A 122,618-nucleotide genomic window follows, 5' to 3' on the forward strand; every position below is an offset into this window, starting at 1 on the left:
GTGGTAGAATTAGGAATAATAGATAAGCAAGTGAGGCTGGATGCGCGCTATAAAATATAGTGATTGTGATATTGCAGTATTAACATATACTATCGTTGACAGGCCTAATGGTGTATTCGAGGCGATGGTAAATAAATAACATTATTGTTGTAGAGGAAGTACTGTATTGTAAAACATACATTTATAGCCTACAATGTACATTCTCTGTGATTAAGCCCTTCTGGCGTCCCTCTATAACAGAGGTCGTGAGTTCGAAGCTCACCCCAGGCTAGTTGTTTTTCTGGCTTTGCCTGCACTACGATCTTGACCAGGCTGTCTGATTTTGGTAAGCCTCTTCGAAGGCATTCTAATTGTGTGTTGTAGGAAGTATATCGCGAATATTCTTCGTTTTTCTTACGGTGCTGCAAACCCAAAAAATTATAATCCACTGACCTAAAGTACAATTTAATTAAATCATATTTTTTAACGTCAAATGATGTACTGATTTGTTATTTCGATTTTTAGCCATAAAAGTTCAGACATACAAACCTGACAGTAAAAGTTTTTATTATAAAACCTAGGAATTTTGATTAATTTTAGTAGGCCTGCACAAAAATCAAAATTAATATTGTGCTGCCAAACATATTGAAGGCCAGTTTTTTGATATTTGGGTTTAAAAGGCCAATCTAGCAAGCCTTAGCACATCCCTTATAGAAACGGTTAACCATGTTTTCAGATTTTTTTTTCAGAGAATGTTTTTACAAAAAAAAGGACAAAACAGAATCAGTGACAAACAGTTCAAATAATAACATATAGTTTAATCTGTCACTTTTTAACAGATTGTTAGCCTAAGAGTAGGGTAATCATAACATTTGTTCCCAAGCCATTCAAAAAGTAATACTGCTAAATAAACGTTTTTTAACGAATCATACTAAAAAAGTCCCAGGTCTTCGAAAAGTAAGCTTCCCTAGGCTACTTACATATAACACACCACAAAAGTTGCAACTTGGTCATCAAAGGAAAAGCAGCGCAGAAAAAGTACAGTTTTGTGAAAAACAAACACACCAACTGGATTAAATTGCTTTGCGAGCCTTATTTTGCCCGGATCTGTTTGACGGCATGCACACTACACAGGGCGGAAAGGTTTGCATAAGCGGGTTAAAACAAAACTGGTATGTCAAGTAAAAATAACGAGCAAATTATAATTTGTTTTAATTCCATTAACCCGCCCGTGTGTTTGTCATTATCTTAAAAACGCTAGCCTAATTTTAAAGACACAACCAACCATTAAGCTACTGCATTTTTGAACGTGCGGTTATTACAACTTCTGCAAAGCAACAACATAAATCAGTAATTCCTAATATGTGTAAAACATTTAACTAAACTGATACATCCACAGGGGCTTCAAAGTTCAGGTTTACAATGCCACGAGTTTGTCTTTCCATTCCAGAGTTGCAGCACATGAATTGGTTACAATCGTTTGAAACGCAAGGAAGTAGACAACTTTGTTGTGTTTTGTCGGTATCCGATACGCCGCTGAAATAACGTGACGTATTGGTTAAAGGGTAAAAGTCACAGTTTTCTTCCAAGAAAATTATTTTCTTTAAAAAATTAGTTGTGTTTACAAAGCAGACGATTAAATCCAACTTTTTTTGCAAAAATGTTTACTGTTTTAAAGCCAATGTTTGTTAAACAAGTAATGTGAAAACGTACTAGATCCAAGTCAAGTCAGTTGGGTAATAACTTAGATCGAAGCAAAAATTTAGTTGAACAAACACCAAGTCGTATACAGGTTAAGGCATTGCATCAATATTAAACTTCCAACTGACTGAACTGATTACATTACGCAAATTCGAGTAAACAAATTCAAGTAAACACCAAAAACGAAACATAAAGCAGGAATGCGTTTTACGTATTATAGCTTGCGAAACCTTGTCAAACTATTGACAATTTAAAAAAAAGTATTTTACCCGCAAGTCCTATAGTTAAATGTCATTTAAAAAACAACTCAAGTGTATTTGAGGCTTATAAGTCATTGCAACACTGCTTCATGCACTACCGGTATATAAATGTTGACAACATTTTTTTTAGTTAACTGATTTTAAATAAAATCAGACTTTACCCAAAAATATGACCAAGTATATTTCGAACAATTATATTAGCCCTAACTGTTTTAACAAAAAACATTTCGTAAAAATACTGAGTAAAGCGCAACGCTTTTATCGCAATCTTAACTATTTTTAACAACCCTCACCAAAGCAATTCAGGGGAAAGAATCACATTCTGGATTACTGTTCCCTCGTCTGCAGCCTCAAGGTAGTTCTGTGTTGGGGAGTTATAGACCTGTGTTTTAGGAATGATTTCGCTTGCGTTCGGACCAGAACAACACAGCTCTGGTTGCAAGGTCACAGAGTGTATTCCGATTTCGTGAAACAGCTGACCGAGTAGTTTCGCTACAGTCATGAAATCGTGATGCCCGTGCATCACGATGTGCGCTGACGCGACGGTTTTGCCGGCCGATAGTTGCCAAATGTGGAGGTCGTGTATAGACCTCACTCCGTCAACCTTGAAAAACCGACAGGTATTTAAATTATAAACCGAGGAATTGCTGTATCACTCACTAAATTTACCGATCATATACATCCCCGAAATTTTATTATGGCCCACGACGTACTTTACTGCATGGGCAATTATGTTACAACAGGGGCCGTGGACCCTTGTTTGCACAATGTACTAACAATTTGGTTTTGAATTGCGAGCACATTGTTTCGCAGATGTGGACATTCAAAAACGTACACGTCAAAATGTTCTCACATTTTTTTTTCTGGTGTGCCCATGCCAGAATTTGCACATTTTGTCAGATGTGGAATATGAGCATTTTGAAATAAAATATTAAGTGTTTGTAAGCATAGGTTTTGTTTGGAGTTCAGTCGAGTCCCGAGTCCTATCGTGTGCTTGCGCACAGCAAGTTTGGAGTCGGGGCCACACACTTTAAAATTATAAAGGTGGAATAAAATATAATAATAGCTACAGTCATGAAATGTGCGCCGACGTTACGGTTTAGCCTGCCGATAGTTCCCAATTGTGGACGTCGTAAATAGACCTCATTCCGTCAAGTTAAAAAACCTGACAAGTATTTAAATTGACATAAAGTCCAAAGTCAAGTCCTTTGTCCAATCGACTCAAGTGAAAAGTCATTTAAAAACTGTGACTTAAGTGCACTTTTTTACGTCAAATCATTCTGCAGTATCCTCCCATAGTTTGCAACCTTAGCCAAATAAAAATGTGATTCAAAAAGCACGCTGTTTCCAATTAAAGCCCCACCTCCAAAACAGTGACATAAAAAACTCATTAGCCTATATAATTAAACTTAATCTGAACTAAAGGGCTTAGTTCGTTTAATGGCAAATAAAACGTAATTATGCACAGTTTTAAGTACCTGCTTGTAAATGGGCTTTGGAAAAGAAATATGCAAATGACTATTGCGGTATTGAAGTACACTTTTCCAGCTTTGACATGTATATTGGTGAACAAGATGTCAACCAAAAAGTAGAGTTATTTAGACCAGAGGTCACCAACCGACCCGAGCTAGATACAGCCCGCCGATTTAATTCTTTCGCTCCGCGGCATATTTCCAAATTATTCTAAAACACGAGTTTTGATACTTTTTAATCACAATGTTCGCCTAATACAAAACGAAGCTAATTCTTGATGATAAAGCCCAGGATAAATTTAGATAAACGTTACTTTCCTTCGTTTTATAACAAACACGCTAAGGCGAAAAGAAAGTTTTAGCCCCGCGATCCCCAATCACACCCAGCCCGCGACCGCCAGTCATTGGAGTTATTCGGCCCTTTATAAACAAAATTGGGATTCCCAGAGTTTCAGATTAAAAAAAAAAACAGTTTATTGACAGGTAACCCACTTTTTCTATCTTTTTAATTACATCACCAGGCTTGATGCTGTCTGGAGGATTTTGCAGCAAAATTTTTGATGATTGTTTCAAAAGCGGCAATGTAGTGCTGATTATGATGATCGCGATTACAATGCTCATTACTGGGTCACAGTAATATCTCCAATCATCCTGCAAAGATTTGTAGTAGTTTTTATCACAATAATATTATCAGGTATATTGTTGCTGTCAGGCAATTTATCAAATATAAAATTGCTCATCCGACAAATATTTGTGTTATATGTGCAACGTTCATAGGCGTATCCAGGGAGGGGCCTAAGGGGCTATGGCTCCCAAAAAAATATATAAATATATTTTTGTTATTACGTTTGCTATACATTAATGTAGTTTTATTACTTTAAGACAGTTTTTGCTCTTTGGATGATTTTTAAGTGTTGCGTTAACTCTCAGCCAGTTGCTGCTCGAAACGGTTTGCTAACATTGTTATTTGTGTTCGTTACGGCAGTTAATACAATGACAAAAGATAAACAAAAAAGTTCAAACTTTTTGCCCCCCCCCCCAAACTTTTCGGCTGGCTACGCCACTGCCAACGTTCCGTTGACCAATTTGGGTAATCTTTTTCAGTGTAATTTGTCCTTGTATTTTCCTTGTATCCAACCGAATCAAACATCACATAAAATTTAAATCGACCATCTATGTTTTGCCAACAGTCAATTAAACTTTAGCTCAAAACAAACCTTTACAAAGTAAACGATAAGAGCACTTGCAATGACAACCACGGAGCCCAGAGCGTCGCCGAGAACATGTAAAAATACGCCTCGCATGTTCATCTGCGAACCGGAGGTACCTTGGAGCTTTACTGTTTCGGTTTCTGTGTAATACATGTTTTAAAATTTTAGCTACGTATTAAAAATCTCACAGTTCTATTTTTAAAAGAACCATATTTTAGCAAAACAATTGTTATTTTCTTTAAGGATAAAAATTTAAAACAAGCGAAAAACTCTTTCTTTAAAATGCTTAAATTCCTACCCTAAAACATCCTAAATATGCACACATATATTTCATCGCAACTTTCGTTTAGTGCACAATAACGAAATAGATATAGCGCAGTAGCCAGTAATCCCAGGGTAATGTAAAGTAAAGTTGCGTTCAGTGGAGAAGGGGGGTGCGAGCATTTTTGCCCACTATGCGCACAATTTGATTTAACTCTACATCCCTAACTTTTCTCCAATAACTCTACCTTCCTAACTTTTCTTTTCCAAATCTTCTCCTAATATTCCACTCTACCTCTTCTCCTTTAACTCTTGTCCGCTAACTATTCAACTTTTTGTCCCTGACTCTTCTTCGCTAACTCTTCCCACAACTCTGTTTCCGACTTTTTTTCTCGGACACTTCGTCTTACTTCTTCCCCTAATGTTCTTCCAACTCTTCTTGAAACTATTCCTTAAATTTTTCCATCAACTCTTTATCCAACTCTTCCTCCAACTCTGACTCAGACTCCAATTCTTTCTTTGACTCCTTCAATTTTAACTCTTTCACCAACTCTTCCTCCAGCTCTTCCAACAACTATTCGTTTAACTCTTCGTCCAACTCTGACTCAGACTTCTTCTCCAAACTCCAACTGTAACACTAACTAGTAATACGCGAACATTTTTAAAAGCAGTTAAAAATGTGCGCACATTTAAAAAAAAAGTTCGCGCCTTTTTTGCACATTTTGGTGTGCATATTTTTGCGCACATTTTGCAAAACAACGCCACGTCCCCTGTTGGTCCAGTGGAAGCCCAAGCGGAGCGATAGTGTTTAACATGGCGATGGTTTGTCATACCCAATACTTTTAGGTTTGTAAAAACGACAAGCGGGATATTTAAAGGTTCTGTAGCTACTACTCAAACGTTGCTTACCCTAAAAAAATAAAGCATACTTTTTACGTCCATAAGAATGACAGGAATCGAAAGCTATTTAAAAGAGCCTATGGTAAACAAGTTCTTTTGCCGTTCTTGTATTGTTTACCACACATTAGTTCAAAGCAATTTTTACCTTTTGATAAAGAGGAACATTCCGCCGTCCTGTACGTATCATTAGAAAATTTACGTTCATTGTCTTGTTCGTGATGACCTGGCCCATGACTGTGATCATGTCCGTGAGCGTGTTGGTGAAAGATAAACAGTCCGATAACATTTATTACGAGACCCGCGCTACCGACACCAAGAACCAGTAAAGGTTGACTGATTTCCTCGATGTCGACCAACCTGGTAAAAAAGTAACAAGCAACGTGACGCCGTACATTCATTTTCAATTATACAAAATACAATTGTCCTATTTTTTAGAATCATTAGCCTGGCAGGGTTCGCTAAACCTTTTGGGCCGCGCCGCCCTTGACACGAATTCATCGAAACTTGCACCCCGTCTTGAACTAATATGTTTCGTAGCCACGAAACTTAAGTGCTTTCACCACTACTTTATAATTATAAAAAAATAACATTGTTTAAAATATGTTCTGCGGTTTTCTTTTATCTAAGTTTTCGTAGCAATGAAATTATGTAAACCGTCATTTATATCACATTAAAGATGTTTATTATGTCATAATTACGTGTTGTATTAAAATGAGTCCCAAGTTGTTCGCATAATAATATCCATTGCCATTCAAAAATATATAATTTCACACATCGCACCATCTACCATATTGTACATCGCTTCTTTTGACAGCATATATTTTCTTTTTTCAAACGTGCTAAAACGTGAATATTTTTGCGTTTTTAGTGAAGTTGACAAAAAAACATAGTTTAAGCCTTGGGATTGACCTGATTTTTGCGTTATTAGTTATCGCAGTTAAAACATGCAAATAATTGTTCTGCAATTCCGTATAAAAACTTACAATGAAAAAAAATTGGAATCATTAGCCTACAATTAAAACAAGTAATAATTGCTAATATAAGGTGTAATTAAACCGTAATGTTAGCCAATTTGTATCTGCCTATATGATTTTACCTTTGTATCGCTTCGATTAAAATGTTAAGGCAAAGGGCAAGTAGAAAAATAGCATTCGCTAAAGCACCCAAGACTTCGGCCCGCACCCAGCCGTAAGTGTTGAACTCGCTGGTTTTAGTGGAATAGATTACGGCCACCAGGGCCACCACTAGACTGATTGCATCGGATAACATGTGAAAGCTATCAGCTACCAGGGCGACCGAATTCGTAACGTACCTAAAATATGAAAGGAAACAAAGTTAAAAACGTTTCGTACGAAACTATGGAAATTTGATAATAACGATGAAGATATAATAAGTTTAACAGATTATATTATGATATAAAACCATTTCACAAATGAATGATTTAATTATGATTGTTAGTCAGCAAAAAAAATGTATATATTATCTTACATTAACATGATTCAAGTTATATTGAGCAATAGTAATATATTGTTGGGCCTACATCGCGGGAGAGCTTTTATACCCTGATCTTGGTTTCCCTAAATATTTTAATCTTTATATACTCTGTAGCATACATTTTGAGAAAATAAAGGCTGTCTTGTTTGTAAGAAGTAATTGCCACAGCCCGGGACATATCACTTTCTTAATGTTTATAATTATGAATTATACCATACTAAATACCATACCAGGCGTTGCCGAGGTTAACCAGTTTCAATACCGGTACTATATACAAGAGTTATACTATACCTCATAAACTTGGTTTAAAAATGCAACTGGACCTACTGACGCTTTATGTTAAATAACTACCTGTGAAATAAACGAAATATGATGATTCAATCAGCTGCAAGGAGTAATATTCAAAGTGAAAGTTAAGCGTACATTTTAAAGAGAAAGTCTAGTTTAAAATAATTACAATTTTTATATTTTCTCACCGCGTGGCTTCACGTTTGGTAAATAGAAATTTTATATAATGAGATTTGTTTGCAGTGCGTTTCGCAGTGATCGGAAAACTTGTCGGCTAACCTACACGAAGTCGCTTCTAGTCATTATATGCTAGTGGTCGTTGCGCCAGCAATAAAATTGGCTTTCGCTGTGCAAATCCTTGTTTACCAAGGCTTGCATTTACTTATGTTTAACATACTGATTGATCTTGGTTAAACATTTAGGCAGTGTAGTGTTGTAATACAGAAATTTTTAGCAGTTTGAATTCCATTGGTTTTTTAAACTAGTGGTTCGCAATCTTTGTTGGCTTGTGGCACCCTACATAAGTGATAAATAGTTCGCGGCACCCATGCTCGTATTTTTGCTTAGTGGTTAACTGTAACATTTAGAATAAACGAGATTAAAACAGCCCATTAACTGTGCAACAAGGATTAAGAAAATTTTTAATTTTTGGCAATTTTTTTGAATAAACGAGATTAAAACAGCACATTAACTGTGCAACAAGGATTAAAAATTTTTTTAATTTTTGGCAATTTTATCTTACATAAAAAATTGTATCACGAAGCCTATCAATAGAGCAAAATTTAAATATTTTTTTTTCGTTAAAAATTGCACCCTAGGGCCTAGAGTGCTGCGGCACCCCGGTTGAGAACTACTGGTTTAGACTTTTAAGCAGGGGTTCTTAACCTTCTTTCCCTTATTACCCATTTCTGTCCAGATCAAAGTTTTATTATCCCAAATCTAATTTTATTTATTTTGCTATTTCGCCACCAGGTTGGAAAGTTTGGCCTGCGCGGGGGATTTATCCCCGCGCAGTAGCACTTTCAGCCGCGGTCACAACCGCGAATTTTATAGAAAATGTGTTCAGCCGCGCAAATCTGACTCGAGCAAACGCGCAAAACTTCAGCCGCGCCAACTTCTGTATGAAACTTAACAAGCACAAAAAAGATTGGCGGGCCGCATACTGAAGTTGCATAACATTTTTTAACGCTAGTTTATAAGACGTATATAATATAATGCATCATATAGAATCACTTGCGAAACGCTAAAAACGCACAGTTCGGCGATTTGGTCACGCATCAGTGGACAACGGTCACGTGTTTAGTGACGTCAAATTAGGCAATTTCGAGTAATATTGCATATTAAATGCTATACTATCCAACTTTTTAAATATTTACCTGCGCACTGCGCCCGCACACCAACCAAAAATTGCGCAGTGATTCAAGTATTCTATGAACGCTGTAAGTTTAATATAAATTCGCAATTTACAACTTTCGGTAGCCTGATGGTTTAGTTTCAGCCGCGCAAGTTCAAGTCGAAATTTTATTTTCAGCCGCGCATTTTTTCAGCTGCAAAAAATCTCCCCCGCGCAATATCCAAAGTTTCCAATCTGGTAATTCGCCATACTAAAAATATAAAAAAAACAGCGTTATTTATCGAAATATAGCTCGCTCGTCGCAACAGTAACTCTAAATGTACACTTAGAAACTTCGCTAAGAATACCTTCAAAAATATACGCTAACAACAACGCAGCTCACAAGCTTTGTTATAAAACAGCTGTAACTAAACTGATTATGAAAAAATAGTTAGGCTAGCGGGTACAAGAAAAATCTTACTATTCTGTCACAAACAAATAAAATACGTAAAACCAGCGACAAAAATGATCACTATGACGAAACAATTCTAAAGAGGATAAAATATCACTGTGCTTGTGAAGTAATAAAGCAAATTTAACCCTTACAGGTGTGACATTGTTTGTTACATCTACAATTCTAAATATTCTGGTTCAGCTTATTACCCACCTGCTGTCATGAAATTACCCACATGTGGGTAATTACCCACAGGTTAAGAACCACAGTTTTAGAGGGAGCCTTGTAAACGTAGCAAAAAATAATAATATTGCTCCTTTGTTGTTGCTGGATTCAATGATGACAATAATCAGAATTCTATATCCCAGTGGCTTGTATGGCTTACGCCTTTTACGGCACCTCTCAAAAATATTAAATAGATTTACAGCACCCCGACTGGAATTTTTGTTGAGCATTTTACTTGAATGTCACTATAAATGGAACTCGAACAACACAATCAACTTAAAACATGTGAAAATGGCATTTGATATAATGGTCTCTAACCGTGACACAAATACTTTTATCAAGAAGCTTACCAATTAAGCAAAAATCGGATTCTTGAAAATTCTCAAATACCTATCGGCACCCTTGAGCATTAGAAATGGCACACCAGGGCGCCGCGGCACCCCGGTTGAGAACCACTGGTCTAACCTAACAAACAAAACAAATATTAAAAGTTACCTTACTCTAAGAGAGCGTTTGGCACTGTATTCGCCAAAAAACTAATACACCTTTAAATTTAGATTTTCAGAAAAATTATATACAGTCGCTTATTAGTCGAAAGCAAGACACCTTTAACTAGTACAGGGTTTCTTAAAGTGAGGGGCACTAAGGAGTCACCGAGAAAAAAAACTTTCCTAATATAGATTAGTATTAGGTTTTGAAAACACGAATATAGCCTACTTTTAAAAAAATACATTTTACTGTGACCGACATATATTATTTTATTCCAATCATTTAATCCTCAGTGATAAAAAAAACTTTAACCCAGTATTTTATATTCAGTTACAGACTACAGTGTCCCGAATGTGAAACAACACTTACTATAGGCTACCGGTGCATATGCTGAACCAGGGGTAAGGGGCGTTAGTTCATATCTCCCAAACTATGTTTTTGCCACATTTTACCATATAAACGTAATTCATTTGAGCCAGAACGGACCGTGTACGTTATGTGTATATGTTGTGTCGTATAAACTGATATCCTAAGAATCGCCATTTTGTTGCACATTAGAACACTGGTTCGCCCGAGAACTGCAGTTTTAAAAAAAGGGGTTGCTTTATGACTTCACGTTTCTTTAAACGCCCAGGAATACTAAAACAGGATTTATCGTAGTCAATGCTCGGGACCCGGGGTACTAAGGCGGAGATAAAGATAACATAAAAAAGTAAATTTCATTACAAGTGAACTTAAATTTGTCGTGCTATGTTGCTCGTGGGACTAAAAATATTAAAGACGAACTCCCCATATTGGACGTTTTTTTACCTAAATATATCACCTAATGATTTATGTAATTTGTACAAATTATTTCGTCTGCAACTTTTCTAAAACAGTTCATAATTGTGACATAACAAACAACTTAATGTGTTATAGATGCTGATTTACATGATTACATTGCCAAACCAATGTTTGGCTAAAGAAAGCCACAGATAACAAACATATTTTGCATAATTTTACAGTTCAATATTCAAGCGCCATATTTCAGTAAGCGATGTTTTATTGATATTAACACAACGCACGTATACTCGTATAGTGCATATTCTAGGCTACAATAAAAGTAGCGGTGTAAGAACTAGGGCTTTGTGGCTCCGAAACATAACATTCGAAAAAGCGGGCAAGAGTTAAATTGAGTCAAGAGGGACACGGCCTTAAACGTTTAAGAACCCCTAAACTAGTTGCAAGTGAAATACCGTACTTCCATTTTAATAGTTCGTTCCATATCAGTTGATAGTCCCGACATTTTTATTCGTTATTATTAAAGCCGCTAAAAATATTATTTGCATTTTGCTGACACATTGGTAATATCAGAAACATTATTTTATGAGGTGAAAAAAGTAATTTAATTGAAAAATATGGGGGCCCCATAGTAGAACTTGCATCAGGACCCTAAGTTACGAACCTACTATTGCCTCTAGCCCCAAACAAGGGCAAACCTCCCAGCATGGTAAAACAGCCGCGGCCAAACATCAATACCGACACGGCCGATGCCAGACAGCCGGCGCCTAATCTGGCAAAACTATTTCTTCGGTTTTCGGTGTATTTAGAATTTAGATCAACTAGGTCTTATTATGAAGATTTAGGATTTATTCCATCGTAGACATTAATATACGCATTTGGCTTTATTAAGTTTGTCTTAAACTGTAGAATAATTTGGCAATTTAGCTTTACATATTGTTGCTTTGTTGCAGGGGCTGATCTGAGCTGTAGCGTTGGGGGCCTTGGCTGTTTTTCGACTCGCTCCACTTCTAAGCCTGGGTAGCTCATTTGGTAGAGCGACGATCCCGGTATGGCCGGATTCGGTTAGTCTGCGATGCCCCCCGGTATACTACTGATACGTAAGCCATAATCGTTGGTCAAAAAGCAGCTTCAGACGGGCTAGATCTCTTGGTAAACATTTATGTGTTTATCAGACATTTATCGGGTATAAGACTAACTAGTCCAAGTATTATGTTTAAATCTGTGGGGGAAATTTAGCGACAACTATCTGTGATCGGCCGCTTTGTTGTCGACTTTTTGGCGTCTTAATTTGCCGTAGGGGAGCCGCTGTTTTGGCACCGGATTTGTTTGCCCCTGTTAGGCCTTAGGGGTGAGATACAAAATTAGGTTAGGGTTGAAGTTATTAGGGGAGTTAGTGATAAGGGGGTGAACCCTATTCTGGCGCCACTTCCGTAATTTGCAGCATTGTGGTGTAGCCCAGGGGTCGGCAACCTTTGGTATACAGTGTGAAGGTTTATGAATAATTTTAAAATATCCACAACTCGCGTGCCGAACATTTTTCTGTTTGTAAATAATAAAACTCAAAGTTTAAAAACCAGAGTAAAACAGGATCAGACAGTTTTTTAAAAAGGAATATATATTGCGCCTATACTGGCATCGTCAGTTCCTATAAGTAAAGTAAAAGTTTTACTTGTTTTACTAAAAGTTTTACTAGTTTTGCTTTACTTATAGGAACTGACGATGCCAGTATAGGCGCAATATATATTCCTTTTTAAAAAAATGTCTGATTCTGTTTTACTCTGGTTTTTAAACTTCGAGTTTTATTATTTATATACGCGTCAGCGGAACAGTGATCGACAAGCAGAAACCTGCTGCCAATGGTTTTGGATTCCATAAAGATACGCCCTTCTATATATATTTTTCTGTTTGGTTTTGCACTGGCAACCACGGCTACGGAGTCGGTTAGAAACAACGCGAGTCCGACTCCGGCCAAATGTGCGATTTCATCGAGTCCCGAGTCCGGCTCAGACTCTACAGCCAATATTTCACCCTTTTACGTAACTAAAATAAGACGGGTATTCACCAATCCACTCATGGGGGTCATGAAAAATATGCCACCATATGCTATTCCACCCTAACCATTTACAGTTTGGTATTTTACACTAAATCCATAAGTTTAATTCTGTAAAGATACTATAGAAACGAACTGTCACGAACACAATACTGTGCCCGCTATTTTGCCGACCCCTAAGTGTTAACTATCAGTTTCGCTTTTAGCTTGGTTTCGCAGTCGCACAAAAACACACGTGCTTACTTTTAATGTAGATTGACCTGCTTTAACGCAGTAAACATCCCGCTAATTTTAGGGCATTGTGACATAATACGAACGATTAGTCGTAAACGCCAAGTTTAAGGCCCACAAAAAATAATGTTAAATACAACAGTTAAGACGCCAATTTGTGATACGAACACTGCCGAATCATTTGGCGTGCCCTGAAAAATCATCTCGCGTGCCACTTTTTGGACTTTATAGTACGTCACAATGATGCAAGTGTTGTGCCCATAACTGTTTAAATACATAGGCTACAACCAAGTCTCAAACTTAAAGACCAGTTGTACGTGAAAAACTTCAATAGAACCACGTATAGCAAATATGATATCAATAAGACAGCAGCAAATTGCTCATTAAATTGAAGTTTACATTCTTTGCTTTTAAGCTGCATACTTTTGTCGTAATTATATTTTGGGTTAGTTTTGATTTTTGAAGGTCCACTGGTCCGCAAAACTTGTTTTCAAATTTTACCAATCCGTAAACTAAAAAGGTTGCGAACCACTGTTCTAGTTTAAATGGTGATTCGCACAAGTATTTAGTTGGTTAAGCAGTTTTAGGAATAACCTTGATCTATTTATGCTAATTTGGGCTTTTCTAGTCGCTGTTATGTGCGCTGCTTTATCATTATATAGGATTTTTTACTAGTATTTTTATCTTGACATTTTTGCAAGCGTAAAATTCTTATTTTTTTAATATATCAAGATTAGGCCTATACCTCATTATATTCCGGAGCAAATAAACCCTTTCCTGATTTTCAAGCCGCCAAAATAATCACTTAGGTGAATTATCCAACACTACGTTAAGATATCTTACATATCAAGAACGTTTCGTTAAAATTATAAATAGTCTTAATATATTTAACCACAAGTATATACTGTATTGGCTTACCCAACAACAATTTCGGCAATAAAGAATCCCGTTGTTAAAAATAACATACAAATTAAACGAGGCTCATTTCCAAATTTACTTCCAAAGGCACAACAAGAACAGCATGCCATTGCCATGGTTATACGACTATGCCTTGTGCTCTAAACAAAGTAGAAATTTTCTTTTAAACCAGCCAGAAATTTTCATTCTTATCAATCCTTAACAAGAGAGTACGGATTGAAGTGTAAAAGAATGTTTGGTTAAGCACGTGTGCAAATTGAAGGGCCGTGTGCAAGCTTTAGTGAAAAATTGAGATAGTTGTGCACCAGTGCATGCTCATGCACGTTCAACAAACGGACTCGCCTGGCTGTGTGTGCCGTTTATGTTCCTGGCGCAAACACTGTGGGCACACATATGGGTGTTCATAAAACTTTCTTTGTGTTTAGTCAATTATTAATTGCTATCAGCGGTTTCACACACATCGTTAAATATTCAATGGACAATGAATCCAGGGTAGTTAAAAACGATAAATGGCTTCCATGACCAATAATGGAATTTGCTTTTTCTAGTCCCTGACCTCTTCAGACAAGGTTACCCTATGGTCTTCGCATTTTTTTTTTAAATATCGAAAATCAAAATTAAAACTGTTCATTCATGGTGTTATCACGTAACACTTAGTCATGCTCTGTGCTTAACAAAGTCTTACATTCGTCATCTTATATCTCATAATAAAAATTAGGAAAAAAAAGTAATCCAGATAAACTGAATTACCTATATTATATTGTTGGCTTCGTTTAAAAATAAGTTTAAAGGATAATTTATATTTCTACGCCATATAAGGACGCAACCATGTGTGAATTATATTTATACACTTTTTTTAAAATAACAAAAAGCCTAGACCTCGAAAAAGGATTACAGTAAATTTATGTTACCTTACGCGGCCCAACACTGAAAACACTTACCAATCCTTTATCTTTACCAACAACCGACTCCCACCCATAGCATGTGGTGTGACTGTGATATATTTCAATTATCAGTATCTGGGCTATTACGAATGTAATTTCCTTTGCTGGCTGCTGTCCCCGCTGTTCATGTTTTTGTAGTAGGCTTAAATATTAAGGGCTTTAAAAGCCGTTACGTACGGTAGCCGTTTAATAAAAGTTGCCTTTGCGGCATTAAGTTATGAACGTTTAAACAAGAATGTTTTTAAGATTAAATATAGTGTTTGTTTCTCAGAAATCGGCAAACTATTAAAAAATATGATTTGCGTGTGCACAAAAAATGGACCGTGTGCATAATTTTTTTAAAAAGCAAATGGATGTGCATCAGAGCATGTTCTGTGCGATTTTTCTAATTTAGAGATCACCAAACTTTTTTATAGACGGCCGGATAACTGTAAACCTGACGATCGCGGGCTCGATTTGGTGTTAAAAAAATGTTATTGAACCTTTTAAATGAATTACATTACAAAATTACATTACATAAAAAAGTCAGCGTTATGATATATACTCCGCGGTCCAACAAACATCTTCCACAAATTATACGGATATTAGCTTCTTATTGTAACTAGTCTGTTTTTCCACCCGATCCGTTAGAAATCAGTGCATTTCTAAGCAAAAAGGTCTACGACAATCAGGGCATCCAATGGCAGAAAAGTCTAGACTTTTAGACCTTGAGGTCCTGGCAATGCACTGATTTGGACCTTTAGGTAAACTCCCGGCGAAGATAAATTAAAAATATTCATTAAAAGTTCAGAAAAGATAACAAAAAATGTGAGATAGGATTAATAACACTTGACCCACCTAAACCCTAACGCTAACCCGAATCCTAACCCAAATAACAAGTAAAACTCATAGTTAAAAACATGAGTAAAAACAGGATCAGACGTTTTGTTTAAAGGAAAATATATTTCGCCAAAGTGGCATCATCAGTTCCTGTAAGAGTACAAATAAATAAAATCAGAGCGCAGCCATCAACAAACCAATAAAAGTAAACAATAAAATATTAAAACATTATAATAGACTAAAAACGCAATGAAAAGCACTACAGCCTCGCAGGCAACACGACTGGGATAAATGAGTAGGCGACTATTTTTTTCCCCTTCCTCCACTTATTGGCGTCGCCTACTCATTTATCCCAGTCGTGTTGCCTGCGAGGCTGTAGTGCTTTTCATTGCGTTTTTAGTCTATTATAATGTTTTAATATTTTATTGTTTACTTTTATTGGTTTGTTGATGGCTGCGCTCTGATTTTATTTATTTGTACTCTTACAGGAACTGATGATGCCACTTTGGCGAAATATATTTTCCTTTAAACAAAACGTCTGATCCTGTTTTTACTCATGTTTTTAACTATGAGTTTTACTTGTTAATATACGCGTCAGCGGAGCAGTGATCGACTGGCTAAAACCTGCCGCCGATGGTTTTCGATTCTATAAAGATACACCCTATTATACTAACCCAAATAATGTGCGTTATTTTAATAATTCTTTAAATGCTGGGGAAAAAAGCCCAAACTCGGATGGTTTCTCGTCCATTGTATTTAAGATTATTACGTCACAAATTGAGGTATTGGGGCCTGAAGCGTTATAATTATTAAATTATCGCACATTATTTGGGTTAGGGCACTGGTTAGCGTTTGGGTTTGATTGGGTCAAGTATTGTTAAACTTAATCTTCTTATGCACATTTGTTAATGCAAATTAGTGCATTGTCCAAGACCTCAAAGTCTAAAAGTCGGACTTTTTGATCCTTTGAATGCACTGATTGTCGTAGACCTTTTTGCTTAGAACTGCACTGATTTCTGACGGATCGGGTGGTTTTTCAAATGTGATGAAGAGTCGTACCTGATGTACATTTTTATGTCCTTGCGGTAAATGTGAATGTATTTGTTACGTCACTATAGCGCAGAGTTGATCTAGTGAAGGGTTGGTTGCTTGCGTATTAATTGTTACTTAACACGTCTCAATGTATGTTCCCAGGATAATGGCTAATAAAAGGAGGTATTCTTTTCTGCAGTGTAAATTTAGTCAAGATAACCTAGATAAATACATTTTTTGGTAGTTTGCGAACCGTTGTCCTATCAACATTGTGTCAAAAAATTAAACTTATTAAAGTCATTTTTTGCGAGAATTATTTGACTTCTTACTTCGTCGTAAACAGTCAGGTTACATTTACAGTAGTTCTATGTTGAATTCTCGCGACAATTCGACTGGCAACTGAGGCCTATTTAAGTTACATGTTTTAATGTTACGCTTTTTTGCTAGGTCATAAGGAAATGATACGGAATTTTCTGTCACGCCCCCATTTTGTAAATGTTTTGGGTCTCGCGCCCTTCTACCCCTCCCATATTTTATAACTATAATACAAAAAGCAACGTTTTTGTGTCGTTTGATTGAATACACTTTAATAAGATACTTCAAACTGCTTTCTAGCAACTAATTTTTTAATGCGTGGTTTAAACCAGGGAGTCGAACCGGTACCGAAACGGAACTTGATGAACCGGTTTTGTGTCAATTTTTTTCCGAATCGTAACCGAACCTGAACCGTTTTTTTGTAACACTTTAACGAACCGAACCGGAACTGAAGCGCATATTTTGAAAGAACCTGAACCATAACCGAACCCGAACCTGTCATAAAAGCGGTTTACTCCAGCATAGCATCACGACTTGTATTTCACAGTCCAGTTATGCCATGTTCGAAATTTTATAAAAAAAATATTAGTATTGATTAAATAAAACGTTGATTTTTTATTTTTCCGATATTTCAATAATGAGTTGCTGTTTTTTTAATACGTCACATAATAGATAATATGACTTACAACTCAAAGATTATTCTCTACATTATTTGACCCACATTTTTTGATTTAACGGAACTCATATTGTATCCGAACAGTAACGCTATGAACCGGTTTTGATATAAAGATGGTCGAACCGGAGCTGAAACGAAAAAGTCAAACGGTTCGACACCCTGGTTTAAACTTAAAGAGCGCACAACTTAAGTCTCCTTCGCTCTTATAGTGTGTTCCTATACTTGGTCTTAGTGGCAACGAGAGCAGAAAATGCAGCTCCAAAAAGATACGTTGATCCAAATATGGTTAAAATTCTAAGAGCCCGAGTTGAGATTAAAGGGTAAACAGGTTGGTAATTGTCCCAGAACGTCTCCAGTTCTTGTTCTATGAAGTATTTTCTGGCTGTAGAGTTAAACTTCAACTAAAGAAACTCCTCTTGTCCTTCTTCGAAAATTTCTACTACTTCGCATTGCAATGGGTTCACGATAAACTTCCAGGTCTCTCGCTTTTCGTCTATATTGATAAATTCTGCTTTCAAGACATGGAGGTGATTTGTTTTTATTTCTTCAACTCATAGTTAATGCTGCCATCTGTGATAGTAAAATCCAGGTTAGGCCTACTGAAACTTGCTAGATTTTCTTGTTGAATTGACTTTTTCGAAGGTCAAACTTTTCTATAAAAACTCGAATGCGGTCATGATGCTTAATAATGTTGATGTTTTTTTTCCTTAAAGCGAGGATGAGCGTATTCGCTGCTTCGAATATGTCCACAAGGTAAGCATCTAAGCAAGGGCTACTTGGAAATCTTTTGCAATAAACTTGGCCAAATTTTTTGGCCTTCTTTCGTGATGTTGTAATTCAATTATTTTTAGCATTTTAACTTTAGATAACCAACGAACTATGGAAAACAGGGCTTCATTATCAGATTGCATGTCCTTACACAAAAGCCTAGAAAGACGGTTGTTAAGAGCTAGACCTACTGCTTTTATAAAATTGACTAGCTCGATAGCTAAGTCGAGGACATCTTTCATTGTAGGTGGCAGAGTTCTGGATGCTTAGGCTTCACGATGAATTATACAATGAATACGGACAATAAATGTTTTTTTCTTTTGCCCGTTTAACGAAGCCAGATTGCAAACCAAGCATTGCAGGGGCTCCATCTGTAGGCTACATACCCCTACTATGGATTTCCACGAAATATTGTTTTCTTCAAAGAACTTTGACACTACAATTGCTTGAAAAACCCTCTTGCAACTTTACAATCTCCACCTTGTTGAGAACCTCTGCTTTAATAGTTTAGCACCTTTTAACGGTAATGGGTCAATTACATTAAGAGTGTTGGAATCACTGATTTGGACGACAGAAAGCGTCCCACAAACAAGACCTCTGATGTAATCGGAGGAGATTAAGCGTAGGCCTACATATTTACGTAAACTACGAAGGTATCGTTAATCTGTTAATGTTTTGGTAAGCTTGGTCATCACTATTATACTAACAGTTGTCATGGAATCTGGGCATTTTTTCCACAATCCTCTCTTTGAGAAGCAGATTCTTGGTGGCGCTCAAGAGTTACTTCAAAATGAAAAAAATAAAAAAATGCATATTTACTAAACGGCAGCTGCTCTAGTGTGAAACGGCAGGTGCTTTAATTCCAGACAGGGCATTTAGGACCAAAGCCTAAAAACGTTTATTACACACAAGAAATATTTGTTCTATGGTCAAACGTTATGTCAAATGCGAACAGATTAAGTGATAGGCAAAGTTGCCTAAGTCAAGCAATAGACGGTAAATCACCAGACGGTAAGTAAAAATATGTAGACTATACAATAAACAATTTGTGTGTTGCTTTTATTTCGTTGAAAATTATTTTGTTTCGTAGGATTTAGTTTTTTAGACGCCGTACATTTTATCGTTAAATTTTGAGGAGAAAACTATTATCATATTGGACTAAACTAGACGTATTCTAGACGTTCAATCGTTCATTGGTGATAAACTAAAATAACCAATTTCTATTTGAATAATTTTTAGCGTTGCCAGACACATCAAAGGAAGCTGTTTCCGTAGACATAAAGCAAGAGCCCAAAGACGACACTGAGATGAAGGTTATTGTTCAAGCTAAATGGTTATTGTTTATGTGAAATGCTTATCCGTGTGTTTAGCATAATCGTAATATGCAACTTGAAACGAAAACGCGCAATTGGGAAACTGGCTTGTTGAATTTTGATATCCTGAATAAACGATTCATGCAACGTCAAAATGCTTCGGCAACGTGTTTGAACTACAAGATCATAACGACCTACTAATCTAAACAAAATTTGGCAAGTTCAGTCCGATATCAAAAATGGTTCCTACTAGGCTTAATAGCTATTCACATTTGTTTATTTTACTCTTATAAATATGGTAAATTTAAACGAAAATATTCCTGAAACTTAATTATTTGACGTTATATAAAAAAATAAGTTCATTTTAGTGCATTTTTGATGTGTGACACATTGTAAAAGCAAAGTTTCCAAAACAATATTAAAAAATAACTTATGGATTTCAAAAATAAATATGTTATTTTAATACGTGATGATAAAAAATGGCAAAAATTGGTTAATCTCAATCAGTTTTGGAGTAGGTTTTCCAAAATGGGGTTTGCTACCAGTTAACAGGGGGTCGCGGCTATATGTCTTAATCAATTCTATACGGGTTTTACTTCTATATAAATTGCACTTTTTTGATATGTAAATTTAAATATTAATAAAACACAATCCCAACTGAGTTGTACATTAGTTCAACAAATGCGCCTAAAAATACATTAGCTTATTTTTGTTATTGAAATTGTTTCAGTAAAAAATTCGATCCTTGGTGATTTGGTTCGCTAGAGAGGAAAGTATTACCGTTTTTCAATAAAATTAGTCTCATGGTCGCTAAGTAAATTTTTATGGAAATTAACTTGAAATATTTTTAACGTTCCTGTCTTGTTCAAACGTTTTGCTTTTTGCTGATACAGTTCGCGTAACTTCGTAATTCGAATGCTTTATTCACGTCAACCAAGTGGTTAGTCACTTTTTGTTGGTACTTTAGCTACTGTTTCGCATTTGTGGCGGTGAATAAACAGTGTTATTTTATTACCAGAGTTTTGCGCAAAATACGATGAATGAGTTGCTTGGCTTGTACGGTTATGAAAGAGTAGCTGAGAGCGAGTTATCTAAATACGAGACTTCGAACGTAACCCAAAGATGTCGATCGCCCAACTGTGAATCGGACGGATCCATTACACCGAGGGAAAACCTTCCTGGTACGATATATCGTTTCGCATTTCAATATAGACCTATGTGTGTATAAATTAGTATTTTAATTGTACCATAGATGTAAAAACATACATTTTAATCAAAAACAGTGTAGGTGACTAGCGTTTTGCAAAATAGCACTTAATTTACATATTACTTTTTGTTTAGACGAAACAAAACGTTCAATGTCGGTCCGAAAGAGCTTAAAGTTGAGAAAAACATCCGCCACAAAATCTGGCTTAGATTTTTTATCGCGGGAAGTTTGTCAAAGTGAGGCGACAAGCAGCATTATTCCACCACAGACATCGTTGAGTGACATCATAAGACGACCCGCATTTATGTCGTCTTCTAACGAAGGTAAGTGCTTTGCAAGAATTGTTTATCTATCGCAACAAAAATTAATTAGTACATCTTATTAGGTTGCTGCTTGTCATCAAATTTATCAATAATTTTAGGAGGAGTCAGCTTGCGTGTTCATCATACTTAAAAACGTGTCATCCTAACCTCATTGCTCACACTATACGCATGATCTTACCAAAAGACATGCTAAGGCAGTTAAAAAAAACTGGTGTTTGTGCTTCAATGGTTCACACGTGAAAAACAGTTTAGGGTTAAGATCAGTTGCATTTAAACAGTGCGCTGCACAGACGCCTTGCGTTACTTCTAGAAGAGGGATATCGAGTGTCAGCATGGGAGACGAGGTGTCGCATTACAACCGGCAGCTTGTCACGCCAGCACCGTGTTGAATAAGTCAAGCTGCATTGCAGCTACATGAAAACCAACGAAAAACGCGAGAAATATGTTATATTATTATTCCAAATGCCCATTTCCGTCTTACGCAGGTTTCGACGAAGATATTTTGTGCGCATGGTGCCGAAAACCAGGTCGATCAGCCCTTACTCTCCAGGAAAACGACACTGTGAAAGCGTTTTGCAGCGAAAAATGCTTTGCCTCTTGTCGCAGAGCAAATTTCAAGCGCACTCGTGTAAGTCCTGCGATACAAAAATCATGGAAATCAAAAAAAATAATAATTAACTTGACTTTTTCAAACTTTATTAACTTTGCTTTGTAGGTGTGTGATTGGTGCAAGCAAGTGCGACAGGTACGTGAGTATTTGGACAACTCGCAGAGCGACGGTCGCCTACAATTTTGTTCCACTGAGTGCTTGGACAACTACAAGATGGCGGTATTTTGTTCCGAGATTCACGGATCAAGTGTAAGTGTAAGTTATGATGTTAAAACCTAGGTCACAGTACAATTGCTAAATGCTTACGTTTGTTTCTAGTCCAACGCAGACAAATCGCCCAAAACAGGCAGCGGAGCAGAAAGTCCCTGTCTTTCCAAGTCAGTGCAAACAGGTTTGATCGATGTAAGGGCCCGCAGCAGTTCTCCCACAAAACCATCAACACCTGAAACAAGGGCCGTTGTTGATCCACCGAAAATTACAAAACGAAAGCATCCTGCTGAACACGAAGAGATTCACTTGAATTCCAGCACGATAAAACACACGCTTTCAAAGTACCACAGCAGCCCAAAGACTCGGGAACGAAGTTGTTCAAATACAGATCAAAAAAATACCCAAAAGAAGAAAGACAGGGATGTGTTATCTCTCCGCGGCGACAAAGTCATAGATTTTCATCCCAATAAAAACGAACTAGGCTCCAGGAAAGTTCCAGGTACAACGTGGTTAAAAAGAAATACAGAAACTGACCAGAGGCAATCTGAAATTAATCGCGGTAATTTGAATACCGCAAAAGGTTACCATGATTTTTCACTCCCTGCATTAGGAAGGAATTTAATGAACCCTGCTTTTCTTCAAAACAATTATTCCCAATCCAATTTGTCCAACTTAAATCTAATACAACGATTACTTCACAGCAGCCTCCTTTCAAATAACAATGCGAACATGTTTCCAGGCATCGCTCCTTTACCGTTTCACGGGAATATTCCAAACCTTCCCAGCCTAGAAGTACCGCCTCTTGGCTCTGATAACATTGACCGTAACAGTTTTATCCTCGGGATGCTGATGGCTGAATCGAAGAAAGTACCCAATAACTCAATACAGGTACCAAACGATGCATCAAAATTGCATGAAAGTAAAAATAGTTTCAAGTCGCCCCGAAAAGAAAGTACAGTTAACTGCCAGCCACAAAGTGACGATTCGGTTTTAAATTATGATAACAACCCAAAATTACCAAAAGTTTCTTGCAACACAGATACGGCAAATATTGACAGCCAGCCCACTAATGGAAAACCGTTTCTCCCCTTTCCGATGATTGTGATTCCGCTACCTATTCCTGTTCCCATCCCTATTCCAATTTACTCCGGGAATTTGAACAATAATAATGACAACAAACACGAACGTCAAGTTAAATTAAGCGATAAATCTGCTCCTAATGTTTCTAAAGTTTGTCCCGTAGATATAAACGAAAACCATAATCATAAAGAAGAATCATATGACATCAACAACGTTCTTGGAATCCCAACTTCCTCATCAAGCGCCGCAATTGATTTGTCATTAAAAAATACAAAAAGTCCAAACGGCAATTTGGTGGAATGTACTGAAACAATGCTAGCTAAAAAAAGAAAAAGTCATGCTGATGAGAAACCGACACCTCACATTTGCAAAAAATCCAAAATATTGGTGTAAACTGAATTAAAATTATATTGTTGTGAGATTTCTTTCTTTTCTTTATCATATTTGCCGTTCTGCCAAACGCCTTATGTATCATTGCTTTACAGCTGCTTTTTAAATTGTTATTAACTTATTCATTACATTTTGCTGTGTTTTTTTATTTCACTAACCCGCAGTTGGCGGAAAAGTCAATAGTAACTCAAAATAAAATGGACACGCCTTGACGTTTATGGCCTGTTCATGATGACGTATTTTCGAGTTGGATCCCAACACCGGTGTGGGGTTGCAGTGCATGAATAAGGATTTGCCGAAGCGAAAAGAGGCAAAATATTTACGCTGTCTTTGTTCCAAGTGACGTCACGCGTAGTCGAAAATCTCCCGCATTGGATTACCTTGCGTAACCAGGCCCCGCTCTGTGCGATCTCATTAAGATCGGAGGCTTGCAGGCACTCGGCAAGGCAGAGCACGAGTGGAAGGTTTCAGCTCCAGTAAGTGGATGCGCGTAAACTGATAGCCTCTGCTCGCATCCCCGTGTCCGATACACTTCTCAGTTTACAAATGATCTCAGCGCTTCCGTGCGGCCCCGCTACCTAAGCCCCAGCAAAACATTTATGAAAAAGTTCGACAAGGCTCTCACGTTTTGCTATGAGAAAATCTATCGCGGTTTAAGTTAACTGTCTGATAACTTACGTCATTTAAAGTGACCATTCATCGTATTTATGTGTAGAACACACAGGTCTCGCCGTCAAGAATATTATATTCAGTTTATATTCTACATAACGACATAAGGGAAACCATTTTTTCCACCATTGTTTCCGCTAGCTATATGTGAGTGTGTTCGCAGGTATCGCATTTCAACACGGCTGGGTTTACTGGCACTAGCAGCAACTTGAAATTCAACACCGCACGCTGTCAGCAATCGTCGATGCAGGCAAATATTGCAAGCCAAACGAATCCTTTGTCAACCAAAAGACGGTATTGCCAGCTAATATAACCGTTTTGTTTTTTAATCAGGGGATAAAATGTACTTGTGTTTATTTCAGCCGTTATAGGTCTATATTAGTAAAATGTTTTGTGACTGACAGGTGTAATATTTATTTCATAATGAATGGGAAAGATAGTCACCGCTTGATACTATATTTATATACATAAAAATTAAATACAGAGAGTTTCGGTGCTAAAACGTAAACAATTTTGTTTCACTTAAGACAAGTTGCCATTAACTACCATCCGTATTTTTTTCAGTGAACTCATTTCTTAACAAAATGCAATCCACGCACTTGTTGGCTTACCAAACCCGATATTACAAACACGAGATTGTTTTTTTTTAAGATTTCTATGTGATTGGTGTACACCTTTTAGGATGAAAGAGTTTTAACAGAAAGTTGGCTGTAAGTTTTATGAACTACATATTTTTCGCTTTTTCCATTGTATAGGCTACGCAGTTAAAAAGTATTTCAGAACAAAATGTAGGAGAAGGCGGGGCAAAATGGACCCATTAGGCTTAAGGGATAAATGCTATTTTCCGAGTTTTACAAAGTCTTTTTTGATCAGTAGGCGAGCAACCGAAAGGGCTTACTGAAAGTTGCTGCTATGCTAAACAAATGAAAGGAGCTTAACTTTTGAATAAGTTAACGTTTTTGTGTCGATTTCTGCATGGGGCAAAACGTACCCTGGCGGGGTAAAACAGACCCCACTAATAAAAGATAATTTAAATGCCTTGTTGTGGGAAAATGGCGGATTAAGGATTTTTGTTTAAGAAGCGCATAAAAAATTTCAGAGATATTTTCAAAAGTGATGTTTTAATTCACATGACGCCTTATAAGTTAAAAAATCTATTTTAAAGTAGGACAAAACATACAAGAAAACCTAAATAGGACTACGTGTAAGTAGCATTGCATCCTTGTGTGGGTCCGTGTTGCCCCGTTCTGGGGTCCGTTTTGCCCCAAAACTATATGTATTGCATGAAACCCTAATTTATTTAATGTCTAAACTTAAAAAGTTCAACTGTCTAAGATTATTACATAGACCCTTATATACAAATTATTTAGCAAAAAAGTAAATTCACCTTTACTTGAACTTTAGTAGCAAACAAATATTATTACTGTACTATTCTTATATCAACATCTCCCAAACACATTTTCCTTCCCTGGTTTGTTCAAAATCGAATCAACCTGATTTTTGTTTAACGAGAAAAGTGAGGGGTCTGTTTTACCCCGAGGATCCATTTCTCCCCGCCTTCCCTATATTTCACGCATTACAACAAAATTACAAATCCCTGTTAGTAAAGTAATCACTATTTCTGTTAGATGTAACCAAATGTGTGAACTATTACATAGATAGATTTGTAATTTGTTTGTATTCTTCAAAGGTAAAATACATGTATTAAATTGAAGCCAGGTTTTGTCTGCCAATTACACAAAGTTACAGTATTGCGATTAGCAGCACCACCTAGCGGCCACTCAGTTTAAAATCATGATTGTGTTTGTAATAACATTTTGACAAACCAATATAATACCTTTTTAACCGGAAACAAGTTTTAGTTATCATAAGATGATAAATCTACAAATAAAGACTAATTTTTTGGAAAGGGTATACTCCACAGTAAACGTTTTGGTGTAAGCCGATATAACAATGTTGTGTCTGATCCGAAGCCATTTTGTAGTAGTCATGTTGGTTTGTAACGACACAAGGGGTTAAATTTTCTCACTAGTAAAGAAGTTTAATTGAGAAAAAGTAAAAAGCCAAACCTAACCGTTGACGTAAGAAGATGTTCAATCGGGACACCAGTGCATCACATAACGTCCTAGGTCTGGTATAGGCCTACTGTACATTATTTTTTATATTTAAATTTGTTTTTACAAACCAATTGTTGGTACAATCCTTTTACTATTTATTTTAGTCAAGACAGTTACAATTTAAGTCCAAGTCCTTGTATAAATATTCTTTGGCATTTTGTTTGGTTATCGAAGTCGGTCATCTAATAAGATATAAAGATATATGTATATATTTTGCCAAAAAGGTGCTGAGTCTCTAGAAGAAACGTTTTTCAAACATTCAGTTTGCCATTGAGTCTAAATTCGTTATTTAGAATTTAGATGACTGAAGTTAGGGCAACTAATTTTGCCGGTAATAGCCTATACATATAAGGCAAGTCAATATACTTAAAAATAGTACGGTAGTTAATGTGCAATTAAGTGAAGTATTGTTAATTTAGTCATCGCAACACAAAACAAAGCGTCTATATTTGCATAGTATTACACTTTGGTCATATTTTTACCAATAATAAGGTCTTACCCTTCTGGTTTCTCGGCAGTTTAATACACACTTTATTCGGCTGTAAATTAAAAAAAAACGATCTCCTGCAAACATTTGCACATTAAACTTTAAAATTTAGTGTTACAGAATTTTAGCGATTGCGTAAAAAGTCTATACACGGTTCAAAACGAATTATAACGCGTTGGGCGTTATTTACTAGTTAAAATCCCATTTGTTTTATATAAACATAGGGCTTTGCCACGCCTAGAAATTAGGTACCGGTAGTCACCGAGCGTATCACTATAGGGTAGGGCGTTTAAATCTTCTATGTCATGTGTGTACCCTGAAATTGATTCCACAAATGGAAGAGTTGGCGTGCTTGTTGGTGTACTGCGTTTGTGAATTCGATACATTGAGACGATAACAACAAAAGTGGCGTTGTGCTAACGCCGTGTGGCGTTCTAAGCGCCCGTCTACTGTTACGATGTCAGTTTCAGGTTGTAGAGTTTCCTACACTTAACATACGTTTTATTAGAAATCCAAACGCAATTACCGTCTCGGATGACTTATTTAATCGCACATAAACGCCAAGAAATGACACCAGAGCTAAGGTATTGATTGTCGCGGCGGTAGATCATCGGTGTATTGTTCGACATGTCGCCCATATGCCCTTTCCTATGTTCTGTTTTGTGCTTTGCAAATCAGATTCATCGTCAGCTTATAACCGCTATAGTCGGTTGATCTAATCTCCAATATGTTGTTTCCTTTTATGTGTTCTGGTGACATTTTGCTGGTAGGCATCCTTAAACTTACACCAAATTTAGTTGGGTAAAAATTGAACACAGTTGGCTTTATATTGGGGGCGTGGGTTGGCAAACAAGATAAGACAATCTAAAAATATTTGAACAAAATCAAAATGTAATAAATGCCATCATATTTTTCATTTATCATTCGAACAACCGAAATGGAAGGTATCCTTTCACAAATTGGGGATATTAATAAGTCATTTAGCAACAGGACAATTTGCAACACGCATGAAGCGTCAGTAATACAATCTAAACTGATTATCATTTCGTTTACCTACAATGAAAGCAATTTTAACAAACTCAATAATTGGTTGTTGGGACAAGAACAGGTTGATGTCCCAGATTACATTTTATTTATTGCATTCCACGCACATTTCGTTTAATCCATATCGTTTTCGTGGGAAGTAAATAATTAATAAAGAAAAACACAAGTTGTGTGGCTGGGACTCCTCCTGTTACGAGCCGCGGCGACAGCTTGTAGTTTGGGCCTCTTCTCAATATCAAATATCAACTCCAGATGATGCAATATCATAATTATATTTATTGACTTTTCACGATACAAAGAAAACGTCATGGCATAAACGCACGTAAGTAAAACAATACTTCTAAATAAAACTTACAAAAGTATAAGGGCAAGTAAAATGTCATGATGGCTTTCAAAAATGGCAAGGTTTCTATTAATCTCAATGATAGCAATTAAATAAATCATACGCAGAAACAACTTACAAATAAGTGGCACTTTAAATTTAAACTAATGGCAATATACTAAGAAATGGTTCGGAATTTTCAAAGGTTTGAGTAGTAAACACAAAGACACATAGTAAAGCTAAAATACTGTAACCAGAAATCAAGGTTCAAGACAGGTTGTACGAGAGCTCGAAACTAGGACGGAGGAAAGAAAAGGCCAAATGATACGTACATCGGCGGACGAACGTCGTCAACACGAAGGATCTATTATAACAAAAGAATTCAATTATAAACCTTTCACGAGTCAAAGCTTTGCATATTACATATGGCTAACTAATGAAAAATCAAATACAAGCTAACACTGCTAAAGAGCATTAAAGCTTGATTATTTGAGCCTACTAGATCTTCCCATAATTATTTTTTAGATTTGGCATGTTTGATTTGTAAGAGACTTAGCGGAACGAATGAAAGGGCGACATGCGAACGGTCTGGTTTACTCCAAATAGTTTAAAGTGAATAATTTATTGAAGACAAATAGAATAAAGGCGATGTCTGGAGCGCTACAATGAGAATCTCCCTTGGTAGTGTTATTTTTCTAGTCATGCCAAGTGAAAGGCGATATAGTATGTCACGCAATAAGCCACTACTTATGTTGGGCGCGCTGAAACTATTTCATTGCAAGTATCATCTTGAGTCATCGTTTCCGTAGTACGATTATTGTGAGCGAAACTTAATGGCTTTTTACATTTGAATTATAAACGGAAAATTGTGGTCCGCTATCGCAACCGTATCTACATTACATCACCGGGGCAACGCCAGTAGGGCAAGTTGCATTTTTATTCATGCGGCCAGTCTCAAAACTGACGAATACCCCGTTAAAATTGTGAAGTTGTATTTTTATTCAGGCGGCCAGTACCAAAACGGGCAAATACCCTGTTAAAATTGTGAAGTTGTATTTTTATTCAGGCGGCCTGTATCAAAACTGGCAAATACCCTGTTAAAATTGTGAAGTTGCATTTTTATTCAGACGGCCAGTATCAAAACGGGCAAATACCCTGTTATAATTGTGAAGTTGTATTTTTATTCAGGCGGCCAGCTCCGGAGCCATCAAACACACACCCAATGACTCCGGCTCCAGCTCCGGTGCCACCAGTCACTTATTCAATGGCAAGTTTTAAAAATTGCTTTTGGCAAACTAACGTTGGAGATGGAACAAAATATAATTTCTTAGCTTTAGCACCACAAATTGAAAAATGGCTCCAGCTCCACAAGAATAATAAAAAGGGCTCCGGCTCCGGCTCCAGCTCCACAAAAATAATATAAATGGCTCCGGCTCCAGCTCCACAAAAATAATAAAAATGGCTCCGGCTCCGGCTCCGGCTCCGGCTCCAGCTCCACAAAAATAATAACAATGGCTCCGGCTCCGGCTCTGGCTTCAGAGAAAATGCTTAGCTCTGGGCTCCAGCTCCGGCTCCCCAGCCCTGATCAAAACTGGCAAATACCCGGTTAAAATTGTGAAGTTGCATTTTTATTCAGGCGGCCAGTATCAAAACTGGCAAATACCCTGTTAAAATTGTGAAGTTGTATTTTTATTCAGGCGGCCAGTATCAAAACTGGCAAATACCCTGTTAAAATTGTGAAGTTGCATTTTTATTCAGGCGGCCAGTATCAAAACTGGCAAATACCCTGTTAAAATTGTGAAGTTGCATTTTTATTCAGGCGGCCTGTATCAAAACTGGCAAATACCCTGTTAAAATTGTGAAGTTGCATTTTTATTCAGGCGGCCTGTATCAAAACTGGCAAATACCCTGTTAAAATTGTGAAGTTGCATTTTTATTCAGGCGGCCAGTATCAAAACTGGCAAATACCCTGTTAAAATTGTGAAGTTGCATTTTTATTCAGGCGGCCTGTATCAAAACTGGCAAATACCCTGTTAAAATTGTGAAGTTGCATTTTTATTCAGGCGGCCAGTATCAAAACTGGCAAATACCCTGTTAAAATTGTGAAGTTGCATTTTTATTCAGGCGGCCAGTATCAAAACTGGCAAATACCCTGTTAAAATTGTGAAGTTGCATTTTTATTCAGGCGGCCAGTATCAAAACTGGCAAATACCCTGTTAAAATTGTGAAGTTGCATTTTTATTCAGGCGGCCTGTATCAAAACTGGCAAATACCCTGTTAAAATTGTGAAGTTGCATTTTTATTCAGGCGGCCAGTATCAAAACTGGCAAATACCCTGTTAAAATTGTGAAGTTGCATTTTTATTCAGGCGGCCAGTATCAAAACTGGCAAATACCCTGTTAAAATTGTGAAGTTGCATTTTTATTCAGGCGGCCAGTATCAAAACTGGCAAATAACCTGTTAAAATTGTGCGACGCCGGCTGTTTCATCTAGTGATTTATAGAAATTAGGCGAGCGCCCAAACCTGGCTTCTGGCTGCTTTCAGATCCAGAGAGAAGCGTTGCTCCAGCACGCCGCTCGTTTCGATTCTCCACAGAGAGTCAGCGGCCAGGGATGGATGCTGCACGCTCAGCTGGTAGCGCACAAGTCGATCGCGTCTCATTGAGAAGGTGGCTCTTTCACATGCACGGAACGACAGGGCGGGATCGCTTGGCCGCAAACGCTAAAAATTAATATTTTGCCAAATGTGCTGTAATTGTAAATTTAAACCAAAGTATATACATTTGGAAAAAAGTATCTCCAAAACGACCTAAACAAACTATAGACGGAATAATATCTTTGAAACATCGTAATTGGATTAACTAATTTATTACAGGTATCTAATTTGAATATATGTTGGGTCGATGGTTATTCGCATCCTTTTTTAAGTGTGAGAATCAATGACGCAATGAAACGATTTGCAGCAATCTCTTTGAATGTATTTAAACATGTTTAATATGCTTCTCCTTTAAACATAATCCTGGTTCTCCCTTAATTGCCCACATTACCATTTAAAAATTATTGTAAAATAACCATTTAATTGCAAAGAGCTGATTTTTTCTAAATCAGTGATTGTCAACTTTTATTTAGGAAACGTCGACGTTTTTCGATGTTTTTTATTGATTCGCGAACTCGCGAAGCCCAACAATCAAATTAAGTCAAAAAGGTCAAAACGAGCCTTTTCTGTACTTAAAAAAAAGGTTATTCTATAGGGCAGGGGTCGGTAACCTAAGGCCCGCTGGCCGGATGTCGCCCGATTTTACAAACTGGACACGAGGCAAGTTCACATATTCATTTTGATGATTTTAAATAAACGTAAATGCTTTTTTCGTGATTAGCGCGAATCTATAGTTGGCTTTAAAATTTATTTGCGTTTTGATTGGATCTTCTCAGCCCAAAGATACCACGAAACTCTCTAAAATGAGACTTAATCTATATAATTTTTGTATGTATATTTTTCCATGTGTACAATGCGGTAGGTCTTCTTCAAAATTAATGTTTTGCCATTTTAGAGCAAACAAACGCGATTTCATTCGAGATTTGCGCGTTTCTACCTACTGGATTGTAATTAGGCGTATTGTATATCAATTGCATGAAAATACGCCAATAATTAAAAGACATTATGTAATAAAATGCTTAAAAGGCATCCGCTTTAACATCAAAATAACTCGTGCAAGTTTTTATGGCCCTTGGAGATCATTCAGTGTTTGGCTTTGACTCTCGACTTGAAAAAGGATGCCAACCCCTGCATAAGCTTTTTTAAGACAAACCTGGAAGTAAATCAAGTAACTGTTTGCCCTTCCTTGGCGTTGAGCTTTTGCCTCAAAGTGGAAGCCATGGAGGCAAATGATCTCGGAATGATAACCAGGTTCTTGCTCAAGAATAAACCCGAACCTTTGAGTAACAGATTTAAAACGACAATGTAAAAATCACAATTTAATTTAGGTTTTCACACCCGATACAGACAATGCTTTTTTATAAAATAATTAATCTATTCGGTTTTGGATATTTACTTACGTCAAGAGTTGAAACATAATAACATGTTGATTTTATCTACCAGGCAAATGCGGCCATCGGAATACTTAGTGTAACATTGCCTTACCGACAGGCGCCTAGTGAGAAGTTGAGTAGAAATGACATATCGCCTCCTCCCTGCAATGCGTTGTAGTGGTGACTGAACACTCGCATCAGCCATGACTGTGGAATTATGTTCATGTACATCAAGTCTTGAAGTTGCTTCGCTAAAAGAATTTCGCAAATTGATTTCGAGACGAATCTTTTTTTCTAAATTAAGAGCAATACACATCCACTATTATTTCAAGCCAGGGTTTTTTTTCTGATTAATTTGGGATGGATATGTGGTAAGATCGGGACCTCTTCCTATTTAAAAGAACATATTTCAAGTCACGGCCCTCTTTTTAACTAAATGGTTTATAGACAAGACAATTTGTGGATAAAGAAAAACAGTTCCGAAAAAGGATTAGCGACGGCTTACCAATTGTCGCACCTAAGGTAGGTTAAGTACTCACTGTCTGTGATCCCGTGTAACCGAAGACAACCAAAAGCGGCGCTGAAAGGAATTCCTTCTTCGCGTTCCAGAAATGAACAGGTCCGCGTCATGCTGTAACCACAAAACAATAGCATTGTCGATATTCAAACCATTAAACATTACTTGACAAAGCTTTAAGAAAAGGCAATAGCGCGATTTTGTGAACCGGTAACAATATGTTTGTCACTTGAGATGAAATTATTTCAATTAAGAATGTATCGATACCTTTAATCGGTTTGATATGTTTCTGTTTAAAATTAAAAAAAAAAAATATCCTGCCTGGATTTGTTTTCAAATAACTCTTGATATTACAGTAAGTAATTTTAAAAGATTGTATTTTTGGTGATTGAAATTAGTTCACAAGCGAGCGGTGGCCACAAATTGACCTGCTGAAGTATGTCATGACGGTAGTTTGCGAGGGCATGAACTGGAGACCCGGATGAAGCTGCATAAACAACCAGTAGCACAAGGTCTTATACATCGCGTACTCGTTGAACGTAAAGAGTCGTGAAGATTTCATAATCTGGAAAATTCGTTTAGTAGAAATTTTCCTATTTTAATTAACAAAATTGTTAAAAAATTCTTAACGTGGTATTCCTCTGAATGTACAATAAGAATAATCCCTAGTTCAAACCAATAATCATGGTCATATTAGGGGTTATCTCTATACTTTATTTCACTAACAAAAATGTACATCTAGAAAAGCTAAACCTTGTCAAGAGTTTCAGCGGGAACGTCTCCAAGATAAATCGTGCAGGATAACTGGGACACGAGATTCAACTCAAGCCAGCGCTCACAGGCTGATATCACGTTGAACTGGTCGTACTGAAAATATCAAATTGGTTTATATAAAGACACAAACATCAAGCGCAGGCTTTAACAACTAACAATAACTATTTGTTAAAAGATAACTTTGGCAAGACATTCATTTATGTCTTTATCTTATTTAAGCATCCTTATTTTATTAGCGACAAGATATTCCCATTCATGGCAACCAGAGGCGCGGCAGAAAATTTTCCAGGGGGGAGGGAATATTAATATTTTGACTCAATTTAACTCTAGTACCTATGGTATTAATATGTACATACGATTTTATATTAGTAAAAATTTATATACAAATCAATATTATTCCACAACCTTCATAATTAATACGTATTACTCTTATGAAAAAAAAAAAACTCATTTTAAAATTCCAGAGGGGGTAAGTGCCTCCCTTGCTCGCCTGTGGGGGCGTCCATGATGGCAACTACATGAAATCTGGTACAAATGTATAAGAATTTCTATTCACCCTTGTAGCGGCTTGAAGATAAACACAGACGGTGTCGGAAGACAGGCTGGTCATCATGACTTGACAGCAGGATTTGACGAGAGTAAGGAAGTTTAAGTTAAAAGCTGTCGCCAGCACTTCCACGGCATCTCCAGTTGCGACTACACACTCGCCCAAGTACAAGTGGCCAAGACAAATTGCCAAAGCTTCAACAATATGGAAAACAAGTTTGAATACCACAAAACTTTACTCCACTTTATCTCACCAAAAGTATACAGACGAGTATTTTGCGCCTTCTCAATGTGAAAATTTATGACATGACAACTCTTAAACACTAGTAGATATTAAAGTCAAACATTTAAGGTACTTGCACCCCGTTAGTATGTATTGTGATAAACACGATATATATTTTTGCATTTGCGCAAAAGTTTTACTTGGCACAGTATAGTTTTCCCTTAAAATTATGTTTCCCTCTCACATTTTCTTGACTTGAGTTACTGACAGATATGAATGACAATCTATATCAGTTTGTTTAAATAATTTGTTCAGTATGGTCTTTACCAATTTGTTTGCCGATAGGGGAGTTTTAACAATAAAAAATATATAATTTAAAGAATTTGTAAATAGTGGAGAATATATTAAATATTTTTACTTACAATGTCTTGTGATCCAGTTGTCTTCAATAGGCAGAACAATATCCACAACCTGACTTGTCACAGTCCCTTTTGACTTGGTCTTTATTCTTATGTCCTCCACATCTTTCGAAGTCAATCTGTAAAAAAGTACCATTTAATTTTCTTAAACAGTGCTACCTAAACTTTTTAGAAACACTTCTTTAAAGTATTTATATTTATTCTTTAACTGACAATATAACAGTTAACTCATCAATTTGGTCATAACTCCATGTCCATGGGCCTAGTTGTATATATATAGCTTTTGCTGCATATACAATCGCAACATGTGTTGATGTTGCATAACTGTACCAAAACATTACTTTATTTTGGCCTTTTATAATTAGATTTAATGACAAAGAAGCAAACTTTTGGTTAGAATTATAGCATCTTTTGGAAATGTTTGTAGCTATGGAGTTTTTAAATGGTCACCTCACAGGTAATGCACAAATGCATAATATGGGTCTTAAGGCAAAACAGAGGACAATCTAAAAAATTGCCACTCCTAAAATATCCTGTATTAACATAACGAAATGGCAGAGCAGAACCTCACTTCGTTAGACTGTACCTAGACTTCAAAAACACTGTTACTTAGAAGTGAACTTTTTTCTGGTTCATAAATTTTCGTCTTACAGTAGTTTCTTTTTGCAAATGTAGCTATGTTTAAGTCATGGTTATTCAGTCTACATAACTATTTTTTGTGTTGTCAGCAAACTTATGTGTCAGCTATTTTGGTTACCTGTTGAAAATATAACAATTTATATTGGGTTACTTTTATATTAGATTTTTTTTAGTTTCGGAGAGAAGACAGAAGTTTAGTTAAACAGAGCAACTAACGCCCCAACTTATGTTAATCGAAACATATATTTAAATACATGTACATAAATAAAGGTATATAAACAAAAAAAGTATAGCTTGTAATAGACTCAGGAATAGATTTGAAAATTAGGGCTACACATTCTGGTTGTAATGGTGCAATTAGGCTGTATTAAACCCAACCTTCATTTACGTACCTTAAATTTTACACTTTTTGAGGATTTATAAATTATAAATGTAGCTTTAATTTGTTAAATGCACCAAATACCAGTTTAAAGTAATCTGGTAATCCTAATGTAAATTTAAATAAATAAGATATATAATCTTCAGTAGAAAGAGAGTGGCCCAAATAAATGATAAAAGATTCATTCTTTTATTTGCATACGTTTCGACAAGTGCTTGTGCCATCTTCAGTGCGGTATGAATCTTAAATCATTTATTTGGGGCACTCTCTTTCTACTGAAGATTATGAACAGATCCGTGTTTATTGTTCCTAAGATATATAATAACTTGAAATTTCCTAATAAAAAGTAGCGTTTTTAAGCTGGGGTCAATTGCCCTCTTCCCTCCTGGTCACAAGTCATAAAAGGTTCAATACCACTGGTAAGAGTCTGTGGTATTACTAGCAGTGTTGTAAGTCATTTAAAAAGATTCCTAGTCAAGTCATTTGTAAAATAACTGGTCCAAGTAAAGTATTTTTTAATAAATAACAAGTTAAGGCAAGGCCGAGTTATCAGTTTAAGTCAAGTTATAATTGGAGCAAGTCAACTTCAAGTCATGTCCTTGTCATAAAAATAAAACGTTAAAATATTGGAAATTTAATGCCAATTACCTGCGAGATATTTCTTTGTATTGTGTAGAGTATATGTCATTCTGTGAAATAAAGGAATCAACTTTTTGGGCTACTTCGTCATTGTATACTCGATCTTTGTTTTCTGACAAAGCGTGCTTCAGAAGTTTTTTTAGGACTCCTGATTTAATCATATATGCCTGGTGCAGTTGCCACACTTGACCAAGACAATGCAGTCGAACATCTAGTACACAGTTATTGTCAGAATTAGTAATACTGTTGGCATAAATAATAAATGTTCAATCTTATAGATCAGCGTGGCCCAACTATTTTGTTGCAGGTCATCAGAAGCAATTTGTTTCATATGGCAGACCGATATTGCAGGGGCGACTGCACGATTTTATTTATCGATTTTATGATATTTCTTTGATGGTGAAGGGAGGGTAGAACTGGTGTGCTTTTATGGAACTGAACCTAAGTTAAATCTCAAATAAAATTGCGTCTTTGGTTACAGTCGGAAAAACAGTTACTCTAGGAAGAAATTTTGAAAAAGTATTAGCACAATACTACCTATACACCTGGCTGCACAGAAAAGCTTTATAAAAAATTGAATTGTTAAAATATTTTTGCGCAGAGAGTTTGTATCCATAATATTGCAGACCAATAAAAAGGATCCACCAGCAACATTTGACCTAAGGGCCTATAGTTGGACCACACTGTTATATATCAAAAGGTAAAATATACAGTAAAATTACTAAATTTTCAACTGTTGAAATTAATGTACAAACTGTTTAGTAATGCTAAACCAAGTTTATGTCAAAATTTTAGTTATACTTCATTGATGAGTAATGGATACAAAATCTTATTTATTGAGTAAAAAAAGCAGGTGTTTGTACAATATTATACAAATAACATTGCGAATAACATTCCTCATGGATTAATGCAAGATTCTCAAGCTCTGAAAATTACGGTTACCATTTCAATTAATTGCGCAGCCCACTATAGTAGTTTATTAGACACATTTGAATTGATTAGACACCTTAAAATTGGTTCTAAGCAAGATTTTTCAAAACTTGAAAGAATTGTGGAAGCAAATTAAATTTGGACTAATTAATGTTATTGTCTTTTATGTTCACTTACAAAAAGTTTAGTGAAGAGAATAGGATCGCTAAGGGTTTTGCTGTTATAGTTCGCTTAGAAATTTAGCAACCACAAAAAAGGTAAGAAACACTGGTTTAACATATTCACATTAATTTTATTAAACTGTGAAAGGAATAAATACATACCAGGTTCTTGATCTTGATTAGCTAGTCGGGCAAACATTTCCAGAACTTTAGCTGGTTCCTTAAACCTAGTTCGTGATGTTCTGGCTGACGACGCATATGGGGTCCTGTTTGGATGAAATTGCATTTTAGATGTGTTTACAGCTTATAACAGTTGACTTTTTAGTTGTGCACAAAATACACAAAAAACACATTTTGAAATACTTATCTACTGTACCTAGTCTGCAATGACATTGCAGTTTGAGGAGGAGAGTATTCTTGTGGAAGAGCTATAGATGGAAACCTTCTGGTACCAGATTCTCCTTCCTTTGGTGGGGACGTGAATGCCCTGGAAACTATGGGTGATCGGCCCCAGGCACTTCCAAGAAAGTCGCTATCTCTTGAGATTGAAATGGCTGCACTTTCAGCTGAGATGGCAAAAAAGCATTGGTAATGGTACAACAACAAACTACTAGACCACTTTTAACTTTAGTTAGTTGGCCATAACTTAATGTAGTATATGATCTATGCCGAATTGTAAGCCAACAACTCGGTATATAGTAGACTATACAGTAGACACATACCAAGCAGGATAGTATACATTTAGAAACAAGAATCTAATGGTTTTTTTTACAATAGCATTTTGACAGATCAAAATTAAATACCATCACCAAACAACTTAAACAAAAAACATAAATGTTGTAACATTGGTGTACAACTACAAACCTTACATTTTGTGTACTCATACACTTTTAAATAATTGATTAAAAAATCAATATTTTGTTTTATATTCCATAATAGAAATCATATGTTAATACAAAATGCTTCAAACCTGTCTTTGCTCTGGTGATGGTTTCATTCTTGGTTGCTGTAATTGCTCTTACAGCTTGTGAACTACCCAACAAATCTCCCCCAAGGGAATGTGGTGATCTCCACCTTGAAATTAAAAACTATTTTAGGAAATTTCATTTGGCAATACATTAAATATAGATTGAAGAGATTATTTTTATCTGATTAGTATGGTCATAGCAGCACAACAAGCTTATTTTGCTTAATGTGAATTTCTTAACATTTAAAATTTGGTCACAGCCATTACTTTCATTGTTTGCCCACTACAAATTTTTTCACTATTTCAATCAGCAAATTGTTTAGTATTTATTTGCATGTTCCATTCTTCTGTGTAACCCAATGAAGGGGACATTGGCAGGACCAACCGTTCAGCCATTCATACCAATACACCGTTACCAAAACAATTATCCGGATTACTAAATTGTTTTAAACCATAGGGTATTGGCTTCTCAGGTTTAAATGTTTAAAGTGATTGTTCAGGCAATATTTCTGAAGCATGTTTTATTATGCCATGGTTGATCATTAAAAACCTAAACTGTGTGAGGAAAATGTTAAATTAAATATGTTTAGACGTGAGCTGACCCAACCGATATTTATTTCTTTATATTTTATCAGTAGGGCGATTATTTTTTGACTTGTTCAAAAAAGTAAAAATTTTGTCAAAATTTACACATAAGGTCAAAATTTGTTAAAATATTTTTTTAGTCAGAATACAATAAAAATGCACATAAATCATTTACAATGCTAAAAAAAATATATAGACAGCTTTTTTAAATTGTCGTTCATTGTTTTTTTACATTTGTTGTTCAATTTTAGTAAAAAAATTTAGTTTTGATTTATATATAATAATATTTTAACTGTATTATATCTTCATTAGGGCAATATACGGTATACAGGATTAACCACCATAGCCTCTTCGATGTTGATAAATGTATTGAAAAGTGTTTGCTGTATTTTTTCGCTTGTAATTTGCAATTTTCACACTTCCTATACCAATAACTTGTTTTTGTTAATTTTCTGCAAATATTTTTACGTTGATTTTCAAACGTTTACACCACATTTTTCTAGTTTGGCATTTTTATAGTTGTTTGTTGTTTTAAAAAAACAAAAATATCAACTAAGTATTTTCATGATATTTGCATTACCCAAAAAAAACTGATAATTGTGTTCGCCTTGTAGTCAGTAATACAAAAATGTGCGGTTGACGACACCAAGACACTAATTCAGTACTTCAAACAACAGTGTGTAGTTTAAAACAATGTATTTATAACAGGTCAAAATTTTGTAAAAATAAATTATTTTAGGTCAAAATTGCAATTTTTTAGGGCAAAATTTCTTATTTTTAGATCAAAAAATAATCGCCCTAGTTATCAGCATTGCACTATTTTATACTCATGAAAAACCTATTAGTTGATCCAACAGAGTACATTCTTATTTTCGTTCTGGACACTGGTTCTTTTGGTTCTTTTGCATCCACAACTACGCCACGTAATGCACTAAATGCTGCTCTTTGGGTCTTCCTACATAATAAACGAAATTAATAAACAGTTGTTCATATGCGAATGAAATAAAAAATAATTATAGTTACACTTACATATTAAATATTTATCAGATATTAGATATATTTTGTTTCAGTTAATAATATTTTCAATAAAGTGATAAACAAAATATAAAAATATCTTACACAGTATACTCAGATATGCGCTTGGGTGGCTTAGGTAAGCATGATGGCATATAATTTTTTGTACTTGGAAATGAAGATAGGGTTGCACTTGCAACTGCCATTGCTGATAAATAAATAAAAAGTATAAAGATTTTTAACAAGATACATGCACTCAACAATTTGCAGATCTTTAATTTATTTTGTTTTCATGCAACTAATTGTATTTGATATAATAACTGAAGGTAGTTAAATAGGATACAAAAGTATAATGGGTAACAATAATTCACATACCTCTCTTTATCAAACAAACTGTATTTATAAAATGATATTAGTTGAAAAACAGGGTTATTTTAGTATTATTACAATGAAGACAAGGTGAACAACATAATTAATTCATTAAAAAATCACTCTTTAAGTCGTTAAATTAATTTTATAAACACAGAACAAAAAAATCTTTCTGACCGAACCTAAAATAACACCGACATTGGCATAAAACATACTACGGCATAAATTCAAAAAGTATTAATTACCTAATTGGAATAATGGTATAAACTGAGGCCAGTTACTTTTGCACTGTGTAACATTATTGTTATTGAAGTAACACAGCTTTTTGCTAATGTTGTATCATTGGTGAATTAGGAGGATTAATCAAGGATAAGTGAATAACCAACAGAAAATATTTTTAACTTAATGGGTTACAGTTTAAAAATGTTGGAAGAGTTTATTTACCCGTACCACAAAATAGTTCAAATAGACATATAATCACTAACGTGTGCAAGCGTAAAAGAGCGGTCTGGTCAAGTAGCCCATAGACACCATTTGAGGCTATTTAGCTAACAAATCAATTTAAATCGTTCTCAGAAAAAATCATTAAAATTACCGGTAAATCTAATACTACCACCACTCAAACCCAGACCCAAATCAATAAATAATCACGTATTGCTGCAAGCGTAAAGGAGTGATTCGGTCAAATAGCCACTCCCAAAAATGTTACTGTGTGTCGCCCGCAAACAAAACGAAAGTTCATCTGTTCATGCGGCCCAATTTGCACCAATTGTGTTAATCAGAATGTTGTTAGTCGCTATTTTTTTTTTACTCACATTTACACACAATTTTATATTAACATTCATTGTATACAATAAAGCAAAATACCTCTATAGTTTTTGCACAGCAACGAAAATTCTTGTCTTGCCAACTAGTTGAGCTTGCTCAGTTAAAATCTGTAGCACATGGATTTGGCGTCGTACATTTCCATGGAAATATAAGTATATGTTTGTGGTCATTCAGCCGTGGTGTTTTTGCTTTAGCTGTACCGCCATTTAAACAAAATATAAGTACTGATTTACAACTATAATGCATGCCAACTTTGTAACACAATCAATACATATTTAGAAATACTATTTTTCAGGCATTTAAATCTCCTGCTCGGTTGTTTAAGTACAGGATTCCATATCTTTCTTATAAAGATTGAAATGCCCCACAAATCATTAGTGGGAAAAGTATCTATTGCATTAAAATTTATACATTTCACCAAAACAAAACTTACCATGTCTTAATATATATGAAAATATTGTTTGGAACGAAAAATTGTATTTTCTACATTATCAAAGATTTTTTTTAATTAAAGCTCTCTGACATTGTGCCAGAAAATAAAAATTAAAAAGCTAAGGTACGTAATTATCCAACCATGAAAAAGTAAAGCTAAAATATTTTGCGCTGCGATTTTTGTTCTATCAGCTGTTTTGGGTAATACTAATTTACGGAATGATGAATGGTCGGAATGGTCGGAACGCTCACATATTTAAGTGTTTAACCCCGTTAAAACAATTATTAAACCAACGCACAATATTTGGGTTAGGGTGGGGTTAGCGTTTGGGTGAAGGTGGGTCAAGTGTTATTATATTTAATAATAATACTGTAAGCGTTCCGACCATTCCGACCATTCATCATTCCGTAAATTAGTGTTACCCGCTGTTTTCGTGTTTTTTCATCTAATTGCATGTAGCTAATTTCGTTAGGTAAACACACATTCACATCCCGCGGCGCTGGTCTAGAATCCTACCACAGTTCAAAAATCAACGCACAAAATTTGAGTTAGGGTGCGGGTTAGCGTTCGGGTGTGGGTGGGTCAAGTATTATTATATTCTTTGTTTAATAATAATACTTGACCCACCTTAACCCAAACGCTAACCCGCACCCTAACCCAAATGGTGTTTCGTTGTGGTAGGATTCTAGACCAGCGCCCATCCCGCTCCTAAAATACTAGTTCGGATAATGATGGAGAATAAAAAGCATCGATATCGGACTCCAAGTAAGGCACCAACAGCGGTGCCCTTTGAAGTTGAGAAACCAATGAGTTCACAAATTATCAAGAACGCAAAAGAATGGGCTCAACTTACGGTAATAATTATTCTATAAATTGCATTTTTTGAAGAATTTTACAATAGGTTGCCCTAGCGGCGCATGTCTAGATCTAGAATCCTACCACTTTTTTACAGTAATGAAACAAGTTGTCAAATAATATTGCAAAGAAGATAAAAATATGGAAGAATAAATATAATGATAATACCCAAACGCTATCTCGTACCCTAACCCAATTAATGTTTGCAATATAAACCCCGAAAAGGGTGGTAGGATTCTATTATTATATATAACCTAGGTTTACATTTATTGTAAGGGCGGTACTAGATTAGGGTTCCTTTCCGGGAATGTTTCGACGGGAAATTCCCGGGATTTCCCGCGAATTAACAATCCCGAATTCCCGGGAAATTTTTGCAACCTAGAAAAACTTAAAAAATATTGCCGTTTTTGACTAATATAAAGCAAAAGTTAGTACCAACCATGTTAACGTCGTTGCCTGGTTGTTTTATTTGCGCTAACCAGCGAAAAAACGTATTAGAGAAGGTCTGGAGCTCCTTCAGTTATGAACGTATAAATTAATAAAATGAAACGGTCTTTAAAAGCCGCTTACCACAACGCAAATTATTTGGGTTAGAATGCGGGTTAGCGTTTGGGTGAGGGTTGGTCAAGCGGTATTATTAATAATAAACATAATAATACTTGACCCACCCTCACCCAAACGCTAACCCGCACCTTAATCCAAACAATATGCATTGTGGTATGCAGTATTTCTTTCTTTTGTTTTTTTGCATAACTTTCTACGTACATAAGTGAAAGAACGCTCATAAATGAGCTTAATTAAATGTTTGAAGCTAAAATAATAAAAAAATACCAACCTCAAAATGACGTGATTTTATGTATAATTTTTTCGTCGGGATCCCGGGATTCCCGGGAAGTTTCATTTTTCAATCCCGTTTCCCGGGAGTGAAATAATCCGGGAAAAAGAGGAACCCTATACTAGATGCCAACTAAAAAGCTAATTTTACACTTAAACAAGTTGCCTAAATTAAACACATGTTGTGTATGCTGCATGTGAGCTTGCGGGTGCACAGGCAAATTTTTTTTTTAAACGAAAATCGGGGTGCATATTTGATTTTTGGGGTGCAGGTTACGTCTGTTAAAAAAATATTGGGTGAACTTGCAATACTTTTAACAGTGGGTTATTTGTGCCAAGATTTGAAAATTTAACATTAAATAACACCTAAAATGACTATTTATATATACCATTAACAGCACACTTTTTGCATTGATGTTTTAAATATGTTGTCCCTAAACTGTGCATTTATAATTTACTGTTTTAAGGGTATTAAAACCTTTTCCTGCATCTTGATAAGTTAAGCGCCGCTTTAACTTATTTAATTATGACTGTGGTATACAGAAAACTGTCACTTTGGTGTTTGTAATTAGATTTAATATTTTCCAACAGAAATAACACTAATATTTCTATTTTTATACTTTGTTTAGCCAATTAACACAAAAAGACCTGCAACTCCACGAGATATTAGTCGAACTTTGTTTGGACCTGATCGGAGAAAACCTGGTTCTCGTCCACCATCAGCTGTCAAAGTTGATTTCCAGAATTTTGATTCCAGTGATCCGTCATCTCGTCCATCGTCTGGTGCTAAGCTGCCACCCCTTAACCATGTAAGCATATTTCCAAAAAATATTTATTTTTTCCAAAAAAAATATTTTTTTTTATTTTCCAAAAAATATAAATATTTTCAAGTTTTTCAACTTTAACTCACATTACAACAGTGTTAAATGATACTATTTGTACAATATATGAGTAACAAAATTATTAGGTAATTTTCCATCCTGTGTAACAACTTGGATTAGAATTATTTTATCATTTACAAGATAATTGGTATGTCTAGAAGCCTGTGATTCCATCAAACCTTGAACCAACCTTGAACAAAGCAGCTACATCATCAACATCGAAATCAAACTACAATGAATCTGCTGAAAATTTTATAATAAGAAGACATTCAAGATCTAATATGCCTCGATCTCCTGTACGAGCCATTCATCCCGGTAAAAATAAAATTAAAATCCACTATATATGTTTATTAATTCTCTTTATAAATTAATCATTTTTTAATTTCTAACTATTTGTTTATCTATTTTCCCTCTGTTTTACAAAAATATATTTGTTTGTGCTGATTAATTTATTTCAAAATAACAATTATTTTTTTGTGTAGTGTCATTAATGCTAGTTTCAATTTCTGCTTTTCAAATTGTGTGTTTTGTAGATCAAAGTTCAGCCATAGTTGGTGGAGGTAATGTGGCTGGCTGTTATCACCCTACTCCTCCCCCAGTTCGACCAAGCAAAAAGGTATCCACCTGAAAAGTTGTAGTCGAAAGAATTGTTCGTTAAAACAATTTTGTGAAGTTGAGCAATACTATAATATTTTTCTGATTTTTAACTCCTAATTTGACTGTAAAAACTATGCTTGGTTTTAAATCAAACTGTTTTATGTAATGTAAATCTCTACTCTGAACAACACAATTTATTTATCCCATTTTAATAGTCAAGTTTAGTGGTTGGGAATAATGATGAAGATGTCAAATCTGGTCGCAACCAAAGTGGTAGCAGCATGTCTTCATCATCTTCCTCTAGTTGCTCATCTGGTGTACCAATCAACTCTGGAGGAGGTTATTTAATTTTTTTTAAATCTTCAGTTCCATTTGCAAATAAGCAGTTAAATATTTCCTTGAATATAAATTCTTAAGAATACTGTCCTTTTCACTTAATGGTGGTCAGTAGTATGGTTTTATAAAGCAATTGTCATTAATGTCCTTACAGGTATTGGATCTGGCGAGAGAAGTCGACATGAAGAATCGGCTGAAGAGGCATTCTACTGGAACCAAACAATACTGCCCTCTATTGAAAAGCTGGAGGATAATCAACAAAGTAATATCTGTAGTTTTTACTAGGCAGTTTATGCTTATTGTGAACTATAATATCTGTTTAAGTTATTTTTGGTATGTCCAAATTATTTACTGTTTTATATACTGTATATGTCCATGTTAAAAAACACTGGTTTGTAATCGTGTAAGAAATATTGAATTCTTGAACCTGTTTGCCATTGTATTAGTACAATTTCAATATATTATATAAGTTTTTAGTTTTTAAGATAAAAATAAAACCACTGTTTTATTGTTAATACTTTAAATATGAGCAGTATACATTAATATAAATGTGAAACAGTGAGTCTTTAAAACCTATAATATTTGCTAGGAAGAAGATTTTAATCACAAGGACATTTTATCCATAGTTTGGAGTCACTAATTTATCTCAACTGGATTCATAAATCCTAAATCAAAATTTTTAAAGATATGCATGTTTTGCCTATTCTACTTCTAGATGTTGCTGAGCTCTGTGAGTTGTGTTCTCAGCTACATGATGACCTCGCCAATGGATCATGCTTTTACAGAATGTCCTCTCGACGAAGAATGTCCCTGCTTTCTATTCTGTTTAGATTACTTAAAGTGGAGTCACCAGATGTTGTGCTTTGTTGTGCAAGAATAATATTAAAGGTAACTGTTTTACTGCTGTTGAACCTTTTTTATAAAAAAAGCAACATTTAAAGAGCTGTGCTTTGATCTAATTACTGTTTTGGCAATGAAACAGCTGAAAGTACACAACAAGAATTTTAGCAGCATTTGCAAGTTGATCTTCCGTATCTGCCGCGAACAGCAACATGATGACTTGTTTAGGAAGAATGACGTTTTAGGTAACAGTGCAATTATTTTAATAAAATTAGTTTTTGAAATATAGCTTAATTTGTTTTCATTGAAATAACATAGAGATAAAGATATGTTTTATATAATAACATCTGTTGATGAGTAATTGTAAAGTTTTATATAACTCATCAACAAAAATCACTCTGTCTGTTGTAATTCTTAAAATTAGTCTCTCGACTTAAAAACATTCAAGTTTCAGCATGCAATTAATGCTTCAATTTCAAAGTTAGATATCAGTTACTTTGTTTTTAGATTCTATGTTGGCTGTAATGCGCACTGTTGAGGATCCCTGCTCAAAATATGAAAACTATGAAGCCTATTTATATCTATCTGGTTCTGTAAAATTTCTTTCAGATAACAAGGTGATGTAGTTATGAGCTTAAATACTATGACATCCACGATAAAAAACACTCCTCAATAATGTTTTGTGATGAATATTATTTTTAACTTGTCAAAAAAAGTAAAAAATTGGCAAAATTTCAATTTTTTATGTCAAGATTTGTTATCTTTTGGTCAACATTTCTTATTTTTTGGTAAAAAATAATAGCCCTAGTGATGAATAAATTTAAGAATATTCGTTTATAGACTCAGGAAGTTAATGGTAAATTAAACAATCATTTTTTGGATATTTTAAATTTTTAAATAATTTATTGTGACTTTCAAACGTGAATTTTTGCAGCATTTTGTAAAATTGTTGAGTAACTTTATAATACAGTTATTCGAGGGTTTAAATTACTGGATTACTATCAGTTTTTGAGTTCTAGTTTACATAGTGCCTGATAAAGCTGATCACGATATTCAAAGATGCAGCACAAAACCTATCAAACCAACTATTTAATAAATTGAAATCAACACAATGTAAAAAACGCTTTTTCAGAGCCTTTCCAGCAAACTGTATGACAGTAATAGCATATCGGCCCTTCTTAAATTTATGGATGCTTGCAACAATGTATCAAAGCAACGAAGAAAATTGGAGGAAAACAAAAAAATTCAAAAGTTTGCTTGCGATCTGCTGGTCCAGGTAAAATCCTTTTACTTTTTCTTGTACATTCAAATCTGAATTTATGATTACCTGAAAACGTACCAGTGGTATTACGATCTCAGAAGGTGATACGGGTGTTACAATTGAACGCAATCGTGCCTATACACGTTAGATGTGCCTAAATAACAATCCTCGTACAGCTTTAAATAGCCATTGTTATAGTACTGGCTTGCCCTCAGACCAGCTTATTTGTTTTAGACAATTAAAAGTCACAGAGTAAACCTAATGTAATATGTATAAAGTAAATTGCTTTCCAAGCCTAGTTCAAATAAATTGCCATAGTTCGGCAAATATGATATAGGGTTTTATTTTCTGTTTTGTGGTTATTTGCTACTTAAGCGACTTTATTTTATACAACACGGATACGCAGCATTGTCGGTATATGGATTTTTTACTTGGTGGCAATATCCGGCGTTGCTTGGGCTAAGTAGAACATTTATCAGTTCTTAAATAAAAATGCATGGGAAAACTTTGCAACGAAGGCTAACCTTTTGCCTTGTTTCATTTTTTTTACTTTTTTCGTTTGTTGTTTCTGGAAATCGCTTAATCAAAAAGTTGTTCTGGAGTAGCCTGAACGTAATGCTACTATACATCTTCGGTAAACTTATAATAAATCTGGTCAACTGCCACGGTGCAAAATATTATAACTCGTCAAGCTGTACTTGTATCCTGCTAAACAAAAACCTCGCGCGTTAGCTATACGGGTAACAGTTTAAGAGTTGGAATTGGAACCACAAATTCATATTCAGGTTAAGCCTGGTAATATAATTTTACTTAACAGTATACCAAGGTAATACCGGCCTTACCCGTTGCGTAAACCAAACATCCCTTTTCAAGCGGGTTAGCCCTTTTTTAAGGCTTTGTTCCGGCGTGCCAGTCAATAAACCAAACCAAAATTTCCCGGTTTGGCATTTTAGCCAGTCAATTTATTCCACTATTTCTACCTTGTAAGAAATGTGTAACATTTTTTCGTTTTAATTATTTACCCTATACAGAGGTCCTCTAGTTTCTGCTGCCGAAACATCGTTACCAAATTATTCAATTTTTTAAACTATTTTAAGTTACATGTTTGATTTTTGTGACGTCGAAATATCTACCCAAAATCTTCCGGATCCATTAACCGCTGAGAAAAGTCCCGTTTTAAAGCTAACTAACTTCCAACGTTACCCGGCTCAAAACTTTCCTATCATGTAAACACATTTTGATTCTGTATGGCAAAACCAGGCTGGCACGGACCTAAACTGTAGCAATGTGGAATATAAGCAAAGTAGCACGTTAGTTTTGGGAATTATAAAGCACACTCTTGAGTGGCCGAAAAAGTTTAAAATGCCGAAAAAGTAACTCGTTTTAACGACAGAAAATATGTCCTGTGATAAATGGTTAAAGCTTTTTAAAAATTCGGCATACACGAGAAGGCAAATTATTAGGACCAGGTGCGGATCTAGGATTTAAGAAATGGTGTCACAAACTACCGTCATAATGTGGCATCATAAAACAAGAAACCTACTGTTGTTTGTTGAACCAGTGCAAAATACATTCACAAGATGGCGACAAAGCGATCGAAAAACTTGGGTAAAATTTTCAAAAGTTTAAATTTAGAAGTAGACGAGATGAATTGTACCCACAAAAAGATGAGCATATTGCTCGATGTGTTAGTGTTAATTATAATTATGTTGTCAAACAATTTGTGAGCACCATTTACTCCGCAGCTGTATGGCCGTACAGAAACCACAAAAATTGCAGTAATCATGTTAAACTTTCACTAAAGCGATGTTGATTAGATGTTACTTACCAAACTAAAAATAGCATTAAATAAATTAATATGCTAGAAATCGCTAGTCCATGATGCGCTGGCTTAAGGCCAGATATAAATCGTGTAATAAAAATTATTTCTAAAATCTTGATAACTAATAAGTTATGTAGTTTTAAAAAAAAAACAGCCAAGAAAGTAAAAACAAAATTAGTTAGGTAGTTTAACAGTGCAAATTTTTTTTCATTCATGGTAAGTATGCATTCATGACATCGTGCAAACTTTTGCTTGACATCCAAATGATTGCAGTCAAATGCATACGTACTATTATTTTTTGTAACATATATGCCATCGTATGTGCTGAAATGCAAACAAGTTTATATGGCAACAAACTAACATTATTACACAAAATGTTTTAATTCATATAGGCCTTATTTTACTTTTTTGCTAATTCAAAAAGCCGAATGGCCCCTTGTCCTATTTGTAAAGAGGTCGTTTTGCGCATATAGAGCAAATTGTAATGAGTTGTTTATGCAGGTGACAACTGCGCTGCGAAATATCATGGACGCCGACAAGAAGGTTCAGCAGACCTTGACGGGGTTTTCTATCTTGCTTACGTCACTGCAATTGTTTGGTTCTGACGAAAAAATCGCCTGGGTACTCTCTCGAATCTTCAGGTTGGTTCTTAATTTTTTTTCGGCTGGGAAATACCTATAGCTTATTTTACTCGCGCTAAAATCCTTTACCCGCCTTTTACTCGCGCTTTTGCTTTTACGTGCTTTTTAATTGTCTTCATTTATACTTTGAACTGATGAAGCACAGTTGTGCGAAAGCTTGTCGATAACCCAATACAATTTGTCTTTATACAGTGCCACCTGATTTCTCTAGCTTATTTTACTGTTTGTCAATGTCGTCCATTTTCTTTCTCAAGTTTTCACTCATTCAATGCGCCCGTTGCTAAGCTTTGGTTTAAAGCCACGATTTCTTTTGTTTTTAGTAAGCTGACAATGTACACGAGCTGCATCGGCCACTTGAACAAAAGTCCCCAGTGGCCAAACGCCTTCCTCTCCTGTCTCCACACGCATCGATGTAACCCGGACATCGTTGTGAGGATTTCCTTCGCGCTCGGAAATATAATCGCTCGTAACGACCAGCTAAGGGAACTACTTTTCTTCTACGGTGCTCAGACCGAGCATGGACAAGGTAAGAGTTCGATTGTTGTGTTGTTAAATTCCGTCCAATGTAATAGGTTTCTATAAAAAATATGAGATTTGTGGATTTTCCGAGCAGGCAATCAACATATAAATGTGGCTATCTTACATAAAAGTTTTGCCACAAAATTACAGTGTTAACACCAAACAAAGCTATTAGGATAACGGCGCTTTTATGTACTTAATTTGTAACTATATAAGTTAGGTAGCCCGAATAGTTATTGATTAATCGTAAATAAAAAAACAATTGTTGTGTTTTACCCGCAAGGTGACAGCAATGAGTAAACGAAATGATTACTTTAACTGTTAATGTGAGAAGCCCTTTGAATTTTCAGGCTATTTACCTCTGTAGATTTTTGACGATTTAACGAAACACAATATCGCTTCTACTGTGAGGTATATCATATTTGGTGTGATATGCAATAAAAAACAGTCAGTTTTCAAAATAATTACTGAACAATAGTTTCGGTAAACCAAAAAATATTTATTTCTAACTTGACACTTGCTTTTCATTGGTTTAATCGAAAAGCGGCAAATTTATGTCCTGCGTGGTTGTTGAATAAAAAAAGGCTTTATGATATATGTTAAGTAGAAGGGTTTTAAACATTTGACACGCGCTGTTTGGGTCGCCATATCACCACAACGTCGACCTCGTACGTCGTTAAGAAATTCCCGGTTATCATTACGACTAATACGTAACAAGTTATACGATATAAATATACAAAACGGCATAGGTCGGTGTTGTGCCTCTGGAGCAGCGGTTCTCTAACTTTTCTAAAACATTTGCCTGGTGGACCCTTTGCAACTATTTTGATATTTCGCGGCCCTATAAAAATGCAAGGGTCAGTTGACCCATGTTTCTTGTAGTACACTAGTACAGTCACGATTCTTTCTAATGTAACAACTTTCTAACTAATGCACAGGATTCGCTGATAGCAGGTAATACAGCATAATAGATGCTTTATGATGTCACATGAGATATCATAAAACACGGTATATTATCGAATAATAAAGCATAACTAAAATCTAATAATGTTTAAAACATAGTCTAATGCAGTGGTTCTTAACCTTTTTTGAGCCGCGCCCCCCTTTGGTAATTTTCCTATACCTCACGCGCCCCTACGAAAAGTAGTTCGACATTTTCAATGAAATATCACTGAGCAAACTTGAAAACAGTGAAGTTAGCTGTCAGTCGCGCGAAGCGCGAAAAAAATTGGGTTTAATTGGTTGAATTGGCGCTAAACTGTTCATTCAGAAGGCTTTTCACATTGGGCACACAACAAATTGCTCGTGCTCGACACATTGATTTTTATCGAGCTGATATTGACAAACGTATTGTGAGGGTATTTACTGGACCACAGTTGTAGGGCGGTGATGTCGAGAATTAAAATGATGTCAAGAATTAAAATGTCCCCCTGTTGCTAGCCTCTTACCCTATATAAAATATTTATAAAAAATAGTTCGAATAGGGGATGACTTCTAACGTTTTATCAATAAGTTTAAAAAAATTAAATATTGGCTTAGAGTTCGCGCCCCCCTAGAAATTCCTTGGCCCCACTAGGGGGGCGCGCCCCCCCCGGTTAATAACCGCTGGTCCAATGATTAAAACGATTTGCTGAAGCCTATAGTGTTAAAAAACTTAAAGATTAATACTCCTTGCGGAGTCGGACCCTACGAAACTGCTGTACCGACCCCAGTTGGTAGCTGCGTTGACTTATAAAAAACAAACTCACGAAAACATGTGTTAAAAATTAAAAAAAAAACAATAACTGGGTGAAATTAATGATTAATGTACACTGCTACAGTGCAAGTATGTTTATAACAGACAATGAACCGATGAGCCTTGCATTGCGCTCACTAGTTACCAGTTGACGGCTGTTAAAATGGAAAATCATTTTTGTGTGACTGTCATAGTTTAAATTATATATGAAGCATGAGGTTTTTGTTTCAAGTAACCTTTTTAGGTGCTTTGAGTAGGTTTAGTTTAATGAAAAGGCTAGCTAAGGTTGCCAACGCATATAACACCACAAAAATCGATCAATATCCATTTGTCCCACGTAAAAAAACAACTTAAACAAATAGAACGTTCTACATTTGTGTGCCGACTGTTAAGTGTATTCCGATCCACGCAGCTCTAAGGTATAATCCGATTATTCCTCTTACTCATTCGCCGATTGGCGGATTGTGACGCAATAGAGCATTAAATACCATTCTTTCGTTACGGTTTGTCGCTAATTAATTGCGTCCTCCGAAAATGTATTTAATTGTGATGAATTTCGTGGCTTAATTTAGTAGACAAAGTGGCAAATTAAATTAAAATCCATCTAAAACTTGCAGCAGCCTTTTTTATCTGTGAAAACCGTGTTTGGCCAAAAATGGATCTCTCTTCAATAGCACAATTCACTTGTTTTTCAGCAGCCGCTAATTTATTTCATACGCTACTAAGATAATAACTTAAATTTCTAAGTGCAAACTGCTGTTCCGACAGTCCGAATGTTCTTGACTGTTACGTTTTTGCCAACACGGTACTATTGTCGATAGAAGCCTTAAAATATAAGACGCCTCCCTGGGAATATGTTATGTCGAGCATATGGCGCTATTGCATTCAGGCCTCAACTGTTGTGACATTCTCAACGACCTCGTGGAGCTGTACAACGGCCCAAGCGAACACCAGATGAACGTTAAGTCGGCCAATGACGCAGTCGCACAGAAGGTGGAAAAGTCCAGCGACGTCTTGGTGAAGGTGGTACGAGTTATCGCGAACGTGTCGATCGGCGAGAGGGTTGGACCTCACGTCGCCTGCAACACCCATTGTGTGGAATGCCTGCTTAACATTCTCGGTACGTTACTGCTACTTTTGCAGCTTATTTTTAACGATGTTGCTAATAATTTTACAAAAATGTGATCTTAAGAAAAACACTAAGCGTTGTAAGTAAACACTTGTACGGATTACCACTTGAGGGAACTTATACTATTGTGTTTGCAGATTGCTTTACAAAACCTATTAAAACCGGATACTAAATGAAAAGCGCTTTATACCAAGGGGTTTCACCCGACCTTTTCTTGCCGTTTGTTAGAAAGTCAACAATTCGTGTGCGCTGGTTGTCAATTGTTATAATTATGCGGTATTATTAACGAAGGTATTTTCTCCAACTTTGCAGAAACACGAGACGTTGCAGATTGCGAAGAGTTAATCGTAAATGTTCTCACAACTCTTAACAACCTCTCCTACTACGATGCTTTGATAGAAGAAAAATACCCGCACATGGACAACGCAGTGACAGCCAATCGACTTCGGCTGGTTAACCGTAAGCAGCTTAATTCGCAATTGTTAGGTGCTATTTTTTTTCGAGTACACGAACTAACATTTATGCATTGTTCAGAAGCATCGGGTTTAATGAGTAGGCTGGAATATATAAACTTTAAAACAGGTTAGCTAAGAGCATGTTAAGGCTTACACTGTAGTGGTAACGTTTATTGCTGATCAAGTCTAATTTAATTTTGCCAATACCGGGAAAACAAAACATGCTATGCTTTAAAAAAAACAAATTAAAAAGTTGCCAACCAAAGCAATATTCAATATTGCTTTTCCCGTTTCTTTGAAGCCATATAGTTGCATAAGTCGCATTTCTCTCTTTTGCTACGCTTGTCGTCGCTCTAGACTAGGAGAAAGGCAATTAAATTGCTGGTTCGGTGCAGTTCCGACCTGGTACCACTTCAAGGCCGTTTAAGAGTCTGCCAAACCACAACTACGTCAAATGCCAAGATCGGGTTAAGTCTTCCAGATCAACTGTCCCGAAATTCGAAGATCTTTTTTTTAATACGAAGCTTACAAGATGAGCGAACTTCACGATTTCCAGTAAAACTATCCATATTCACTTTGTTTTTTTTTTTTGCAGTTTTGTCCCAGCTTCTGATGGCAGACAAAATGACATATATTGCCGAACTAGCTCAGGTGTTTGGCAACCTTACACGCCATTCGGACGTCCGTGAAACAGTTCACCAACATAAAGGTTAGGCACTTGGCATTTAACTGCTATTTATTGATTGAAAACAAGGCTTGTTTAACCCCAAACACAAATCTGTGTGATTTATTAACTCGTGTCGTCAAGTCTTATCATATGACACTATGTGACATTAAATCCAAATGTGCGCATGTTGTGTATCTTTCCTAATTGATGCAAACCTTTCGAAATCTACGAAAAATTGTTTTGCTATGTAAAACTAGAAAAAACGCAGTTTTGGCCAGTTTTTACTTGCATTGGACCAAATGAAATAACGATGCCTAATACAACTCATACTAGTTATTGTACAAGCTATTATTTGGGTTACAGTCTATAAACCTTTATTTCTAGTGGACCTGATGATGGTTGCCCTTCTTGATTCCTCTCACCAGCAGGTTGTGTACAACGCGTGTGGCGTTCTCGTTAACGTTAGCGCCGACCCAGATAAGCGGGCCGCGCTGTTAACAGAGCGAATCATTTCCAAGTGAGTTTGACCTAAATATTTGCTGTTTTGTCTTGACCCGTCTCATCGCAAAATGTTTTTGTGTGTTGCTCCCCTCGATGGGCAAATGATTTCACCGCATGACGACAGAACAAAGAGGTGTTAAAATTCATGCTCATAAACCAGGGGTTCTTAACCTTTTTTGTTTGTTTTATCCTTTTAACAGAGATGAATATAAGATTTACCCCCAATATATAAAATGGTGCTCATTTGTTAAAAAACGAAAGTACCAATTTACATCAGTTATATTAAATGCGACGACTGCCCTCGCTTTTTGGCAACGACAAATGAAGCAACTAAGAGATATAGATGTTGCCAATAAACTTAAAAACTCAAATTTAGCGAAGCATCACGTTATCAACACTAAACTATAAAGAATCAATAGGCTACTATAGGCTAGCTTCGAATTAGCAGTTGAACTGAACTAGGAAATTAGGCTAAAAATATCCTACAGTTGGCACAATAGTTTGATTGATAGCTTATTTTCCCCCTGGGGTAAATTTACCCCAAGTTAAGGAAGGCTGTCATAAGCCCAACAAAAATGCACGACCTAGATGAAATTGAATTTACCAGAATCATTTTGAGAAAAATGGTCGGTATGCCGAACAACAACGTAGAAATGTGTAACAATAAAGCGCAGTGAGTGCATCGGTATATATAAATCCCACAACGACGAAACGGCTATTTGTTATATCGTTTTTTTAAATACCCGAAAATTCATATATATATATAACATATATGTTGTTGGAAAAATCACATCTTATTTAAAATTTTCAAAGACCTAAATTAAATAAATAGAAATGTATTTTAATAAGAAGTTTTCTCCCGTTTGAATGGAAGCGTTTTGCTTAATCAATTAGCAACCTCCACCAACCCGATTGTGGAAATTTCATAGCTCTCAGTTTCCTGTTATATTTTCTTAGTACCTAAACTAAAGTCGCTAAACTTGTAAAACCGTACTAATTTGTTTTAATCTGAATGTTGTTCAATACATTTCAGACAGTTCAGCGAAAAATTTAGACATTTTAATGTAAACTAATTCAGCTGTGTTAAATCCTTAATTGCTTAACTGTCACATTGTGTACTACCAAAAATGAGTAAACCCGGTATTAATTGCATTTGCCAAAGCTGCATTTTTACTGCTTTGGTTGCCCATTACAATTAATACATTTTCAAGCGAGTCAAGTTTCGGTCCATGGCATGTCATTTTACATGCCACTCCAGTAGGAGCGTGATCGTAAAAGTTTTACAGCGATTGATGGTTGCAGACTCGCCGACGTGCTGCGCGACCTAGCTCCCACCCACTGGCGTTTAGGGGGCGTGGCCTGCCAGCTCCTCTGGAACCTCTGCTCTACCTCACAAGTTGTTGAACAATACGAGGACGAGCTACTCCCAGTCATTAAAGTTTTACAGGAGCTTCTAGGTGAGAACTCTGCTTTTGGCAGCGCGATTGTGGCCAATGTAGGTTAACGTGGCTTGCTTTGGTAAAAGTGCATGACGTTTTGTTGTGGCTTTTACATCACACTGGTGTTAAATCTGCTAGAAGACTCAAAATATCGGATTCAATGTAATATTTCAGAAAATTTAACACGCAAGGAAATAAGGCAATAATACTACGTTAAAGGCGCAGCAATTAAAACAACGTACATGTGTTTTGTAACAGACCAGAGTGCGATTGAGGAAATCACCAGTGCCAACACTAAGGACGCGAAAGCGCGCGAGTTGCTTCTCTCTTCGTGGTTCGAGGAGTTCCGTCCGTTCGCCCGTCCTCTGCTGACCACCCTGCTCGACAAATCGGCCATCTTAGTTCCGCTGGATGAATCGACATACGACAGCCGGCAATCTGAGTCGGACGATACGTGATGATTACAGGGACCGGAATAGATTGCCGCGTTCAACATTCCCAGTGACTTTAGCGTATTGAAGTTCCTTTTATTGTACGGTATGTGTATTAACGTTGATCTAGGTTGATCGCTTTGATGGTTGGCTAAGCGGGTATAGGCCTACTAATTTTGGTAATATTTTGGACGCGAAAATGCCGTAGTAAGATTTACCTTGGATTAGAACTTGTACCATTGTCTCCGTCACTATAATTGCAATGTCATGTTTTCTAGAAGTAAATCCGAAAGTTATTTTTCCCAGGCAAAATTTTTGAGACCGTATTCCCGAAATACACTTTGATTTGGTTGCTATAGCTTTGGGACTAAACTAAAACGGCGAAAGCTAATTGTCGGGCGTGTTGTTCTGTGTCACCCGTACCCCTTACAATTTCGCTACCAGTATTTTTGTTCACTGTGAATGTTTAAAATCTTCAAAGATGTTTTTATTTTTTTGAACTGTGTACTATGGTTTAATACTTTTGGGCACCACTGTTTTTGTATTACTACCAGTGTGATTCTTTTGTGTACTTTTTAAAGATCTTCCATTATTTTTATAAGCTTTGTAAGTATGCATTGTGACATAAAATATCTTTTGTTACTACAAAGACGCTAGTTCCACGATACAGTCGATACAATGTTAAACGATGTTGCTAAAGATTCGCTTATAAGGTTGAAAGGTAGTGCTTCTAATCTAAACGTTTATAACTTTGTCGCCTCCTTTTTGCAACCTTTATTCGGTTATTTTATGATCCACAAAAAGTTGTGGCTGCAAAAAATGCCAATTTAACACTCAACGCTCCTGTAATTTATAATTGAAAAAGTGCACGGCTTCGCTATAAGATTTCAGCGGACAACCAGTAGGCCGCTGAGAATCGCTGATGGTCAACGGTGCATTTACTTTTTGGACGTTTAATACGTAAAAAAATAAAAGCATTCCCAACACGAATGTAAAAAAGGAGGAGTGTCCTTATTAGTGTTTTTAATATATAACTAAAGTATTTAAACTAAACAGGCTTTAAACAGTAGCTAAGTGATCAGTTAAACTTTAAAATTTCCAAACTACGTTGTTTTGGTCGCAATCACAGTGAAAAATCCTACCAATTAATGAGAATCATTAAATTAAACAATATTTCGCGGACAACAGGTAATTAATATTGACCGGCAGGCATGGGTTTGGATAACCCTAAACGAGCAGTAAACCCGTTTATATGCACCTTTCGCGGGCAGATTAGATTAAGGTTCAATCCGGATTGAAAAGTAATCCGTTCCAGCGTCGTAATTACATGGCGCGAAATTCAAGCCAGCTTGAGTGTACAAACTGCACTGATATGCATTATTACGTAATATTCCAGTAAACCTCTGACGCACAACCGATTTTGCGGCTTGGCTACTCCTTGCGGTAGCAATCTATTGCTGCTTGTTCGTTTTTTTAAACCTAAAATTGAAAAAAAAACAAGAATTACTTCAGTTTACCTGGCACACATAATATAAGTGCAGGAAACTTGAGCTTATGTGTGCTGGTCAACGCTATATACAAGGCAGAGTGGACAAAAGAAGGTGATGAGATGTACCAAACATGACTAATGAAAACTGTATTTGGCGCTGGCCCAAAATCCTACCACAGCGTTGTGATAATTAATAAAGCAATGTACAATATTTGGGTAAGGGTGGATAAGTATTATTATTTAAACCTACTCAAACCCGCATCCTAACCCAAATAATGTTCGACTTTGTGGATTCTAGACCAGCCCCTCTGTCACAAATTAGTATCTAACGAGTGTATGTAATATTCTTTCCTTATGCGCGAAACTTGTTGTTTTGTTTACGACTAGCCGCTCGTGTTACTTTATAATGCCCCAAAAGTGGCGTGACATTAAACGATTTCGTCCGTCCGCGAAACGAACAGATTAAGCGGCGAACGGATTGAAAACCACTCCTTTTTAACCGATTAAGAAACGAGAGAACTTAATTCATTCCAGCACCAAAACGAGAGAGAATGAATTAACGAAACAGATTCGAATCCGGCTTAAACGTGCATATAAACGGGCTTAATGTTGTTAGGCAAAAACAGGTTTCAAAAAACACATTATATGACGTCCCTGAGACGTTATGAAGCATGTTAGCTTATGAAACCTACTATTACGTTGGGAGTTGTGCGCAAACATGCAACTGAAGTCAAATTTCCAAAAGTGACAAGGCGCCGCGAAAAAATATTGAGCACAGATAAAATATATGCGTATTGCTAGGTATATTGGCATTCATCAAATTGTCGGTTAGCTAAGACCTAACAGCTGAAAAGCTGCACAGAAAACACGTAAAAAGTTATTTAAAGCAAAATATATCTTATTGAGGTTTTCAGTTGCAGATGTGTTACTTATATGATACAACGGCCAGATTGCCAAGACTGTTTAAATCGGGCGAAATGCGATGGCTTTACCTAAATTAGAATGCACAAAAAATGTTAATCAGGATGTTAAAAAATATTGGAAGACAACCGTTATACTAATGTTTTATTCATATTTGAATATATCTGTAAAGATGCCTTACAATCTGTGTAAAACATACCAAAAAGACAGGCGAGATTCGCGCGTAGGGTTTTAAGATTTTAAAACAGGCAAAAATTAAGTTTGGACGGCTTTTTGGGATTCGCCCCTTGTTAGAGTAGGTTATTTGCTAACATATCATATATAAAAAATATGAAAGTCGCGCTTGTTTGTTTGTTAAGTATCTTACTAACGTTAACATTGCTTTAAAAACAGGCTAGGATGGAGTTGCAGATGTGTTTCAAATTAGCACAGAAAACACCAAGACAAAATGTTTTGAGGAAATTAAGCAGCGGGCCGTATTTGCCCAGTTGACTAAAATGGCATGACTTTTTCGGATAGTATTATAGTCCATTCAAACGAGATAAATTACCTGAATTTGATAAAGCAAAATTTTAGCTGTTTGTTGGTTAACTTGCACGGAGCTATTACCTCGTGCAAAATAGTCCCTGTCAATTTGCTAAAAGAAAAAATAAAAATTTGCTAAAGAAAAATGTGCCTTTATAGTAATTCGAACAAAAATTGTTGCCATTTCATAGAAAAGTTGTCAAACTTTTAGTTGAAGGTAACCAGTTAACCTTTTTAAAACAATGAATAAAAAGTGGGGCATCGGCTTTATGTGTACGAGAATCTTTTGTTGCAACAACATTTCTTGTATTGTAGTAGCGTTAATCGCAAAAAGACGCAAGCTACTTGCGCCAAGTTTAGAATAAAAAATATTTAAAAAATACTCTTTTTAAGCAAAGCATTGTTCGTCGTGTGTAAGAGTTAACTGTTAAATGATTTCAATTAAAAAAAAGCTGTGCATCAAAAACAGAAAATTTACTTTTATTAATTCGCTTTTGATAAGCGCACAGGCAATAGATATAGGCTACTATATAAGTATTTTTTGTGGGGGGGAAACAGATCTTTATAAGACTAATTATTTTATAACGTAAATTAACGTCATTTTAGACAAATGTAGGCTATGACCACAGTTTAGGGGTGTACAACCTGCGACCGTTCATAACAACTTGTAGGGCCGTGCTTGTGCAAAGTTATCGCCATTGTACCGCAAGTAACATCTAAACTGTTAAAACAGTATAAAGGCACAATATAATATTTTGCACTTCATGCAAACTTGATTTCGGTGCAGCCATTGAGTTGTGGTTTACATAGAGCTGACTGTTTAAATGACCCAACGCAAGTATTCCCTTAAGAAACGTTTATCCATCTTTAAACCAATTAAATGCATTTTTTCGCGCTTTGCGAGATTAGATTGTCTTGTAGTTAATTCTAATGACACGCTTGTACGTGTGTCTCTTCTAAGATTAGATAAAGAAGACCTCACAAATCGGTATCAGATGGACAACGATGTCACCTTAGTATCAGACCAGTAGCCTACCTATATAATATTTAAAACATAAAGACCCTACCCTAGCTACATAAACATCCTGGATTCGCCCTTGGTATCGATACTACCTTTTGGTATAACGTATCGACTCCGATCCGAAATTGTCGAAAATCCCTATCCAGCGTATTTTGCCGGCTACGTGGCCACAACTGTGTTGCTTGTATTGCACTCTTGCCATTCGCTAACGAGTTAGGTCCTGCCTTGGCATGCCCGTCCAATTGCTGAATTACAGAACATGCAAAGGCTGCGGAACTAATTTTTTGATTGACAGCAAATCGGGCATAGTCTGTAATTATATTCGAAAGAAACAGACGCATTTTTTTTGGGGGGGGAGAAGGTTGTTACGAGTGTAGAAAACGGAATAACGGAAATTTCCACGAGTATTGCGCCACACCATCGCTGTGTCGCAACACTCACGAAAAGAGCGCGCATGGGAGCAACGAACGTGTTTCTTTATTTCCTTCGATCAGCTGTGACCGGCGAACGAAAGCGATTGGCTCTGCTTGAACACCACCAGTCGAATGGTCGAGTGTACTCAGTGTCACGCCGGGTAGGAAAAGTACAGAATATGTTTCTTTTTTTCTCTTCCGCATGGCGATATTCTTTGTTGTTCGGCATGTAGTTCGCAACTTATTTTGCAAATCGAATGATTTTATGTAGTATCAATTGCCAAAAGCAAGGAAATGTTTACTTGTACAGCCGTTGTTAGAAAAAATAACGTGCAAGAATTTCAGATTGTCTGTGACGCACAAGAAAACAGTGGTAGCATGTTTTGCGTCGTTTCTGATAGTCGCAAAAAATTCCAACAAGTTATAAAATAATTTCTATAATATTGATATAATTAAACAGATCATTAGACTATTCAGTTCATAGATTATGTTGGCAAACACCACATGCTTTTTACATGTCTGTTTTTAACAATAAATACTAACAAAAAATGCAAAGTTTATTTTCATTTATACGTATTCATCACAGTCTCAACTTTCCTTAGATAAGTATATGTAAAAGAGGTATTCAATTATTATACTGCTGCATTTTTGCAAATGTGAAGTACGTTAGCCACTATGAAAAAGACTGCAATAAAAGTGTACCCACGTTTTTTTTAACAGACTTAACCTGCACCCCAAAAAGATTAATATGCACCCGATTTTCCCATTTGTAGGGTGCATATTTATCTTTTTGGGGTGCAGGTTAAGTCTGTTAAAAAAAACGTGGGTGCAAATAGGCCCCAAAAAAACTCGGGGCCGATTTTCCCATTTGTTTTGTAGGGTGCAATTCTGCAAGGCCTTAGTTGCCCTTGTTCACCCTGATTTTTTTGCCTGTGCACCTACATAGAAACTTCATTATTTCGTTATTTAACCATTTACAAATTTTATTAGAAATTCAAGTTTGTAATATCGCTGGAAACTTGATGCTTCTTACCAAAATCATAGAAAATGCCACAGAGTGTGACATTATTATAAACCTAGAGAAGTGTTACTAATATGAAACAATTACTATTTTTAAAGGAGTCTTTTTGGTTTAATATGAAATTTATCACATAGATTTTCTGTGTATTAATTTAACAAACACTTAAAAAAATGACATAGTATAGTGATTGGTTTACTGTATTTTATTGATTTATAGTTATTACATTGAGTCCTCATGTGTCGGGTAAAACAAATTAAGTTCAGAGGGACATTGCGAATGAGTGCAATGAAATAGTATGATGCTCCAAACTGTATGCCTAGTAATTGTTTTTCGATCAATCTATTTAATCAGTTCTTGGTCCTTACTTGTTTGGTAAAACAAATTAAGTTCAGAGCGCTATTGAACCAACAAGTGTATGATTATACAAGAACTGTATATAAAAAAAATGCCAATGGGTGCAATGAAATGGTGTGATGCCTTGAATCTATTTTATCAGTTCTTAAAAGTTTTCTTAACACACCCCCCCTAACATTGTTTCGGGGTAGTCATAGAATATTTAGACATAAAGTCATAAAACAAGTACACTGGAAAAAACATTTTTTCCGCCCAACAAATGTCAAGTCTAAATACATTCAAGAATTTTAGCCAAAGCATCTTTTTTAACCAAACTACAAAACAAACAAATTGTTTAATTTTTAAAATTATTTAGCAAGGTTTCAATTAAGACTTTATAACCCCCCTTTTGTGTATTAAATGGTCATACATCTTTATGGTTTTCTATGGCATATATTGCACAATCTAAAAAAAAAGAAAAAAAATTAAGTCTCAAATTGTTGGAATAAGTGCTAAATAACAAATTTGATGGCACACGTACATAGCTGAAAATTTGATCAGTGGCATATGAAGATAAGGGGCAGTTGTTTTCAAACTTGGTTCTTGTGACCCTCTTTTTTGGAATGAACCAAGCTGTATGAAAAAAAAAATAATTAAATCTGAAGCATTTTGTTGCCGCAATAAGGTTTAGATAAAAAATAGAACGTTGTGGGACTCCTTAATAATTAAAACGGTGAACCTCCGGGATATGGTAGTGAACAATTGGGTATGGTCTTTAAACACAACTCTAACTTATTTCCAGTTTGGTTTTATTTTGTTGTCAATGTTATTATTTCTCTTACTTTTATAGCTGAAATTCCAGGTTAAAAACCTTGGTCTGTTACACTCTCAGCTGTGTGCAAACATACATTTTTAGGAAACATCTCTATGGAAAACATTTAGCCACAAAAAGTCAAAAATACTATATAGATGGGAAACAAAAAATTATGAGAAGAAAGAAACTTTGTTTTACTATTCCAAGTATATTACAATTTTATATATCAAATGCGAGATGTTAAAAGCTTGTCCATCATATTTAGCCAGTTTTCTAATTTGCAGCATTGTGACGTACTATAGACCTATTGGTCTACTTTGAACTTTATCAGTATGTCACAATGCTGCAAGTGTTGTGCCCAATTCTTTAAAAGTAGTCTACAACTCGTGTGAGTCTTAAACTTTGGGACTAGTTGTATGTGAAAAACTTTAATTGAACCGTTTATAACACATATTATATAAAAAAAATACAACCAAAAAAAAAATCAAAATTTGTTTTTAAATTTTACCGGTCCGTAAACTAAAAAGGTTGAAAACCACTGAATTACAGTAAAATACCAAAATAATGATAGTTTTTTAACCATAGGGTTTTTAACTTGCTTTGTGTTCTCTATATTAACAACTTTCTTTCACTGCAAGCAGGCTGAATGAGCTATTCACCAAAATTTATGTTACTAATAAAAATAAATTTTCTTGAATCCTGGGGTAATCGTTTTCAAATCAGTTTGCACTGTATTATTTAATGTCAGTTTTGTTTTTTGATTCCAGAGTATGCACTGTGCAATGCTATGGATAGTAATGTAAAATCCTTATCCTTAGCGTTGGAAAATCATGAATTAGGTGATGGCACGTACAGTACACCTGGACATCATGCAGTACAAACTACTCCAAAGAGCGAAAAATCCAATTTTCGATTTGACATAGCTGATAAATCTAATGATTCAATCGCCAATCAATTTAAAGGAGCATATGATGATCGACTTGGTGACTATGTTAATGACTTTGATTCTTATGAGAAGCTGACCTATGAAACAGCACAGCGCCTCTTTGAACAAATATCCAACAGAGACCCTAACTTGCGCCGTCAGGGTCTCTACATACTTTCAAATTCAATATTTCAGTGGGTTAGAGATTCGGAAGTGTCTCCTGCAGAAGAAAATTCTTCAAAACTCACAAAGCCTGATAGACCTGATGTAATGCATAGACAAAATTCCTTAGATTCAAACCATGAAATAGATGAAAATTGCCATAAAGCATCTCGGAGGATTGTTCGTCAAGCACTTGCCTCATTGCTAAGATTAAGCATACAATGCCCTTTCATTGAAGTAAGAAAGGAATGCAGAGATCTTCTTCAACTTTTGAAGGTATGTGGGTTTTGTTTAAAATGTCAATTTTGATGTTTTAAATGTGTGAGCTGGTCTCTTTTATGTTTCCAAAGTATCCCCGATTAAAAAATATCTTTCGTGGCTGTTTACTATGGTTTTGTTGTTTTTATTGGGTTTTATTTTGTAATACGTTGTGCTTGAAATTCGGATTTTTTTTTCTAATTTACTCCATTGAGATATTGTGTGGCGTCTAAAGCCAATTTTTGAATGTTCAAGCTGTGAAACAGATCTCTAAATGTTGCCGAGCGGTATAGGCGCTTTAGTCGTGTTGTTTTGCGCGATCGCTCAGGACGTCCTGTGTCTCCCCATCCATTTAGACCGAGCGACACGCACGTGACTAGGCGAAAGGCAGATCACCGTAAACATCTCTCTCTCTTTCTCGCCTGTCGAAGTGTTTTTCGAGAAATCCTTTTTCCTCTCGCCATGCCTCTCTCGTGTTATTCAGAGAAGTATTAAAGCGTTGCGTGACCTACTTTTGGGTTGTATACACTGTTTAGGATGTGCGCCTTGATATATGCAACCTCACCAGTTCTCAGGTATTCGCAATAAATGTATACTTTCCTTAAAGTATTTTTGCATATAAGTGTTTTTTGATATTTTTATTCGAAGAAACGAAGTCCTTGTTAAATCAACTCTTGTTAATCAACTCCAATATATGACAGGCCTGCAATAATAATACAACAGTATAATGCGCAATGCGCGGCGGAAATAAGAGCGTTGCCGTTTTGTCATCGTAATAGCTTTTTGATAATCAGCAGAACAGAAACAAATTTGGCAATGGTTGCCTGTTTGGTTGTGCATTGTAAATATATTCGGTTTGGCGAAAAGTCTTTGAATTTATTTTTTGTCAAACTTGACTTAAATTTTGTTTTTAGAAGTGCCACTGTAAAACCAGTTTTAAATATATATATATTTTTTTTTAGAATTGACTATGGCATTTATACTGTTTTGTTTTGAAATTATATAAAAAAAACGTTGAGCGGTCCAATTTTAGACCTGCAAAAAACTAAAAAAAAATCCTTTGAAGTGTGTGTTTTTTAAATAAAGAAACTGTAGCAACTGATAATAATTTTCAGACAAAAACAAATAAATAAGTCCCTAAATATTAGTAAAATTTTTATCGTTGGATACGTCGCAGGTTCAACCGACTTTTCCGAGGCGTCGCAAGAAAAAAAGTTTGAGAACTACTGGTTTCGGACATGCTTTTAAAAAACATTGTTTTAATTTAAAAACTTACCCAGTGAACTTACAAATCACGATGAAGCAAAGCTTTTTTCGTTTCATTCTGTTACGTTACGTGTTTTACGTGATGCAGTACTAAAAATGCTGCAACGCCATTGGCCAGTTGGCGAAGGCGCGGCCCGCTCTGTGGTGATGCAGCAACATCATAGCGTTTTTTTTCTCTGTAAATCCGATACGTCATGACGTCACTTCCGAGTAGCCATGACTGTAGTTTACTTTATGTAGAGTGATTTAATGCAATTTTAAGAATGGATATATTCACTAATGTCTGTTAATGATATACATATATATATATATATAGCGAACTAATCACACAGTTTGTTTTGACTTAGGAAGTGCAATTTGTCAATTGTGTTAGCTGCAATAACAATATTGTGTTGTTTGATTTATTCTATTTCACTGTTTAACTTTATGAGTTGCCGTTTAAGCATTTTCTTGATTGGTAAAAACCAACAGCCACAACAAAAGGCACGAAATAGCGCTGGTGTCTGATGCAACCTTGCCACATTTTTTCGCTTGGCTGGTGACGTTATTGGTAAGCGCCCGCGCATCAAAAAGAAAAAGGTCGGTTCTCTCTCCGCAGTCAGCTGGCCGCATTAAAGTGTTGTTGCGTTAGCTTCGACAGTCGAACTGCCGGCGGCTACTAGAGCAATTAAAAAGACAAGTTATTCAATAGCGTGCCACTTGGCCGACATATGTTAGCGTTTTTAGACTGAGTTGCCAATTTTATTTAGATTGACTTGTCAGTTTTGTTTATAACGATATTTGAACAGTCACAGAACAGTGTTTTGTTTACGCAGGTTGCATTAGGGAAACATTCGCAGAATCTGATGCTTGGTGTACATTTAATTGTCAACGAAGTTTAAATGACACATATGAATTACATATTTGCTGTAATACGATTGACACAAGTATTTTAGGGAATTCAAATTAATTTATTAACTGTTTTAGGTTAACAATATGGAGTAATTTAACTCATTCAGAGCTCTAGGTTATTGAATATGTCTGTAAAAGCGTCATACTTTCAGTCGGGTTCGCCTCCTTTATCTGATCAGTTAAAGTCGCTTGCTAACACGCAACCCCTGACTCTCTTGAGCAACGTAACTTTGCACAAAGCTGCGCGGCCTAATCTCAAGTCGTTGCCGAAAGAATCAAACATCAACGATATATCGAGCGCGTATGCTTCCAGAAGTACATCAATCTGTGAAAAAACCCAGTCCGAAAAAGAGAGAAAGGTGACTTTTCAAGACGTTTTCCCCACTGCTGCTGGTAGTACCAGACGTAGAAGACGATCCGCTGTTACAAATTCCGAAATCATCTCCGCAAATCGCAGCCGCGACCTTACCTACCAACGAAGTGTTACCGAAGACTTAACCAGTATTAGGTGTTCGCGTTGTGGTGACGTCGATTGTTCAGTACGACCGCCCAAACGACCGCAAACCAAATATCTTGCTTCAGCAACGCCTAGACTTATAAACGCATCCCTCACGACGCAAAACGTTGAAGAACACTCGAACGATAGCGACGTAAATTTACAAAACTGTCCCGCGTGTTCGCTTCTTAGTGCAAATTTAACGCCAACCTCAAGAATGTCACCTTCTTTGCGAGCGACTGCTTTAAACCACAAAACCGAAAAGGTAAGCCATCGAGCGAGCGATAGTTCGTGTCGGGTCGTTTAGCGCTTGAACTGGTGTCATCGCGCCAGTAACCACGCCTCCTGGCCAGGCATTCTGCTATGCGTGTGCGTAGTGTGTCACAAACTAATAAGCACTTTCGTGTAAACGATTTTCGTACGTGACTGCTTATGTGTGCTAAGTTTATTTTGTTTATGTTTTCAGGATCGGAACGTCGATGTCCCAACTGTGGTTAAAAGAAGTGTGAGCCGATTCATCCCAAGCAACGAGGTAATTATTTTGGGAACTTGCAATCACTAATAAAGCGTCTGTAGAGTTTAAAGGCTCGTTTTAATCATTAAATTATTTTTTTAATTATTAAATTCAGATATCCATAATCGACTTCTGTGATATCGTTTTTTATTGAACCATTACAAAACTTGTCTCTTGTAATGACCAGTCATGTGGTGTATTGTTGTAAAAGTCATATCTTTTCAACTAGTTAAATGACCTTGTGGTAGTTTCAAGAACGAGCCCTGGCGCCTAGCATGTTTCCAATTGGGACCCTAAGTTTCATAAAAAATTGGCCAGTTATTGATTTTTATGTGGTATACAGTAGGCGGGGTGATTGTGACAACCAGTAACCTATTCCTTTGTTTTCTATGCATCTGCCCACTGAGGTCATTTAAATTGGTTAGTGGAAAATAACAGGATATTTTCTTCTTTTATTTTTAGTATTATATATTTTACATGTAGGGCACATATCAATGTTTATAAATATGAATCAATTCTATAAATTGAAGACTTACTTTATGTATTTTAATACATGGTGTTAAGCAGAAACAATATGTTAATTTTTGTCAAACTTTCCAGCTTTGATAAGATATTTTCTATAAGAAATGAGCACACAAATACAAGCTTGGGTTCACTTTGTATATCAGGAAATTTTGTAGCGGAGGCAACGCAACCTTGCTTTTGTCTGCTTCCAGCTAACTTGCTCCTAACCTCGCTCAGCAATGTGAACAACTGGTACCCGGCAAATAAGGCAATGTACATAATAGGCGTCCCATTTGCCATTTCCTATTGTCAGATAACTGTTACACGATGGCGTGGGCTCATGTTGCAAAAAGAAATTACGGCACTGAATGGTGCGCGCTTTGGTACGCACAAGTATGCCGACCTACAAGAATATCGTCGTCCTTTTACCTTTTAGTTGCAGTTGTTTTATGACGCCTGTATTGTTGAATTTGTTTTAAGCTTTGTTGTTCGACGCGTTCGTTTGATGCTGCAAATCTTTATTAATACGCACGCCAGAACAATACAAATCAAATTCTGTCCTTATAACGATAAAAAATATGTGCGCCATTAGCCAAACTTCGGAACAAAATATAGCTGCCGCTTATATGCGTTCAATTTAATTTGTGTTAAGTTAAACGACGTGCTCTGTTCGTTGCCGTTTCCTCTTTTAGGCGCACCAAACAAACAACCCGCTGTGCTAGCTTCGAGTTCATTTGCTCGATCGCTGCTTTGTTTAATGAAACGCTCGCGGAGCGCTCGCGCGCACACACACTCCACTCGGCAATCAACTGCGTCAGCAAGAAGTCAAGGAGTTCTCGAGCTCTTTATTGCGCGGCGTCGTTTCCTTCTAAGTGCCAGCAGACGTCCTCGACTTGCAAAAAGAAAGCCAGTCTGTGAAATTGAATGTCGTTCTTATTTGCAGATCAGCCCGGTAGACACCGACGATGAACAAACCTACTCACTGTACGAAGAGAGCTTTATTCATAATTGTCGCCTCGAACATATGGTAATGGTGATGGCACTGCACCCGCAATATCTTCAGCAGTTTCTGGACACCAACTATCATTTAATGCAATCAAAAGGCGTCCTCTCCTACCATTTTAGGAGCTATATAGCAATTATGGTAAGATATTTACCTGATTTTTACATTTTTTTTAAATAAACAAGTATTTTTGCAAGTTAAAATGATTTAACTGCTTCCTACCATCGGCAATAATATTTCACAGGCTGCAGCTAGACATCAGTGTACCTATCTTGTTCACCTGATGGAGTCGCACTTTTTGCTGCAAGGTGGCGACAGAGAGTGGCTACTTGGCGTGGATCACGTGCCGCCTAAACTCCGTGCACTTTCGACTCTTAACAAACTGTTAGCTCATCGACCTTGGCTTGTCACTCCCAAGCACATTAAGGTAATGCGTTTATGTTTTACATGTGTCACAAAACAAACATTTTGTTATTTGCCATAATATAAGTTCTGGGCCTCTTAGCATACTGCTGAACTCCCAATCGAAGTTTAGTTTACAAATTTAAAGTCGTTAGCCAAAGCTTTAGTCAAATCATTAGTCAAAGCTTCAGTCAAACCATCAAGACAACAGATATGAGTCAACTGATCATATGCAACTATAGCTTTGTCACAGCGTTTTATGTAAGTGAACCATTATTTTTACCATAGATTTGTAAAGCATTGAACTGCCTCTTAAACACATAGATTTTAATCTTTAATGTTGCAGAGTAACATAAATTGTTGTTTTGCAAAACACAGGAGTTAGTTGATGGTGAAAGCGGGTCGCGCTGGCAACATCCTGAGCTCGCGCAGGCAATCGTTCTACTTTGTCACTTTCACGGACTCGCTATTTTCTGCCATGGTAGTGGTACCAACCTTGAAATAGACCATGAGACTGCTCACTCCTTCCACAACACTTCTGTGCGTTCACCGTCTTCGGCTGGGATTAGCCCCCATAGTTCACCAACCTCCGGATCGTCAACTCCTGGTTACGGACGTGTCTCACCGGTTACTGAAGGCTTGGTGGGTTTTCAAATTATCCCTTTAGTTTATTTATTCATATGTTGATGGTTAATAGTGCTTTGTTTTTGTAGCTTTGTAATAAATCAATAATATGGTGTGCTTTAGTTGCTTGCTGTGTATGTATTGTTGCCTGCTTTTTCTGTCTCTATTGATTGCTGATTGACTTTATTATTATTAGTGGAAAGATGCATACTTGGGTTTCCAAGAATTAACAAAGGTACATGTTGTACTTGTTTTTGCATGATTGTATGATTTATCTTTTTATTTTTATTTTTACTATCTTCTTTCTTTTATTTATGAATTTTGTAGTTATGCATGTTTGCTTTTGCATGTTTGAAATGCATGGATTTCTAAAGTTAGATTTTATAAACTAAATGTCTCACAATCAGTTAAATTAAGTTTCATTTTAATTTGCCTACTAAAGTTCTACTTTTTACCTGTTTAAAGTAATATATTTAATACCTTAAGACCAATGCGATTTTTTCCTGATCTTTGAACACCATGATAATATACACCTGTTGAAAAAACATACTCGGTATGTGACATTACAATTTTGGAATTTGCATATGTCTGTGTGGTTTTCTCATCAAACTCCTTTGTTTAACTTTAAACCTTTATATTTTGGGGGTGTATAGCACTTTTTTCTACCACAGCAAATCAATTTTGTTTGAACATTATACAATCTGACTTTCACCTTATAGCAAGACCAGACTGGGTGTGTTGTTTGTAAATTATTCATCTCCCAACTTAAACTTAAAACCACAAAATTTATTGTCGGGTTAGATTAAACGGATTTCTAAAAAAAACCTACACACTAGGTTTGTCATAATAGATACTTTAATTTTCCACCACTAGCTTGAGCAAACGGGCGACGTTGAGGTGCTCATGGAGCGAATGAAGCGACTGCAGGAGGATGATGAAGAGATGACAAGAGAAGAGCTCAACAGAAGATTTGAGAAAGAAAAGGAGGAAGCGTCACATGAGATGATACCAGGTATGGCTTTCCTCGCCGCCTTATTCTAGATTAATTTACGACCTCCATATAGTACTTTGACTAACTGGCTTGTTAAAAAATGATCTTCCTAATTAAAATAAATTAATAACAATACGATAAAAATGTCTTAAATGTGAGCATGTCATAATCATGACACCCAGAGTAAATTTAGGATTCATTTGTAACATTTTATGATTGCGGCCTCACCACCTGTTCAACACACTGCAGGTGTAAATGGTTCATTGGGTGGCGCTGCCTACTTTGCGCGTTATGTGGTCGACCCAGACTTCAGCTACCAAGAATTTGCCAAACGTGACGCCGCAGCCGAAATTCCCACTTTTCGTGAGCAGGTTGGTCATGAGTATAAACGAATCTGCTTTAAGTCACATCGCGACGTACGTGCTTCAAAAGCCATTACCTTAAATATGTGAACGTGCCTGACTTCACGCGCTGCAAAGATGATATGTCAGTACTTTATTTTCTGAGCAAAATTTCAAATGAGTTCAGAAAATCCCTGAAATTAAACACGTACGTCATTAGAAAATTATTCATAACATTTTGTTTTTCTAAATAATTTTACGAAGGCAGACGTTCTATCGTAACAATGCGCAGTTTTTCGTTTTCGTGTAACATTTTCATGCTTGGCAGGATTACAGTTGGAGCGATCACGCTTGTCTTGTCGTGCGTAAATACTTCAGCGACGTGGCAGACAAGTTGGATAACAAGTTTAACACCGCCTACTATCTTACTTACAAAACGTAAGTATGTCGACATTACACTTGACAAACTCATGCGGCAACGCAATTTGAGTTCTATAAAATTGTATGTTCTCCTAAAAAAAGAGAATAGGCAATGGTTATACTCTAGGAGTTGCACAGTTGTTAGTCGACATCTATTCTGAGAATATTAGGTAACAACGTTGTATTTCCTGTCATGAAGTTCTGCCAGTTACAACAACTCGCGTTTAACTAACAGGAAAGCCGTTCATAAATTCTATGTTAGTGGGATATTCTGCGCCACCCATTTCCTTTCCTAAGTAATTGTATTGATGTGATGTACAGGTTAGCGAGCAAAGACAATGTTGACACCTCGTCGTTGCGTCGTGCCATCTGGATGTATGTTCACTGCATGTACGGCATCATGTGAGTTTACCATAGGTTAAACTGCCAACCGAGCTTGGCAAATGAGTGGGCGGTATAAGTGGCCTGTTTCACCGTGCGTTTTAGCGATACGCATCTTCTCAAGCAGTTAAATGCATTTACATAATTTCTATGGTTAGTGTAAACCTGCAAATTTGAACATATTACCAAAACCTCCCAGCTATTACTGTACGACTTACAGTCATAAGCAACTCTAATCGGTCCATAGTTTCATTAATTTGTTTCGCATGGTGCTACAGGTACGACGATTACAACTACGGCGAAGTCAACCAGCTTCTGGAGAGACCGCTCAAGATCTTTATTAAAACGGTTAGCTGCTTTCCCGAACAGACCACGCGAAAGATATACGACGGCTTTTGGAAACAGTTTCGCCATTCGGAGAAAGTTCATGTCAACATCATGCTAATGGAGGCCCGAATGCAGGTCGGGCTATTGTACGGAATGAGAGCATTAACGGAATATTTGCGTGATAGTTAGTGTTAAGAAGGCTCTTTGGAGTGTACAAAATATTTGTTTTATATGTCTATTCTTGCAAAAATGTTGGTCATTAAGTCTGGAAGGTATTTGTTTGTAAATTTCAAAACTGACTGGTAGGCTCTTTATTGCCGCAATTTTAACGATTTGCAAAAAATACAATGCAGACAAAAAATTGCGTTAATTGCATCTATTGTACCAGAAGTACGTTGTGTATCTTTTGTTGTCCCACAGAAGTGCGTTTTTAATTTTGGCTTGTACAACAGCTTACATGCAGTATTATGACGCCAGCTTGCCTTTGGGTCACGTCAATGCATTTGTATATTTGCTTAAAACAAAAAAGCTATCCACACCATTTAGAATATTTTTGCAAATACCTATTATATTACTGACTTTTTTATGTACTGAACTATCTAGCCCAAAATACGCGCTTCTATATAGTCGTGAAGTATTTCAACTCGCCGCTTTGCTTTGCGTTAAATGGTGGGAAAGTCGTCCACAGCCCAAGCAGCTATGTAAAAAGCAAATCCGGGGTTGTCCTTGTTTACGCGTTGACGGTATTTATTCCAAATTCGCGAACCAAGCATTTTATCGCGTACTACCAATTGTTTACATTTCTTTTGCAGTTTCTTTTGTATGGAACTGGTGCTTTCGATTGTTATTAGCGCCCTATTCTTATCCGTTCTAGTTTGTCATCCTTTAAAATTTGCGCGTTCATGCCAATATTTTAGCTAGCGAGACACTTGGCGCGATTCCACGCAAGCCTTTTCTATTAGGATAAAAGACAAACCCTATATAGACTGCCTTTTTTTGCAATACAAGGTACTTCCAACCAGGGTACAGCAAAATAGCGCGAATCGCTTGAAATCTTGCAGATAATAATTAGAAAAACAATGTTCGCCTACTCCTTTCCATTTATGCGCATTAATTGTGCATGCATGTGTGTATTGCGTGCTTTTGCGACAGTGCAGTGGAAGTTGTCAATATCCGTGCAAGGCATGGACATTTTAAAGACTCCCTTCGCACACGTCATAGTCGCGGCAATTTGCCGCCCGAAGAAACGCTGTTTCGTGTTTACTGTGTCATTGTTTATTCTTCAAGCGAGTCTTCGTTTTTTCTTACGTGTTATTTCGTTGCCGATTCCGCTGCTCCAGCGATGTGTACATCACATTGAAGCCCCTGTGTTCAATGTGGTGTAACAGTGTTATTTTATACTTTCAAATAAAAGGAATTCTCCTTAAAAACGCGTTAGAATTGTTTGTCAAAGTTCAAATGTATATGTATTGTTTCTATAGGAAGATAATGCAATAATGGCGCCAATCATGAGAATGAACTAGGAAGATTTCTGGGGGGTTTTATTACCGAAAATCTGTAGAAGGGTTTTATTACTGAAATCTGTAGATTTTAACTTAGCTTACATGCCAGGGTAAAGCTAGAACAAATTTTGACACACCACTTATCCCCAAGTAACTTATAGCTCCTCTATCCAGTGTTGTAAACAAGTCATTTTGAAATGACTTAAGTTTCAGTCAAGTAGTGTTTTGTTTACGCAGGTTGCATTAGGGAAACATTCGCAGAATCTGATGCTTGGTGTACATTTAATTGTCAACGAAGTTTAAATGACACATATGAATTACATATTTGCTGTAATACGATTGACACAAGTATTTTAGGGAATTCAAATTAATTTATTAACTGTTTTAGGTTAACAATATGGAGTAATTTAACTCATTCAGAGCTCTAGGTTATTGAATATGTCTGTAAAAGCGTCATACTTTCAGTCGGGTTCGCCTCCTTTATCTGATCAGTTAAAGTCGCTTGCTAACACGCAACCCCTGACTCTCTTGAGCAACGTAACTTTGCACAAAGCTGCGCGGCCTAATCTCAAGTCGTTGCCGAAAGAATCAAACATCAACGATATATCGAGCGCGTATGCTTCCAGAAGTACATCAATCTGTGAAAAAACCCAGTCCGAAAAAGAGAGAAAGGTGACTTTTCAAGACGTTTTCCCCACTGCTGCTGGTAGTACCAGACGTAGAAGACGATCCGCTGTTACAAATTCCGAAATCATCTCCGCAAATCGCAGCCGCGACCTTACCTACCAACGAAGTGTTACCGAAGACTTAACCAGTATTAGGTGTTCGCGTTGTGGTGACGTCGATTGTTCAGTACGACCGCCCAAACGACCGCAAACCAAATATCTTGCTTCAGCAACGCCTAGACTTATAAACGCATCCCTCACGACGCAAAACGTTGAAGAACACTCGAACGATAGCGACGTAAATTTACAAAACTGTCCCGCGTGTTCGCTTCTTAGTGCAAATTTAACGCCAACCTCAAGAATGTCACCTTCTTTGCGAGCGACTGCTTTAAACCACAAAACCGAAAAGGTAAGCCATCGAGCGAGCGATAGTTCGTGTCGGGTCGTTTAGCGCTTGAACTGGTGTCATCGCGCCAGTAACCACGCCTCCTGGCCAGGCATTCTGCTATGCGTGTGCGTAGTGTGTCACAAACTAATAAGCACTTTCGTGTAAACGATTTTCGTACGTGACTGCTTATGTGTGCTAAGTTTATTTTGTTTATGTTTTCAGGATCGGAACGTCGATGTCCCAACTGTGGTTAAAAGAAGTGTGAGCCGATTCATCCCAAGCAACGAGGTAATTATTTTGGGAACTTGCAATCACTAATAAAGCGTCTGTAGAGTTTAAAGGCTCGTTTTAATCATTAAATTATTTTTTTAATTATTAAATTCAGATATCCATAATCGACTTCTGTGATATCGTTTTTTATTGAACCATTACAAAACTTGTCTCTTGTAATGACCAGTCATGTGGTGTATTGTTGTAAAAGTCATATCTTTTCAACTAGTTAAATGACCTTGTGGTAGTTTCAAGAACGAGCCCTGGCGCCTAGCATGTTTCCAATTGGGACCCTAAGTTTCATAAAAAATTGGCCAGTTATTGATTTTTATGTGGTATACAGTAGGCGGGGTGATTGTGACAACCAGTAACCTATTCCTTTGTTTTCTATGCATCTGCCCACTGAGGTCATTTAAATTGGTTAGTGGAAAATAACAGGATATTTTCTTCTTTTATTTTTAGTATTATATATTTTACATGTAGGGCACATATCAATGTTTATAAATATGAATCAATTCTATAAATTGAAGACTTACTTTATGTATTTTAATACATGGTGTTAAGCAGAAACAATATGTTAATTTTTGTCAAACTTTCCAGCTTTGATAAGATATTTTCTATAAGAAATGAGCACACAAATACAAGCTTGGGTTCACTTTGTATATCAGGAAATTTTGTAGCGGAGGCAACGCAACCTTGCTTTTGTCTGCTTCCAGCTAACTTGCTCCTAACCTCGCTCAGCAATGTGAACAACTGGTACCCGGCAAATAAGGCAATGTACATAATAGGCGTCCCATTTGCCATTTCCTATTGTCAGATAACTGTTACACGATGGCGTGGGCTCATGTTGCAAAAAGAAATTACGGCACTGAATGGTGCGCGCTTTGGTACGCACAAGTATGCCGACCTACAAGAATATCGTCGTCCTTTTACCTTTTAGTTGCAGTTGTTTTATGACGCCTGTATTGTTGAATTTGTTTTAAGCTTTGTTGTTCGACGCGTTCGTTTGATGCTGCAAATCTTTATTAATACGCACGCCAGAACAATACAAATCAAATTCTGTCCTTATAACGATAAAAAATATGTGCGCCATTAGCCAAACTTCGGAACAAAATATAGCTGCCGCTTATATGCGTTCAATTTAATTTGTGTTAAGTTAAACGACGTGCTCTGTTCGTTGCCGTTTCCTCTTTTAGGCGCACCAAACAAACAACCCGCTGTGCTAGCTTCGAGTTCATTTGCTCGATCGCTGCTTTGTTTAATGAAACGCTCGCGGAGCGCTCGCGCGCACACACACTCCACTCGGCAATCAACTGCGTCAGCAAGAAGTCAAGGAGTTCTCGAGCTCTTTATTGCGCGGCGTCGTTTCCTTCTAAGTGCCAGCAGACGTCCTCGACTTGCAAAAAGAAAGCCAGTCTGTGAAATTGAATGTCGTTCTTATTTGCAGATCAGCCCGGTAGACACCGACGATGAACAAACCTACTCACTGTACGAAGAGAGCTTTATTCATAATTGTCGCCTCGAACATATGGTAATGGTGATGGCACTGCACCCGCAATATCTTCAGCAGTTTCTGGACACCAACTATCATTTAATGCAATCAAAAGGCGTCCTCTCCTACCATTTTAGGAGCTATATAGCAATTATGGTAAGATATTTACCTGATTTTTACATTTTTTTTAAATAAACAAGTATTTTTGCAAGTTAAAATGATTTAACTGCTTCCTACCATCGGCAATAATATTTCACAGGCTGCAGCTAGACATCAGTGTACCTATCTTGTTCACCTGATGGAGTCGCACTTTTTGCTGCAAGGTGGCGACAGAGAGTGGCTACTTGGCGTGGATCACGTGCCGCCTAAACTCCGTGCACTTTCGACTCTTAACAAACTGTTAGCTCATCGACCTTGGCTTGTCACTCCCAAGCACATTAAGGTAATGCGTTTATGTTTTACATGTGTCACAAAACAAACATTTTGTTATTTGCCATAATATAAGTTCTGGGCCTCTTAGCATACTGCTGAACTCCCAATCGAAGTTTAGTTTACAAATTTAAAGTCGTTAGCCAAAGCTTTAGTCAAATCATTAGTCAAAGCTTCAGTCAAACCATCAAGACAACAGATATGAGTCAACTGATCATATGCAACTATAGCTTTGTCACAGCGTTTTATGTAAGTGAACCATTATTTTTACCATAGATTTGTAAAGCATTGAACTGCCTCTTAAACACATAGATTTTAATCTTTAATGTTGCAGAGTAACATAAATTGTTGTTTTGCAAAACACAGGAGTTAGTTGATGGTGAAAGCGGGTCGCGCTGGCAACATCCTGAGCTCGCGCAGGCAATCGTTCTACTTTGTCACTTTCACGGACTCGCTATTTTCTGCCATGGTAGTGGTACCAACCTTGAAATAGACCATGAGACTGCTCACTCCTTCCACAACACTTCTGTGCGTTCACCGTCTTCGGCTGGGATTAGCCCCCATAGTTCACCAACCTCCGGATCGTCAACTCCTGGTTACGGACGTGTCTCACCGGTTACTGAAGGCTTGGTGGGTTTTCAAATTATCCCTTTAGTTTATTTATTCATATGTTGATGGTTAATAGTGCTTTGTTTTTGTAGCTTTGTAATAAATCAATAATATGGTGTGCTTTAGTTGCTTGCTGTGTATGTATTGTTGCCTGCTTTTTCTGTCTCTATTGATTGCTGATTGACTTTATTATTATTAGTGGAAAGATGCATACTTGGGTTTCCAAGAATTAACAAAGGTACATGTTGTACTTGTTTTTGCATGATTGTATGATTTATCTTTTTATTTTTATTTTTACTATCTTCTTTCTTTTATTTATGAATTTTGTAGTTATGCATGTTTGCTTTTGCATGTTTGAAATGCATGGATTTCTAAAGTTAGATTTTATAAACTAAATGTCTCACAATCAGTTAAATTAAGTTTCATTTTAATTTGCCTACTAAAGTTCTACTTTTTACCTGTTTAAAGTAATATATTTAATACCTTAAGACCAATGCGATTTTTTCCTGATCTTTGAACACCATGATAATATACACCTGTTGAAAAAACATACTCGGTATGTGACATTACAATTTTGGAATTTGCATATGTCTGTGTGGTTTTCTCATCAAACTCCTTTGTTTAACTTTAAACCTTTATATTTTGGGGGTGTATAGCACTTTTTTCTACCACAGCAAATCAATTTTGTTTGAACATTATACAATCTGACTTTCACCTTATAGCAAGACCAGACTGGGTGTGTTGTTTGTAAATTATTCATCTCCCAACTTAAACTTAAAACCACAAAATTTATTGTCGGGTTAGATTAAACGGATTTCTAAAAAAAACCTACACACTAGGTTTGTCATAATAGATACTTTAATTTTCCACCACTAGCTTGAGCAAACGGGCGACGTTGAGGTGCTCATGGAGCGAATGAAGCGACTGCAGGAGGATGATGAAGAGATGACAAGAGAAGAGCTCAACAGAAGATTTGAGAAAGAAAAGGAGGAAGCGTCACATGAGATGATACCAGGTATGGCTTTCCTCGCCGCCTTATTCTAGATTAATTTACGACCTCCATATAGTACTTTGACTAACTGGCTTGTTAAAAAATGATCTTCCTAATTAAAATAAATTAATAACAATACGATAAAAATGTCTTAAATGTGAGCATGTCATAATCATGACACCCAGAGTAAATTTAGGATTCATTTGTAACATTTTATGATTGCGGCCTCACCACCTGTTCAACACACTGCAGGTGTAAATGGTTCATTGGGTGGCGCTGCCTACTTTGCGCGTTATGTGGTCGACCCAGACTTCAGCTACCAAGAATTTGCCAAACGTGACGCCGCAGCCGAAATTCCCACTTTTCGTGAGCAGGTTGGTCATGAGTATAAACGAATCTGCTTTAAGTCACATCGCGACGTACGTGCTTCAAAAGCCATTACCTTAAATATGTGAACGTGCCTGACTTCACGCGCTGCAAAGATGATATGTCAGTACTTTATTTTCTGAGCAAAATTTCAAATGAGTTCAGAAAATCCCTGAAATTAAACACGTACGTCATTAGAAAATTATTCATAACATTTTGTTTTTCTAAATAATTTTACGAAGGCAGACGTTCTATCGTAACAATGCGCAGTTTTTCGTTTTCGTGTAACATTTTCATGCTTGGCAGGATTACAGTTGGAGCGATCACGCTTGTCTTGTCGTGCGTAAATACTTCAGCGACGTGGCAGACAAGTTGGATAACAAGTTTAACACCGCCTACTATCTTACTTACAAAACGTAAGTATGTCGACATTACACTTGACAAACTCATGCGGCAACGCAATTTGAGTTCTATAAAATTGTATGTTCTCCTAAAAAAAGAGAATAGGCAATGGTTATACTCTAGGAGTTGCACAGTTGTTAGTCGACATCTATTCTGAGAATATTAGGTAACAACGTTGTATTTCCTGTCATGAAGTTCTGCCAGTTACAACAACTCGCGTTTAACTAACAGGAAAGCCGTTCATAAATTCTATGTTAGTGGGATATTCTGCGCCACCCATTTCCTTTCCTAAGTAATTGTATTGATGTGATGTACAGGTTAGCGAGCAAAGACAATGTTGACACCTCGTCGTTGCGTCGTGCCATCTGGATGTATGTTCACTGCATGTACGGCATCATGTGAGTTTACCATAGGTTAAACTGCCAACCGAGCTTGGCAAATGAGTGGGCGGTATAAGTGGCCTGTTTCACCGTGCGTTTTAGCGATACGCATCTTCTCAAGCAGTTAAATGCATTTACATAATTTCTATGGTTAGTGTAAACCTGCAAATTTGAACATATTACCAAAACCTCCCAGCTATTACTGTACGACTTACAGTCATAAGCAACTCTAATCGGTCCATAGTTTCATTAATTTGTTTCGCATGGTGCTACAGGTACGACGATTACAACTACGGCGAAGTCAACCAGCTTCTGGAGAGACCGCTCAAGATCTTTATTAAAACGGTTAGCTGCTTTCCCGAACAGACCACGCGAAAGATATACGACGGCTTTTGGAAACAGTTTCGCCATTCGGAGAAAGTTCATGTCAACATCATGCTAATGGAGGCCCGAATGCAGGTCGGGCTATTGTACGGAATGAGAGCATTAACGGAATATTTGCGTGATAGTTAGTGTTAAGAAGGCTCTTTGGAGTGTACAAAATATTTGTTTTATATGTCTATTCTTGCAAAAATGTTGGTCATTAAGTCTGGAAGGTATTTGTTTGTAAATTTCAAAACTGACTGGTAGGCTCTTTATTGCCGCAATTTTAACGATTTGCAAAAAATACAATGCAGACAAAAAATTGCGTTAATTGCATCTATTGTACCAGAAGTACGTTGTGTATCTTTTGTTGTCCCACAGAAGTGCGTTTTTAATTTTGGCTTGTACAACAGCTTACATGCAGTATTATGACGCCAGCTTGCCTTTGGGTCACGTCAATGCATTTGTATATTTGCTTAAAACAAAAAAGCTATCCACACCATTTAGAATATTTTTGCAAATACCTATTATATTACTGACTTTTTTATGTACTGAACTATCTAGCCCAAAATACGCGCTTCTATATAGTCGTGAAGTATTTCAACTCGCCGCTTTGCTTTGCGTTAAATGGTGGGAAAGTCGTCCACAGCCCAAGCAGCTATGTAAAAAGCAAATCCGGGGTTGTCCTTGTTTACGCGTTGACGGTATTTATTCCAAATTCGCGAACCAAGCATTTTATCGCGTACTACCAATTGTTTACATTTCTTTTGCAGTTTCTTTTGTATGGAACTGGTGCTTTCGATTGTTATTAGCGCCCTATTCTTATCCGTTCTAGTTTGTCATCCTTTAAAATTTGCGCGTTCATGCCAATATTTTAGCTAGCGAGACACTTGGCGCGATTCCACGCAAGCCTTTTCTATTAGGATAAAAGACAAACCCTATATAGACTGCCTTTTTTTGCAATACAAGGTACTTCCAACCAGGGTACAGCAAAATAGCGCGAATCGCTTGAAATCTTGCAGATAATAATTAGAAAAACAATGTTCGCCTACTCCTTTCCATTTATGCGCATTAATTGTGCATGCATGTGTGTATTGCGTGCTTTTGCGACAGTGCAGTGGAAGTTGTCAATATCCGTGCAAGGCATGGACATTTTAAAGACTCCCTTCGCACACGTCATAGTCGCGGCAATTTGCCGCCCGAAGAAACGCTGTTTCGTGTTTACTGTGTCATTGTTTATTCTTCAAGCGAGTCTTCGTTTTTTCTTACGTGTTATTTCGTTGCCGATTCCGCTGCTCCAGCGATGTGTACATCACATTGAAGCCCCTGTGTTCAATGTGGTGTAACAGTGTTATTTTATACTTTCAAATAAAAGGAATTCTCCTTAAAAACGCGTTAGAATTGTTTGTCAAAGTTCAAATGTATATGTATTGTTTCTATAGGAAGATAATGCAATAATGGCGCCAATCATGAGAATGAACTAGGAAGATTTCTGGGGGGTTTTATTACCGAAAATCTGTAGAAGGGTTTTATTACTGAAATCTGTAGATTTTAACTTAGCTTACATGCCAGGGTAAAGCTAGAACAAATTTTGACACACCACTTATCCCCAAGTAACTTATAGCTCCTCTATCCAGTGTTGTAAACAAGTCATTTTGAAATGACTTAAGTTTCAGTCAAGTCATTTGAAAAATAACTTAAATCCAAGTCAAGTCTTCTGCAAAAATAACAAGTCCCAGTCCAAGCCATCACATATATACTCTGACTCCAGGACTGACGGCGATGGACTCGGATTCTCGAGTTCTATACTCGGGCAACTCGCACAAGCAGAGTTTGGATGAAAGATGATCTTCAAGTCATTTGAAAAATAACTTAAATCCAAGTCCAGTCTTCTGCAAAAATAACAAGTCCCAGTCCCAGTCTAAGCCATCACTTGCCCAAGTCAGGTCGCAGTCAAGTCATTATGAGAGCAAGTCAATTTCAAGTCATGTCATTGACATAAAAGTAAATTGTTAAACTATTGAAATTGGTAAACTCGTCCGAGGATAAACAACCATAAAAATTAAAAACACTTAATTTAATCCTGTTATTTGGCTAAATGACTTGAGTCATTACAACACTGCCTCTATCCCAAATTAATTTTTATGGTCCAAATTTTGTTCTTCCGAAAGATTTAAGGCAGGGTCCAACAAGCGGCACGCGTGCCAAATGTGGCACGCAACCTAATAAAAAATGGCACGTAAGCCCCCCCAAAAACACTAAAATTGTTATTTAGCCAATTGTCAAAAAAAATACAATTTGTTATTCAGTCAATTGTCAAAAAATACTAAATTTGTTATAGAGCCAATTGCCATTGTTTGTTCACAATATAAAACAATCGCGGCAATTACGACATCTAACAATTACTTCTGATAATATAACATTGTACTGTGGTGAAGGGCTGGAGGCTAACATTAACATAATTATATAGCTTGGTGTGAAGTTACAATAGTTAGCTCACCAACGGACACTTAGATGCAGTAATGCGCATTTCTACTACACAGCGTTTCAAGTTTAAATAAACGTTTTTGATTTTGGTAAAAAAACGATTTTATGATTAAAAAGAATTGGTTTGGTTACGTACTTTGGCACGGCAAAAAGTTATAAGATAAAAATTGGCACGCCGGCATGTTTAAGTTGGACACCCCTGATTTAAGGTATATGTTTCTCGTTAGCGCGCACTTAAATTAAAATTATTTAAATTAATGGTTTTACTTGAGGTTTTAAAGTTAATGATTTAAAGTACTTATGGCTATGCTCTGGACTTGTTGCCTTAACTGTGTATTTGTAATGACAAAGCATAGTGATTCATCTTTGTTTTAAATCAGTGGTTTTCAAACTTTATAAAAAAAAAATATGTGGCAGATCAAGGGCCTATATTTTAAACGTATAAAATGAAAACAAAGTTGTAATGAAAGTAAATTATAATATTCGTATATATTGTTAAGTATATATTTTCCAATCATTGAATAAATGCGCTTGTTAGTAAAACAGAAATCGGGAAAAAATACCATCGTTAGCCTAAAACGCGTGTCGCGGATGCTTCATTAACTTAAAATCTAATTACAGCCACGCAAACGTAGTCCCCTTGTTGGAACACAATCATGACTTGAATGTTTAAGAGGCCATTTCCCCCAATTTAACCAAACTAAGGCCGCTCGATCAGTATTACCTATTTTTTAAATACGAAGACAGGCACCATTTTTAGGCCAAGTTTGGGGTTTAACAGTTGAGAAAATTGTAAATAGTGCGTATGCATCATATCTCAGAAGTAGCCTAAAAGCAGGGAGTCGAACCGGAACCGAACCGGAACTTTATGAACCGGTTTTGGGCCAATTTTTTTTTAACCTGAACCGTTTTATATAAGATTTCAGGGAGCTGAACCAAATACTTCGAAAGTACCTGAACCTTAACCAAACCCAAACCTGCCAAGAAAGCATTTGACGTCACAAACTTGTATTTTAGAGAGATTTTTATTTATTTATTATTTTTTAATTGTTTAAATAATGAGCTGCTTGTTTTTTAGTACGTCACGAAATTAGATAAAACACGAGTTGCTATTTAGTTACTCTCTAAATTTATTGACCCACATTTTTAAGTTTAACGCAACTTATATTGTATCCGAACCGGTTTTGAAATAACGATGGTTGAACCGGAACTTTTAAATTGCTCCGAACTGAACCGGATTCCGAAAAAATCATTAAACCCGAACCGAACCTGTTCGAAAAGTCAAACGGGTCGACTTCCTGCCTAAAGGGCAATTTATTGTCAGCTCGTGGCAAATCCTTCTCTAGTTAAGTTCATCGAAAATGTCACCTATTCGTACCGCAAGGTAGTCGCTCTTTCAGTAAATAAGACTTTTTAAGGTCAGCATTCAAAACTTTAAATGTCCGGTTACGGACCGCGGACCGCCAGTTCAGTTGACCAACAATAAACAAAGTTTGTTTTGCACAAGTGTTTGTCGCCATTTCTTTGAATGTGTTTAGCTAAAGATTTTCAATATTTTTTGACGTCATCTTAAAAAGATTTTTTAGGTTTCGGTAAAAAAATTATTCTACCTTTACGCCTACATCGCTAACGGGGTCGGCCACTTTGATCGCTAACGGGGTCGGCCACTTTGCGACGTTCAGGCTATTCAAAGGGCGGCCTGCATTTTTACGCAGGCCTTAAATATCCTCCAAAGTGCCTGGTTTTAGAAAAACGTTTTTTCTTCTCACCCCTATATCTAAGTTTTCCTGCTGAGAAGCACATCCCCATAATTTAAACGAGCAAAGTACTAGGCTAATAAATGTGCCAATTACCACTTTGTGGGAACTCGGCGACCACACAGGAAAAGTTATTTCATTAATCATTAAGAGCAAAGAACGGAAAGCTGAAGTCTGCTAAATAATACTTAAATAAAACGTATACCATAAATACATTTTAATATATTTACACCAGCATATAAGACAAGCACGTAATACCAAATATAACTGAAAAGTCAATATATATGTATAAATATATTTGAAGCAAAAGGAATCTCACTGTACTATATTGGTGATTAGGTTAGGATTGTGACATACAGCCCACAATTTCCAAAATGCATTTTTTTGCTGCACGGGTAATTTAATTTATTGCATTATATTGTATTTGAGTAGTGCAGGAATGGCGACAGGCAAGACTAAGATTATTAAAAAAAAAACTTAAAATTTCAGTAAAAGACTTCTCCACCAAACACCCCCCGAGCCCAACATCATGCTAGGCTGACACGCATTGTGGCAAAAAATGTAGATTGTACGCCAAGACACACCTCAATATTTAATTTACTCTTATAGAGTTACACGTTTTTTTCAATTTATAGGAACTGCGTTAATAAAAATCCGCACGCAGGTGCTAGGAAATTAATGGACGTAACAGGGTAATAGGGTGACCCGCGAAGTGGTTGGTTTAGGACTAAATTCATTGCGAACTAAAACCTTTTATTTAGGCAGTTGAATAAAGACAGTTGAACACTGAAGTTAAGGTTGTGCGGCTGCTGTCATTGTGGTTTTACCACCAAAAAACAAAAACATTGAACGTTTTAAGTTGGACAATGGTAACTACAGTTAGAAAGAACAATTCTCTACTACAGGTTTCTAAACCTTTTTTCGCGGCGACCAAAATACTAAGCGCAAGAATAACCGCGAAGCTTTGGCGATCCAACCAATTCTCTTCACTGAAGTTTTTGTACGCGAAAAAGCATACAAAAACGCGAGGAAAAAAGGCATAAGCATAAATAAGTTCGAATTAAATTAATATGATAAAGTCTTTGTATTGCTCTTAAAATTTTCTTAAACTTTGGCGCAATCTTGCTCTGAAGCAATCTCAATAAAACTAACCTAATAAAATTACTACAGTCGGCGATCCAACCAAATCAAACGGGACATATTTTTTTACTCGTGGGTTGAGAAACCGTTAAGAAACTATTTTACAGGTACCACCCAAAGTTGTAACAAAACTACAACAAAAGTGACATATACGCAACACCAATATAATGTTAGCCTTTTTAACGTAAACCTACATCGCCCTATTTAGGTATGAAGTCAAGTCAAACACCCTGTCCAACCTTCTGAGCAACAAAAGAGCAATTGCTACTGCCAAAATCACCATCAAGAAAAATGAGGTAGTGTCAGTTTGTCTGATGGTGGCGCGTTGCGGAGTTGGAGCTGTTGGGTTTGCGGTTGTAACATCACGAGAAACAGGTGCTTGCGTCCTGTGGCGGAGTGTTTGGACACTTGTACTTTCTTCAACTTCTTCTTCTTTCTTGGCCGGTTCTTCTTGGCTGGTTAATTGCGGAGTCTCCTTTGTGAGTTTTGGTTTGGCGAACATAATCTGCTTTGCCAGTTCCTTGTCTTTTTTGTCAATATCGTTATCAGTGGCTTCAGATGCAAGTAGGTCTTTAATAAGGCCACATGTTGGGCAACTATATGACTGCGATCTAAAAATATGAAGAGATTTAAAAATTGCACAGCCATTGTACATATTAAAGAAAACAATTAACTCACTGTCTGGCAAGTTTTTTTCTCTCTTCAGGTGTGTAATCTAACGCACCAATGGCACCCTCTCCTTTAGTTGGCATGAAGCCTATGATTGCTAAAATTGCTGTACGAACTGCAAAACGAAAGTTAAACAGTGCCTTTTTACTAGTAAACCACCAACTTATTTCGGTTTATTTACACAAATACTGCAGGCTATACAGTCTTTTTATATTCTGATACAAGTTCAAAACCCTGGAAAGAATTACGAGTTTCGTTAGTGGCATTTAAGATGGTCTAGCTTTAACGGTTGAAAGTCGCCTTTTTTATGTCATAATAGTTATCGCCAATTATTCTCTATAAGCATATCTTAACATCACGTGTTTAGTGTGCAATTGACGCAACTTATTTTCTCCCAACCGGAGCTTGTATTTTAGCTGACTAGGCACAGCTTGGCGCAGATGTTGCGCTAATCATGCCATAATAACACCCGGGAATACGATCTTCGTTTAGTATTGCAGGTGCATTAACTTCAGACAGGAAATAGACGAAAATAGGGGAATTCCCTAATTAGAAAATTCGGACCACCCCTTTTTGACTTTCTGGATACGCCCAGCTTGTAGTGTAATGTTTGGCGTTTTTTGCACAGTGAACTATATACCCAGTCTACCTATGTAATTAGGTCATGACAAAAACAATAAAGAGTGGCTGAATTTTGTTTAAACTTTAAATGTTTTGATTAATAATTCTGAAGTGCGGCATCTGCTACACAAGTTTTTAAGAAATTATTGACCACCCATTTTCACCTAATAGATAAAAAAAATATTACCAGTTATATAACTCAGATAAAATGTTAAACTAAAAAAAAATAAATACTTCAATAACTGTTGCTCATGTGAAATGGTACCAGTTGACCAACAGGCCGGTAAAGATCACTGACTTGGGGTTCTGGATCACTGCTCTATGTGTCATTCCATTGCTACAGGTACAGTTGTGGAACAATATGTCGTAGTAACAATATGTTATATTGTTTATAAATTTCATATGTAGAATTTCCATGCAATTCTGGGAAAAGTGATACCAATTTTATCGAAATAGGCCCAGTACTTTTTGAAATATTGGCGATTGAAAATTGGCCCTTTTCGGGCAATTTTGTGATCGTTCATGCAAAACAATTAACCGCAAATTTTGTTTGACCTATTATGAAGGTGTTTTAATTGGTAACTTGGAAATTCCAATGCATATAAGTTCTCCAAAGTAAGTGGATTCAGAAAACATATGTTTGTTTTATATCACTACAGGCCACTGAGTCTAGTTTCACGCACGACTATTTGTGATTGTCCTGCATGGCAAAATTTTGATCTCTTATGGCAAAAAGTTATCTACTGAAATTTTTCTACAACTTAGCTTAAATGAAAGGTAACAACGGTTGCACTGTTAAATTGGTTTTAAGGTCTCTTGGTTTTAAGGTCTCCTCCCACAGTCAGTTATTTAAACTGTGCTACTCATCCTTCGTTCACTTTAATTAACATCGTTATAACATGGATTTTTTTCTTTTTGATTGCAGATATAGCAAAAACGTTTACTATAATTGACTGAACTGAAAACTGCTCTCGGTCTGGTGAAATTTTCTAGCAGGCAGCCAGACATTATGGACTTTCAAGAGGAATGTAGCATCCTATGCTGTACTGGTTCTGCCTTGCTCTCTGATGTCGAGAAGCAGTTTCATATAAAAATTTCATAAAAATCTATAACATATGGTTCCACAACTATACCAGTAACAATGGAATGCCCCTATGGCAGAAACAATACAGATTATTTGTACAATTAGATTTACTATGCTTTTTTAACAGTATTTTAAGTGAACATTTTAACAGTTTATTACAACTTGACTTACTGCTCCAACTAGGTTGCCATGATTCAGGATGATACCCAGATATGCTCAAACAAATCTTTTTGTGTAGTTCGAACCTTCCATTAGGCTAAATAAAAGTAACAAGGTAGTTAAAGGTTTGTATGAAATAATTGATTTTTGTATGATTGTTTATACCGTAAGAAGAAGAATACTCGGTGGTTTCATTGGATATTCAGGGGGTAAAATAATTCTTCCATGGTAAACACCATCGTGAAAATCTGAGTCATCGGGTCCTCTGAATGTAAAATGCCACTCAAAAAGGTTATCTTCCAAAGGTTTTGCAGAATAATCAACAGAAGCGTCTTTCATCTCACGTGCCTCTTTCATCAACCTTTTTACAGCTATATGAAAAATAAAATAGTTAATATTTGTAATGACAATCCAGAATATTACATATATTAGAGACCAATATAATGTTTACAAACTGGTACCTATAGCCGATTTTTTACGTTTTACCATGCGATACGCGATACCTATTTTTTATACACCTAATTATGTTCAAATTTTGAATTAATTGAAAATAAAATCCAAATACCATTTCTATTAATCTACCTACATTTATTTTTTATCTTGCATGTTAACTTCATGGCAAAAAAGAATTGAAATTTTGTCTGTTTTTAAGTAGCAACTCAATCATATTGCTGTAGTAAAATAATGGCTGAAATATCGACCAGGATTTACTGATACCGTCAAATCTAATATTTAACCCTTATCTTAAGAGCAGGCTTGTACATGTTTGAAAAAAAGTGTTGTTCCATCATTGACTGACCTACTTTGTATTTAAAAAAGTTCTAAATTTTGCAAAATGTACATATATATACCACCTATTCAATTTAAAAGTTCAAAATGTCCCAACATTTACATGAAATAATAATGTTTTTTTTTTTTTTTACATGAATAATAATGTTTACAGTTAATTTAATAAGAAACAACAGTATGTGTCTAAATTTGCTATTATTTCAACTGTTGGTGAATACTAGGTATCCACAATTTATTATATTAAAGCTTTGCAAGAATTTTGTGCAACACTATTTATGTAACTTTCAGTATGGCAACATAAATAGCTCAGTAAAAACATAGATAAACTGTAGTAAATGTGATTATTACCTGGACTTCGTAAATTGTATGATGTTTCCATTGCAGTTTTCGTTGTTGTTTTTAATTACCAAAAAAACTACATCCAGTATTTAAAAAAGTTCTGTAATTTAAATTAAATTATGCTAAAAAGTGGCTTTATTATGGGCCATGGAGAGTAGTACTATTTCAAGTTCAGTAACAGCTCCACTAACAACAATGTCCCGTAAATGCGTAATTTGTCATACAAAATTTGATGTCTTTTCTTTATTGTTTTGTTTTTAGAAGTTTATGTTCTCCAAGTAGTTCCCTAACACAGGGTTAACTTAATCTACCCTAAGAGATTTAAATAAAGCAATTGTGCACAGTTTGCAACTGCCTCAAAGTTGTTCAAAGCTGCCCTCTTCTTCAAAATTGAAGAAAGAATTGTTTTGCATTTTAGTATCTTTTTTGTCTGTGGGCAAAAAATGCCATTTATGTTTGCTTTCAAAATCTTAAAAAACCATGCATTTAAATTATTGTTTAATTTTTTAAAAGTGTTTGATAATATCTAATTTGATGTGCAATAGTGGCATCATTATTTCCCTCCTACCCAAAGGGCATAGATAATGCAAAAAATGCATAAAATTATCTTGGAAACTGATCAACAATCGCCATATTTTTCTTAATATTTGCCAGGTAAATTGGCCATACTTCAAAGCTACCGGAAGAGTAACATGTGTATAGTTTTCTTTAAGATGTAGTGACTGGACAAAAAGAATTGAAGTCTGTCTCCATTATGGAGTAATACAGCTTTTAGATTTAGACTATTGCTTAAGCTTTTAATAAAAATAGGCCAAAATGTAAAGCAAGGATTCTCAATAGAATCAAAACAATCATGACAGAAGCAAAGGTTATCTTTTTTGGTACAATGCTAAAAACAAAAACTAGATAACATTTATGCTGCCCAAAGACTAAAAAAGATCTATCCAACAAGTTTAAATGTTAAAGTCTGGACTTAACAAACTTTGCATTAGATTTAATGGGATCAATATCCCTAATCAAATCATTAAACCCAGGGCATTTTTGCTTTAAAATTGTAAAGTTATTTTATATTCAAGTGCATCTTCGTTGTTTTTATAGTGATTGACTCATTGTACCTGGGCGAACTTGGCGCGCCGGAATTGTTTTTTGGGCAACTTCAAAAGTTGTGACGATATAAAGTTGAATTTTTTACACAGTCTTTGTATTGCCTACACCTTTCCAGCAATCACACTTTTGGCAAAACATATTGAAAAACAATTAATATTTAAAATTATGAATATTAATATTCAGCGATATTAACCCTTAACTGTTGAGCCAACAAGTTCAAATTTTAACGATATAAACTAGGATGCACCACCTTCGAAATGAGCCATAAATTAATGTTTAAATTCATTCGGAGTGGGTGTTTACTTCTTCGAAAACTCATAACTGCCCATGTCCAAAAAAGTGCCCTTCGTAATTAATGTGCGCAAAAAGCAATTAAAAAAAATCCTACCAGTCCAAAACTGTTATTAAATCAGCGTACAATATATTTGGGTTAGGGTTAATGTGTTGGGTGTGGGTCGGTCGCGCGCGTAATATTATATTTATCAATAATAATAATACCTATTCAGTCACTCAAATCCAAACGCTAACCTAAATATTGTTCGCTGTGGTAGGATTCTACACCAGCGCCGTATAAACACACTTCAATTCAAACTCTCAGATGAGGCAAATAAATATAACATCGTAATGTAGCTATATTTCTCAAGTGTGGCTGCAAGTTTAATTTTACAGTAATTGATTTACGAAAAGGATCAACAAAAAAACAGAGCAACAGAAATACAGGAAGTCGACGTATCATTATACAGTTGGGTGACTGTAAAGTTATTTTGTTATAAAAGCATTCGAGCATATCATTTCTAGAAAGAAATCTTTGGAATGGTAAAATTTAAAAACTTAAAAAAGAAGTAGAACAATTTTTCCCCCAGTATCAGAACATTCAATTTTAAAATGACATAAGTTCTAGTCAAGTCATTTGATTAGTTTAATTAAATTTATGCCATTCGCAAAAAAAAGCAAGTTAAGTCCCAAAACATCAGTTGCTTAAACTCAAAGCAAGGCTTATCAATTTTACAATGAAGTGCACGGCCAGGGTTGCCAGATTGGCGATTTTTCCACCCAAAACTTTGGCCTTTTAGTGTTATATTAGCAATCTTGACAACAACAAGAGCACAAGCAAGACATAGTACACGGACAGACAAACGATAAGGCAGTTGCACCCCAATCTAGCGCTGGCGCTAACAACGCTGATAACGATCCACACTCTACAACAGCCGTAAGCAGCATTCTAAACGATGCTGATAAGAACTTGCTGGACTTCAACTCTGAATCGAACGCCAACATCAAGTCAAGCACACCAAAGCTTATTATCAACTGGTCAAGGAAAAGGCGGCAACGAAGCCCGGACGAGCTTCCTAACAGCAAATCTATAAGCCTATGTGCGACCAGAATCTCGCTGATATGCCCTGGCTGCCAAGCTGAAGCTTTGGTTTCGGCTCAATCGAAAACTTTCGTTTGCTGGATTGGTTCCAACAAGCAAGTAAAGAAACATGTCAATGTCCTTCATGCGAAGGGATATTGAGACGGATGCCGTGCTGCGAGGAGCTCCAGCCAGAATACAAGACGAAGGAAGATGTGTTTGAGTGCATACAATGCCAGGGGTACTCTGTTGTCTGTAAATGTTTTACTGTTAACCCGCTACCTAAGGTAACGATGTGTAAAGCGTGCAGTAATGCCCATTGCAAGTATAAGATAGTTAACTGTAGTTGCGGTAAGAAGCATTCCTGTCTTATGTGTCCCAATAAAGCGTTTAGATGTGATTATGGCATGGAGTACGAGTGGGACATTGATATTGGTGTTGAACGCGTTTAAATATTATTTTTATGTCTTTAAATATTGTTTCACACAACGTACCCACAGTAGTGCCAAGCACGAAAAGTTATGGGGTATGGAATGGGGAGGGGAAGCTTTTTGGGCGCACGGCACCTCAAGCAGCAGAAGGGTTGCCATACTAATTGACAAAAAACTGTCTTATACCATCTCAGGCACACAGGTAGACCAAAAAGTTCGATACTTAATGGTTAATATTACAATAAATGCAACCCCAATAGTAATTGTTTGCGTTTACGCGCCGAACAAGGACGATCCAGAATTTTTTGCCAATTTATTCGCTGTACTTACACAGCTTTTCTGATGCCCCGATAATCATGGGAGGTGACTTTAATCTAGTTCTGGACAATGTTCTAGACCAAAACGGAAGTAAAAAACATCGTAACCGAAAAGCAAGAGAAAGCCTTTTGCAATACATGACATATTACAAACTTCCAGACATTTTTCGCCACAAATTTCCAACTCTTAAAAAGTTCTCAAGAATCCAAAAACTACCAGCGGCATCATCGCGTTTTAATTTTTTTTAATTGGAAGAACCTTCGTCGAAAATTTTACAAGTGTAGACGTAGTTCCCGGCATAATGTCCGACCACAATATGGTAACTCTACGAACTGACATTAATCCAGCACCACGCGGCAGAGGCTACTTAAAATTTAATACATCACTATTAAATGACCAGCATTACAAGGAAAAAATAAGAAAGGTAATCACATATTATAAAGCAGAAAACCATATAGACGAAACCGATCCTTACCTTAGATGGGACGCCTTGAAAGCAGTGGTTCGGGGAGAAACTATAAGATACTCGGCCGAACTAAAACGAAGGTCAAATATTAAGCAAAACGATTTGGAAAAAAACTGATTGGGGAGACGCAAGACGCTATTTTAAAAAATTCTAAAACAGAATTAGGCCCCTTGCACGAAAAAGTGTCCAAACTTAAAACGGAACTTGACCAACTAATGCTGCGCCAAACCAAAAGCTCCGTAACGCGAAGTAGGGCTCGCTGGGCCGAGGAGGGCGAGAAAAATACAAAATACTTTTTAAACTTAGAAAAAAGACACTGCGAAAAGAAGGGTATTAACAGACTGTTGGTCGACAATAAAATGATAACTGACCAAAATAACATTTTGGACGGCCTAGTCGGATTTTACAAGCAACTCTATAAACAAAACGGAAATTGCCGAAACGTTTGAAAATAAAGCTTGTCGCTTTTAACGTCTATTTGGGCCGTTATTTTCACCGTTAAAACGGAAATTTATTAAACAAAACCTCAATCGCTTCAAAATTAAAAACACTATAGATCTCCCAAAAATTAAGGCAGAACAATCAAAAATATTAGAAGCGGAAACAACAGAAGCGGAATTCTTCACTACTCTCTGCAACATGGGTAAAAATAAATCCCCTGGGCTATAGACGGTTTTCCAGCAGAGTTCTATATAACATTTTGGGACAATATCAGATGCATCTATATGGCAGCTTGGCGACATACTGTAAATACGGGTAGACTGTCACCTTCGCAGTCAGAAGTAGTAGTAACTTTACTTCCAAAAGCTAATAAAGACCATCTTGAACCTGGAAATTTTAGACCAATAACGCTATTAAATGTAGACCACAAAATTGCATCAAAAGTAGTTAACACCCGAGTCCGAAGTATACTAAACGACATTATCTCGCCTGCGCAAAATGGTTTTATTCTGAAACGATGCATAGGCACTAATATTCGTCTTTTGTTTGATATCATCGACTGCGCCGACTATTACAATATACCTGGCGCGATACTGACCTGGCCTTTGACACGGTGAATTGGGACTTCATATATGCAGCCTTAGCTGCTTTCGGGTTCGGTCATGAGATTATTAAATTAATCGGATGTTTTTATCAAAATCCGTCGAGCGTAATTGTCAATAACAACTTTCTATCACAATCGTTCAACGTTGAACGTGGCGTACGCCAGGGAGATCCTTTCTCTCCAACTTTATTTGTTCTGTGCATTGAATGCCTTGCCGCTGCTTTAAGACACGATAAATGGCAAGGAATTTAAAGTGTCCCTATTTGCTGACGACACCACAGTATTTCTGTCGGGTAGTGATCAGGATTTTACAGAAGTCTTTAGAATAATCGAAGACTTCGGCGAAATTTCAGGCTGTAAAGTAAATATGTCCAAATCAAATGCATTTTTCATCGGGACAAATCGTGAAAACTGTCACAAACCCATGAAACAAAGTGGTCTTCTATGACCATCAGGCACTATCAAATACTTAGGCGTTGAAATTCCCACTGGCCCGAGTAACGACGCCGATCTAATTGAAAAAAACTTCACACCGCTTCTGAAAAAAATTCAAATAGTATTTAATATCTGGTCCGCAAGGGGTCTCTCGCTCCTCGAAAAAACAACAGTTATTAAGAGCCTCATGATCCCAATTTTAACATTTAAAATCAGTGTTGTCCCGGTTAGTGTACCAAAATGCTTTATCTTCAAAGTTAAACGAATTCTCTTTACATTTTTATGGGGGTCCAAATGGGAGAGGGTGAAAAGAGAGACTTTGAGTGCGAGTATTGCAAATGGGGGGACAGGCATGATCAATATAGATAATTACTTGTAAGCCTTACATACAAAATGGATCTATACACTACTCGACGAAAACGCGGAAGCAGATTGGAAACAAATCGAAGGCCCCTTTATCCAAGGTAACAGATTGGAAGCGCTTCTTAATGGGAACATAGGAACAAACAATGCAATTACAAGGCATATACTCCCCATGCGAACATTACGTTGCGCAATAACGGTGTGCAAACAACTCCTGGAAATCATAGATAGAAAGTCAAACAGTCGTCCGCTTTGGCTAAGCAAAAATGTAGTACCACTAAAATGTTTTTTTCATGCCATCACTTATAGATTCCAATATAATGTTTCACCAGGATTTATTGAATATAAACGGCCAATACCTACAATGTGACGCAATGGTAAATAAATTTAACTTTACTCCTAAAAACACAGATTTTGTCCAATTCATAAAATTAATATCGAGTCTCCCAGAAGACTGGGATTCGGGTAGCGCAACAACGTCCCGATCGTATAGAATCCGAACATTAAAAGTATTTATCCAGCAGTATAACTCCACATAATCGGTTTACGAAAAAAAATACAAACATCGCAATCCCCTTTCCTCCAAAAGCTGAATTGGAATGGCACCGGGCCTTAAGTTGCGGGAGTGCACGTCTGCCATGGGAAAAAATTTACCGCAACCTCTACAATTCAACAATCGAAAACAAACTAAGAAGCTTTCAGATAAAGTTTAACTTGGGCGCAATTGTAACAAACGACTCCCTTTATTAGTTTGGTAAAACCGAATCTAACCAATGTACTTTTTGCAAAAAGGCCACGGAAACCCTGTACCACCTGTTTTATTTGTGTCCTGTTACGTGTCTATACTGGGAAAACGTGAGTGCATGGTTAAGTACTAAACTACGAATATCGTGTGTTTTTTCCCGCGAGCAATTACTCTATGGAGTGCACAAAAATGAACCGTGCAAAACATTTGTGAATTGTATCCTTTCATGCGCGCGATATGTTATTTATCAATGTAAATATGCCGAAGCTGTCCCGACTATGTTACGCTTTCTTATGATGTTATCTTCTGTGCGAACTTCCGAGCGATATTCGGCTTTAAAAAGAGGAAGTATGACTAAACACAAAAGAAAATGTCGTTAGCTGCTAGAGAGCTTTACTATTTTGATTTGTTTTTCTTGTTCGTTTTTTTCGCTATTTATTTTATTAATAATAAAAAAAAAAAAAATAGATTCCTACAGGTACCACATTTTCGTCCGGTGGTCTATATTGCTAATATTAGTTGGTTTAGGTTTGGCATGGTCAAGTATAATTCTTATAATTATTCTCCTATATTTGTTTCTGTTTTGCAATTTCAACTGTGACAACTCGGGTTCGTTAATTAGTGTAAAAAAAGTGGTAGGATTCTAGACAAGCGCCAAAAAATTCGGCTCAGTAGTAGCTAACTTATGAAGATGTTACAGTCTAAAAAACGTCAAGTTCACTCAAAGAACAGATGCTAGAAGACCAGATTGGAAAATTTGGACTGTTGCACTTACCGTACCGGTTTTTCTGAAATATTTTTGTTTTCTTTTAGTTTAATTAGACGTGTTTCAAAGTTTCAATTAGCCCACTATACGACATTGGTTATTCATATTTGTTTATATATGACTCCGCAGAAGTTCGGTAGTCATTACTTGTCTAAAAGTGAGATGTTTAGTACGTGTGTATTATAGTAGCCTGTGTGTTACGTGCTCTACCAGTAAATCGTACTATTAAGTAAAATTACTTTTTTAACGACCAATCATTACTTTTTGGACGATATATAGCAGTAGTGGCCAACCAATCAGATACCAAGAGCCGCATTTGTTACTTGGTTAATCGCAAAGAGCCGTACTGTAAACACATTGAACAAAAAGAATAGCCTTTCACCCTATTTCTTACTCATTTTGGCGTTGGAAAAATTATCTCAACTAGTTAGAAAAACGGGTACCGAAAAATGCGGATCCATGGGAGTTCCACAATCCACATGGCCATATACCTCCCTTAAACTGTATTTTGCCGATTTTAACTACATAAATGCAAACGAGTCCGTTTTTTTACATTTTGCGCTAATCGATAACACTTTTCTAAACACAGTGTGTGGTGTTCTTATGATTACTTTTATGATGTCACGTTAAGATGCTACCGTATGAAGTCTAGATATGGCGTAACTTGGTGACGTCATATTTGATTTTTTACGCCTACCGGTACTCAAAATTCATCCGCCTCATTTTTAAATAAATTTTCGTGTTTTTAAACTGTAGAAACTTGGTTGATATTTGCTTGTATTGTTAACTTTAGTTGGGCTATTACTTTATTTAACTCACAAAGGCAGGAAGAAAACAGGCGAACACGAACCGGAAACTTTATGAAAACAGTTTTGGGCCAATTTTTGCGAACCGGAACCGAACCTTAACCGTTTTTGTAAGATATTAAAGTGCCGAACCTAAACTAAACCGACTAATTTGAATAAAGCTGAAACTTCACCGAACCCGAACCTGTTAAAAAAAGCGGTTACTTCATGACGTCACAACTTGTACTTTACAGATTCAAGTTATGCTATGTTCGAAATTTTACTAAAACAATAAATACCTATTATTTAAACAAAACGTTGATTTTTTATAGTTTTTCTGATCAGGCTGATTGATTTGTGAGGGGGTCGTGATGTCGTAAGTTTAAACCACACCGCAGGATGATTGTTTTTCTAGGCTTGCTTTGCTTGCAGTACATCCTGATAAGGATGTTAATAAACACATATGTTTGTGTGTGTCTTTCATCCTGATAAGGCTGACTGATTTCGGTAAGCCTCTCAGAAGCTTTTTATGTGCTTTTTTTATACTTTTTTGTAAAAAGCTGCTTGTATTTTAATACGTAGATTAAATACGAGCTTCAACTTTATTATTCTGTTAATTTACTGACCCACATTTTTAGGTTTAACGCAAGTCATATGTCCAAACCGAAACTTTATAAACCGATTTGAAAAACAAAATTAGTCTAACCGTAACTGAACTGGAAATTTTGAATTGCTCCGAACTGAAACCGGACCGGATTCCGAAAAAAAAAATCCTTAGATCACTCGAACAGTACCGGAACCAAAAACGACAAAAGGTTCGTCTACTTGCAAAAAAGTGCACAGCAAACAAAAAATATTACAATGAACGTAGAAAGTTTACAAAAGAGTAGGAGAGTTTATATATTTTTTTATTAAACGTTTTGACTGGCCATTCTAAAATTATTTTTGAGAAAAAAAACGGGTTTGAAATAATATGATCGAACTGTTGATTAACCGAAACGTTTAAATTACTTCCAAACTGAAAGCGGAACTAAACTTTTCCTGGGAACATTTGCAAAAAAAAATCAGCACAGTTTTATTTTGGCCACATTTGTGTAACAGAAGTGCCATACACTCGAGGATAAATATAAAAATATTGTTTAACAAATAAAAAAAACTATTTGTATGAAAAAAAAAGGTTCAGTAACACCAACGATACTATTGTTAGCGGGGACGGGGGGTTTTCGGGGAATAGGTGGTATAAAAATGTTTTAAAGGATGACGTCACAAAGTTACATTAAACATTACGTCACAAGTTACGTCAAAACTGGACGTTTTTACAAAAAATACTCAAAACGCTCAAGACCTAATTTAACATAATTATTGTCATTCATGCTTTTTGTATTAAATTTAAAATAGACAAAGTTTAGGGTGACACAGTTACGCACCCCATGCTAAATCCGTTATCCGCTTTTGAAAGTTAGTGAAATAACTATTACACAAGCTCAAGCTGTATTGCCAAATTTAACAAAAACGCGTTAATAACAAATACGGTTCGAAAAGCAATATGACGAAACATTTAGGCTAATTGTTTGTTTTTATTATTTCCTGTATGTAGTAATAAATGCCGTGGCTTCTTCAATTTTTCCCAGTTTGTACAAACACATTACTAAGTTGTCTTTTATCTCCAGAAGATGGCTGTCCGTTTTAAAGTTCGAATCACAACTATGCCATTCTTCAAATGATAAACGAAATACATTTAACGCTTCAGCGAAATTATCCAATCGCAGATAACAATTTCCGATGTTGTTTAGCAAGCTAATTCTTGACGAACCCGAAGTCGATAAACCTAAATCATATGCCAACTTGTAGTAAGTCAGTGATTCGGTAAACATTTGCTGGCTGAAATAACAACCAGCAATATTGGTGTAAACGTCAAAGAAACGAATTGACGATTTATTTGTCATCTCCATAAGCAGATTAAGTTCTTCTAAGTACCCATCGGTTGCTTCCTTAAGCATATTCATCTTGAATTGACAGTAGGCAATTCGATTACATGATTTAGCTTTCTCTGATTGTTTGTTCAGAATGCCATAAAAGTATTTTGCTTGATGATAAAACTTAACAGCTTCTCGATATCGATTCAGTTTAAGCAGGCATCCGGCAATGTCCGAAAAACATTTCGCTTTTTTTATAGACGGCTCCAAATGGACTGTTTTGTAGGCCTCCAGAGTTTTTTGATAATGTTGGATCGCCTTCTCATAGTGCGTCAACTTATACAAGCAATTTCCGGTGTTTTCGTTTACAATTGCCCATTCCATGGACAAAGGCATGGATAGATCGGAGGCTTGGGTGTAAATATCCAATGCTTCGTCGTAGCAACCCATTTGAAATAAACATTTGCCTAATGCTTTTAAACAGTTGATTTTGTCAAAATCACTACTTTGCCCCTTCGTAGTGTATTCGTATGCAAGTTTACTTTCAGCAAGGGCGCTTTCATATTTTTCCATGCGTAAATAGGACTCAGCGATAGCCAAGGTGCACGCAATTATCCTCTCTCTTTGATTGTCACTCTTGGTTTCGTACTCACTGCGTAAGTTAGAACACAGTTCAATTACTTTTGAGTATTGTTGGAAGTAAAAGCAAATTGCGATGTCAACATCAGTTCCAACATCGAGCATGTCGCCATCGTAAGATGACCTAATGGGACCGCTGACAGCTCGTTGCAAGCAAAATGCAACCTTAAAATATTTCAACATCACACTTGTGCCTAAGAATTTAATTATATTTAATTCTCCTTCTGTTGTATTGGCGTTTGGTTCATTTCTAGTTTGTAGCCATTCATCCTGCCCTTCATTGGCCATGTAAACTCTTAAGCGAACCTCACACGCAATAGCTACAGCGAATTTGAGGTTATGCGCTGCTTGTGAACTGATTATATTTCGAGTTTCCATTTCATCAATAATATCAAACGACGAATTGTTTGTTATTCCATGAAGTCGCCCAAGCGTTGAAATAAAAATAGTTGTACTTCTGTAAATCACTCGCTTTACGTTTACTTTTTCGCTTGCGAGAACACTAGGAAGATTTTTAAAAACAGAAAAGCTTTCCAAATCTTCGTTGAGTTGCTTTATCAACAGTTGGCTTTCCTCCACACTTACATTATGAACGTGAGCATGTACCTGCTTAGCAAAATCGTCATATACATTTTTGTCGCCATCCACCTCACAAATAAGGGTCAAAATTTCCGCTAGGTGGTACCCATTTCTTAAATTACTGTCGATCGTTAAGTATTCTACCATATCGCTAACAGGTTGAATTAACTCGACTTTCCAGGGTTTGTTTTTGGTTTTGCGTTGACGCCCAAGTGGGGATTTACAGGCATGAGGCATGAAACCATCGAAAGAAATTCCTCGTGGTGTAACTGTATCAAAAAACCAATCCCCACCAGGTTCTTCAAAATCATTTAAGGTAGGTATGGCAACACTTGGTACTATTGTTTCGCCGAAATTCAAAACCACAAGTTGAAAAATGACAGAATACCATCTGAAATATTCGATTGCTTTATCGCGGCGACTCGGCGATTCTTTGATTGAATTCTCGAGAACAATCACACACTCGAAGTCAGAGTATGGCGTTACTTCTTGCCTTGCAAGAGAACCAATTCCTACTAGACTAAACTTACATGGCGGTTGTCCGATATATTTTAAACATTGTTGAGAGACGTGCTGCATCATCCTGAGGTAGTTACAAGAAATATCATCCTGGAGATTCTGCATGAATCGGATTTTTTCAGATTCGAAGTGAGCATCGTTAGGTTCTGTCGGCAGATTTTGCAATGAATTTGTAGCTTTCTCTCTCATTTCTTTTATAAGCTCGCGAGCCGACATAGATATATCCGTTAGCTTACATATTTCATTGCCATCAGCCAACATAAGAACGTGCGCATGTAATTCCTCAATGGCCGATTCAATAAGTTTTTTGTTTCTCTTCGATCTATGCAACGCTGCATTGTAAAGCGCAGCTGACTGAATCAAACACAGTTTGTCTGGTGATCTTCCTTGGTATACTTTTCCAAGTTGAGAAAGTAGTTCAGAAGATCTTTCTAGGTCGGTTTCTTTTCCTTTTTCGTCACAACATTTTTTTAACTGTTTAACAAGCTCGAATTCGTCATCATGAATTCCGTAACCTATGGAAAAACATACACATAGTAAGGAAAACAAATTCCTCTTCAAAAATGCCGAGTCCTGTGACAAAGACAAAAAATGCGGTATTTATTGCAAAATTTTGTTATATGAGGCCCAACACAAAGTTTCTAAAGTAAAAAAATTTATAAATATGATTGACTACTTCTTAAACATAAATCACAGTTTATAGACTGCGGAGATTCTCGGTTCGTAGCAGGGAGCTATTGCCTGGGGTCACATAGACAAGGTTAAAAGAAAATATTTTAAGGTAGCATTTAATATGTTTTATCGTTCATCTAGTTTGAGTTTTTATCTATTTTCGATTGAAAAGATGTATTCTTAATATGGCAGTTAAACCTTTTATGTTATTCATATTAAAAGACGAAAAACATGACATGGTACATGCCAGCGACTCGGCTTCCACAACTGGCTAAACTAAAATATGCTAGGAAAAAGAGTTTCTTGAAGCTCGATCGCCTCGCCCTTAAACTACAACTGTTCCAGAAATGTCATAGGTCGGTAGAATAAAAAACATCACAGAAGACAAGCCCAGCTTACAAAACACGGTACGTAAACGTAAATTTACCTAAAGGGTCCACTGACGAATCCAGTAAATCAACTGAAGAACCATATTCCGCCATTTCAAATTTACTTTAGCACTTGAGAGCTCAAAACATCGACCCCAGTAGAAAACAAAATTGAAAGTCGTTTACAAAATTGCGTTCGAAACGACCTGTATTATTTGCTATCAGGTGACGCCCTATGTTATGTTGTAACGCGTAATCCAGCCTGGGAATTTGATCTCTTTTGGCAGTTGAAACGCAATGTTCTGTTACGATTTGGGAATTAAGTTACCCTGGCCAAAACAAAAAAGAAAGATATTCTTTTTTTAAATGTTTTGCTTTAAAGTTGCTAATTTTCGAGAGCAATGTCGCATGTGAAATTCTATCCATTATTATGTAGTTCCCTAAACTGACATTTGTGTAAAAAACATATTCGATTTGTTATTTTACAAGACAAATAGTTTCTACGGGCTAAAGATATGTCAACGTGGCTGCCAATTTGGGTTCTTTGGCATGTTCCTGATTCCGAGCTAGATCGAGGGTTAATAGTGGCAGACCATTACATTTATTCAAAAAAGCAAATCGTAAATTATAGACTGCACATGAACATTTTATTGTAGTATAGTAATAGTATAACAGTCCCGGGTAATAAAGTAATATTTTACTAACTCTTTTATGTTATCTCTGTAGTGAACCAAAATTGGGAAATATCGTGGAATAGTTAAGCAATAAGTCGAATCATTTTGTGAAAAGCTATTTATACTAACTTAAAGTTATGATGTTATACTAACATGTAGTTACCGATTTTATGATATTTCGTGAATTCATTTATTCAGTTCAATAAAAAGTGTAAAGTTGCAGAAGGGACACGACCTCTTACAAACAAGATAACTTGTTATTTTTCTCGTGGTTTATTCCAGAGAAATTACCACGATATAAAATTATAGCTTCGAGTTAAAAAAAAATTGAAGGCTGAAACACATTCAAATACAAAGTTACGTAAAGTGATTGGTATAGGTACAAACATTGGTACAACTTAAAACACGGGAATACTAGCATAAGCAAACGCAAATTAAATGCATATTAACTAACAGACGATAAACTTTGGACGTGATTAGAGAATTTCCAGATTTAGTGCATAACAAACATAACAAGTAAACAATTAAATTTATACAGAATGAGCAATATGATCAAAAGAAGTAAAGAAGGACAAAACTCTACAATACAAAAGTGTCAAATCTAAAAAGTGCTTCTAAATCAGTGCTCTCCAACCAGGTATAACTGTATTTCAAATCCGGTATACAATACCCAAGTGTATACCAGATCAAAGCAAGGGTACAGAAAGGGCATACAACAAATTAGGTCGGGATTAGTGCATATTACAACCGTGGCAAAATACTTTTTCATTCATCCTGGCCTGTGGGATTTATTTTGTTACTTTTAGGAAGGCAAGTCATCCTAGCCTATGTAAAATCACTTTGTTTTTTGTGGCTAAATTTGAGCAAACAACATATTATTTTCGTTTTAACAGATTGTTGTCTACTCAGCTAAGAATAAGTGGGTAAAGGTTATAAATATAAACGAATAAATGTTTAAGAGGATGTTGAAGGGCAAACTAAAAATATTTGTGGTGACTTATGCCAATGTAAATACTTACATTTTTAGAGCTCGGGATGTTGCAATTTTCGAGGCAGATCATAACTTATTTCACAACTGAATACAGGTAAACAACATAATATGAAATAATGCAAATTGTTTGTCACAGTGCCGGTATTGTACCGATTGTATTATTGCTTGTTTGAGCAGCGATGAAGGCAGATACACACCAGGTCCTTATGTTGTTGAAGACCAATGTGTTGAACTTACTACAGTCGGCGATCTGTAAATACGAAACACAAACAATACATAAATTGCTTAATATAACACTAAAATAATGCACATTTTAAACCAAAATTCGAAAGGTTCTTGAATAAAAACGACGATTTCGTTATTAAAAGTTTAAACAGCTGAGTTACCAGCTTGAGGACAGTCTTTTGACTTCACTTTCGTCCAGGAGTTGTTTTCGGCTGACATGACCACGCATCGCTGCTTGTAGGTAATCTATATCAGTGTCGTCATCTTCCACATAAATGTCCTCTGAAAAAACAAACACACTTAAGCACATCTAAAAAATTAAACATAATGTGTAGCCAGAACCAAGGAGGCTATGATACATTATAATCAAAGCTAAAACAGAGTAAAAGTCCGAAAAAAACAAATTGATAAATTAATGCTCAGTAGTTTTTTCCAAAATTATATTTATATTTTAAATACGGCTTTAGCGGTAAATAACCTACTAAGGCAAGGGTTATTAAACTAGGGACCATGGACCCCTTGGGAGGTCCATGAACGCTTATTGAAATATTAGTGTATTTGTCAGAAGTAATCAATTTTTCAAAGAAAACAGTTTAATTAAAATAAAACGGATTTACACTGAATGTATTCAGACTTAATTTGACGTTAACATTTTTGGACTAAAATCAGCAGATTTATGAAGACCATTTGTATTGTGGCGTCAAATTATGTCGTAATTTTAGAATTTATTTTTCCTACCATGATCCACGCGAAATAAAACAAAACTTAGGGGTCTGCGGTAAAACAAAAAGTTTACGTACCCCTGTACTAAGGTTAAGAGTTCTAATATATGGATTTATATATAATTCAACGATACATCACAGCAATATATAAATAGATTTGCCTTAGTTTTTAACCTGAACAACACACGTAGGCCTGCTGTTATCATATCACGCAAGTCAAAAATCATTTCAACAACACGGGCCTTATCCTTTGACGATTTTACGTTTCGTTTTACGTTTGTGATTCCCGATAAAACTATTTCGGGTTTTCGTTACGTTAAAAACGTGTGACGTGCCTGAACATTTTAAACAATTAAGCGCTATAGCCGTGTAGTTTATCGATCCACTTTAGAAACAACACATAACATTGTAATTCGGTGGCATGGTAAACTGATACAATTATTTTTCGAAATCATCGGTGGTATAACAAGGCCGGTGTTGTTGAAATGATTTTTGACTTGCGTGATATGATAACAACAGGCCTACGCGGCTTAAGAAAACTTACACAGGGATGGTGCAATAAGTAGTAGTGATTAATAGGCCATAGTTTGATGGCTTTGATAAAATTATACCATGTACATTTCAGAAATACACAACACTGCAATATGGTTACATTTTATGATTTCACATATCCCTGTAAAATGTTATTCTTATTGTGGGAAAGCATAAATTTTCGATTTCAATCAAATTGATTGTGAATATAATTAACTATAGTTTTTGTTCAAATTTCAGTTTATATCCCGGTGTTCACGAAATCAGTAATTCTAGTTCTAATATAATTTGATAAAACTAAAATGATCAAACTCTGATTCTAATTTAATTTGGAAAAGTGAAATGCTCTAATTTTAGTTCCAATATAATACAAAAAAACGAAAATAAATCTAGTTGTCCGAGTCTGCACGAGGCTAGTAAATTTACATGGACATGCCACAACGTATTATACAAAAGCAATAAAGTGCCCACAGTATGATGGATTCTTACATTTTGTTTCTAGATTTTGTAATTTATTGCGCTTATTGCAGCGGTTATTACTTAACATAACCAGAACCTCATGATGGATGTTTAGGTTTTAATTAACCACGCAAAATTAAAATAGATTTGTAAAGTAATACGCTTTTTACAGTTGTAATTAATTTACATGGCCCGTACAACACCAGTATCCTTTGGCAGTTAGAATTAAACCTCACCAGCAGTAGTAAATGATCAGTAAGAATTAAATTGGTAAATACTCGTATTTAACCTGGGAAACGCAGAGTTTTTCGTATAGCATTAGAAAAAATCAGTACATAACTGACTAGCATTGAGGTACTTTTTATGCGCGGAGTGGGATCCAATGGCAAAGCATGTGGCTGTTAGGAATAGCTGTGCGATGTTATCTTACCGTCAATATCACTGCCCTCTTCCACAATTCCAAGACTAGATGAGCTGTGGACCGAGTTTGGACGGCGAGCTTTTCTAACTTCGCTCGAGCTGCTGGCGTATTGGGGCGGTTTCGACTGCGAATCGATGAGCTGTTGCCTAGCTGCATGACCCCGTAGCGCTGACTGAATGCTGGCGACAGCCAGATCTGTTTCGTCATCTTGCTGTTAAGGTAATACGATTTATAACAGTTTTCTAAACAAAAAATATGGGGAGAGGAGTCGGGATATTAAAGTTGGCATAATACTTTCTTAAACTTTTATAAGAAAATAAAAATTGAAAAAGCTATATCCTTAAGAAAAAGTCGACGAACAATCACGCAGTCTCATTAATGTTTCTGCAGAACTTAGCTACATTACCTCCATTTTGTGTTTTCTCCATTGTCGCTGAATGGATTTGGCTGCCACTTTTCTGCGAAGTTGTTCACTTCTGCGATATACTTCGCTCTCTGTTTGCAAACGTCTCTGTGAGGATTCTTTGCGCCTGTTTAGATTACAATTAGACGATTTTATAAAAACTATTCTAATATACCGGCCATTTATTTACACTTACACGGAAATGGTACAACCTAATATGCGATGGTAATCAATAATCATCTCGATGGCTTCATACATTTTTAACCACACAAATTCGGGGCATTGCAGGAATGCACGTAATATATCGCGCTTTTTGCAAAATAATGCATATTTCATTATTGATACAAGTTAATACCCCATTTCACCTGGGCAACGCCGGGTATTTTGTCTAGTGTTCATATAAACGACTAAACCTATCCACTATCCAGCTGAATTTATTGTTCTGTATGGTCACATCGCAGTAGGTACTTTAGCAAATGTTTGAACATACTACACGATTTTTTTAATATCATGCTTCATCAATCATGTTGCAAGTTAGGAATATTTTACGTACCAACGGTTAAAAATCACTGGAAGCGTTTAGATACAAAAATACCACAAAATGTACTATTTAAGGATAGCTGGGTATTGTACATTAAACATTCCAACCTAATGGTTATCTGTTAATTTGTCACAATCACTTTTACATTGTTAAAATGGTAAATTAGAAGTTACTTTTTTGTAGTACAAGGTGTTTTACTGAAATAGATTTGCTATAACAATCAATTAATAAAGGCGTTATGGCGTAGCCATGAACAAGATTGTCTCACAGGTGTAATGTGATGAACGCAATTCTCAGCGTGTTTAACGTTTATATTGCCTTTTCCTACAATTGATCGTTTTGGCAAATGCTATACGGCGACCAGCAGTCAATACGTAAGTAAGGGCAGATTACCTTCGGTTTTCATTAGTGATGGGTTTCTGAGCTTGTACTATTGCAATGTTTTCTTCTTTCAATTTTTCATTTTCTTCCTCAAGATTTTCAATTTGAAGACTGAAATAAAGAAAATGCTAATTGACAGCATGCTAGTATTTCAAGACTTGTAAGTTTAGTAGTATATGTCTCAATAGACTGTTATGCACAACTTGATTATACTTACATTTGTTTATTTTTATCATTTCGAAGTTCGTTAATCTCATCTTTTAGTTTTCGGATAACTTTTTTGAGCCGTGTTTGCTCCTCCTCTAAATGTTCTTTATGTTCTGTGAGTACAGTGAACGGAAATTCAAGAATTAGCTTATTGTTAGCTATCTTTCGTATCCAAAATGCTTATCTTTAATTGAATATTACAACGTCGGACAAACCTTGTGCCATTGCGCTTTCTTTAGATTTATTTTTCTTTACAATTGATATTAACTCTGCTCTATCCAGTGCACTGTACTCTGTATGCAAAAGTATGAGAATCAATAACCAGCAAAACGTTAGAATAAAGGACAAAAATATACAAAGCAAAATGTGACTAATTTTGGTAAAATACGCAGCCAAATCCTAAAAAAATATAAACCATGAATTACTAATTGGTTCTTGGTTGTGAGATTCATCATCATCGTCATCCTGGTTATTGTCAAGAACTCTTTCCAGGTCCCTCTTCAGGCTTCTGTTCTCTTCTTGAAGTCTATTATTGTCGCCAGTTAATTTCACTACAGCCTGTCGAAGTGTTTTTACTTTGGATGGCATTGAAGTACCAGCTGAATCATTGAATTCCATATCACTTGCGTCGTGACTGTTAAAATAATTTTAATTTGAAACCTTTCTAGTTTACGTTAATATATAAACCATAATACGTTGCCGCAACTCCCCGTTGTACCATTCATAACATTGATCAAGGTTAGCGAGAAAATTTTTGGATGTTTTATGAATAAAATTTGCGTTCTATTGGTTAACACAACCGTTTGTAAACGATTGAAGTAAATGAATCAAATATTCTTTTCTATATTGTGCACAACTGATATGCATTGTTTTAGTTTGGTTTATCATGCAATACAGTAAACCACTTAGCATAAGGGTGTCTTAATCAATTTATTTGTATCTGTTTCGTAAGCCAATAAGGTTGGGAAAATAATACTAAAAAACAACAAACGGTACAATATCTTGTGTTTGGGTAAATATAACACATTAATAAATAAAAAAACACATATGTTTTCTGAAGTATGGGCAAATAACAAGAATATGTACCTACCTATCAAATCCTTCATGTTGTTTCAGGGCATCTTGTAGCTGACTGACCTGCATAAACAATAAAGGTAAACCTAAGTTTTTTTGTAAAACACAAAGAGCCGCCTAAAATGCGTGTCTAAATATTTTACAAAAAAACATTTCAACAGATAATAGGCTGCCTACAAAATGTAATGGAAATTTTACCTCCTTAATATATGATGCTTTTGCCTGCCTTGCTTTTGATCTAAGGGTCTTGATTCGCTCCCTAGCAGTTTGCAGTTCATCGTCTTTTTCTTTGACATTGGATTCGAGTTTCATTTGCCTCTGCTTTAGTGTGGTAATAACTAGTTTATCACCTGATTGACCCTTCTTGACCTTTCCCTTGGACATCTAAAAAAAATTAATAAGTTATAAAAACAAGCCGTTTGATTCAAGTTCAATTAAATTGTAACTTGGGATGCAACCACTTATTTCTTGGGATGTCAATAAACATTTTATTTTAAATAAAAGATTAGTTCTATTATCAGAACATCCCAAACTATCATTAATTGACCAAGAACTTGAAGCAATTTCAAGCACAGGTCTCATTTCTACATGACCAGCATAAAAATCATTTCAATGTTGTTCAACAACAACTCATACACTAGAATTTGGTTCAACTATATTTGTATTTCAAATATAACATTTAATATTATTAATGTTTAATAAGCTATTTCTTTACAATTACAGTCTACAAACTTTACATAATTTGTATTTACACAAGTAGTTTGTTCAATAAGTTGGTCAATGCATTTATCTTTTCGTCGATTTTCTTCCTCAGATCTGCGTACTTTCGACTTCAGGATGTCAAATTCGGACTTTTGTGAAGTTATGGTCTTAAATTAAAAATAATGTCATTTGCTTTAGGATGTTTAATGAGGAGTTATACTACAAGTCAGTATAACAAAATACCACATAATATGATTTCTACTTTGGACCTGATGAAGCATGTAGTACAGCGGTTCTTAACCGGGGGGGGGGGGGCGCCAAGCAATTTCTAGGGGGGCGCGAGCTCTAAGCCAATAATTTTTTTGCAATGATTCTAATGGTTTCGTTCGGGTTGTACACCACTTCTACAGTGCTGTACAAGCTCTGTTTTGCCAACTTTTCGATTGAAACTGCAAAAATCTTTCGCGCTCCGCGCGAAGCGTCTGTTATCCTTTTATTTCCTACGTTCTATCCCAAAGTGCCATTGCATGATTACATATCATCGAAGGTATAACGGCCCCCCTATTTAATAAGTAATTTGTTAACTTATTGATAAACGTTAGAAGTCATCCCCTATTCGAACTAATTTTTATCAATATTTTATATAGGGTAAGAGGCTAGCAACAGGGGGACTTGAACTTTTTTGCGCAAAACCATTACGTTTTTGCAATATTGCCGTTGTATTGTGTGCCGTCACATCTATTGAAACACGATAACTTAATGTTTAATTTTTACGTTTAACATTTTAATTTGCGCTCGGCGGCTCAAAAAAGGTTAAGAACCACTGATGTAGTATTTTATTCAAGGCTAGGGAGTTGAAGTCTGACTCAGGACTTGATGGAGTCGGTTTGTTTTGCTGAAGTCGGACTCAAGACTCGAGTAAGACCAAGTAAAACTACCACAGTCCCGAGTCCGACTTGGAAATACCAGTACCAAATTTTGAAACTGATATGGCTGCCAACTGTAAATGGTAAAGGCGGAATAGCATATGGTGAATATGTTCCAGCCATGTATTATGAGTGGATGAGTTGTATGACACCCTATAGGTGGATTGTTGAATATCCACTGAATTTAGTGGCGTAAATTTGCGGAATACAAGCTGTAAAGTTAGAGCTGGACTCAGGACTCGACAAAATCGCACATTTATATGGAGTGGGACTCAGGACTCGGGTTTATTTTCTTGGCCGAAGTCGGACTCAAGAGCCATGCTTCTAATTAAAAACGGGGCTTTAATATATGTTAAGCTGGCATTTTGGCTCAAAACTCCCTAGATGCACATAAAAAAATGATATGGTTAGTTAAAAAGGCAAACCAATAGTTAAGAGTGCCTTGTAACCCCTGGGTTGGCCTACATTCTGCATGTTCATAGGTACACCTATACCATACTTTTTAGTAGAACACAATACAGTATTTTATATACGCTTTTAAAATATATTTCCCAATAATGTGTGCACTTAACCCTAAACCCAAGGCAAGCATTAAGATCCGGACATTTTAACAGGTTTTGTCCAATTCATTCCTGGAACAAATTTCCTTATTTTAGGAGTGATAAATGATTCAACATTGATAACCGCTGAAGTTAAGTAAGTTAAACGTAGTACTATGGGTTATTTCTTTAAAATTAAATATAAAAGTGACTGTATAAAAAAATATAAAAAAAGTGACTGCATGGATTAGAAAAATAAACATAATATTGCAGTAAGATAATGTCAAGTAAATAACATATTTTTTGTCAGCCTGGCATTCAACATTAAGTGGCATTTAAAACGACATATTGGAAGAAAATTAAACGATAGATTTTAAACTAAAACGGCAAGTATACAGTCTTTTCATTGATTTGTTGAGTCATTTCAACTGGATCCCAAAACATTAGTTCTTTGTAGCCTAAATATTTCTTAAGATTTTTAATATAATATAAACACAACACTTTTTGACAAATCTTAAACTCTGGACATACTCATTGCAGGTAAAGTTTGTGTAAATTATGGACGCTCTACGTTGAAACTGCAAAGTGTTGTTAAATTGTAATACGTGTTTGAAAAAAAAGAAGTCTTTTTAAAATTAGCTAAAATGGCCAACATACCTTCTTTAACTCCATAATTTCATCATACATGTCCTCCTGAGACTTGTACCGTGGTGATGCTGGCCGAGAACCTCCGTTGAAGCTTGAACTTCTTCTAAGAGTTGGTGTTTTTGTTGTAATACCCAACTGCTCTCTCAAATAATTAGAGGAGCTATTTAGAGCATTGTTTTGGGTCTGTCCACTCAAACCATGAACAGCTTTAACTGGACTCTTCCTCATGTCTGATTAACAAAATAATTTTAATTATATCTGCACAAAAAATTAGATTATTCAGGGTCAATATTTTTACTGTTATTGAACGGAAGACGTGTGTCATGTCTCATATTTACCAATTCTAAAAACAATAACTTTTTCATTTGTCAACCATCTATTAAACACATATAAAAATGAGGGAATGCTGATGCAAAACATTCATCTGTATATCTGCATCCGTTTTGAAGCATAATACTTTTAAAATTAAGCAAAAAATTGGCCTTGCAAAAACACAACCACTACAGTGCAACTAACACAACCAAAAACAAAGGTCAAAAGTTCAATGATATCAAAATATTAATTTAGGGTTTATTAGGTTTTTAATAAAATAGGATTACTTACAAATTACCTATTTAATGTGCTACACTAGTCATATAGATTATACCCTTTTAAACCAATTTTTATTTGATTTTGTATAGAAACTCTTCTGATGTTTTGACAGCATTGCAACAAGTCAAACACTGTATTGTATATTAATTATTAACTACTTATAAAACCTCTACTCACAGCAAGCTTTTGCAAAAATATTGCAGCACAACAGGGTTTATATATAACAATTCAAATAAAGAACAATGTATTTTACTAATTATAGATAAATTTAACACGCTTGCATAAAAATATTATCAATGTTTTTGCACATTTTACTTCATAGTATCTTACTAAAATACACACCATTGCACCAAAAAATATTGTTGTCATAGCATAAGTTATATTGCTTTGGTTAAATATTCTTTAATGAAATATAATCATAGCAATCTATTCTACATTGAACATTCCAAATAATAGAATCAATATAACAAAATGCTATCACTCAACCATGGAATTTTAATTCTAAGATTTTACTATATTACTTGATTTTTCAGAAAGGGTACTACTACGAAAAGTTGAAATCCAATAATCTTCAGTTGTTTTTCGTTTAAATGTCTCATCTCTTGAATGGTGCTTTGGTTCAACTACATAATTTTGCAATTTTTTAGGTATAGACATCGGAGCTCAAATTTAAAAAAGTTGCATTACATTAATTAATAATTCTGGTTTGTAAATACCTGTTCCTTGTCGAAGAGACTTTAGCCATTTTTCTCTAGAGCTTTCCAGTTGAGGATTAGTAGTGTGCATGTTTCCAGATCCAGACAGTGGTCGCCAAGTCTGCAAACAAATTTTGAAAATCCACAACCGAAATATGTTGCTGTTAGAACAGTGGCCACCAAACTTTTTTTTGTAAGAAATGAAGTTTGCTAACCAGATTAATTTTTTTTAATGTTTTGTAAATACTATTGCCTATATTTCTTATTTAATAAGGGACCTTAAAAAACATTAGTTTACAACTTAGTTAAAATTTTTATAAATATTAGATTTATATTTGACATCGATCCTTTTCCATTTCTCTTTAACCTTATTTTGAAAATATGCCACATGCCCGAAGTATGAACCCAGCAGTTTGGTGACACCTGTGTAGTTAAACAAACTTTTAGAAATACTTGGCTTTTAGAAAAAAAAAAATTAAAAAAATACCATCCACCGACTAGTGATCAGCTGACTTAATCAGTTCATATACAACAACAAAAAGTCTACACATCCAATACTGCGGTAAACAACCAAGGCTTGTCATATAAGAACTATATAAACGCAACGATATGCAAATGCAATTTAAGTCATTAGTAAAAAAAGGGTAGGAGACAAAAGATTTTGCAGTTAATGTTTTTTGGTGCTAGCCAATTGGTACAAGGGATGTTCAAAGTAGAATCCCAAGGTATTCTGGAATAACGAATCCAAAATGTTGAATTTTTATGTAATATGAATATGATGAGGAATTTTAACTAGTTATGAATATTTGGTATCTGTATGACAACACAACAATTTAAAGGGCAACATTTTATTTGAAATAAGTGAATATTATTGAAAAATAAAAAACATGTCAGTTATCCTTCTGATAAAGGTGGCTCTACTGGGCAACTCATAACCAGGAGGCATCTCTTTTATCAAAATTTTAAAATGCTCCCCGCTACAAGTTCCAAAGATTACATTTGTTATTAGTTTGATATTGCTTTGATGAGGGGATGATTTTGGGCCGAACATATGGAGTTAATCTGGTTTGTCTGCTTGTTGTTTGAATTGATGACCTGTGAAGTCAGAACAATAATTTTCTTACACTTTAATCAAAATACAACACAAACTCAACTTTATTATGCTAATAAAGCCAATGGTGGATTTTCTTTTTAATGCAAGCTGAACAATACAATTTCTGCATGTGCCATGATTTTTTTGGACCGGCGCAGTAAAATGTTACACCTGAAGACCTTGCACATGGCATTTCTTTGTCCTTGTTAGCGTTTTTTACCACTACCACGAGTCCAAAGTCCAACCGCGTGGTCAGTTCAAATACGTCACACACGGCCTTCTAAAAAGCGCACTTAGAAATGAAATTTAAGCAGCATCAATGCAAAGCGAAACGTTAACATGCAAAGTCAGCGTATTTTACGACTACCGTTAGTAAGTACAATTGCATGGTCAGTCCAAATACGTCCAACACGGCCTTCTGAAAAGTGCACTTTAGAATTGAATTTATATCGGTTCCAATTACCCGATATTAATTAGCAAAATTGGATTCAAATCTAAGGATCCGATATTGTACTTTGAACATCCTTAATTGGTACACAACTGACTAGTGACAGGAAGCCCGTTTATATGCACCTTTCGCGGTCAGATTAGATTAAGGTTCAATCCGGATTAAAAAGTAATCCGTTCCAGCGTCTTAATTACATGGCGTGAAATTCAAGCCAGCTTGAGTGTACAAACTGCACTGATATGCATTATCACGTAATATTCCAGTAAACCTCTGACACACAACCGATTTATTCGGTTAGGCTACTCCTTGCAGTAGCAATCTATTAATGCTTGTATTTTTATTAACCTAAAATTGAAAAAAAACAAAAATTACTTGAGTTAGGTTTGCCGATTAAGTATGTTTATGACTGTATAGTGCTTCCGTTTACCTGGCACACAGAATGTAAGTGCAGGAAAGTTAAGCTTATGTGTGCTGGTCAACGCTATATACAAGGCAGAGTGGACAAAAGAAGGTGATAAGATGTATTAAACATGACTAAAAAGAAAACTGTATTTGGCGCTGGCCTACAATCCTACCACAGCGTTGAGACAAATAATAAAGCAATGTACAATATTTGGGTGAGGGTGGGCCAAGTATTACAAACACGCATCCTGACCCAAATAATGTTCGATTTTATTGATTCTAGAGCAGCGCCTCTGTCACAAATTAGTATCTAACGAGTGTATGTAATATAATTTCCTTAAGCGTTAAACTTGTTGGTTTGTTTACGACTACCCGTTCAAGAACGGATTGAAAACCACTCCTTTTGACCGATTAAGAAACGAGAGAACTTAATTCATTCCAGCGTCAAAACGAGAAAGAATGAATTAACGCAATAGATTCGAATCCGGCTTAAACGTGCATATAAACAGGCTTAGTGTTCAATTTTAATTTAACAATTTTGAACATTTTAGTTTTGTAACAATTGTGCCAAACATGTGAGAAAAATATTCTGCATTAGTGACAATTCAGATTAGAATCATTAATAATCGTGCATCTTTTGCAGAAGAGTAATTTTAGTGTTGGAACGGACTTGTTGAGCCTCAAAGTTTTTCAGCAATAAAGTTTTAAAGATTAAAAGGAGAGAAAAACATAATGAAAGAAAATGAAAGAAACCTTATGTGACTAGCAGCACCAAATGTGTAACTTTATATTTAAAATTTGATCAATGGATATCCCCGCATCAAACTTCAGTTGTTTACCAAAAAGCGTATTGTAATTTTGCAGATCTGTGGACATGGTGCGAATTGCTATGTTTAGTACATGACAAGCCATAAAATAGATTATTTCTAAATGTATTGCAGATATAGAAACGTGAAAACTTGTTTTAAATGTTTTCTAGTCAATCAAATATACTACAAACCTTGGTTTTGGCTGCATTGGCCATTCTGGGCGATTGGGTTGTTAAATAAGGAGACGGGGGTCTCTTGGATGGCATAATCAACTGGAGAACACAAAAACCCAAAGCAATGCTAACTGGTATACTGGTATATATAACAATAACAAATTCCTAAATCAAAACATGATGTTTATAACTGACAAATATACAAACGCTACGCATATCTAGAATGGTACGAAAATAACTTAGCATACCCTAACATTTTAAAGATATTACAAAAACACGATTATAAAACTGATTATATATATTTTTTGAAAATTTAAATAAATTAAATCAAAAAGCTGTAATTTGGATTCCGTTTGTTGTTGTCTTGTCGCCAGAGTGCTTACCACGCATGACCAGTCAACCGTTTCACAACAGTTTTAAAAATCAAAATCCTTGATTGACAAAATAAAAAAATAGTACAATCATAGAGCACTAATACTAGAGCCGACACTCGTAAATATCGGCAGATCGGTCACGCTTGGATAAACCGGGTAAGATTCGACCTTTTCCAATATCGCTTGATACAGCAGTGGATAAAAAAGTGAACATGACACACTGTTGCATTCCGGGGTGCAATTATACAAACCGATCAAAGTTTGTTAGGTCTTTGTTTGCCATAGGAAGACCAGATTTGGCAAAAAATGAAGAGGAAAAAGCGCACAGGACAAGCTTGCGTCATTTTATTTTGCAGTTTAGAGATCCTTGCCAAAATGACAAAATTAAACACATGTTACATAAGGAAACGTAGGTTGCTGTTTTTCTGTATATAAGTGCTCGTTTTAAGAAAATGATAATATATTCAGGGCGGCGATTTGTGAAGCCCATTTTGAAAAAGAGAAAATTATTGCACATAGAACAAGAAAATGATTAGCGATTGGGGCACTTCCAACATTGCTCCTGCCTACTTAATTTAGTGCTCTATGGTACAATCATAAAATTATTATTACAACATATGTTGAGATTTTCCTGTTATATCAAGCACATTGTAGGGGACTTAAGCCAATGTACTTTTCTCTCAAATTACACACTTACAAATCATGCCCACCTGCAGCAAGCTTACGTTTTACGTTGTTCCGGTATTTTAAAATGCGCTGGGATAAGCCAATGCTATACACACACAGTATATTTCAACAGTGTGGTCACAGTATATTTTCAACAGTACCGCATATCTAACTCCATCCATCGAAACTAAACAAACTTTTCCGGCATTTTAAAGTGAATATTGTCAGACTGCGAAATACATTTTACAAAAAATGGCGGTAAAAAGTGCACTTTTACAGTAGGAAACACGTCAAGCTATTATGGCCATCGTACAGTCGAGTCTAATTGATTGTTTCAGTAGCATTTCAATAGAGGAAAAGCGAATGCGTTGGTTATCAGCTGGTCCAATGCCGACTGTGACAGCGGGGCGCATAAAGTAGGCCTACGGGAGAAAAGGAAATATGGAAGAACAATTTTAATCAGAGGTTTCCTTTACGCAGGCGAAACAAACACGTTTCATTAAAAAATATAAATAACGATGCCTGCAACTCGCTATATCAGCTATCCTTTCCCCCTGGAGTAGGAAAAATGTTAGTCTTTGTGTTTCTTTTTGAATCCTTACAGGACCCGATCACGACTCACGAGTTACCAGTATGCAGAGAGTATCTTTCTAGATTAATGTAAAATATATATCTGCTACTTAGGGAGCACATCTATAGTGTGGATTAGGCGATTTAAGATTAGCACTGTTTTCCAACTCAATTGGCATTTTAGAGTAGAAACTTTCAATCTTTCATGCAGCAACTAACTATATAGTTTTATAATTTGGAATTCGAATTGCGTTTTTAAGACGATCATTTTTACTGCATTATAGTCAGGGCCGGATTTACCAATAGGCTAGGCAAGCTGAAGCCTAGGGCCTCAACGTCCAGGGAACTCGAAATTCGGTTTCGAAGTTGACAAAACTTGACAAGTTTAAACCCTACCTAAAGTATATATATATGTTCAAGAGTAGAAAATTCGATACACAACTGGTTTCAACCACGTTGTAAACCAGGGATCGGCAACCTACGGCCCACGGGCCGGATCCGGCCCGCCGATGTAATTCATCCGGCTCGCCGCTTCTTTGACAAACTTAGACAAGTTCATTTCACATACTTTTTGACTATTTTTACTACTTAATTGCGAAATTTTTTTTTTTTTCGAATGTTTATTCTACGTCCGCTTTGTTTAGTTTAGATGCTGCGTTTTCAACTAGATCAGCGCTTTGCGCCGTGGAAGGCTGCCAAATGGGACGCGAAAAATCAGAAAACGTATTAAAAATTTTTAGACATATATTTTTTAACATTTTTTATTTTCGGCATTATATAAAAAACTTGCAAGAAATTTAAAAGAAATACCAGTATACCAAAAAAATCGCGCTCGCTTCGCTCGCCAGGTGCGCCTTGACTTAAAACGGTTAACAAGCACACCGCTAGATTAACTTTAAATGTTATCGCGTTCCCTCAAAGTAGTTTTACTACACTTTTCATTAGTAGTATGGATGACGACGTGTGAACTCGAATTTTAAACTAAACAAACGCTTTTTGTCGCGCTTTGCGCAACACTTTACTGCCTCTGTAAATGTAGTTAAACACGCCTTTAAGTGCAAAAAATATCAAAGGCCCGCCTGATTCATAGTTGTTCTAACATTTCAAAAACACAATTCTTAGTTAAAATTTTGTGGGGCCCGCAGAGACCTTTCTGAGTTTGGATTTGGCCCGCGACTAGAAAAAGGTTACCGACCCCTGTTGTAAACAGTCATTATTACGTCGTTTGCATCTTAATAAGGGGGCGCAGCAGCAGTGCTAGGTCGTTTTCATAGGGTTAGCGAAGTTCTTCAGAAATCTGAATCGTTATTAAGTACTTGTGCCGATTTGTACAGTTCACTTGTACACTTTCTAAGAGAAATTATAGATGGGTTTGACAATTTTGATCAGGAAGTAAAAGCAACCTTGCCGAATATTAACTACAGAGCTGTCACTATAGGAGACAAAGAAATGCACCTGACGCTTTAAGTGAACTTCCTGCCAAGGAAATGTTTAAAATAAATTCCTTTGTCCTTATGCTCGACGCACTTGAAGCCAATTTAAGAAGAACAGCTAATGTGTACAGTGACATTGCACAAATGTTCCTCTTTCCTGCTAATTTGAAAGCAACTAAAGTAGAAATTGTACGAGGCGTAGAACTTTTAAAGGAAACGTATCCATAAGACGTTGACCCAAAACTTACTGATGAGCTTCTACAATTTCATTTGTACGTGAGACAAACATAAAACCAAGGGCTTACCGGTACAGAAGAGCAATATATTTCTTTGTCTCATGGAGACAAGGAAAAAAATAAACACTGCCTTTTCTAATGTGGAAGCAATATTAAGACTGTTTCTAAGATTAATGGTCACTAACTGCATTCTGCAGATGCCTTCATTCTGCAGATGCCTTTATCACTTTCTAACTGTACTACTCTTGGTTGTAAGTCGGTTATTCCTGTAAGTAGCACACTCTTTAAAATGTGCTGTCGGGCGACAAAATAAAACCTAACAATACCCCTAATGTACTTGAATATACGTGTTTCAGCATATAGAGAAAGCACTCTTTTAAAACAAACAGACCTCTTTATTGGTTATGTTGGTAATACACATTTTAAACAACAAAACAAATACAGGTAGGCCTATATTGCAGTTAGTGGAAGCATAGCATGGCAGAATTACTCACAAAAGGAAATGCTGATTTATTTGCCATTTTTTTATGAATTTCATCAGTAACTTGCAATATTTAATTAACGATCATGACTATTTAAATCAGTGGTCGGCAAACTGTGGGCCGCGAGTCACTTTTGAATAGCTTAATTAGTGTTATCATGTAGTTGTGTGCCGCGTGATAGCCGTACATTCATCACACTGTATTTAAAAGTTGGTGTGGCTAAGTATTTTTACATTGTCTCAGGCAGTGTTTTCGGCATTAAGGAGTCGTATAATATTTCACCTTTTCTTGGGGTCAACAGCCTGCCCTAAACTGTATGAACTTAGTTAGACTTCCTGCAAAATGCAATCTCTACCAAAATAAATGTATAAGTTGAAAATAATTTTCTGTTCAACTTAATTTGGTGCGTATCGTGAGTAACATTTAAGACTAACGTAATGGATTTCTTTTACGCGTTTCGTGCGAACGTTTTACGTGATTGCGGGTGCCGCCATTCAGCCTTGTAATTGATATAGTGTTTATCTTTTATGCATTTAAGTACACGTCTATGGTAAGAGATTCGCCAACTAAAAACAAATAGACGCAATTTTTAAGCGTTTTGCGAAATAAACTTGCTTTAGTTACATAATACCACACTGGTTGGTTCGAGAACAACATACACATTTCTTAAATTACTTGAACTACGGCGTTACTTGTGACGTCAAATGTAAGGATTTTTATGTATATACTTTAATCTATTCAGCCCAAAAGCGCGTGTTCTATAATTTCTTGCATCCTGTGACTCATAACTGTACAGTCCAATTTCTGTTAAATGTTACAATAATATTACCTTAGGACGGAAATAATTTTGCTGATCATGTAGTCGTGTGTTGTAAGAGTGTATACTAGTTAGGGGAACAAGCAAATTGAAGAAAGCATCCGGTAAGTGTGTCGCAGACTAGATCGGGACACAATCCCCAAAGTAGCTGCTAAGGATAGGAATGACTTTACTTTCTCGAGCAAGACGTTTATTGGACAGAACGACAATCAGTACACGGCAACTAACCACGCACACCAAGTGCTCGCATAAGGCTACAGCTTGTCTCTAACCAACGAGATTGCAAACCGTGCTCAAATGCGTCCGATTCTCTCGGTATCCACCCGACGAATGATATCAAAACGACACCACACAATAGCAAACGAAATCGGCACAAAGATATCACGCAGCGCCGATAAAACCGAGGCTGCGAAATTCACAAATGTCCTATTCCTGAGGGGAAACCGTGGCGACGGGAGCCGACCCGGACGGCAGTTCCCGCGGCCTAACACATTAGTTATGCTTCAAAGGGTAACAATAATTAAATTTGTGACATTTACCCCCTCTTCAAGACAATCCTTGCGATTGGCTAATTTAACGGAACACAAATTTAAAACGAAGTAAAAATAAAGTACAATACACACTTTAGCCCAAGTTAACTTCGCGATGGCACACAGTAAATTGACAACACAAATTGCCAGCAAAAATTAAACAAACTGCAGTCCACACTTTACCCCAACTTAAGACGACTTTGCTATGTTTACATTTTAGCCAGACACAAAACTAAGAAAACCAGCAAAATCAAGACAAACATACTAGCAAATTCGCATACGAGAGACGAAATTTACCTCTCTTTAAAGCTATCTCATGATACATACACTTCAAAGCACAAATTGTAAAGATCACGAAATGAAAAACATCAGACGAGAAAACATCGCATGCACATTTACAGTCGTTTAATTTTAAACAACTCTGGTCATCGCCATGACCCATTTTAACGCGCGCCGCTTAATTTTGTCTCTATCCGGTGAGGGCCGCACATATTGCGCAACCGGTGACAGGTCAAAGATCCTGTTGAGGTTGTTCGGCGTAATGACCTTGCTTCCAACCTGAACCACCTTCGAAAGCGCCCGTAGACCATCCGCAATGCACAAGAACTCCAGCTTCACGTCATCCTCAGAGTAAGAGGTGCAAAGTGTGACCCCGTTTCCTGCTTTTCGAACACCATCTGCTTCTACGCACTCCAATACCTTCGAATTGTCGGCCGCTTTCAATGATTCGAAGCCCGACTGAACGTCTTCAACCCACCGTTCGCTTGTCGCTTCTATCGCCTCGCTGTACAACTGGGCGTCATCACAACCCCTTTTGTTTTCCGCTTCCAAAGCCTCGCTGTACAACTGGACGTCTTCAGAACACTTTTCGTTTGACGTTTCCAAAGCCTCGTCGCACAACTGACCTTCCTCAGTAGAACTCTTCCCGGTCACTTTTCCGCCAACCAAGCTTTCCAAACTGACCTTGCCAGGCGCGGCAATTTCTTTGCTGTTCATCACATTTTTCGCGACAAGCGACGGATGCAAAGCGCCTGTGTATTTCACCTTTGTGACAAATATTTCTGTGGTAGGCACCTCTTCAAACGCTTCTGCTTGCCTGTCCACTTTGACTTGTCGATCTCGCCACTTTTGTTTCCTAGTCCTCTCTTGACTATCATCGGAAGTATTCGGCCTATTTTCCTTTTTCTTGAATTCGACCAGCTTTAATAGGACTGGTCTCCGATGCTGAAGTTGAGCTAATTCAACTTCCAACCGATTCATCTCTAATCGAAACTCGTTTTCTCTTCGGGCTTCTCTGGCCCGCCATTCTTCGGCGGCTGCCCCTTCTTTGGCCCGCCATTCTTCGGCGCCTGCCTCTGCTTCGCGGTAATCTCGATCTGCTTCGGCCAGCCTTTCTTCGGCGGCTGCAATTGATTTGCGGTAATCTCGATCTGCTTCGGCCAGCCTTACTTCGGCGGCTGCTTCTGCTTCGGCCCACCTTTCTTCGGCGGCTGCCATTTCTTTAACCAACCTTACTTTGATGGCTTCCGCTGCTTCGCGGTTTCTTCGAGGTACTTTGGCCCGAATTTCTTCGGCGTGTGCCTCTGCTGCTTCGCGTTCTCTTCGAGCGTCTTCGGCCCGCCTTACTTTGGCG

General features: G+C 36.3%; 9 protein-coding genes across 12 annotated transcripts; 4 read left to right on the forward strand and 5 right to left on the reverse strand.

The window, feature by feature from the left end:
• Positions 1–2,229: 2,229 nt before the first annotated feature.
• Positions 2,230–14,165, reverse strand: LOC146138183 (uncharacterized). Its single transcript, XM_083394530.1, has 7 exons — positions 14,050–14,165; positions 6,881–7,096; positions 5,965–6,141; positions 5,650–5,654; positions 4,630–4,763; positions 3,905–4,063; positions 2,230–2,544 (listed from the first exon to the last, which is right to left on the reverse strand). Exons 1-7 carry the CDS (start codon positions 14,163–14,165, stop codon positions 2,230–2,232), a joined length of 1,122 nt encoding a protein of 373 aa, XP_083250656.1.
• Positions 14,166–19,470: 5,305 nt separating this feature from the next.
• Positions 19,471–23,948, forward strand: LOC146138184 (uncharacterized). Of its 2 annotated transcripts, none has more exons than XM_083393725.1 (7): positions 19,471–19,614; positions 19,843–19,916; positions 20,935–21,097; positions 21,258–21,446; positions 21,932–22,074; positions 22,162–22,311; positions 22,375–23,948. In XM_083393725.1, exons 1-7 carry the CDS (start codon positions 19,542–19,544, stop codon positions 23,737–23,739), a joined length of 2,157 nt encoding a protein of 718 aa, XP_083249851.1. In that variant the 5' UTR covers positions 19,471–19,541; the 3' UTR covers positions 23,740–23,948. The 2 variants fall into 2 exon arrangements, with proteins under 2 accessions (XP_083249851.1, XP_083249852.1); XM_083393726.1 differs by having other exon boundaries at positions 22,162–22,305.
• A 4,358-nt stretch (positions 23,949–28,306) lies between these two features.
• On the reverse strand, positions 28,307–41,535 carry LOC146138185 (BTB/POZ domain-containing protein 16-like). Its single transcript, XM_083393633.1, has 16 exons — positions 41,434–41,535; positions 40,303–40,405; positions 40,022–40,138; positions 38,602–38,705; positions 38,008–38,197; positions 37,794–37,897; positions 36,550–36,751; positions 34,887–35,002; positions 34,252–34,436; positions 33,675–33,788; positions 33,350–33,486; positions 32,944–33,035; positions 32,517–32,655; positions 32,185–32,308; positions 30,900–31,097; positions 28,307–28,739 (listed from the first exon to the last, which is right to left on the reverse strand). Exons 2-16 carry the CDS (start codon positions 40,401–40,403, stop codon positions 28,671–28,673), a joined length of 1,992 nt encoding a protein of 663 aa, XP_083249759.1. The 5' UTR covers positions 40,404–40,405; positions 41,434–41,535; the 3' UTR covers positions 28,307–28,670.
• A 996-nt stretch (positions 41,536–42,531) lies between these two features.
• Positions 42,532–57,734, forward strand: LOC146138186 (armadillo repeat-containing protein 2-like). Its single transcript, XM_083394531.1, has 18 exons — positions 42,532–42,681; positions 44,146–44,325; positions 44,556–44,712; positions 44,931–45,013; positions 45,210–45,333; positions 45,485–45,592; positions 46,046–46,218; positions 46,313–46,415; positions 46,678–46,787; positions 47,303–47,446; positions 49,755–49,894; positions 50,215–50,420; positions 53,038–53,268; positions 53,590–53,736; positions 54,328–54,441; positions 54,784–54,916; positions 56,203–56,357; positions 56,598–57,734. Exons 1-18 carry the CDS (start codon positions 42,556–42,558, stop codon positions 56,795–56,797), a joined length of 2,634 nt encoding a protein of 877 aa, XP_083250657.1. The 5' UTR covers positions 42,532–42,555; the 3' UTR covers positions 56,798–57,734.
• A 5,188-nt stretch (positions 57,735–62,922) lies between these two features.
• On the forward strand, positions 62,923–74,236 carry LOC146138187 (sestrin-3-like). 2 transcript variants are annotated; one of them, XM_083393265.1, is made up of 10 exons: positions 62,923–64,670; positions 67,772–67,837; positions 69,267–69,467; positions 69,571–69,753; positions 70,107–70,370; positions 71,226–71,364; positions 71,593–71,714; positions 72,013–72,122; positions 72,426–72,506; positions 72,764–74,236. In XM_083393265.1, the coding sequence occupies exons 1-10, from the start codon at positions 64,095–64,097 to the stop codon at positions 72,999–73,001; spliced, it is 1,980 nt and encodes a 659-aa protein (XP_083249391.1). In that variant the 5' UTR covers positions 62,923–64,094; the 3' UTR covers positions 73,002–74,236. The 2 variants fall into 2 exon arrangements, with proteins under 2 accessions (XP_083249391.1, XP_083249390.1); XM_083393264.1 differs by lacking the exon at positions 62,923–64,670 and adding an exon at positions 66,335–67,570.
• Positions 74,237–74,576: 340 nt separating this feature from the next.
• On the forward strand, positions 74,577–82,054 carry LOC146138188 (sestrin-3-like). The gene is made up of 10 exons (XM_083393583.1): positions 74,577–75,388; positions 75,590–75,655; positions 77,085–77,285; positions 77,389–77,571; positions 77,925–78,188; positions 79,044–79,182; positions 79,411–79,532; positions 79,831–79,940; positions 80,244–80,324; positions 80,582–82,054. The coding sequence occupies exons 1-10, from the start codon at positions 74,753–74,755 to the stop codon at positions 80,817–80,819; spliced, it is 2,040 nt and encodes a 679-aa protein (XP_083249709.1). The 5' UTR covers positions 74,577–74,752; the 3' UTR covers positions 80,820–82,054.
• Positions 82,055–85,126: 3,072 nt separating this feature from the next.
• LOC146138189 (ubiquitin-conjugating enzyme E2 J1-like) lies at positions 85,127–89,816 on the reverse strand. Its single transcript, XM_083393467.1, has 5 exons — positions 89,724–89,816; positions 88,752–88,957; positions 88,599–88,683; positions 86,732–86,837; positions 85,127–86,664 (listed from the first exon to the last, which is right to left on the reverse strand). Exons 1-5 carry the CDS (start codon positions 89,752–89,754, stop codon positions 86,244–86,246), a joined length of 849 nt encoding a protein of 282 aa, XP_083249593.1. The 5' UTR covers positions 89,755–89,816; the 3' UTR covers positions 85,127–86,243.
• Positions 89,817–98,398: 8,582 nt separating this feature from the next.
• On the reverse strand, positions 98,399–102,389 carry LOC146138190 (uncharacterized). The gene is made up of 2 exons (XM_083393888.1): positions 102,282–102,389; positions 98,399–101,697 (listed from the first exon to the last, which is right to left on the reverse strand). The coding sequence occupies exons 1-2, from the start codon at positions 102,334–102,336 to the stop codon at positions 99,110–99,112; spliced, it is 2,643 nt and encodes an 880-aa protein (XP_083250014.1). The 5' UTR covers positions 102,337–102,389; the 3' UTR covers positions 98,399–99,109.
• Positions 102,390–102,957: 568 nt separating this feature from the next.
• Positions 102,958–116,032, reverse strand: LOC146138191 (uncharacterized). 2 transcript variants are annotated; one of them, XM_083393789.1, is made up of 15 exons: positions 115,896–116,032; positions 112,974–113,073; positions 112,779–112,880; positions 111,676–111,896; positions 109,604–109,720; positions 109,050–109,235; positions 108,868–108,914; positions 108,203–108,411; positions 107,993–108,070; positions 107,788–107,890; positions 107,583–107,681; positions 106,652–106,775; positions 106,255–106,456; positions 104,274–104,394; positions 102,958–104,137 (listed from the first exon to the last, which is right to left on the reverse strand). In XM_083393789.1, coding segments are annotated over exons 1-15 (1,785 nt in total). In that variant the 5' UTR covers positions 115,971–116,032; the 3' UTR covers positions 102,958–104,136. The 2 variants fall into 2 exon arrangements, with proteins under 2 accessions (XP_083249915.1, XP_083249916.1); XM_083393790.1 differs by lacking the exon at positions 112,779–112,880.
• Between the last annotated feature and the right edge of the window lie 6,586 nt (positions 116,033–122,618).

This window comes from Ascidiella aspersa, chromosome 7 (genome assembly GCF_963924565.1).
Source record: "Ascidiella aspersa chromosome 7, kaAscAspe10.2, whole genome shotgun sequence".
Lineage (NCBI taxonomy): Eukaryota > Metazoa > Chordata > Ascidiacea > Phlebobranchia > Ascidiidae > Ascidiella > Ascidiella aspersa.

Bases quoted from the DNA above. Each gene is read 5' to 3' on its own strand.
- LOC146138186 (XM_083394531.1), top strand. From the start codon at position 42,556: ATGATGGAGAATAAAAAGCATCGATATCGGACTCCAAGTAAGGCACCA. The intron at 46,219-46,312 runs GTAACTGTTTTA...GCAATGAAACAG, and splicing joins GTGCAAGAATAATATTAAAG to CTGAAAGTACACAACAAGAA. The intron at 47,447-49,754 runs GTAAAATCCTTT...TTGTTTATGCAG, and splicing joins CTTGCGATCTGCTGGTCCAG to GTGACAACTGCGCTGCGAAA.
- LOC146138187 (XM_083393264.1), top strand. From the start codon at position 66,935: ATGTCTGTAAAAGCGTCATACTTTCAGTCGGGTTCGCCTCCTTTATCT. The intron at 67,838-69,266 runs GTAATTATTTTG...TCTTATTTGCAG, and splicing joins GATTCATCCCAAGCAACGAG to ATCAGCCCGGTAGACACCGA. The intron at 69,468-69,570 runs GTAAGATATTTA...AATATTTCACAG, and splicing joins GGAGCTATATAGCAATTATG to GCTGCAGCTAGACATCAGTG.
- LOC146138190 (XM_083393888.1), bottom strand. From the start codon at position 102,336: ATGGCGGAATATGGTTCTTCAGTTGATTTACTGGATTCGTCAGTGGAC. The intron at 101,698-102,281 runs GTAAATTTACGT...GTTTTTCCATAG, and splicing joins TTCGTCAGTGGACCCTTTAG to GTTACGGAATTCATGATGAC.
- LOC146138184 (XM_083393725.1), top strand. From the start codon at position 19,542: ATGTCAAATGCGAACAGATTAAGTGATAGGCAAAGTTGCCTAAGTCAA. The intron at 19,615-19,842 runs GTAAGTAAAAAT...AATAATTTTTAG, and splicing joins AGACGGTAAATCACCAGACG to CGTTGCCAGACACATCAAAG. The intron at 19,917-20,934 runs GTTATTGTTCAA...TTTTATTACCAG, and splicing joins AAGACGACACTGAGATGAAG to AGTTTTGCGCAAAATACGAT.
- LOC146138185 (XM_083393633.1), bottom strand. From the start codon at position 40,403: ATGGCAGTTGCAAGTGCAACCCTATCTTCATTTCCAAGTACAAAAAAT. The intron at 40,139-40,302 runs GTAAGATATTTT...TTTATTATGTAG, and splicing joins CGCATATCTGAGTATACTGT to GAAGACCCAAAGAGCAGCAT. The intron at 32,309-32,516 runs GTAAGGCAATGT...TGTTACTCAAAG, and splicing joins TTCTCACTAGGCGCCTGTCG to GTTCGGGTTTATTCTTGAGC.
- LOC146138183 (XM_083394530.1), bottom strand. From the start codon at position 14,165: ATGGCAATGGCATGCTGTTCTTGTTGTGCCTTTGGAAGTAAATTTGGA. The intron at 6,142-6,880 runs GTAAAATCATAT...CTTTTTTACCAG, and splicing joins TTAATCGAAGCGATACAAAG to GTTGGTCGACATCGAGGAAA. The intron at 4,064-4,629 runs GTTTGTTTTGAG...AAATCTTTGCAG, and splicing joins TTATCGTTTACTTTGTAAAG to GATGATTGGAGATATTACTG.
- LOC146138188 (XM_083393583.1), top strand. From the start codon at position 74,753: ATGTCTGTAAAAGCGTCATACTTTCAGTCGGGTTCGCCTCCTTTATCT. The intron at 78,189-79,043 runs GTGGGTTTTCAA...TTCCACCACTAG, and splicing joins CACCGGTTACTGAAGGCTTG to CTTGAGCAAACGGGCGACGT. The intron at 79,941-80,243 runs GTAAGTATGTCG...TGTGATGTACAG, and splicing joins TACTATCTTACTTACAAAAC to GTTAGCGAGCAAAGACAATG.
- LOC146138189 (XM_083393467.1), bottom strand. From the start codon at position 89,754: ATGGAAACATCATACAATTTACGAAGTCCAG. The intron at 88,958-89,723 runs GTAATAATCACA...TTTTTCATATAG, and splicing joins ATACAATTTACGAAGTCCAG to CTGTAAAAAGGTTGATGAAA. The intron at 88,684-88,751 runs GTATAAACAATC...ACTTTTATTTAG, and splicing joins CGAGTATTCTTCTTCTTACG to CCTAATGGAAGGTTCGAACT.
- LOC146138191 (XM_083393789.1), bottom strand. From the start codon at position 115,970: ATGCCATCCAAGAGACCCCCGTCTCCTTATTTAACAACCCAATCGCCC. The intron at 112,881-112,973 runs GTATTTACAAAC...AAAATTATGTAG, and splicing joins GTCTCTTCGACAAGGAACAG to TTGAACCAAAGCACCATTCA. The intron at 108,071-108,202 runs GTAATTCATGGT...TTTTGCATACAG, and splicing joins TCACAACCAAGAACCAATTA to AGTACAGTGCACTGGATAGA.